The 135,161-nt window shown below is 50.8% G+C and overlaps 1 protein-coding gene and 67 non-coding genes across 68 annotated transcripts; 54 read left to right on the forward strand and 14 right to left on the reverse strand.

Annotated features, from left to right (window-relative positions):
• Window positions 1-6,299: 6,299 nt before the first annotated feature.
• Window positions 6,300-6,372, reverse strand: TRNAR-CCG (transfer RNA arginine (anticodon CCG)). The gene has a single exon. It is a non-coding gene; the product is annotated as a tRNA-Arg (tRNA).
• Window positions 6,373-7,185: 813 nt separating this feature from the next.
• On the forward strand, window positions 7,186-7,257 carry TRNAA-UGC (transfer RNA alanine (anticodon UGC)). Its single transcript has one exon. It is a non-coding gene; the product is annotated as a tRNA-Ala (tRNA).
• A 485-nt stretch (window positions 7,258-7,742) lies between these two features.
• Window positions 7,743-7,815, reverse strand: TRNAR-CCG (transfer RNA arginine (anticodon CCG)). The gene has a single exon. It is a non-coding gene; the product is annotated as a tRNA-Arg (tRNA).
• A 235-nt stretch (window positions 7,816-8,050) lies between these two features.
• On the forward strand, window positions 8,051-8,122 carry TRNAA-CGC (transfer RNA alanine (anticodon CGC)). Its single transcript has one exon. It is a non-coding gene; the product is annotated as a tRNA-Ala (tRNA).
• Window positions 8,123-15,327: 7,205 nt separating this feature from the next.
• Window positions 15,328-15,399, forward strand: TRNAA-UGC (transfer RNA alanine (anticodon UGC)). The gene has a single exon. It is a non-coding gene; the product is annotated as a tRNA-Ala (tRNA).
• Window positions 15,400-15,884: 485 nt separating this feature from the next.
• TRNAR-CCG (transfer RNA arginine (anticodon CCG)) lies at window positions 15,885-15,957 on the reverse strand. Its single transcript has one exon. It is a non-coding gene; the product is annotated as a tRNA-Arg (tRNA).
• A 235-nt stretch (window positions 15,958-16,192) lies between these two features.
• TRNAA-CGC (transfer RNA alanine (anticodon CGC)) lies at window positions 16,193-16,264 on the forward strand. The gene has a single exon. It is a non-coding gene; the product is annotated as a tRNA-Ala (tRNA).
• A 2,664-nt stretch (window positions 16,265-18,928) lies between these two features.
• Window positions 18,929-19,000, forward strand: TRNAA-UGC (transfer RNA alanine (anticodon UGC)). The gene has a single exon. It is a non-coding gene; the product is annotated as a tRNA-Ala (tRNA).
• Window positions 19,001-19,522: 522 nt separating this feature from the next.
• On the reverse strand, window positions 19,523-19,595 carry TRNAR-CCG (transfer RNA arginine (anticodon CCG)). Its single transcript has one exon. It is a non-coding gene; the product is annotated as a tRNA-Arg (tRNA).
• A 236-nt stretch (window positions 19,596-19,831) lies between these two features.
• TRNAA-CGC (transfer RNA alanine (anticodon CGC)) lies at window positions 19,832-19,903 on the forward strand. Its single transcript has one exon. It is a non-coding gene; the product is annotated as a tRNA-Ala (tRNA).
• A 501-nt stretch (window positions 19,904-20,404) lies between these two features.
• On the forward strand, window positions 20,405-20,476 carry TRNAA-UGC (transfer RNA alanine (anticodon UGC)). The gene has a single exon. It is a non-coding gene; the product is annotated as a tRNA-Ala (tRNA).
• A 471-nt stretch (window positions 20,477-20,947) lies between these two features.
• TRNAR-CCG (transfer RNA arginine (anticodon CCG)) lies at window positions 20,948-21,020 on the reverse strand. Its single transcript has one exon. It is a non-coding gene; the product is annotated as a tRNA-Arg (tRNA).
• Window positions 21,021-21,254: 234 nt separating this feature from the next.
• TRNAA-CGC (transfer RNA alanine (anticodon CGC)) lies at window positions 21,255-21,326 on the forward strand. Its single transcript has one exon. It is a non-coding gene; the product is annotated as a tRNA-Ala (tRNA).
• Window positions 21,327-35,133: 13,807 nt separating this feature from the next.
• On the forward strand, window positions 35,134-35,205 carry TRNAA-UGC (transfer RNA alanine (anticodon UGC)). The gene has a single exon. It is a non-coding gene; the product is annotated as a tRNA-Ala (tRNA).
• Window positions 35,206-35,691: 486 nt separating this feature from the next.
• TRNAR-CCG (transfer RNA arginine (anticodon CCG)) lies at window positions 35,692-35,764 on the reverse strand. The gene has a single exon. It is a non-coding gene; the product is annotated as a tRNA-Arg (tRNA).
• Window positions 35,765-35,999: 235 nt separating this feature from the next.
• TRNAA-CGC (transfer RNA alanine (anticodon CGC)) lies at window positions 36,000-36,071 on the forward strand. Its single transcript has one exon. It is a non-coding gene; the product is annotated as a tRNA-Ala (tRNA).
• Window positions 36,072-44,198: 8,127 nt separating this feature from the next.
• TRNAA-UGC (transfer RNA alanine (anticodon UGC)) lies at window positions 44,199-44,270 on the forward strand. Its single transcript has one exon. It is a non-coding gene; the product is annotated as a tRNA-Ala (tRNA).
• Window positions 44,271-45,062: 792 nt separating this feature from the next.
• On the forward strand, window positions 45,063-45,134 carry TRNAA-CGC (transfer RNA alanine (anticodon CGC)). Its single transcript has one exon. It is a non-coding gene; the product is annotated as a tRNA-Ala (tRNA).
• An 821-nt stretch (window positions 45,135-45,955) lies between these two features.
• Window positions 45,956-46,027, forward strand: TRNAA-UGC (transfer RNA alanine (anticodon UGC)). Its single transcript has one exon. It is a non-coding gene; the product is annotated as a tRNA-Ala (tRNA).
• Window positions 46,028-46,820: 793 nt separating this feature from the next.
• On the forward strand, window positions 46,821-46,892 carry TRNAA-CGC (transfer RNA alanine (anticodon CGC)). The gene has a single exon. It is a non-coding gene; the product is annotated as a tRNA-Ala (tRNA).
• An 821-nt stretch (window positions 46,893-47,713) lies between these two features.
• On the forward strand, window positions 47,714-47,785 carry TRNAA-UGC (transfer RNA alanine (anticodon UGC)). Its single transcript has one exon. It is a non-coding gene; the product is annotated as a tRNA-Ala (tRNA).
• A 485-nt stretch (window positions 47,786-48,270) lies between these two features.
• On the reverse strand, window positions 48,271-48,343 carry TRNAR-CCG (transfer RNA arginine (anticodon CCG)). The gene has a single exon. It is a non-coding gene; the product is annotated as a tRNA-Arg (tRNA).
• Window positions 48,344-48,578: 235 nt separating this feature from the next.
• TRNAA-CGC (transfer RNA alanine (anticodon CGC)) lies at window positions 48,579-48,650 on the forward strand. The gene has a single exon. It is a non-coding gene; the product is annotated as a tRNA-Ala (tRNA).
• Window positions 48,651-49,145: 495 nt separating this feature from the next.
• TRNAA-UGC (transfer RNA alanine (anticodon UGC)) lies at window positions 49,146-49,217 on the forward strand. The gene has a single exon. It is a non-coding gene; the product is annotated as a tRNA-Ala (tRNA).
• A 792-nt stretch (window positions 49,218-50,009) lies between these two features.
• TRNAA-CGC (transfer RNA alanine (anticodon CGC)) lies at window positions 50,010-50,081 on the forward strand. The gene has a single exon. It is a non-coding gene; the product is annotated as a tRNA-Ala (tRNA).
• Window positions 50,082-50,586: 505 nt separating this feature from the next.
• On the forward strand, window positions 50,587-50,658 carry TRNAA-CGC (transfer RNA alanine (anticodon CGC)). Its single transcript has one exon. It is a non-coding gene; the product is annotated as a tRNA-Ala (tRNA).
• A 505-nt stretch (window positions 50,659-51,163) lies between these two features.
• TRNAA-CGC (transfer RNA alanine (anticodon CGC)) lies at window positions 51,164-51,235 on the forward strand. Its single transcript has one exon. It is a non-coding gene; the product is annotated as a tRNA-Ala (tRNA).
• A 4,089-nt stretch (window positions 51,236-55,324) lies between these two features.
• Window positions 55,325-55,396, forward strand: TRNAA-CGC (transfer RNA alanine (anticodon CGC)). The gene has a single exon. It is a non-coding gene; the product is annotated as a tRNA-Ala (tRNA).
• Window positions 55,397-55,901: 505 nt separating this feature from the next.
• On the forward strand, window positions 55,902-55,973 carry TRNAA-UGC (transfer RNA alanine (anticodon UGC)). Its single transcript has one exon. It is a non-coding gene; the product is annotated as a tRNA-Ala (tRNA).
• A 486-nt stretch (window positions 55,974-56,459) lies between these two features.
• Window positions 56,460-56,532, reverse strand: TRNAR-CCG (transfer RNA arginine (anticodon CCG)). Its single transcript has one exon. It is a non-coding gene; the product is annotated as a tRNA-Arg (tRNA).
• Window positions 56,533-56,767: 235 nt separating this feature from the next.
• TRNAA-CGC (transfer RNA alanine (anticodon CGC)) lies at window positions 56,768-56,839 on the forward strand. The gene has a single exon. It is a non-coding gene; the product is annotated as a tRNA-Ala (tRNA).
• Window positions 56,840-57,344: 505 nt separating this feature from the next.
• On the forward strand, window positions 57,345-57,416 carry TRNAA-UGC (transfer RNA alanine (anticodon UGC)). Its single transcript has one exon. It is a non-coding gene; the product is annotated as a tRNA-Ala (tRNA).
• Window positions 57,417-64,420: 7,004 nt separating this feature from the next.
• On the reverse strand, window positions 64,421-64,493 carry TRNAR-CCG (transfer RNA arginine (anticodon CCG)). Its single transcript has one exon. It is a non-coding gene; the product is annotated as a tRNA-Arg (tRNA).
• Window positions 64,494-64,728: 235 nt separating this feature from the next.
• TRNAA-CGC (transfer RNA alanine (anticodon CGC)) lies at window positions 64,729-64,800 on the forward strand. The gene has a single exon. It is a non-coding gene; the product is annotated as a tRNA-Ala (tRNA).
• A 499-nt stretch (window positions 64,801-65,299) lies between these two features.
• Window positions 65,300-65,371, forward strand: TRNAA-UGC (transfer RNA alanine (anticodon UGC)). The gene has a single exon. It is a non-coding gene; the product is annotated as a tRNA-Ala (tRNA).
• Window positions 65,372-66,165: 794 nt separating this feature from the next.
• On the forward strand, window positions 66,166-66,237 carry TRNAA-UGC (transfer RNA alanine (anticodon UGC)). Its single transcript has one exon. It is a non-coding gene; the product is annotated as a tRNA-Ala (tRNA).
• A 499-nt stretch (window positions 66,238-66,736) lies between these two features.
• Window positions 66,737-66,808, forward strand: TRNAA-UGC (transfer RNA alanine (anticodon UGC)). Its single transcript has one exon. It is a non-coding gene; the product is annotated as a tRNA-Ala (tRNA).
• Window positions 66,809-67,602: 794 nt separating this feature from the next.
• Window positions 67,603-67,674, forward strand: TRNAA-CGC (transfer RNA alanine (anticodon CGC)). Its single transcript has one exon. It is a non-coding gene; the product is annotated as a tRNA-Ala (tRNA).
• A 303-nt stretch (window positions 67,675-67,977) lies between these two features.
• TRNAA-UGC (transfer RNA alanine (anticodon UGC)) lies at window positions 67,978-68,049 on the forward strand. The gene has a single exon. It is a non-coding gene; the product is annotated as a tRNA-Ala (tRNA).
• Window positions 68,050-68,843: 794 nt separating this feature from the next.
• TRNAA-UGC (transfer RNA alanine (anticodon UGC)) lies at window positions 68,844-68,915 on the forward strand. Its single transcript has one exon. It is a non-coding gene; the product is annotated as a tRNA-Ala (tRNA).
• A 499-nt stretch (window positions 68,916-69,414) lies between these two features.
• Window positions 69,415-69,486, forward strand: TRNAA-UGC (transfer RNA alanine (anticodon UGC)). Its single transcript has one exon. It is a non-coding gene; the product is annotated as a tRNA-Ala (tRNA).
• A 794-nt stretch (window positions 69,487-70,280) lies between these two features.
• Window positions 70,281-70,352, forward strand: TRNAA-CGC (transfer RNA alanine (anticodon CGC)). The gene has a single exon. It is a non-coding gene; the product is annotated as a tRNA-Ala (tRNA).
• Window positions 70,353-70,655: 303 nt separating this feature from the next.
• Window positions 70,656-70,727, forward strand: TRNAA-UGC (transfer RNA alanine (anticodon UGC)). The gene has a single exon. It is a non-coding gene; the product is annotated as a tRNA-Ala (tRNA).
• A 794-nt stretch (window positions 70,728-71,521) lies between these two features.
• Window positions 71,522-71,593, forward strand: TRNAA-UGC (transfer RNA alanine (anticodon UGC)). Its single transcript has one exon. It is a non-coding gene; the product is annotated as a tRNA-Ala (tRNA).
• Window positions 71,594-72,092: 499 nt separating this feature from the next.
• On the forward strand, window positions 72,093-72,164 carry TRNAA-UGC (transfer RNA alanine (anticodon UGC)). Its single transcript has one exon. It is a non-coding gene; the product is annotated as a tRNA-Ala (tRNA).
• A 794-nt stretch (window positions 72,165-72,958) lies between these two features.
• TRNAA-CGC (transfer RNA alanine (anticodon CGC)) lies at window positions 72,959-73,030 on the forward strand. Its single transcript has one exon. It is a non-coding gene; the product is annotated as a tRNA-Ala (tRNA).
• Window positions 73,031-73,529: 499 nt separating this feature from the next.
• Window positions 73,530-73,601, forward strand: TRNAA-UGC (transfer RNA alanine (anticodon UGC)). The gene has a single exon. It is a non-coding gene; the product is annotated as a tRNA-Ala (tRNA).
• Window positions 73,602-74,395: 794 nt separating this feature from the next.
• TRNAA-CGC (transfer RNA alanine (anticodon CGC)) lies at window positions 74,396-74,467 on the forward strand. Its single transcript has one exon. It is a non-coding gene; the product is annotated as a tRNA-Ala (tRNA).
• A 303-nt stretch (window positions 74,468-74,770) lies between these two features.
• TRNAA-UGC (transfer RNA alanine (anticodon UGC)) lies at window positions 74,771-74,842 on the forward strand. The gene has a single exon. It is a non-coding gene; the product is annotated as a tRNA-Ala (tRNA).
• Window positions 74,843-75,328: 486 nt separating this feature from the next.
• TRNAR-CCG (transfer RNA arginine (anticodon CCG)) lies at window positions 75,329-75,401 on the reverse strand. The gene has a single exon. It is a non-coding gene; the product is annotated as a tRNA-Arg (tRNA).
• Window positions 75,402-75,636: 235 nt separating this feature from the next.
• Window positions 75,637-75,708, forward strand: TRNAA-CGC (transfer RNA alanine (anticodon CGC)). Its single transcript has one exon. It is a non-coding gene; the product is annotated as a tRNA-Ala (tRNA).
• Window positions 75,709-76,207: 499 nt separating this feature from the next.
• Window positions 76,208-76,279, forward strand: TRNAA-UGC (transfer RNA alanine (anticodon UGC)). The gene has a single exon. It is a non-coding gene; the product is annotated as a tRNA-Ala (tRNA).
• Window positions 76,280-77,073: 794 nt separating this feature from the next.
• On the forward strand, window positions 77,074-77,145 carry TRNAA-UGC (transfer RNA alanine (anticodon UGC)). Its single transcript has one exon. It is a non-coding gene; the product is annotated as a tRNA-Ala (tRNA).
• A 499-nt stretch (window positions 77,146-77,644) lies between these two features.
• On the forward strand, window positions 77,645-77,716 carry TRNAA-UGC (transfer RNA alanine (anticodon UGC)). Its single transcript has one exon. It is a non-coding gene; the product is annotated as a tRNA-Ala (tRNA).
• Window positions 77,717-78,510: 794 nt separating this feature from the next.
• Window positions 78,511-78,582, forward strand: TRNAA-UGC (transfer RNA alanine (anticodon UGC)). The gene has a single exon. It is a non-coding gene; the product is annotated as a tRNA-Ala (tRNA).
• A 499-nt stretch (window positions 78,583-79,081) lies between these two features.
• Window positions 79,082-79,153, forward strand: TRNAA-UGC (transfer RNA alanine (anticodon UGC)). The gene has a single exon. It is a non-coding gene; the product is annotated as a tRNA-Ala (tRNA).
• A 486-nt stretch (window positions 79,154-79,639) lies between these two features.
• On the reverse strand, window positions 79,640-79,712 carry TRNAR-CCG (transfer RNA arginine (anticodon CCG)). The gene has a single exon. It is a non-coding gene; the product is annotated as a tRNA-Arg (tRNA).
• A 235-nt stretch (window positions 79,713-79,947) lies between these two features.
• Window positions 79,948-80,019, forward strand: TRNAA-UGC (transfer RNA alanine (anticodon UGC)). The gene has a single exon. It is a non-coding gene; the product is annotated as a tRNA-Ala (tRNA).
• A 486-nt stretch (window positions 80,020-80,505) lies between these two features.
• Window positions 80,506-80,578, reverse strand: TRNAR-CCG (transfer RNA arginine (anticodon CCG)). The gene has a single exon. It is a non-coding gene; the product is annotated as a tRNA-Arg (tRNA).
• Window positions 80,579-80,813: 235 nt separating this feature from the next.
• Window positions 80,814-80,885, forward strand: TRNAA-UGC (transfer RNA alanine (anticodon UGC)). The gene has a single exon. It is a non-coding gene; the product is annotated as a tRNA-Ala (tRNA).
• Window positions 80,886-81,371: 486 nt separating this feature from the next.
• TRNAR-CCG (transfer RNA arginine (anticodon CCG)) lies at window positions 81,372-81,444 on the reverse strand. The gene has a single exon. It is a non-coding gene; the product is annotated as a tRNA-Arg (tRNA).
• Window positions 81,445-81,679: 235 nt separating this feature from the next.
• Window positions 81,680-81,751, forward strand: TRNAA-CGC (transfer RNA alanine (anticodon CGC)). The gene has a single exon. It is a non-coding gene; the product is annotated as a tRNA-Ala (tRNA).
• Window positions 81,752-84,860: 3,109 nt separating this feature from the next.
• TRNAR-CCG (transfer RNA arginine (anticodon CCG)) lies at window positions 84,861-84,933 on the reverse strand. The gene has a single exon. It is a non-coding gene; the product is annotated as a tRNA-Arg (tRNA).
• A 235-nt stretch (window positions 84,934-85,168) lies between these two features.
• TRNAA-CGC (transfer RNA alanine (anticodon CGC)) lies at window positions 85,169-85,240 on the forward strand. Its single transcript has one exon. It is a non-coding gene; the product is annotated as a tRNA-Ala (tRNA).
• A 479-nt stretch (window positions 85,241-85,719) lies between these two features.
• TRNAA-UGC (transfer RNA alanine (anticodon UGC)) lies at window positions 85,720-85,791 on the forward strand. Its single transcript has one exon. It is a non-coding gene; the product is annotated as a tRNA-Ala (tRNA).
• A 7,057-nt stretch (window positions 85,792-92,848) lies between these two features.
• On the forward strand, window positions 92,849-92,920 carry TRNAA-UGC (transfer RNA alanine (anticodon UGC)). Its single transcript has one exon. It is a non-coding gene; the product is annotated as a tRNA-Ala (tRNA).
• A 1,406-nt stretch (window positions 92,921-94,326) lies between these two features.
• TRNAA-UGC (transfer RNA alanine (anticodon UGC)) lies at window positions 94,327-94,398 on the forward strand. Its single transcript has one exon. It is a non-coding gene; the product is annotated as a tRNA-Ala (tRNA).
• A 15,085-nt stretch (window positions 94,399-109,483) lies between these two features.
• Window positions 109,484-134,102, forward strand: LOC144946696 (uncharacterized). The gene is made up of 10 exons (XM_078875792.1): window positions 109,484-110,504; window positions 111,978-112,063; window positions 113,935-114,044; window positions 115,532-115,756; window positions 118,377-119,067; window positions 121,622-121,751; window positions 122,184-122,398; window positions 130,401-130,535; window positions 131,448-131,764; window positions 132,452-134,102. Exons 1-10 carry the CDS (start codon window positions 109,495-109,497, stop codon window positions 133,724-133,726), a joined length of 4,194 nt encoding a protein of 1,397 aa, XP_078731918.1. The 5' UTR covers window positions 109,484-109,494; the 3' UTR covers window positions 133,727-134,102.
• The last annotated feature ends 1,059 nt before the right edge of the window (window positions 134,103-135,161 follow it).

The following is a 135,161-nucleotide window of genomic DNA, read 5'->3' on the forward strand; positions in this document are numbered from 1 at the left end:
CTTATTTCAAATGTAACCATGTTACGATTGTGATACATATGCGCGCGTCGTAAGAAATAACCGCCGAGAGTGAGGGCGGCTTATAGATTCATAACACAAAAAAAGGGGCATTTACTTGGTTTGAAAATTCGCCAGTGGCCAAATCGACCCCTGATAATTATTCAAACGGCCGGATTGTTGTGTCTATTTTTTTTAATTAAGAACAATTCAAAAAAATATAATAATATTTTTAAATCTATATATATACCTTTTTTTAATTAATTAATTAAAACAACTCACTTCTCCTCACAAGAACACCAGGAATCCATGAAACATGGAGGGCGGTTAAAATGTTGAGAGTTCGGTCACAAAGAGGTCATGGACATCCAAATGGACAAAAGATGTATGGACTAGCCTCCCAAGACATCTGGAGATATACAGATAAGGGCAGAATAATACCGAAAAGTAGAAACTTAACAAAGATAATTAACCAACAAACAATAATTTTTATTATTATATGTTTCCTACCTACACGACCTTCCAAAAAAATAAAAATAAAAACTAAAGAGTACGAATTCCAGAAAGCTTAAGTGCACAGTACACTTAACCTTAGGACATAAAAAAATTAACTCGGAATAAAACACCAATCTCTGGGGAACTAAACTAATGGGCATATCACACTACGATAATGTGTAACGTGTTTTCCAGGAAATGGCAGCCCTCCTGCTCACGCTCCTGCTAACGTACCTTGCCAAGCTAGAAGGGAGCCAAGGCCTGATGATGCCACCCAAGAATAACCGTAGAAACTATCTTTTTAACGATATCTCCTATAACACGTAGTCAATAGAATAATTTCTCCCTCCCTTATCGTTTTACCTTCCTTTAGAATATTTTTTTTTGTCACATATAACCATGTTAAGTTGTGACACGTACGCGCGCGTTGTAAGGAAATTGCAGCAAAACTTGAGGACAATCGATGGTTCATGATGGAAGAAGGGTATACATTTTTTTAAAAATAACCCGTGGCCATTTGACCACTGGTCATTTTTAAAAGGGCGGCATGTTGTATCCTAACCCTTCTTCCAAACTTGATATTTTTATATATTATCTTTTTACTTGATATATAATGAATGAAAACACCCCAAAGCGCAGCAAACTGCAAAACACCAGGTGTTGTTAAGTGATGAACTGGAGGAGGGCTGGGATGACAGAATTTGCAACCTTGCCTCAAGGATAGATAAATCCAGGGTGAGTGGTCAAACGAAGTGGGTCAGCTCAAGGTTGTGTATACAGGGGAGGGAGCTGATTAACAACCTGCGCGTCTGAACGTGAGGGGGCCTTTGACCTGAAATTAAGAATAACACTCCCAGAGCAGAAGGTTGGATGACCACAGTGAGACGAGAATAAGGGTGTTGTGCCTTTCTCAAGGCTGCAGGCTCAGCTGAACGGCGAGGCTGCGGGGGTCACCAAAAGTTCGTGTTCGCCTAGTTAAGTCGAAAAGCTCAATTATTCTGTATTGCTATTAAAGTAACGTTAAAGTCAGAATTTAACAACAGGGTAGGCTAAAGTTATTGATATTCACACCCACTCCAATTAAACCAGGCCACAAGTTACGCCTACTGAACCATCACCATCATTAAGTCAATATGAAATGTTATTTCCATACCTTAATATACAACTCGACCCAAAGCATATGACAATCAGAACCTTCCTAAGTCAAAATTGAATCGCACCCAGACAGGAGCGAATAGTCGATATAAGGTTGAAGAGGGTATGAACAATAAGAGCGCGGCGAACTGCAAACGTAAGCAAAAGCCGGGAACGACACCAACCCAGCGACACCAGCCAGCAACAGCGAGTCGGGCTTCGACAGGCCATAAAAGTAGGAATAATAACTCCCGGGGTCAGGGGACATCAGAAGAAGCAAGCAGACAAAAACCAGAACTGACTCCAAGGTTCAACCGCCCTCACCTACAAGGAGTGACGGAAATTAATGAGGCCTTGAGTTAACGGCGTCAGCTGGACAGCAACAACAACGGCGAGCAGAGACAGAGTGAGGCAAAGACTGCGAGGCTATGAAATGCAACTTCATGTCAGTAAAGCCGACCAACAAGTTAAGTTAAAGACATCACAATACATAATATCGTACATAACATCAATGTTAACGCTATTCACCGTCAACTATATTCCGCTTATATAACCATGCAGACACCAAGGAATACGAATTCCTAGGATCAAGAAACTTACCCCTTAACCTAAGGTATCGGAAATAAATTAATAATAATAAGCCTATGCATGAAAGACAAAAGTAAAACTTATGAAAAGCCAGGATAGCGGGATAAATCACCACCAGGTCAAAATAAAATACATAATAAAAGAGCGATGTTAAACCCAGGGTCGGAGAGAAAGGGAGATCCCGGCCGTCTTTGTATCCCCGCAGCGCGGGATGGGAGTGTGTATGTGCTCGGGGAGGCACCTCCACTTGGGTCAAGCACCACGATGGGAAACGACACACCTTAGGCTACATACAGAATCATAACTGGGAAATGGTAAGGGACAAATGTTAATTTAAAACTTTTTAACCATGTCTGTGTGCGTCTGTGAGGGTCGGAGGGAGTGTGCCCCTCCCTCCAGGTCGTGCAACACGGACAGAGACGCCTGTGAGACGATTTGTAACGTCTGTGTTTTGGTTCATGAAGAAGGCCAGACAAGAGATAATATTGCACCCAGACAGAGAGACGATTTCGAGGCAATTTGTAACATCTGATTGTTTGCTCATGGATTTTATGGAGGGAGTATGACAACGGAAAATACCGTGGGTGATGCACACAAGGACACACGGACGTACGGACACACACATGAACACACCTACACACGGACAAATCCTGACACAGTAAATCAAAAGAAACCCCGCCTTGTGGGCAGGGTCCAAAGGGATTTTTCGGCATAAAAGAAAGGACTCTGAGCATTGGAAACCAGTTCGACCAGGAGAGTCAACTCATCACGAGTTCGACCAGCGGGTCGGCTCCGGAGCGAGCTCGACCGAACGGGTCGGCTCGACTCTTCAGCTTCTGGGACTCAGCCGAGTTCAGCCGGCTCTCGGGGCTCGACTCAAGCGGCTCCCCATCTCCTCTGCAGGCGGGCAAGACCCGCTTGACAGCTCAACTCGGCCGCGTGGGCCAACCTCTGCCGAGTCGAAGGTCTCTGCTGGCCGCCAGCGTCGCGGTTTGGCGACGAGGTGACGACCAACACTGCACGCCAGGAGCGAGCTGTGGGCGCCACCTACCGACCGAGCATCCAAACCAAATTCCCCACGGCGACAGAGTAGCGACTAATATGTATGACGCGCACCGCCCCCTCACCACACGACCACCAGGCGTCTGTTTGACATAAAGAACCGACTCCGAACACTGACTATTGAAGACAACTCTTACCACTCAAACCCACTCGAACCCATAAGCCGTCCGTGGCTGTGAAGAAACACTCGAGACCGAGTGATGGTCATCCGTCGTTTATAAGAGTATTCGTAATTTTATCTTTAATATTTAGTGGGCTGTACTCTTAATCGCATAAATTCCCAACAGATCCATCAATACGAATTGATTCTTGGCACCTCCTTCCGCCGAGCAATGCTCACGTGGGGAGTGGTGGCCCACCAGATCCTTAACAGGTGATCTGGTCCCCAATTAGTAAACTCTGTATAAGATAACGATCTTCGGAAAAGGAGCCGTCGCAGGCCTTTACTCCGAGCCATTCTGTTGTCAGATAACCTGCCGATGTATCTGTTGAGATTGGTGCCTTTAAGAATAATAACTGTTTTGATTGTGTTTTTTTTTTATCGCCGTATAATCTTTCAAGTATCTTTCATGCATTAACGTTAAGGTTTTCTTAGCATAGTATTTGCATGTTTTAACGACTCTCTCTCTCACTAACAACCATCGCGTTATGCGGGATCTATGTGCCGTTGTCAAAGTGAAATCAGACAATCGTTGGTGATACTGTATTGATGCCGTATTGACGTTCCGAGATTGAGAGTTCGCATACTATATCATAGTTGAGGTTGAATTAGTAATAAATTGATTAATACAGAAGTGGTTGTGTGATTCTTTCCTGAAATTTATGCATAAGATCTGCTTCTGCGTTGAGATCTGAACTTGGTGACCTTAATAAACACACTAACACGTACTCAGTAAATGTTAAAGCGATAACGGGGTGAACCGGGGACCTAAAAAAATTAAGCGAGAATGAGACGAACCTAGACAACGATGCCGAGTTAATCTAAGTTAATCTTGCATACTTACACCACACCTGCATAACTGCATACGATTAATTGCCGTATTCCGATCGATAACCCACCCTCGTCACCGAGGCGGGGTCTGGTTATCATAACGACTTGCATTATCATAATTACACCACTCGCATAATTACTACGATTACCTCTCGAATTGGCATAATTAAATGTGCATAATTACCTCAATTAACATATTTCCGGATAATTACACATTTGGCCAAATTTCATTTGATTATTATTATTTTCACTGAATATTCATAACCCACATATACAACATAATAATTTCACCCACGCACGCATACAACATATCAAAATTTTCATACCCAACATATACAACATCAGGCTCCATCTCCGGGTATGCGGCCATTGCCAGCTCCAGTACCGCGCCCCTATACGCCACCGGAGACTCCTCGGGTGCGCGTTGTCGTTGCACAAACCGGCGATGAGCATCATCCGGCGGCTCGTAAGCGTCTGCCATTTCGTCGAACACACCACGCAATGTTTTCTTCTTCGCGGCTTTTATAGAGCGAAAGAATCTAACGGACTCATCATCAAGGAGAGTCAGAAGAACTTCTAATGCCTCGGCGTCAGTCCACCTCGCCGAGCGCACCGCTGCAAAAAATCTGCAGGCGAACGCACTCCAATCGCCCCCGATGGAGAATTCCTTGACAGTCGTTAGGTGACGGCTGCGACGCCTTGGCGCATTCCCTCCAGCCGCTGACTCTTCCGGTGGCATGTTCAACATGGCGTCGCAGCGTGGTGTCGACAAGATGGCGGCCTTCCGTCGCGGAGGGCCCAAAATGGCGGCCTCCCGCCTTTCGTCGTGCGCCACGCCCAAGATGGCGTCTTCGTGCCGCGTGGCTGATGGCGTCGACATTGAAGACAACCCGGGCTCCTGCGGACCACCAACATCGCCTTCCGACGCCGTCCTCGGCATAACGAGCGCACACAACTGTGCAAGCACGTTCTTGAGAGTTTCAAGTTGCTCCGCCATCTGACTCCATCTCAAATCCGCGTCCTTTGGTGCAGACTGGTCCGCCGACGCGGCGACATCTTGGACCCCTGGACCCGCCCTCGTCCCAGCACGGATCTCCTCCTCTGCCGGAGTCGGGTCCGCCGCAGGAGGAAGGTCATCGTCGTCGGAAGATGAAGCCGATGCCGAAGACGGAATATTCTTTTTTCTCAGTTGTTTACCCATACCGTTACACTTCTAACAACAGTGTAATAAAAGACTCGGACGCTTCTCTCTGTCCTGTGTCCTTTATTTGGGTTCGATCTCTTTTCCCTCACGGTACTCCCCTATATACTCTCCACTCTGCAGCCCCAGGCTGCTGTCGCTCACGTAGCCCAACTCCCTCCTAGCAGCCCCGCTGCTGTCACGTCTTGCAGACCCCTGCTGCCCGACTCCTCCCTTGCAGACCCGCTGCTCTCCGCAGCCTCCTCGCTGCTCCTCCTGCCCCGGGGTCGGTCACCGTTGGCCGACGGTGCCGATCCTCGTGGCTCGGGTGTGTGGCGACCTCGCCACTCTCTCCTCACCCTTCGCCCTGCGTGGCCTCTCACTTTCTCAGTCCCCGATCACTCCCGACTGCTTCGGGTTACCCCCCTTATAGACCCTTACCCTCTCCCCCACGTGACGTAACTCCTCCCCCCATGAGGTCACTTCCGGGAGGTCGTTTATGCCCGCATTACACAATGAACAGCACTACAATCAAGGTGTCGTCGATTAGAGTTAACATATTTACGGAACTTAGCAAGGTAATTAGACTTGATACCGGATGATGGACTTCTAAATTCGAGCAGTGCGTGGAATAAGCTGATAGAAAAGTGGTGGTCGAACGGAGTGTGTGAGACGAAAATCAGTCTGGAATCCTCATGGCAGAAGGATAACTCAACGAGTGGAATTATATCAGGATACTTGGGAAATTTTCTTTATGAGTGGAGAGGTAATTTATGCATAGGTAATTGAATGGGAAATCAACTTGTGATTTGAATAAGAAATATGATCGTTGAATTTTTACCAAAACACTAAAGACCCAGATGGGACTCGAACCCACAATCCCCAGCTCCGGAAGCTGGTGCCTTATCCATTAGGCCACTGGCCCACATTCATCGAGCCCTGTGTTCTTTGTGATGACCCCTAATGTGGATGAGATGTCACTTTCAAGGTACTCAGAAGTAGCCCAGGTAATGCTTGCTTCCAAGTGCCGCTATCTAACAAACGGGAAAAGGAAAAGATCTGCGAGATTTCCGAGTAGATTCTTCAACTCCGGCCATGACCCCGATAGCCCCCTTACACAACGAGGTCACGTTACTGGGATCAGACTGAGCCAGCGTAGTGGGGATGTAGCTCAGTGGTAGAGCGCACGCTTCGCATATTATGAGGCCCCGGGTTCAATCCCCAGCATCTCCATGTCCGCATCTTTTATTTAATTCATGTTTTAAACAAAGGTTGAATTTTAAAATGAATTGTCTGTGTCCATGTCCCTGTAATAAGGGTGCACGTTAACTTTCGTAAATATTACCCTACATGAACGAAATCTTAGGATTAATGTGTGTTAATATACCCAACTTGCTATTTTTAAAACTCACGATGTACACAGTGATCAAATTGTTTATTTAAACATTTGGAGATGAAAACAAGTGCTTAAAAGTATCCAGAACACTTTTATTTCCGAATTAAATACTTCCAATAATAAATAAATTGGGAAAGCATTATAGTATCCATCCTCCACATGTATTCTAGTTATTTCTTTCAGTTTAAAAGAAACACATTTTGCTTGGACTCTGTGCAGACTCGATGGGTACAAGTCCCAGGGCCAACAGGAGAGTGAGTGGGGTGACAAGAGAGAGAAAGAAGCTGATGACAAAGTTTCACCCCATACCTAGGTGGAACTGCGCCCAGGTAGAAACGGAATGGGGATGTAGCTCAGTGGTAGAGCGCACGCTTTGCATGTGTGAGGCCCCGGGTTCAATCCCCGGCATCTCCACGCAGTGACATTTTGCCAGTGGCCAATTTTACTCGAAGGAACATGCGTGGCCTGGACAAAACGCCAACTTGTTTTGATTTGTTATGATTGCTGAGCACAGATCCAGAAGCCCAACATGTCATCCGTTCAGCAATGAACAGCACTAAAATCAAGGTGTCGTCGATTAGAGTTAACATATTTACGGAACTTAGCAAGGTTATTCGACTTGATACCGGATGATGGACTTCTAAATTCGAGCAGTGCGTGGAATAAGCTGATAGAAAAGTGTTGTGACCTGCCGAGTGGTGGTCGAACGGAGTGTGTGAGACGAAAATCAGTCTGGAGTCCTCATGGCAGAAGGATAACTCAACGAGTGGAATTATATCAGGATACTTGGGAAATTTTCTTTATAAGTGGAGAGGTAAATTATGCCTAGGTAATTGAATGGGAAATCAACTTGTGATTTGAAGAAGAAATATGATCGTTGAATTTTATCAAAACACTAAAGACCCAGATGGGACTCGAACCCACAATCCCCAGCTCCGGAAGCTGGTGCCTTATCCATTAGGCCACTGGGCCACATTCATCGAGCCTTGTGTTCTTTGTGATGACCCCTAATGAGGATGAGATGTCACTTTCAAGGTACTCAGAAGTAGCCCAGGTAATGCTTGCTTCCAAGTGCCGCTATCTAACAAACGGGAAAAGGAAAAGATCTGCGAGATTTCAGAGTAGATTTTTCAACTCCGGCCATGACCCCGATAGCCCCCTTACACAACGAGGTCACGTTACTGGGATCAGACTGTGTCAGCGTAGTGAGGATGTAGCTCAGTGGTAGAGCGCACGCTTCGCATGTGTGAGTCCCTGGGTTCAATCCCCAGCATCTCCATGTCCGCAGCTTTTATTTAATTCATGTTTTAAACAAAGGTTGAATTTTAAAATGAATTGTCTGTGTCCATGTCCCTGTAATCAGGGTGCACGTTAACTTTCGTAAATATTACCCTACATGAACGAAATCTTAGGATTAATGTGTGTTAATATACCCAACTTGCTATTTTTAAAACTCACGATGTACACAGTGATCAAATTGTTTATTTAAACATTTGGAGATGAAAACAAGTGCTTAAAAGTATCCAGAACACTTTTATTTCCGAATTAAATACTTCCAATAATAAATAAATTGGGAAAGCATTATAGCATCCATCCTCCACATGTATTCTAGTTATTTCTTTCAGTTTAAAAGAAATGTAATGCGGGCGAAAGCGACCTTCCGGATGTGACGTCACGAGGAGGCGGAGCCAGGTGACGTGGGTGAAAGGTAGGGGGTCCTTAAGCGGGTAAACCGGAAGGAGAAGGCAGTCAGGGTGTGAATGGAAAGGTGTGGGGCCACGCGGGCGTACGAGCCGAGGGGGCACCGTCAGAAGCGGGAGCCAACCCTGGGAACAGTAGGGAGCTACTGGGAGGTGTGAAGCTGCAGATAGAGATAGGCAGTGAGGCTGTGTGTGAGGAGCAGCGGGGTGGCTGCCAAGAGTCGCAGGAGCGACGAGAAGGAGACAGCACGAGGCTGTCAGAGCTGCAGCAGGAACAGCCAAGAGAGCTGTGTGAGAGTACAGCAGCGGAGCTGCTGTGGGGCTGCAAGAGCGACAAGAACAGCAGCGGGGCTGCTGATGTGGACTGGAGTGACATCGGAACCAGCACAGAGAGAATAAGAGAGACAGCCGTGTGGGAACGCAGTACGGACCGAATAAAGGACACTGAGCCAGAAACCGTGGTCAAGTCTTTTATTACACTGGGGTCAGAAGTGAAACGGCATGTCTAAGCAAGTAAGGAAGAAAATTCCCCCGGCGCCAGCATCGGCTTCTTCGTCCGACGACGACGAATTCCCTCCGACCACGGATTTTGCTGGGGTGGTGGAGGAGAGCCCTGCTGAGGCGAGCACGGGGACGGGCGTGGAAGATGTCGGCGCGATGGCGGGTCCGTCAACAACATCGGACGCTGAGCAAAGATGGCAACAGGTGGCAGAACAACTGGAGACACTCAAGGACGTCCTGGCGCATCTGTGTCACCTCGTTACGCCAAGGACGACGATGGAACGAGAAGGTGCTCCACGGGCCGCCACGTTGCCTGCCCTGCCGCCGCCATTGGCCACGCGGCAAGAAGACGCCATCTTGCGCGCTCCGCGGCGCCAAACCGCCATCTTGGCCACGCCGCGGGCCGACGCCATTTTGAATTTACCTCCACAACAACCATCATTGGAAGACGGCGTAAAGAGGAGTCGGAGTCGCCACCTTACTACAGTTAAGGAATTCTCTATCGGGGGCGATTGGAGCGCTTTCACCTGCCGATTTTTGGCGGCGGTTCGTTCAGCAAGATGGACCGATGCGGAGGCCTTGGAAGTGTTGCCGACTCTACTGGACGACGAATCTGTTCGATTTTTCCGTTCCATAACGGCCGATAAGAAGAAGACTTTATGTGGAGTTTTTGAGGAAATGGCCGACGCCTATGAGCCACCTGACGACGCGCATCGGCGATTCGCTCAACGACAACGAGCACCCGAAGAATCGCCCGTGGCGTTCAGGGGTGCGGTGTTGGAGCTGGCCATGGCAGCATATCCTGACACGCCACAGGATCTGCTCGAGCCCCTCATATTGGGAAAAATGCTGGAGCTGTCTCGGGATCTGGGGATCCCCATGCCTGTGTGTGGGCATGAGAAGCTCACGTCCCGAGCGGCAGCAAAGTGTCTGGATGCGCAGTTTAATCTCCGTCGCTGGAAGCAAGTGGCGGCATGGACGGGTGGGCCCGTCAAGGAAGGAGGCGCGATGGGGTGGGACCCCACAAGGGCGATCTATGTGCCGGATGAGCGGGGTCCACAGGAGCTGACGGCTGCCTCCTCTCCATGGCCGGGACGCGGAAGGCCGGGGCCGCGCGCTACGCCATCGGGACGGGGCCGCCGGGATGCAGGACCTGCGCTTCGGCGCAACGAGGCCGATTGCTTCCGCTGCGGCCGTAGGGGCCATTACGCCAAAGATTGCTGGGCCCGCTTCCCGGGTCCGCCGCAGCAGGAGCCCACAACACCGGACAAGCCGACCAAGGAACCTCCGAAACAGGCATGTCGGCACGCACCAGACACTCGGCAAGGCTTTACACCTCACCCACCACCTGTGTTGCGCGATCCTATTGTTGTTGTTAAAGAAAGGCCATCGACGGGGCCTTGTCATTCAGTTACGCAGTGGCGCAAATTGGCACGGAGAGTTGTCGCGGCCGCTACGGGTTCGTCCACTGTACCGGGGTCCATACAAGGTGTGGACGTGCGCATTTTGGTCGACTCGGGAGCGTCTGCGACTATTATATCGGATGTCATTTTCCATCTGTTGGGCATTCCGCCGGGGGCTGTGCGTCCGGTTTATGGGTCTTGCGTCGCTGCAAACGGGGGTAGTATGGGGATTGTGGGCCAGGTGGATGCTAAGATATCTATAGGGGATGTGTCGGCTTCGGGCGTTGTGTTAATATCGAGATCTTTGGCGGTTCCTTGCTTACTAGGCACGGATTTTTTGGCTAAGATGCCCATTTTGATTAAAATCAATGAGAATTGTATTGAATTGCCGGGGGGCCGTCGAATCTCGTTTCTGCCGTCGCCCTGGGGGCGACCTGCTTCGGCCGTACAGGTGCAGGCGCTGTCCGTCGCATCTGTGGACATCCCACCTGGTTCACAGATGCTTATACCCTTGCGGTATCGGAAGCCCCTGCCCAATCGGCTAGGAGCATTAGGGGTCTTGTTGTCACCATCCGTCACGATAACAACGGGATTGGCGTTAGTTGGGGCACAGACCATCGTCCGGCCGGATCAATTACCGGTTTTACAGGTGCTTAATGCGGGGGTGGAAAACATCCGTGTTCCGGCCGGTACGGTTGTGGCACATGCCACTACGGCGTTCGCGACGCACGATTGTCCGCATCGCCGAGGAGTGGTCGCTGGTGTTTCCGAGCCAAGGGGTTCGGATAATCGTTGGATCGCTACCTTATGTGACGAAAATTCTTCCCTGTCCGTGGGGCAACGTGATGCGCTGCGTAAATTGTTGCTGACGTATTCGGATGTGTTCAGCTCCGACGATTTGGATTTGGGACGCACATCGTTGCTTTCCCATCACATTGAGACGGGCGACGCTGCCCCTATTCGGTTAAATTCGCATCGGATGAGTCCAGCGGAGCGAGAACACGTTCGGGGGGCGGTGGAAGACATGTTGGCTGCGGACATTATATCGCCATCTAACAGCCCATGGGGCGCTCCTGTGGTCTTGGTTAAGAAAAAGGATGGCAACTTGAGATTTTGTGTCGATTTCCGGAAATTGAATAAGATATCGGTGGCAGATGCGTACCCCCTGCCGCGTATGGACGACTCCCTTGACGCATTGTCGGGGGCTAAGTTCTTTTCCACACTGGACCTCTCTTCGGGATTTTGGCAGCTTCCCCTTGACGAGTCCTCACGGGAGAAAACCACATTCCGTACGCCGCAGGGGTTATTTCAATTCAACTGCCTCCCGATGGGATTGAATGCGGCCCCTGCTACGTTTCAAAGATTGATGGAGCTCGTTTTGACGGGGTTGCAGTGGGAGACGTGTCTTATATATTTGGACGATATTATTGTGTTCAGCCGCACATTTGAGGAACATTTAACGCGGCTGGAGTCAGTGTTCACGAGGATGCGCTCTGCCAATTTGAAATTCAAACCAAAGAAATGCCACCTACTGCAACGGTCCGTCCGTTATTTGGGGCACATTGTGAGTGCCGAGGGGGTGTCCACGGACCCGGAAAAGACGGCGTGTGTCCGGGATTGGCCGACTCCGGCCTCTGTGGGGGATGTTCGACGGTTTTTGGGATTTGCCTCGTATTACCGAAGATTTGTGCCGGGGTTTGCGACGATTGCGAGGCCCTTGCATCTCCTTACGGGTAAAGGACGGAAATTTGTTTGGGGAGAGCCGGAAGAGGCGGCCTTTCGGAGTCTGCGTGATCTATTGGCTACGGCCCCGACATTGGATTATCCCGATTTTGATCGCCCTTTCATTCTCGATACGGACGCGAGTGACACAGGTATTGGGGCGGTATTATCACAGTCTAAAGGGGGCGTAGAGCGCGTCGTGGCGTATGGTAGCCGAGTCTTGTCGCCTGCGGAAACACGCTACTGTGTCACTCGTAGAGAACTTTTGGCGGTTGTTTTTTTCCTACGGCAATTTCGACCGTACCTTTACGGTCGTTCTTTTATTGTGCGTACGGATCATGCGGCCTTGCAATATGCACTTAAAATGGACCAGCCATCGGGACAGTGGGCACGTTGGTTGGACACGCTGCAGGAGTTTTCCTTCCAAATTCAACATCGGAAGGGAGTGCGCCATGCGAACGCTGACGCACTTTCCAGATTACCAGGGCGCGCCCCTTGTAAATGTGCGTCGGTGACGCATAGGTGTTCGCCGATTCTCAACCCCCCTCAGCCGCTCACGTTGGCCGTCGGGAAGTCGGATACTCCGATGGAACCGGGACCGACTGATGGGGTTTTGAATCTGCCGCGGTCTGTCTGGATTCGGGAACAGATGATGGACGAGTCGTTGTTGTCCATGCGGAAGCGGTCTATGAGGGACAAGGGGAGTCCGAGTTCGGCTGTGGGGCCGCGAACCGCTCTCCGAGATGGTCTGCTTATGTGGCAAGAAAGGTTCCAGGAAAGCTGGCGTGTGGTGGTACCAACGTCCTTGCGATTTGAGTTGATTAGAACTCTCCATTGTGACACACTATTGCATTTAGGGGTGCAGAAGACCTTGTTGACGTTACAACGTCATTATTTTTGGCACGGCATGGCGACAGATGTCGTAGGGCACGTGCGCGCGTGCCCTGAATGTGCCCGGCGTAAGCCGCCTAAACATCCTTACGTGCCGCCTCTCCAGTCGATTCAGGTGTCTCGAGTCAATGAATTGGTGGCACTGGACATATTGGGACCCTTCCCACCATCGGCGAGGGGAAATAAATATTTGCTGGTAGGGGTTGAGTATCTCTCCCGTTGGCCGATGGCCTGGCCGTTGCCCGATCAGTCGGCCGCGGCCATCACCGACGCCTTTTTGTTTGGGTACATTATGGACAAGGGGGCGCCGGAGAGACTCCTCACGGACCAGGGCCGAAATTTCTCTTCTAAATTATTGGCTGAAGTGTGCGCAGGCCTTGGGACTAAGAAGATACGGACATCTCCATACCATCCGCAGACGGATGGTATGGTTGAGCGGCTGAACAGGACATTGTCTGCCATGCTTTGCCATACTGTGAGTGAACAGCAATCGGATTGGGATCTGCACATCCCCGGAGTGCTTTCGGCGTACAGGATGACGCCCCATGCGGCTACAGGGTATTCGCCGTTTTACCTTATGTATGGTCGGGAAAACGTGCCTCCGGTGGATGTGCAATTGGGTACTGGGGTGAAGGGACCTCGTAAACCACTCCCTGAATACATTCAGGACACGGTTCGCCGGGTTACGGAGGCGCGGGAAAACGCCCGCGTGGCTACGGCCAAAGCCCAGGCCCGGAACGAGCGGTATGCTCGGCGGTCTGAGGGGGGGTGCCCCTGGAAGGTGGGAGACCTGGCCTGGCTCCATTGCCCGCAGGTGCGGCCGGGGACCTCTCCTAAATTGCACAAACCTTGGCATGGTCCTGTGCGCCTCATTGAGGTTCCCAATCCACAGTCGGCGCGCGTTCAGTTTGGTTCTCGCCGTTGGTTTGTTCATACGTCGCGGTTGAAACCATATGTTGCTCCCCTACGTGATGCGTCATCTCCCAATGTTGCCTTGCCGGGGTCTGTTGCTGCTGACTCTGACTCTTCCCCGCCTGCGTCCATTGATCTTGCTAGAGCGCCTGTCGTACCTGTTCCAGACAGGCCGACCGTGACACCGCGGGGGAGGAGTGGGCCTGTTCGGAGGGCGCCTGCCAAGGCTGCGGGACCTTCAAGCCCGGCGACCCTTCCGACCCCGCTGCAGGCGCATTCGCGGAATATGACCAAGACTGATTCGTCAGGGACACGAGATGTCGGTGGACTTCCAATCGCAGCAGGGGAATTACCCCCTGTCATTTCTCGTGTTCCATCGCGTCCCCGTTCTACAAGTGGGCCGCCGACCGTCCGGGACGGGCCGGCGACCCGCACTCGTTCCAAATCGCTTACGTTTCGTTGATTGTATGTTGTTATTGTTCTTGTTCTTGCCGTCGTATTTATCGCATGCTTTCGTACGTTCGTCGATGTTACTTGTGTGTTGTTCTTATTGTTATATTGCATGCTTAGTGTCCTTTAAGGGGGAAGGTCGGTTCACCGCATTACGCTTTGGTGTTGTTCAGCCGAGGTCGGCTGGGTTTTTTCTATGGGGGAGGGTGGTGTAATGCGGGCGAAAGCGACCTTCCGGATGTGACGTCACGAGGAGGCGGAGCCAGGTGACGTGGGTGAAAGGTAGGGGGTCCTTAAGCGGGTAAACCGGAAGGAGAAGGCAGTCGGGGTGTGAATGGAAAGGTGTGGGGCCACGCGGGCGTACGAGCCGAGGGGGCACCGTCAGAAGCGGGAGCCAACCCTGGGAACAGTAGGGAGCTACTGGGAGGTGTGAAGCTGCAGATAGAGATAGGCAGTGAGGCTGTGTGTGAGGAGCAGCGGGGTGGCTGCCAAGAGTCGCAGGAGCGACGAGAAGGAGACAGCACGAGGCTGTCAGAGCTGCAGCAGGAACAGCCAAGAGAGCTGTGTGAGAGTACAGCAGCGGAGCTGCTGTGGGGCTGCAAGAGCGACAAGAACAGCAGCGGGGCTGCTGATGTGGACTGGAGTGACATCGGAACCAGCACAGAGAGAATAAGAGAGACAGCCGTGTGGGAACGCAGTACGGACCGAATAAAGGACACTGAGCCAGAAACCGTGGTCAAGTCTTTTATTACAGAAACACATTTTGCTTGGACTCTGTGCAGACTCGATGGGTACAAGTCCCAGGGCCAACAGGAGAGTGAGTGGGGTGACAAGAGAGAGAAAGAAGCTGATGACAAAGTTTCACCCCATACCTAGGTGGAACTGCGCCCAGGTAGAACCGGAATGGGGATGTAGCTCAGTGGTAGAGCGCACGCTTTGCATGTGTGAGGCCCAGGGTTCAATCCCTGGCATCTCCACGCAGTGACATTTTGCCAGTGGCCAATTTTACTCGAAGGAACATGCGTGGCCTGGACAAAACGCCAACTTGTTTTGATTCGTTATGATTGCTGAGCAGAGATCCAGAAGCCCAACATGTCATCCGTTCAGCAATGAACAGCACTACAATCAAGGTGTCATCGATTAGAGTTAACATATTTACGGAACTTAGCAAGGTTATTAGACTTGATACCGGATGATGGACTTCTAAATTCGAGCAGTGCGTGGAATAAGCTGATAGAAAAGTGTTGTGACCTGCCGCGTGGTGGTCGAACGGAGTGTGTGAGACGAAAATCAGTCTGGAGTCCTCATGGCAGAAGGATAACTCAACGAGTGGAATTATATCAGGATACTTGGGAAATTTTCTTTATAAGTGGAGAGGTAAATTATGCATAGGTAATTGAATGGGAAATCAACTTGTGATTTGAAGAAGAAATATGATCGTTGAATTTTATCAAAACACTAAAGACCCAGATGGGACTCGAACCCACAATCCCCAGCTCCGGAAGCTGGTGCCTTATCCATTAGGCCACTGGGCCACATTCATCGAGCCCTGTGTTCTTTGTGATGACCCCTAATGAGGATGAGATGTCACTTTCAAGGTACTCAGAAGTAGCCCAGGTAATGCTTGCTTCCAAGTGCCGCTATCTAACAAACGGGAAAAGGAAAAGATCTGCGAGATTTCAGAGTAGATTTTTCATCTCAGGCCATGACCCCGATAGCCCCCTTTCACAACGAGGTCACGTTACTGGGATCAGACTGAGCCAGTGTGGTGGGGATGTAGCTCAATGGTAGAGTGCACGCTTCGCATGTGTGAGGCCCCGGGTTCAATCCCCCGCATCTCCATGTCTGTGGCTTTTATTTAATTCATGTTTCCAACAAAGGTTGAATTCCAAAATGAATTGTCTGTGTCCATGTCCCTGTAATAAGGGTGCACGTTAACTTTCATAAATATTACCCGAAATGAACGAAACTTTCGGATTAATGTGTGGTAATTTACGGAACTTGCAAATTTTGTAACTCACGATGTACACAGTGATCAAATGGTTTACTTAAACATTTGGAGATGAAAACAAGTGCTTAAAAGTATAGAGAACACTTTTATTTCCGAATTAAATACTTCCAATAATAAATAAATTTGGAAAGCATTATAGTATCCATCTATATATATAAAATCGCAAATCTGTCCGTCTGTCTGTCTGTCTGTGTGTGTGTCTGTGTGTCGCTGGACCATACGCAGTTTCATTGGACGGCGGTTGCCCCTGGCAATGGGTAGCGACACATTCGCTGCCGGGTGGACGCCATTTTTAATTCCCGTTAAAAATTTCTGGTATAAACTCGATATACCCAGCGTTGCCCGTGGGGAAAATACATTTAAAATCTTATGAAAACTTTCAAACATTACATACCAATGAAAAAACAACTGTGTAATTACTTTTAAACCCGACGCGCCAAGAATCGATTCTCTGAATCGCTCAAAGGAATCGAAGGTTGTAGATTCCTTTAGATTCGGACGATTACCGTTTACTATAAGTTGGTTAAAGGCGATATAAACTGCTATGAACGGGAAATATCCGGCATTGACCGGGGCAAAAATGTTATTTAAAACTCCTGAAAAAATAAAAAATAAAATAACAATGAAAATGAAACTCTATCATTCAAAATGTAAACCCTCAACATGCCAGTAATCGATTCTTTGAATCGCACAAAGGACTAATCGAAGGTTGTAAATTACTTTAGGATCGCGCTTCCTGTTTAATATAAGTTGCTTATAGAGTTGAAATAAACTGCTACGAATGGGAAATATCCGGCGTTGACTGGGGCAAAAATATAATGGTGAGGGCGGTTGTGAGTGGCGATTGTGAGTGGTGATTAGTGAGTGGTGAGGGGAGGTTGAGTGGTGAGGGTGAGTGGTGAGGGTGAGTGGTGAGGGTGAATGGTGAGGGTGAGTGGTGAGGGTGAGTGTTGAGGGTGAGTGGTTAGTGGTGATTGGTGAGCGTGTCATTGGTGAGGATGAGTGGTGAGGGAGAGTGGTGAGGGTGAGTGGTGAGGGTGAGTGGTGAGTGGTGAGGGTGTGTATATATGTAAGGTTATTAAGAAATATATTTTTCACCCGGGCAACGCCGGGAACTACTGCTAGTCTATATATATAAAATCGGAAATCTGTCTGTCTGTGTGTGTGTCGCCGAACCATACGCAGTTTCATTGGACGCCGGTTGCCACTGGCAACGGCTAGCGACGCATTCGCTGCGGGGTGGACGCCATTTTTAATTCCCGTTTAAAATATGCGCACGCATTAACACGCGACTCTGAGGTAAATTCATCAAAGTTTCACGTCTTCTTCACTCCCCTCCCACCCCAATGTGTGCAATTACTATTATAGGGTCGGTACATAATAAAATTCTAGCGATTAGACAGTATTATTGTAGCGCTGGGGGGGGGGGGGAACGGCCCCGGTACCCAGCCTCAGACGTGTGGGCAATCTAGGCGAGGCCGGAGGCTCTGCACGGTACTAGGCCTCGACACCTAGCACGCGACTCTGAGGTAAAATCATCAAAGTTTCACGTCCTCTTCACTCCCCCCCCACCACAATGTGTGCAATTACTATTATAGGGTCGGTCAACTGTGTAATTACTTTTAAACCCGACGCGCCAAGAATCGATTCTCTGAATCGCGCAATGGAATCGAAAGTTGTAGATTCCTTTAGATTCGAACGATTCCCGTTTACAATAAGTTGCTTAAAGTCGATATAAACTGCTACGAACGGGAAATATCCGGCGTTGACCGGGGCAAAAATGTAATTAAAAACTCCAGAAAAAATAAAAAAATAAAATAACAATGAAAATGAAACTCTATCATTCAAAATGTAAACCCCCAACATGCCAGGAATCGATTCTTTGAATCGCACAAAGGACTAATCGAAGGTTGTAAATTACTTTAGGATCGCGCTTCCTGTTTAATATAAGTTATTTATAGAGTTGATATAAACTGCTACGAATGGGAAATATCCGGCGTTGACTGGGGCAAAAATATAATGGTGAGGGCGGTTGTGAGTGGCGATTGTGAGTGGTGATTAGTGAGTGCTGAGGGGAGGTTGAATGGTGAGGGTGAGTGGTGAGGGTGAGTGGTGAGGGTGAGTGTTGAGGGTGAGTGGTGAGTGGTGATTGGTGAGGGTGTGATTGGTGAGGATGAGTGGTGAGGGAGAGTGGTGAGGGAGAGTGGTGAGGGTGAATGGTGAGGGGTGAGTGGTGAGGGTGTGTATATATGTAAGCTTATTAAGAAATATATTTTTTACCCGGGCAACGCCGGGTACTTATGCTAGTCCACATGTATTCTAGTTATTTCTTTAAGTTTAAAAGAAACACATTTTGCTTGGACTCTGTGCAGACTCGATGGGTACAAGTCCCAGGGCAAACATGAGAGTGAGTGGGGTGACAAGAGAGAGAAAGAAGCTGATGACGAAGTTTCACCCCATACCTAGGTGGAACTGCGCCCAGGTAGAACCGGAATGAGGATGTAGCTCAGTGGTAGAGCGCACGCTTTGCATGTGTGAGGCCCCGGGTTCAATCCCTGGCATCTCCACGCAGTGACATTTTGCCAGTGGCCAATTTTACTTGAAGGAACATGCGTGGCCTAGACAAAACGCAAACTTGTTTTGATTCGTTATGATTGCTGAGCACATATCCAGAAGCCCAACATGTCATCCGATCAGCAACGAACAGCAATTCAATCAAGTTGTCGTCAATTAGAGTCAACATATTTACGAAACTTAGCAAGGTTATTAGACTTGATACCGGATGATGGACTTCTAAATTCGAGCAGTGCGTTGAATAAGCTGATAGAAAAGTGTTGTGGTCGAACGGAGTGTGTGAGATGAAAATCAGTCTGGAGTCCTCATGGCAGAAGGATAACTCAACTAGTGGAATTAAATCAGGATACTTGGGAATTATTTTTATAAGTGGAGAGGTAAATTATGCCTATGTAATTGAATGGGAAATCAACTTGTGATTTGAAGAAGAAATATGATCGTTGAATTTTTACCAAAACACTAAAGACCCAGATGGGACTCGAACCCACAAGACCCAGATGGGACTCGAACCCACAAGACCCAGATGGGACTCGAACCCACAATCCCCAGCTCCGGAAGCTGGTGCCTTATCCATTAGGCCACTGGGCCACATTCATCGAGCCCTGTGTTCTTTGTGATGACCCCTAATGTGGATGAAATGTCACTTTCAAGGTACTCAGAAGTAGCCCAGGTAATGCTTGCTTCCAAGTGCCGCTATCAATCAAATGGGAAAAAGAAAAGATCTGCGAGATTTCCGAGTAGATTCTTCAACTCAGGCCATGACCCCGAAAGCCCCCTTACACAACGAGGTCACCGTTACTGGGATCAGACAGAGCCAGTGTGGTGGGGATGTAGCTCAGTGGTAGAGCGCATGCTTCGCACGTGTGAGGCCCCCGGTTCAATCCCCGGCATCTCCATGTCCGCAGCTTTTATTTAATTCATGTTTCCAACAAAGGTTAAATTCCAAAATGAATTGTCTGTGTCCATGTCCCTGTAATAAGGGTGCACGTTAACTTTCTTAAATATTACCCTGGATGTACGAAAGCTTAGGATTAATGTGTATTAATTTACGGAACTTGCTAATTTTGTAACTCACGATGTACACAGTGATCAAATGGTTTATTTAAACATTTGGAGATGAAAACAAGTGCTTAAAAGTATCCAGAACACTTTTATTTCCGAATTAAATACAACCAATAATACATAAATTGGGAAAGCATTAGAGTATCCATCCACATGTATTCTAGTTATTTCTTTCAGTTTAAAAGAAACACATTTTGCTTGGACTCTGTGCAGACTCGATGGGTACAAGAACCAGGGCCAACATGAGAGTGAGTGGGTGAAAAGAGAGAGAAAGAAGCTGATGACAAAGTTTCACCCCATACCTAGGTGGAACTGCGCCCAGGTAGACCCGGAATGGGGATGTAGCTCAGTGGTAGCGCGCACGCTTTGCATGTGTGAGGCCCCGGGTTCAATCCCCGGCATCTCCACGCAGTGACATTTTGCCAGTGGCCAGTTTTACTCGAAGGAACATGCGTGGCCTGGACAAAACGCCAACTTGTTTTGATTCGTTATGATTGCTGAGCACAGATCCAGAAGCCCAACATGTCATCCGTTCAGCAATGAACAGCACTTCAATCAAGTTGTCGTCGATTAGAGTTAACATTTTTACGAAACTTAGCTAGGTTATTAGGCTTGATACCGGAGGATGGACTTCTAAATTCGAGCAGTGCGTGGAAGAAGCTGATAGAAAAGTGTTGTGGTCGAACGGAGTGTGTGAGACGAAAATCAATCTGGAGTCCTCATGGCAGAAGGATAACTCAAAGAGTGGAATTAAATCAGGATACTTGGGAAATTTTACTTATAAGTATAGAGGTAAATTATGCCTAGGTAATTGAATGTGAAATCAACTTGTGATTTGAAAAAGAAATATGATCGTAGAATTTTTACCATAACACTAAAGACCCAGATGGGACTCGAACCCACAATCCCCAGCTCCGGAAGCTGGTGCCTTATCCATTAGGCCACTGGGCCACATTCATCGAGCCTGTGTTCTTTGTGATGACCCCTAATGTGGATGAAATTTCACTTTCAAGGTACTCAGAAGTAGCCCCGGTAACGCTTGCTTCCAAGTGCCGCTATCTAACAAACGGGAAAAGGAAAAGATCTACGAGATTTCAGAGTAGATTCTTCAACTCCGGCCATGACCCCGATAGCCCCCTTACACAACGAGGTCACGTTACTGGGATCAGAATGAGCCAGCGTGGTGGGGATGTAGCTCAGTGGTAGAGCGCACGCTTCGCATGTGTGAGGCCCCGGGTTCAATCCCCGGCATCTCCATGTCCGCAGCTTTTATTTAATTCATGTTTTAAACAAAGGTTGAATTTTAAAATGAATTGTCTGTGTCTATGTCCCTGTAATAAGGGTGCACGTTAACTTTCGTAAATATTACCCTAGATGAACGAAATCTTAGGATTAATGTGTGTTAATATACCGAACTTGCTATTTTTATAACTCACGATGTACACCGTGATCAAATTGTTTATTTAAGCATGTGGAGATGAAAACAAGTGCTTAAAAGTATCCAGAACACTTTTATTTCCGAACTAGCAGAAGTACCCGGCGTTGCCCGGGTGAAAAATATATTTCTTAATAACCTTACATATGAAGTATTGGAAAATGACGGCAGGAAACTCCTTGACGGGAACACACTTCTTTTATTAAATCTTGACTTGTAACAATACAACACGTGGCCTCTCTTCTTCACAATGCGCTTCTCTTGACTCTGGATTCTGTGCTGCCGGCTCTCTGTGCCTCGTGTAGACTCCGCGCCTCGGCTACACTCCTCTCTCGCCTCGTGTAGACTCTGCGCCTCTGCTACACTCTCCACTCGCCTCGTGTAGACTTTGCATCTCTCTCTCTGGCTACACCGTATGCATACTCGGCTCGTGTAGACCTTCCTCTCTCGCTGGCTACACCGTATGCATACTCGGCTCGTGTAGACCGTTCTCTCTCGCTGGCTACACACTATACATTACTCAGCTCGTGTAGACCGTTCTCTCTCGCTGGCTACACACTATACATTACTCAGCTCGTGTAGACCGTTCTCTCTCGCTGGCTACACACTATACATTACTCAGCTCGTGTAGACCGTTCTCTCTCGCTGGCTACACACTATACATTACTCAGCTCGTGTAGACCGTTCTCTCTCGCTGGCTACACACTATACATTACTCAGCTCGTGTAGACCGTTCTCTCTCGCTGGCTACACACTTATACCTTACTCTCCTCTACTCTCCATTACTCTCCTCTCCGGGCTCTATCTCTGCACCTTCGTCTTCATTCTTAGATGGTTCCACTTCTGCCCCTGCTCCTCTGTGCATCACCTTATATACCCCTTCTTCCCGGGAGACGGAGCGGATGCGGACCTCAACGTCGGCACCGCTCCTCAGTTACCCAATCCCCACGCGCTATCCCTACGATCCGGTTCCGCTCAGCGCGTGTTTCCACTCCCCGACCAATCACACCGCGCTGCTACCCGATCACTCCCTCTGGGCGCGTCACCGGCACACAGCCAATCAGCAGCACTACCCCCACCCGCGCACTGACGCCTGCTCCTCCCCGTCAGCGCGCGTCACCACACACACACCCGTACATACGCGCTGGCACACGACATATACACCCAGCGCGTATCACCACTACATCACCCCCTCCCACATAGCTCGCAGCCGGCCCGGCTGCTAACAACAACCAACCGCGACGATAAAACGACAACCAACAAAAAAAAACCCCGTAACCCCCCGAGTGTGCCCCGTAACATAACACAACAACAACAACAACAAGAATAACTATGTACAGATTGACAATGAACCCGAAAAGTCAACAATAACACGATACGAGCAAATTCGAAACGAACGCGCCCCACGTCCCTGCGACTACACGCAGTGACGAGGCGCTCCAACTGCCCCGACTCCTCACGAGGCAGGTCATGCAAAGTAGCACGACCTGGCGCGAGTCCGTCTGGCTGGTCCATCGTATGGGGCGGGACACTGACGACCGTCCGGCGGTTCCGGCTGCTCCAGACGGCGCGGAACGGGCCTGAAAGGGCCGGCCCCGCCGCGGAGATCCGGCCGCCGGTGATCGGCAGCTGTCAGTTCCGAGACACCTGGGAGCAGATCAGGCGAAAATACGTGTGGATCAGGCAGAGACATTTCCCCCTCTGGGTCGCCGGTCACGTCACACGCCCGGCCATCACGACACAAGGGGAGGCCATATGGAGGCGAGAACGGTTTCAGTCGGGAGGGGTGAACGTACCACCGGCGCTTTCCCCACTTTATCTGAACGCACTGGGGCCGTGCAACGCGCACGACCTCCACGGGTCCCCTCCACGGTCTCAACAATTTAGGCGACGTAGCCAAGGGTGCCTGAGGGCAATGCAGCCAGGCCCTGTCACCTGGTTTCCATTCGTGCATGGACACCTTCCGTGCCCGCAACCGTTCATTAGCAATTTGGCGAGCCCGCGAATTAAGCCGCGCGGCCTCCCTCGCCTCTGTCAGCTTGTGAATATTAAACTTAATATGTTCTGCCAAATTAGAATTAGTTCGTGGAGCGGACAGGCCAAGTTGCGTTTCTATTGGCGGGTCAGCTTCCCGACCGTACATCAAATAGAATGGGGAAAACCCCGTAGCTGCATGGGGGGCCATTCTATACGCGGCAAGGACTCCCGGGACCTGCAGGTCCCAATCTACATGTGCCTCGCACACCTGCTGGCACAGCATGGAAGTCAAGGTTTTGTGGAGTCTCTCCACCATCCCGTCAGTCTGCGGGTGGTACGGGGAGGTACGCACCTTCTTGGTACCCAACAGATCGCACACCTCTTGCAACAATTTACTCGAAAAATTTTTACCTTGGTCGGTCAGCAGGCGTTCGGGAGCCCCCTTGTCCAGGACATAGCCCTGGACGAAGGCATCCGTCACAGCCGCTGCCGACTGGTTAGCGAGAGGCCACGCCATAGGCCATCGGGTAAAGTATTCGACCCCCACTAACAAATATTTATTCCCTCTCGGCGTGACTGGGAAGGGCCCCAAAATATCGAGTGCAACGAGCTCGTTGGTACGCGAGACCTGAATAGATTGCAGCGGTGGATTAGCTGCCACGGCCGGTGGTTTACGCCTGGCGCACTCAACGCACCCCTTCAGAATATGCACCACATCACTTCCCATTCCCGGCCAGTAATAGTCACGCTGAAGCAGGGCAAGCGTCTTGTTAACTCCCAAGTGCAAGAGGCGTTCGTGTGCCGCCAAGACAACCCTCCCCCTCACAGCGGAAGGCACCACGAGTGCGTTCCGCCGGGACAAACTGTCCCATTTCAATAACACGCCCCGCTCAAGTACATAGGAGCCGGTACGCTCCTGGTCCCCCTCGGGACCCCCAACCTTGCGGCGCAATGCTAGCAGCGAGCTGTCCGCCATCTGGAGGCGGCCCCATTCGCTGAGCGACAGCGAGAGCAGCGAGTCCCGACCCTGAGAGGCAGTGGAATCATCCCCGATCGGTGCGCCCGCTGTCGCAGCCAGTGCCCCCATCTCCCCCGCAAGCGTCGGTTTACAGCGCGCCGATCCCGACAAACACGCGCATTCATCACAAGGCAACAACCGCGACAAGCAATCGGCATTCGTGTGTCGCAACCCCTTACGGTACGTAGTCGTAAACTGATAGTCCTGGAGGACTTCCAACCAACGCGACAACTGGCCCGAGGGCTGGGCGACCCTCAATGAATACTGTAGCGCCGCGTGGTCCGTTCGGACTGTAAAGTGACGACCATAAAGATATGGCCTAAACTGCTGCACAAAAAAAACAATGGCAAGCAGCTCGCGACGGGTGACACAGTAGCGCTGCTCCGCCGGAGACAACACCCTACTACCGTAGGCGACAACTCTTTCGACACCCCCAACGACTTGGGATAGCACCCCCCCAATGCCCGTGTTGCTAGCATCCGTGTCCAGCAAAAAGGTACTGGCAAAATCGGGATAACACAAGGGTGGGGCACCCACCAAGGCGTCCCGGAGGGAGCGAAACGCGGCCTCCTCCTCCGGTCCCCATTTGAACTTCACTCCCTTCGCCGTTAGAGCGTGCAAGGGTTTTGCAATAGTGGCGAAGTGCTCAACGAACCGCCGATAATAAGAAGCAAACCCGATGAAACTACGCACGTCGGAAACGGACGTAGGTGTCGGCCACGAACCAACACAATCCGTCTTCGTGGGATCGGTGGAGATCCCCGAAGAATCGACAATGTGACCCAAGTATCTAACGGACCTACGAAGGAGGTGACATTTGGCCGGTTTAAATTTCAACTTAGCCGATCGCATTCGCAAGAACACCCCTCTCAATCGCCGGAGGTGTTCCTCAAACGTTTTACTGAAAACAATGACATCGTCCATATAAATCAAGCATGTATCCCACTGCAAGCCCGACAAAACCAACTCCATAAGTCGCTGAAACGTCGCTGGAGAGGAGTGAAGTCCCATGGGTAACCGGTTAAACTGGAACAGCCCCCCTGGAGTCCGAAATGCTGTCTTAGGTTTCGACTCTTCGTCGAACGGCAACTGCCAAAACCCCGATAACAAATCAAGAGTCGAAAAATATCGCGCACCAGACAATGCATCGAGGGACTCATCCATCCTGGGGAGCGGATACGCGTCAGCCACAGAGATCTTATTCAGGCGACGGAAATCAACGCAGAATCGCAGGGACCCGTCCTGCTTCTTAACCAGCACAATAGGCGCTCCCCACGGGCTAGAGGAGGGCGAAATAATATCGGCTTCTAGCATATCGTTAACAGCCGACTGAACATGTTCCTTCTCCACGGGACTCAGTCGGAAGGGATTTAGCCTGACCGGCGCCGCATCGCCCGTTTCAATGTGATGGTGCAACAAATCCGTGCACCCAATGTCATACTTATGTTTACTGAATACATCAGAGAATTCAATGAGCAACTCGCGCAGCGCACCCAACTGCGCCGCCGACAAATCGTCCGAGGCGGCACATAACGAATGGACCCACTCAAGGTCTTCCCTTGGCTCAACGTTCCGCGCGGGGCTCGAGCCCACCTGCGCAACCAACCCATCATCCCCAGGGACCTGCGCCGCGTGAGCCAGCACGGTGCCCTGCGGAATGACAGCTGGTCGCGACCCCGCGTTCAAAACCATCACAAACGGATCCCTGTCAGCCCGCACCAAAGTGTGAGCCACCGATAAATCAAGACCCCCGACAGCCTTGTTAGAAGGACCCAAAAGCATACTCTGTCCTGAAGCCTCCCTCACCCATGGTTTCCGCAACCGGAGGGGAATCAACATCTGTGAACCCGGGGGCACTTGCACTGTCTGCGTCGCCACCGCTTGTATCGTAGCGCACGCCGTCCGAATGTCAGTAGGGCCCGTCAAAAATGAAATCCGGCGACCCGATGGCAGTTCAATGCATCGTTGATCGATAAGAATTTTAATGGGCATTTTAGCCAAAAAGTCAGTGCCCAAAAGACACGGAACTGCCAAAGAAGACGAAACGAAAACGGGTCCCGACAATTTGATATCTCCAATGCAAATGGACGCCCTAACCTGACCGATAATGCCCAACGATCCCCCATTAGCGGCGTAAAATGGCACATCCACTGGAAGCAGCGGACGACATTGGACCGGAAGAATATTATAAATGAGGTCCGATATAATAGTTGCCGATGCCCCCGTGTCCACTAACACCCTAATCTCAACCCCATCAATAGATCCCGTAACAACGGACGAACCCGCCGAAGCAGCCACAATTCTATGCCCCAATTCCGCCCATTCAATGTCTCCCTGGTCCCGGCCGAACCCCCCTCGCCGAACCGAATCCCCGAACCTTAACCGGCCCTCCTCCGCCGCAACGCGGCGTCCCATGTGTGCCGAATAAACAGGCCGAGCGTGTGAGGTGCCGCGACTTGCCGGGGATTGTAGAGATGACTTGGGCTCTCGGTCGTCGTCCAGCCGAGCTCCCATGGCGCGCTGCCGCGGAGCGCGGCACCCGGACGCCACGTGGCCCCGGAGGCCGCAGTTATAGCACGTGACGAGGGTCGGAGTAGATCTTGGTTGCTCCGACTTTCGGCCCGATCGCAGAGGCGACCGGGCCCCCGGCCTCCAGTCCCCTGGTCGTCCCGTGGCGAACGCCTCCTCCCGTGGGCTGACGACTTGGGGTTCGGCGACCACCAAACCCGGGGCTGCGACGACAGCAGCGTTGCAACCAACGCCTTGCTTCCGTTGTAGGGCCTCGTGCGCTTGAATACTCGTGGCGACTCTCAAAGAAGAAATATCAATCTCGTCAGCTGTGTTGATAGGGACCCCCAGGTCCTGCGCCAACTTGAGCAGCTGCTCCAAAACCATCGCGTCTTGGCCCTCCTCGTCCATCCGAGGGAACGCAGCATCAGCAAGAGCCAGCAACGCCGTGCGATAGGCCAGCGCGGTCTCCGTGGCCGCTTTCCGTCTTGCGTAGAACTGATGGCGGCACGTAGAGGGAGGCCCGTAGACCCTGGCCAACAAACCCAGCGCATCCTTCAGCGTGGAGCGGTCCGACTTCCGTGCAGCCCTGAAGGCCGCGAGCGCATCGTCGTCCAGCATGGCGGGCAATGCCCGCAGCGCCGTAGCATCGGACCACGCTGACATCTCTTGATGCGCCAAAAACCTTCGCTGAAATTGGCCCCAGTCTCCGCCTTCCGCCTTGAAGGCTGACAACGTGGGCAGGCGCTGCTGAAAAATGAAGTCATCCGCCTCGTGGTTCCTCTCCGCCTGTCCGTCGGTATCTAAGATGGCGGCTCCAGCAGCAGACGTAAGATGGCGGACCCCCTCGCGCGCTGATGACGTCGATGCGCGCGCTTGGGAACCCACCACCACGTGGCGCTCGCCGTTCCCGCCAAAAGTAGGCACAGGCGCAATGGCGGGAATCCCCCATTCGTTTTGGCGGGAATCTGCGGGGCGACCTTGTAAAATGTCCCCCACCGTCCCCGCTCCTCCCGACGAGCTGATCTCCGCCAAGATGGACGCGGCGGCGAGCAGCAGCTCCGCCAGTCGGGAGTGCGCCTCACGAAGCCCGGCGTCTGTCCCCGGTCGCTCGGCCGGCGCCGTCGACGGACCCTGCAGCGTGGGCAAGTCCTCTTCCTCACCCCCCGCCACCAGCAGCCCCGAGTCGTCCAGGTCTTCCTCGCGGTCAATCCCGTGGGTCCTACGGGTCTTCCTCGTCTCCATACTTGGAAGCCCGTTTCACTTCTGACGCCAGATGAAGTATTGGAAAATGACGGCAGGAAACTCCTTGACGGGAACACACTTCTTTTATTAAATCTTGACTTGTAACAATACAACACGTGGCCTCTCTTCTTCACAATGCGCTTCTCTTGACTCTGGATTCTGTGCTGCCGGCTCTCTGTGCCTCGTGTAGACTCCGCGCCTCGGCTACACTCCTCTCTCGCCTCGTGTAGACTCTGCGCCTCTGCTACACTCTCCACTCGCCTCGTGTAGACTTTGCATCTCTCTCTCTGGCTACACCGTATGCATACTCGGCTCGTGTAGACCTTCCTCTCTCGCTGGCTACACCGTATGCATACTCGGCTCGTGTAGACCGTTCTCTCTCGCTGGCTACACACTATACATTACTCAGCTCGTGTAGACCGTTCTCTCTCGCTGGCTACACACTATACATTACTCAGCTCGTGTAGACCGTTCTCTCTCGCTGGCTACACACTATACATTACTCAGCTCGTGTAGACCGTTCTCTCTCGCTGGCTACACACTATACATTACTCAGCTCGTGTAGACCGTTCTCTCTCGCTGGCTACACACTATACATTACTCAGCTCGTGTAGACCCTTCTCTCTCGCTGGCTACACACTTATACCTTACTCTCCTCTACTCTCCATTACTCTCCTCTCCGGGCTCTATCTCTGCACCTTCGTCTTCATTCTTAGATGGTTCCACTTCTGCCCCTGCTCCTCTGTGCATCACCTTATATACCCCTTCTTCCCGGGAGACGGAGCGGATGCGGACCTCAACGTCGGCACCGCTCCTCAGTTACCCAATCCCCACGCGCTATCCCTACGATCCGGTTCCGCTCAGCGCGTGTTTCCACTCCCCGACCAATCACACCGCGCTGCTACCCGATCACTCCCTCTGGGCGCGTCACCGGCACACAGCCAATCAGCAGCACTACCCCCACCCGCGCACTGACGCCTGCTCCTCCCCGTCAGCGCGCGTCACCACACACACACCCGTACATACGCGCTGGCACACGACATATACACCCAGCGCGTATCACCACTACACATATATACACAGATGAAATAAATAAATAAAGTTGAATAACACTAAATCGATCATTAAACCACTTTAAAGGTGACGGATAAAAAAACTGACATGCCTATTCCCATCGCGGGGCACGGGACGTGCCTCTCGGCAAATCCCTCGCAAGCGAGCGTACACAGACGGACAGACAATTTTTGAGTACGACGTTTCGCTGGTAATTGCATCCAGCATCAGCGAAACGTCATACTCTGAAATGGTAATTGTTGTGGTTTCACGCTTCAACACACCGGTGGGCTAAAGCAGTGAACTATTCGTCTTTTATCAACGTGACACTTTTTTACTGATTGGCCGTGTCGGGTGGTGGAGGGTTACAACGCATTAATAAATAAGGCGATCTAAACCCAATAACGTTGTTCATGAATAATGGTTGCGAAAGCCTACGTGTTACAAATTGACTCACTTTACTTAATAACCAGGCTACAGTCTACATTATAGACTGCCAGTACACCCACCCAGCTTAATAACCAGGCTACAGTCTACATTATAGACTGCCAGTCCACCCACCCAGCTTAATAACCAGGCTACAGTCTACATTATAGACTGCCAGTACGCTCACCCAGCTTAATGACTATTTGTACAGTCAACATTTAAAGAATCGATTCTTGGCGCGTCGGGTTTAAAAGTAATTACACAGTTGTTTTTTCATTGGTATGTAATGTTTGAAAGTTTTCAGAAGATTTTAAATGTATTTTCCCCCCGGGCAACGCTGGGTATATCGAGTTTATACCACAAAGTCGTCGCTTGACACGGGTGGGGTGTCGAGGCCTAGTACCGTGCAGAGCCTCCGGCCTCGCCTAGATTGCCCACCCGGCTGAGGCTGGGTACTGGGGCCGTTACCCCCCCCCCCCCCCGCGCTACAATAATACTGTCTAATCGCTATAATTTTATTATCTACCGACCCTATAATAGTAAGTGAACACATTGGAGTGGGGGGGGGGAGTGAAGAGGACATGAAACTTTGAAGAATTTACCTCAGAGTCGCGTGTTAATGCGTGCGCATATTTTTAACGGGAATTAAAAATGGCGTCCACCCCGCAGCGAATGCGTCGCTACCCGTTGCCAGGGGCAACCGCCGTGGAAAACCAAACGGACCAATCGTGTCTCGCAAATCCCTCACATTTCGTCCAATGAAACTGCGTATGGTCCGGCGACACACAGACAGACAGACACACACACAGACAGACAGACAGATTTGCCCGGGTGAAAAATATATTTCTTAATAACCTTACATATATACACACCCTCACCACTCACCACTCACCCTCACCATTCACCCTCACCACTCTCGCTCACCACTCTCCCTCACCACTCATCCTCACCAATCACACCCTCACCAATCACCACTCACAACTCACCCTCAACACTCACCCTCACCACTCACCACTCACCCTCACCATTCACCCTCACCACTCTCCCTCACCACTCATCCTCACCAATCACACCCTCACCACTCTCCCTCCCCACTCTCCCTCACCACTCATCCTCACCAATCACACCCTCACCAATCACCACTCACCACTCACCCTCAACACTCACCCTCACCACTCACCCTCACCATTCACCCTCACCACTCTCCCTCAACACTCTCCCTCACCACTCATCCTCACCAATCACACCCTCACCAATCACCACTCACCACTCACCCTCAACACTCACCCTCACCACTCACCACTCACCCTCACCATTCACCCTCACCACTCTCCCTCACCACTCTCCCTCACCACTCATCCTCACCAATCACACCCTCACCAATCACCACTCACCACTCACCCTCAACACTCACCCTCACCACTCACCACTCACCCTCACCATTCACCCTCACCACTCTCCCTCACCACTCTCCCTCACCACTCATCCTCACCAATCACACCCTCACCAATCACCACTCACCACTCACCCTCAACACTCACCCTCACCACTCACCCTCACCATTCACCCTCACCACTCTCCCTCACCACTCTCCCTCACCACTCATCCTCACCAATCACACCCTCACCAATCACCACTCACCCTCAACACTCACCCTCACCACTCACCACTCACCCTCACCATTCACCCTCACCACTCTCCCTCACCACTCTCCCTCACCACTCATCCTCACCAATCACACCCTCACCAATCACCACTCACCACTCACCCTCAACACTCACCCTCACCACTCACCCTCACCACTCACCCTCACCACTCAACCTCCCCTCACCACTCACTAATCACCACTCACAATCACCACTCACAACCGCCCTCACCATTATATTTTTGCCCCAGTCAACGCCGGATATTTCCCATTCGTAGCAGTTTATATCAACTCTATAACGAACTTATATTAAAGAGGAAGCGCGATCCTAAAGTAATTTACAACCTTCGATTAGTCCTTTGTGCGATTCAAAGAATCGATTCCTGGCATGTTGGGGGTTTACATTTTGAATGATAAGAGTTTCATTTTCATTGGTATGTTATGTTTTAATGTTTTCAGTAGTTTTTAATTACATTTTTGCCCCGGTCAACGCCGAATATTTCCCGTTCATAGCAGTTTATATCGACTTTAACCAACTTATAGTAAACGGGAATCGTCCGAATCTAAAGGAATCTACAACCTTCGATTCCTTTGCGCGATTCAGAGAATCGATTCTTGGCGCGTCGGGTTTAAAAGTAATTACACAGTTGTATTTTCATTGGTATGTAATGTTTTAAAGTTTTCAGAAGATTTTAAATGTATTTTCACCCCGGGCAACGCCGGGTATATCGAGTTTATACCACAAAGTCGTCGCTTGACACGGGTGGGGTGTCGAGGCCTAGTACCGTGCAGAGCCTCCGGCCTCGCCTAGATTGCCTACCCAGCTGAGGCAGGGTACTGGGGCCGTTACCCCCGCCCCCCCCACGCTACAATAATACTGTCTAATCGCTATAATTTTTTTTATCAACCGACCCTATAATAGTAATTGCACACATTGGGGTGGGGGGGGGGAGTGAAGAGGACGTGAAACTTTGATGAATTTACCTCAGAGTCGCGTGTTAATGCGTGCGCATATTTTTAACGGGAATTCAAAATGGCGTCCACCCCGCAGCGAAGGCGTCGCTGGCCGTTGCCAGGGGCAACCGCCATGGGCCGCGCCGGTCGGCCAACGGGCCAATCGCAGCGCTAGGAAAACCAAACAGACCAATCGTGTCTCGCAAGTCCCTCACATTTCGTCCAATGAAACTGCGTATGGTCCGGCGACAGACAGACAGACACACAGACAGACAGACACACAGACAGACAGATAGACAGATGGACAGACAGACAGACAGATTTGCGATTTTATATAAATAGACTAGCAGAAGTACCCGGCATTGCCCGGGTGAAAAATATATTTCTTAATAACCTTACATATATACACAGATGGGCTGCTACCCCTGCCCCCCCCCCCCCCCCCAGCCACGATCTTCTCGGCCGCTGTGCAGTAATATGTACGGCCTATAGTGTGGTGGGGTGTCGAGGCCTAGTACCGTGCAGAGCCTCCGGCCTCGCCTAAATTGCCCACCCGGCTGAGGCTGGGTACTGGGGCCGTTACCCCCCCCCCCCCCCGCGCTACAATAATACTGTCTAATCGCTATAATTTTATTATCTACCGACCCTATAATAGTAATTGCACACATTGGGGTGGGGGGGGAGTGAAGAGGATGTGAAACTTTGATGAATTTACCTCAGAGTCGCGTGTTAATGCGTGCGCATATTTTTAACGGGAATTAAAAATGGCGTCCACCCCGCAGCGAATGCGTCGCTACCCGTTGCCAGGGGCAACCGCCGTGGAAAACCAAACGGACCAATCGTGTCTCGCAAATCCCTCACATTTCGTCCAATGAAACTGCGTATAGTCCGGCGACACACAGACAGACAGACACACACACAGACAGACAGACAGATTTGCCCGGGTGAAAAATATATTTCTTAATAACCTTACATATATACACACCCTCACCACTCACCACTCACCCTCACCATTCACCCTCACCACTCTCCCTCACCACTCATCCTCACCAATCACACCCTCACCAATCACCACTCACCACTCACCCTCAACACTCACCCTCACCACTCACCACTCACCCTCACCATTCACCCTGACCACTCTCCCTCACCACTCATCCTCACCAATCACACTCTCACCACTCTCCCTCACCACTCTCCCTCACCACTCATCCTCACCAATCACACCCTCACCAATCACCACTCACCACTCACCCTCAACACTCACCCTCACCACTCACCCTCACCATTCACCCTCACCACTCTCCCTCAACACTCTCCCTCACCACTCATCCTCACCAATCACACCCTCACCAATCACCACTCACCACTCACCCTCAACACTCACCCTCACCACTCACCACTCACCCTCACCATTCACCCTCACCACTCTCTCTCACCACTCTCCCTCACCACTCATCCTCACCAATTACACCCTCACCACTCACCAATCACCACTCACCCTCAACACTCACCCTCACCACTCACCACTCACCCTCACCATTCACCCTCACCACTCTCCCTCACCACTCTCCCTCACCACTCATCCTCACCAATCACACCCTCACCAATCACCACTCACCACTCACCCTCAACACTCACCCTCACCACTCACCCTCACCACTAACCCTCACCACTCAACCTCCCCTCACCACTCACTAATCACCACTCACAATCACCACTCACAACCGCCCTCACCATTATATTTTTGCCCCAGTCAACGCCGGATATTTCCCATTCGTAGCAGTTTATATCAACTCTATAACGAACTTATATTAAACAGGAAGCGTGATCCTAAAGTAATTTACAACCATCGATTAGTCCTTTGTGCGATTCAAAGAATCGATTCCTGGCATGTTGGGGGTTTACATTTTGAATGATAGAGTTTCATTTTCATTGGTATGTTATGTTTTAAAGTTTTCAGAAGATTTTAAATGTTTTTTCACCCCGGGCAACGCCGGGTATATGGAGTTTATACCACAAAGTCGTCGCTTGACACGGGTGGGGTGTCGAGGCCTAGTACCGTGCAGAGCCTCCGGCTTCGCCTAGATTGCCTACCCAGCTGAGGCAGGGTACTGGGGCCGTTACCCCCCCCCCCCCCCGCGCTACAATAATACTGTCTAATCGCTAGAATTTTTTTATCTACCGACCCTATAATAGTAATTGCACACATTGGGGTGGGGGGGGAGTGAAGAGGACGTGAAACTTTGATGAATTTACCTCAGAGTCGCGTGTTAATGCGTGCGCATATTTTTAACGGGAATTCAAAATGGCGTCCACCCCGCAGCGAAGGCGTCGCTGCCCTTTGCCAGGGGCAACCGCCGTGGGCCGCGCCGGTCGGCCAACGGGCCAATCGCAGCGCTAGGAAAACCAAACGGACCAATCGTGTCTCGCAAATCCCTCACATTTCGTCCAATGAAACTGCGTATGGTCCGGCGACACACAGACAGACAGACCCACAGACAGACAGACACACAGACAGACGGACAGACAGACAGACAGACAGATTTGCGATTTTATATATATAGATTAAATACTTCCAATAATAAATAAATTGGGAAAGCATTAATGTATCCATCCACATGTATTCTAGTTATTTCTTTCAGTTTAAAAGAAACACATTTTGCTTGGACTCTGTGCAGACTCGAGGGGTACAAGTCCCAGGGCCAACATGAGAGTGAGTGGGTGACAAGAGAGAGAAAGAAGCTGATGACGAAGTTTCACCCCAAACCTAGGTGGAACTGCGCCCAGATAGAACCGGAATGGGGATGTAGCTCAGTGGTAGAGCGCACGCTTTGCATGTGTGAGGCCCTGGGTTCAATCCCCGGCATCTCCACGCAGTGACATTTTGCCAGTGGCCAATTTTATTCGAAGGAACATGCGTGGCCTGGACAAAACGCCAACTTGTTTTGATTCGTTATGATTGCTGAGCACAGATCCAGAAGCCCAACATGTCATCCGTTCAGCAATGAACAGCACTACAATCAAGGTGTCGTCGATTAGAGTTAACATATTTACGGAACTTAGCAAGGTTATTAGACTTCATACCGGATAATGGACTTCTAAATTAGAGCAGTGCGTGGAATAAGCTGATAGAAAAGTGTTGTGACCTGCCGAGTGGTGGTCGAACGGAGTGTGTGAGACGAAAATCAGTCTGGAGTCCTCATGGCAGAAGGATAACTCAACGAGTGGAATGGTATTAGGATACTTGGAAAAAATGTTTTATAAGTAGAGAGGTAAATTATGCATAGGTAATTGAATGAGAAATCAACTTGTGATTTGAATAAGAAATATGATCGTTTAATTTTTACCAAAACACTAAAGACCCAGATGGGACTCGAACCCACAATCCCCAGCTCCGGAAGCTGGTGCCTTATCCATTAGGCCACTGGGCCAAATTCATCGAGCCCTGTGTTCTTTGTGATGACCCCTAATGTGGATGAGATGTCACTTTCAAGGTACTCAGAAGATGCCCAGGTAATGCTTGCTTCCAAGTGCCGCTATCTAACAAACTGGAAAAGGAAAAGATCTGCGAGATTTCAGAGTAGATTCTGCAACTCCGGCCATGACCCCGATAGCCCTCTTACACAACGAGGTCACGTTACTGGGATCAGACTGAGCCAGTGTGGTGGGGATGTAGCTCAGTGGTAGAGCGCACGCTTCGCATGTGTGAGGCCCCGGGTTCAATCCCTGGCATCTCCACGCAGTGACATTTTGCCAGTGGTCAATTTTACTCGAAGGAACATGCGTGGCCTGGACAAAACGCCAACTTGTTTTGATTCGTTATCATTGCTGAGCACAGATCCAGAAGCACAACATGTCATCCGTTCAGCAATGAACAGCACTATAATCAAGTACGCAGCTTTTATTTAATTCATGTTTACAACAAAGATTGAATTCCAAAATGAATTGTCTGTGTCCATGTGTAATGCGAGCATAAACGGGCTCGTGGGAGGAGTTAGGGTCACGTGGGAAGAGGGAGAGCTTTTAAGGGCAGGAACCGGAAAGGCTGGAGGAGAGTGTGGGAATAAAGACAGGAGGAGGCCACGCAGGGCAGGAGGAGGAAAGTGATCGCCACAGGTCGGGACTCGGCACCGTTGGCCAGCGGTGTCCAGGCACGGAGGAGACGGAGAGCCAGCAGCGGGGCTGCATAGTGAGCAGCCGTGGGGCTGCAGGTCGGAGGCAGAGAGGCTGAGTGAAGAGCCATGGGGCTGCATAGTGAGCCAGCAGCAAGTCTGCAGCGGTGGGGCTGCTGAGCGGGAGACGGAGTTGTACGAACCAATAAAGGACAACGGAGACATACCCAGTGCAAGAGTACTTTATTACACTGGTGTCAGAAGTGAAACGGCATGTCAAAACAGCTCAGAAGAAAGAATATCATCGTTGGCGCAGCCAACGATGGAGGGAGAAATCGACGCGGGAACGAGTGGTGGCCCGGGGGTGCAAGAGGTCACCGCTTCGGTGGATCCGCCCGCGCCGGGGGACGCTGACCAGCGATGGAGACAGATGGCAGCCCAGCTGGAGACTTTGAAGACCGTCTTGGCGCAACTGTGCGACCTCGTCACGCCGGCGACGGGTTCGGGGAGGCCCGGGGGTGACCAACAAACCAGGGCCTTGCCTGCGCCGCCAGCTCCCTCCACCACGCGGCACGAAGACGCCCTCTTGGGCGTGGCAGGGGAAGAACCGCGGGAAGCCGCCATCTTGCGCCCTCCGCGGCGGGAAGCCGCAATCTTTGACACGTTGCGGTGCGACGCCATCTTGAACATGCCACGCGACGTGCCGTCTGCGGAGGACAGCGGAGCGAGGACCCACAGCCGTCACTTGACAACAGTTAAAGAATTTTCAATTGGAGGCGACTGGAGTGCATTCGCCTGCCGATTTTTGGCGGCGGTACGCTCCACCAGATAGACTGACGCAGAGGCCCTGGAAGTTCTGCCAACTCTTCTAGACGATGAGTCGGTCAGATTTTTCCGTTCCATCAAGGCCGAGAAGAAAAAGACACTGAGAGGGGTTTTTGACGAGATGGCGGATGCGTACGAGCCACCGGATGACGCTCACCGACGATTCATTCAGCGCCAGCGGGCACCCGAAGAGTCGCCGGTGGCATGCAGGGGTGCTGTCCTGGAATTGGCCATGGCCGCATACCCTGAGACGGAGCCTGACCTATTGGAACCCCTTATTTTGGGCAAAATGCTTGAGCTGTCGAGAGATTTGGGGATCCCTATGCCGGTGTGCGGCCATGAGAAGTTGACGTCTCGGGCTGCTGCGAAGTGTTTGGATGCCCAGTTTAATCTGCGCCGTTGGAAGCAGGTGACAGCGTGGATGGGGAGGGCCCATCGTGGAAGGGGGTGCCGTGGGTTGGGATCCCAAGAAGGTGGTGTACGTTCCTGACGGGGGGGGCCCGCAGGAATTGACGGCCGCCTCTGCGCAGTGGCCTGCCCGCGGAGGGCCAGGGCCGCGATCTGCGCCGCCGACGCGGGAGCGTCGGGATGGGGGAAGTGCTGTGCGTCGTAATGACGTCGAGTGTTTCCGCTGCGGTCGCAAAGGCCACTTCGCCAGGGATTGCTGGGGCCGTATCCCGGGGCTGCCCCAGCAGGAGGCCTCGACCACAGACGTGCCGCGGAAGGACCCTCCTGGACAGGCAAGTCGGTGCGCACCAGACACCCGGCAAGGCTTGGCACCTCATTCATCACCGTTGCCGCGCGATCCGGATGTCGTTAACAACGGGAGGCCGCCGACTGGCCTATGTCGCTCGGTAACGCAGTAGTGTAAATTGGAACGGCGGGTTGTTGCGGCCGCTACTGGTTCGTCCACTGTGCCGGGTTCTATACAAGGGGTCGACGTGCACATTTTAGTGGACTCCGGTGCGTCCGCGACGATTATATCGGATGTCATTTTCCATCTGTTGGGCATCCCGCCAGACGCAGTGTGCCCGGTTTACGATTCCTGTGTAGCAGCGAACGGGGGGAGTATGGGCATTGTGGGCCAGGTGGACGCCAATATATCCATCGGGGGAATGTCGGCCTCGGGAACTGTGTTGATTTCGGGGTCCCTTGCGGTTCCGTGTTTGTTGGGAACTGATTTTCTGGCCAAAATGCCCATTCTAATAAGAGTTGATCAAAATTGCATTGAATTACCGGGGGGTCGAAAAATTACATTTTTGCCGTAGCCCTGGTGGCGACCCGCTCCGGTCTGCCAGGTGCAGGCGCTGTCCGAAGTATCTGTTGACATTCCACCTGGTTCACAGATGCTTATCCCCTTGCGATATCAGAAACCGGTGCCTGGTCGGGAAGGAGCGCCTGGGGTTTTGTTATCACCGTCCGCAACCATAACGGGCGGATCGGCGCTGGTCGGGGCGCAAACTATTATCCGGCCGGACCAGCGGCCGTTTTTGCAGGTGCTTAATGGGAGTACGCAGAATGTTTGCGTGCCGGCCGGAATGGTCGTGGCCCATGCCAAAACAGCGTTCACGGCCCAGGACGATCTGGGCCGCCGGGATGTGGTTGCCGAAGTTTCGGGCCCTGCGGGCCAAGATGATCGCTGGGTCGCCGAATTGTGCGGCGAAAATTCATCCCTGACCGGGGAACAGCGATCCGCGCTTGGCGCGCTATTGTTGAGTTATTCCGATGTGTTTAGCTCCGACGACTTGGACTTGGGACGCACCTCCCTGCTTTCCCATCATATTGACATGGGGGATGCTGCTCCAATTCGGTTGAACTTGCATCGGATGAGCCCGGCGGAGCGAGACCATGTTCGTGGAGCAGTGGATGACATGCTGGTTGCGGACTAATATCTCCGTCTAACAGCCCATGGGGCGCGCCTGTAGTCTTGGTCAAAAAGAAAGATGGCAAATTGCGATTTTGCGTCGATTTTCGCAAATTAAACAAAGTGTCCGTGGCGGATGCGTACCCTCTGCCGCGTATGGATGATTCCCTCGATGTCTTGTCGGGGGCGAAGTTCTTTTCGATGCTGGATCTCTCTTCGGGATTCTGGCAGCTTCCCCTCGATGAGTCCTCGCGGGAAAAGACTGCTTTCCGTACGCCGCAGGGCCTATTTCAATTTAATTGTCTTCTGATGGGGTTGAATGCTGCCCCCGCCACATTTCAGAGGTTGATGGAGCTGGTATTAACGGGGTTGCAGTGGGAGACATGTCTGATATATTTAGACAATATCATCGTCTTTAGCCGCACATTTGACGAACATCTACAGAGACTGGAGGCGGTGTTCGCCAGGATGCGCTCCGCCAATCTGAAATTTAAACCTAAGAAATGTCACCTATTGCAATGGTCCGTGCGCTATTTGGGACATATAGTCAGTGCCGACGGGGTTGCCACGGATCCGGAGAACACGGTGTGCGTCCGCAACTGGCCAACCCCGGCCACGGTGGGGGATGTGCGTCGCTTCTTGGGGTTTGCCTCATATTACCGTAGGTTCGTTCCCAATTTTGCAACGATCGCTAGGCCTCTGCACCTCCTTACGGGTAAAGGACGGAAATTCAGTTGGGGACCGCCAGAGGAGGCGGCGTTTAAGGGCCTGCGCGATCGTTTGGCAACGGCGCCAACATTGGACTATCCCGATTTTGATCACCCCTTCATTCTGGACACGGACGCGAGTGACACGGGCATTGGGGCCGTTCTGTCACAGTCCAAAGGGGGTGTGGAACGCGTGGTGGCGTACGGTAGCCGCGTCTTGTCCCCCGCGGAAACCCGCTACTGCGTCACTCGCCGTGAACTTTTGGCCATTGTCTATTTTCTCCGGCAATTTCGGCCGTATCTCTACGGCCGTTCGTTTATTGTGCGCACGAATCATGCGGCTTTACAATATGTTCTGAGGGTAGACCAACCATCTGGCCAGCTGGCACGATGGTTGGACACTCTGCAGGAGTTTTCCTTCCAAATTCAACATCGGAAGGGGGCGCGTCACGCGAATGCGGACGCGCTCTCCAGGTTACAGCAAGGATCCCCTTGCGCTTGCGCGTCGGGTACGCATAGGTGTACCCGACCCAGCAGCCCCCTCGGCCTATTGCGTTAGCGGTCGAGGTGCCTGAGGCTCCAGTGTGCCCGGGACCGGCCGATGGGGTTCTGAACCTTCCACGAGCAGTGTGGATTCGTGAACAAATGCTTGACGACTCGTTGGGGACCCTGCGAAGTCGGGCTGCAAAGGGAGGGGGGGGACTGGTTTCCGGGGGGACGCCGGGGGCCGCTCTCCGCGACGGACTGCTGATGTGGAGGGAGGGGTTACATGATCGCTGGCGTCTGGTTGTACCGTCGTCGTTACGGTACGAATTGATTAGGACTCTGCATTGCGACACGCTATTACACCTGGAGGTGCAGAAAACCTTTTGACGTTGCAGCGAGACTACTTCTGGCACAGCATGACGACGGATGTCGTCGGGCACGTTCGCGCGTGTCCCGAGTGTGCCCGGCGGAAGCCGCCTAAACACCCACATGTGCCGCCGATACAGTCTATACAAGTGTCTCGAGTTAACGAGTTGGTGGCGTTGGATATTTTGGGACCCTTCCCGCCATCCGCTAAGGGTAATAAATACTTGCTAGTTGGGGTGGAGTATCTCTCCCGCTGGCCGATGGCCTGGCCCTTGCCCGACCAGTCGGCGGCGTCCATTACGGACGCCTTTCTATTTGGATATGTCATGGACAAAGGGGCGCCGGAGAGGCTGCTCACGGATCAGGGCCGGAATTTTTCTTCTAAATTGTTGGGGGAGGTGTGTGCTGCTCTGGGGACCAAAAAGATCCGGACATCCCCCTACCACCCGCAGACGGATGGCATGGTGGAACGACTGAATCGGACGCTGTCAGCCATGCTGTGTCACACGGTTAATGAGAAGCAAGCTGACTGGGATTTGCACATCCCTGGGGTACTCTCGGCATACCGGATGACGCCTCACGCGTCCACAGGATATTCTCCGTTTTTTCTCATGTACGGTCGCGAAAACGTGCCGCCAATGGATGTGCAGTTGGGAACGGGAGTGAGAGGACCTACTAAGCCTCTCCCCGATTACATTCAGGACGCCGTTCGCCGCGTCGCTGAGGCGCGGGAGGGGGCCAGAGTGGCTACTGCCAAAACCCAGGCCCGAAACGAACGTTGCGCTCGACGCTCGAAGGGGAAGTGCCCCTGGAAGGTGGGGGACATGGCTTGGCTGCATTGCCCGCAGGTGCGAGCAGGAACCTCCCCTAAATTGCATAAACCATGGCAGGGGCCTGTTAGGCTCATTGAGGTTCCTAACCCGCAGTCCGCGTGCGTTCGGTTCGGATCTCGGCGCTGGTACGTCCATACGTCTTGCTTGAAACCATACGTGGCCCCTCGAATGGATGCGTCATCTTCTGATGTTGCCTTGCCGGTGTCTGTTGCTGCCGACGCACCCTTGCCTGTGCCTGTTGACCCTGCAAGAGCGCCTGTCGTGCCTTCTACAGACAAACCGGCCGTGACACTGCAGGAGGCAGCAGACTCTGCTCTGGGTGGGCCTGCCACGGCTGCGGGGACACCTGACCCCGCCGCCCCTCCAACCCCACCACAGACACGGTTGCGGGACACCCCGGACTCTAGTCCTTCGGGGGAACGGGACCTTGGCGTTGGCGGGCCTCCAATAGCGACAGGCGGTTTTGATCCTGTCGCTCCTAAAACCCCATCGCGTTCTCGGTCTGCAGGGGGGCCGCCGCTCGTCCGGGACGGGCCGGCGACCCGCACGCGTTCGAAATCCCTTTCTTTTCGTTGATTGTTGTTCTCGTTCTTGTTGTTATTGTTATATTCGTTATATTCTCAGTTGTCCGTTCACGGCTGATGGTTGGTGGTCGCTCGCATTACTTATTCTGTTTCAGCCGAGGACGGCTGGAATTTTCTCTACGGGGGAGGGTGGTGTAATGCGAGCGTAAACGGGCTCGCGGGATGTGACGTAACAGGTGGGAGGAGTTAGGGTCACGTGGGGAGAGGGAGAGCTTTTAAGGGCAGGAACCGGAAAGGCTGGAGGAGAGTGTGGAAATAAAGACAGGAGGAGGCCACGCAGGGCAGGAGGAGGAAAGTGGCGTGATCGCCACAGGTCGGGACTCGGCACCGTTGGCCAGCGGTGTCCGGGCACGGAGGAGACGGAGAGCCAGCAGCGGGGCTGCATAGTGAGCAGCCGTGGGGCTGCAGGTCGGAGGCAGAGAGGCTGAGTGAAGAGCCAGCAGCGGGGCTGCTTAGTGAGCCAGCAGCAAGTCTGCAGGAGCGACGGCAGCAGTGGGGCTGCCGAGCGGGAGACGGAGGAGACTCTGAGCGAGACGCCGTGCGGGCAAAGTTGTACGGACCAATAAAGGACAACGGAGTCCTTTATTACACATGCCCCTGTAATAAGGGTGCACGTTAACTTTCGTAAATATTACCCTGGATGAACGAAATCTTAGGAGTAATGTATGTTAATTTACCGAACTTGCTATTTTTAAATCCTTTATATTAAGTTCGCTTGCTTGCGTGCTTGCGTGCTTGTTTGCTTGCTTGCGTGCTTGCTTGCTTGCTTACGACCGTGCAAATCTTTCGGTCGTTTTTTAACACACTTCCCGTGATCCAATCGAGCTGACATTTTCCACACAGACTCGTTGTGCGAGACAATTAATGTTTGTGAAAAAAAATGTAAAAAATTTAACACTTTTTAGGCAAAAGAAAATTATTTTACATATATTCAAATAGAACTCATTCATGGCTTTGGCTGAACGTCACAGTATAAGAGCCCAGAGCGTAACCCCTCCATAGGCCGTGGCGGAGTAGCGCAGTTGCTAGCACCCTCGCTTCCCATGCCAAAGGTCGCGGGATCGATCCCCGCGTCCTCCACAGGCGAATATATTTTTAAATCCTTTATATTAAGTTCGCTTGCTTGCTTAGGACCGTGCAAATCTTTCGGTCGTTTTTTAACCCACTTCCCGTGATCCAATCGAGCTGACATTTTCCACACAGACTCGTTGTGTGTGACAATTAATTTTCGTGAAAAATAATTTCCAAAATTTTACACTGTTTAGGGAAAACAAATTAAATATTTAATTACCAATTGCTTAATACTGGCAGACAATCATCTGACCCATAGGTGGCAGCCATCTCAAGCCAGAGGACGAGAGGACTCTAGCCGCCACGCATATAAAGGATTTAGAGTGAAAAACTTTGTTTTTACGGGTTTACTTGTTAAATCCTTTACATTAAGTTCGCTTGCTTGCTTAGGACCGTGCAAATCTTTCGGTCGTTTTTTAACCCACTTCCCGTGATCCAATCGAGCTGATATTTTCCACACAAACTCTTTGTGCGTGACAATTAATGTTCGTGAAAAATGTTTTCCAACATTTTACACTTTTTAGGACAAAAATATTATATGTAATTACCAATTGCTTAATGGTGCAATGCAATCATCTGACCCATAGGTGGCAGCCATCTCAAGCCAGAGGACGAGAAGACTCTAGCCGCCACGCATATAAAGGATTTATAGTGAAAAACCTTGTTTTTACGGGTTATACTTATTTCAACTCATGATGTACACAGTGATCAAATGGTTTACTTTAACATTTGGAGATGAAAACAAGTGCTTAAAAGTATCCAGAACACTTTTATTTCCGAATTAAATACTTCCAATAATAAATAAATTGGGAAAGAATTATAGTATCCATCCACATGTATTCTTGTTATTTCTTTTAGTTTAAAAGAAACACATTTTGCTTGGACTCTGTGCAGACTCGATGGGTACAGGTCCCAGGGCCAACGGGAGAGTGAGTGGGGTGACACGTTAGAGAAAGATGCTGATGACGAAGTTTAACCCCATACCTAGGTGGAACTGCGCCCAGGTAGAACCGGAATGGGGATGTAGCTTAGTGGTAGAGCGCACGCTTTGCATGTGTGAGGCACCGGGTTCAATCCCCGGCATCTCCACGTAGTGACATTTTGCCAGTGGCCAATTTTACTTGAAGGAACATGCGTGGCCTGGACAAAACGCCAACTTGTTTTGATTCGTTATGATTGCTGAGCACAGATCCAGAAGCCCAACATGTCATCCGTTCAGCAATGAACAGCACTACAATCAAGTTGTCGTCGATTAGAGTTAACATTTTTACGGAACTTAGCAAGGTTATTAGACTTGATACCGGATGATGGACTTCTAAATTCGAGCAGTGCTTGGGATTAGCTGATAGAAAAGTGTTGTGACCTGCGAGTGGTGGTCGAACGGAGTGTGTGAGACGAAAATCAGTCTGGAGTCCTCATGGCAGAAGGACACCTCAACGAGTGGAATTATATCAGGATATTTGGGACATTTTCTTTATAAGTGGAGAGGTAAATTATGCATAGGTAATTGAATGGGAAATCAACTCGTGATTTGAAGAGGAAAAATGATCGTTAAATTTTTACCAAAACACTAAAGACCCAGATGGGACTCGAACCCACAATCCCCAGCTCCAGAAGCTGGTGCTTATCCATTAGGCCACTGGGCCACCTTAATTGAACCCTGTGTTCTTTGTGATGACCCCTAATGTGGATGAGATGTCACTTTCAAGGTACTCAGAAGTAGCACAGGTAATGCTTGCTTCCAAGTGTCGCTATCTAACAAACGGGAAAAGGAAAAGATCTGCGAGATTTCAGAGTAGATTCTTCAACTCCTGCCATGACCCCGATAGCCCCCTTACACAACGAGGTCACGTTACTGGGATCAGACCGAGCCAGTGTGGTGGGGATGTAGCTCAGTGGTGGAGCGCACGCTTCGCATGTGTGAGGCCCCGGGTTCAATCCCCGGCATCTCCATGTCCGTAGTTTTTATTTAATTAATGTTTCCAACAAAGGTTGAATTCCAAAATGAATTGTCTGTGTCCATGTCCCTGTAATAAGGGTGCACGTTAACTTTCGTAAATATTACCCTGGATGAACGAAATCTTAGGAGTTAATTTACCGAACTTGCTATTTTTAAATCCTTTATATTAAGTTCGCTTGCTTGCTTAGGACCGTGCAAATCTTTCGGTCGTTTTTTAACCCACTTCCCGTGATCCAATCGAGCTGACATTTTTCCACACAGACTCGTTGTGCGTGACAATTAATGTTCGTGAAATTTTTTTCCCAACATTTTACACTTTTTAGGACAAAAATATTACGTTGAATTACCAATTGCTTAATGGTGCAATGTTATCATCTGACCCATAGGTGGCAGCCATCTCAAGCCAGAGGACGAGAGGACTCTAGCCGCCACGCATATAAAGGATTTAGAGTGAAAAACTTTGTTTTTACGGGTTTACTTGTTATAACTCACGATGTACACAGTGATCAGATGGTTTACTTAAACATTTGGAGATGAAAACAAGTGCTTAAAAGTATCCAGAACACTTTTATTTCCGAATTAAATACAACCAATAATACATAAATTGGGAAAGCATTATAGTATCCATCCACATGTATTCTAGTTATTTCTTTCAGTTTAAAAGAAACACATTTTGCTTGGACTATGTGCAGACTCGATGGGTACAAGTCCCAGGGCCAACATGAGAGTGAGTGGGTGACAAGAGAGAGAAATAAGCTGATGACAAAGTTTCACCCCATACCTAGGTGGACCTGCGCCCAGGTCGTATCAGAATGGGGATGTAGCTCAGTGGTAGAGCGCACGCTTTGCATGTGTGAGGCCCCGGGTTCAATCCCCGGCATCTCCACGCAGTGACATTTTGCCAGTGGCCAATTTTACTTGAAGGAACATGCGTGGCCTGGACAAAACGCCAACTTGTTTTGATTCGTTATGATTGCTGAGCACAGATCCAGAAGCCCAACATGTCATCCGTTCAGCAATGAACAGCACTACAATCAAGTTGTCGTCGATTAGAGTTAACATTTTTACGGAACTTAGCAAGGTTATTAGACTTGATACCGGATGATGGACTTCTAAATTCGAGCAGTGCTTGGGATAAGCTGATGGAAAAGTGTTGTGACCTGCCGAGTGGTGGTCGAACGGAGTGTGTGAGACGAAAATCAGTCTGGAGTCCTCATTGCAGAAGGATACCTCAACGAGTGGAATTATATCAGGATATTTGGGACATTTTCTTTATAAGTGGAGAGGTAAATTATGCATAGGTAATTGAATGGGAAATCAACTCGTGATTTGAAGAGGAAAAATGATCGTTAAATTTTTACCAAAACATTAAAGACCCAGATGGGACTCGAACCCACAATCCCCAGCTCCGGAAGCTGGTGCTTATCCATTAGGCCACTGGGCCACATTCATTGAGCCCTGTGTTCTTTGTGATGACCCCTAATGTGGATGAGATGTCACTTTCAAGGTACTCAGAAGTAGCACAGGTAATGCTTGCTTCCAAGTGTCGCTATCTAACAAACGGGAAAAGGAAAAGATCTGCGAGATTTCAGAGTAGATTCTTCAACTCCGGCCATGACCCCGATAGCCCCCTTACACAACGAGGTCACGTTACTGGGATCAGACCGAGCCAGTGTGGTGGGGATGTAGCTCAGTGGTGGAGCGCACGCTTCGCATGTGTGAGGCCCCGGGTTCAATCCCCGGCATCTCCATGTCCGTAGTTTTTATTTAATTAATGTTTCCAACAAAGGTTGAATTCCAAAATGAATTGTCTGTGTCCATGTCCCTGTAATAAGGGTGCACGTTAACTTTCGTAAATATTACCCTGGATGAACGAAATCTTAGGAGTTAATTTACCGAACTTGCTATTTTTAAATCCTTTATATTAAGTTCGCTTGCTTGCTTAGCACCGTGCAAATCTTTCGGTCGTTTTTTAACCCACTTCCCGTGATCCAATCGAGCTGACATTTTTCCACACAGACTCGTTGTGCGTGACAATTAATGTTCGTGAAATTTTTTTTCCAACATTTTACACTTTTTAGGACAAAAATATTACGTTGAATTACCAATTGCTTAATGGTGCAATGTTATCATCTGACCCATAGGTGGCAGCCATCTCAAGCCAGAGGACGAGAGGACTCTAGCCGCCACGCATATAAAGGATTTAGAGTGAAAAACTTTGTTTTTACGGGTTTACTTGTTATAACTCACGATGTACACAGTGATCAGATGGTTTACTTAAACATTTGGAGATGAAAACAAGTGCTTAAAAGTATCCAGAACACTTTAATTTCCGAATTAAATACTTCCAATAATAAATAAATTGGGAAAGCATTATAGTATCCATCCACATGTATTCTTGTTATTTCTTTTAGTTAAAAAAAAACACATTTTGCTTGGACTCTGTGCAGACTCGATGGGTACAAGTCCCAGGGCCAACATGAGAGTGAGTGGGTGACAAGAGAGAGAAAGAAGCTGATGACGAAGTTTCACCCCATACCTAGGTGGACCTGCACCCAGGTAGAACCAGAATGGGGATGTAGCTCAGTGGTAGAGCGCACGCTTTGCATGTGTGACGCCCCGGGTTCAATCCCCGGCATCTCCACGCAGTGACATTTTGCCAGTGGCCAATTTTACTCGAAGGAACATGCGTGGCCTGGACAAAACGCCAACTTGTTTTGATTCAATCTTAATTTTGGAGCTTGATTGCTGAGCACAGATCCAGAAGCCCAACATGTCATCCGTTCTGCAATGAACAGCACTTCAATCAAGTTGTCGTCGATTAGAGTTAACATTTTTACGAAACTTAGCAAGGTTATTAGTCTTGATACCGGAGGATGGACTTCTAAATTCGAGCAGTGCGTGGAAGAAGCTGATAGAAAAGTGTTGTGGTCGAACGGAGTGTGTGAGACGAAAATCAGTCTGGAGTCCTCATGGCAGAAGGATAACTCAACGAGTGGAATTCAATCAGGATACTTGGGAAAAATGTTTTATAAGTGGAGAGGTAAATTATGCTTAGGTAATTGTATGGGAAATCAACTTGTGATTTGAAGAAGAAATATGATCGTTGAATTTTTACCAAAACACTAAAGACCCAGATGGGACTCGAACCCACAATCCCCAGCTCCGGAAGCTGGTGCCTTATCCATTAGGCCACTGGGTCAAAGTTATAGCGCCCTGTTTTCTTTGTGATGACCCCTAATGTGGATGAGATTTCACTTTCAAGGGACTCAGAAGTAGCCCAGGAAATGCTTGCTTCCAAGTGCCGCTATCTAACAAACGGGAATTGGAAAAGATCTGCGAAATTTCCGAGTAGATTCTTCAACTCCGGCCATGACCCCGATATCCCCCTTACACAACGAGGTCACGTTACTGGGATCAGACTGAGCCAGTGTGGTGGGGATCTAGCTCAGTGGTAGAGCGCACGCTTCGCATGTGTGAGGTCCCGGGTTCAATCCCCTGCATCTCCATGTCCGCAGCTTTAATTTAATTCATGTTTCCAACAAAAGGTTGAATTTTAAAATGAATTGTCTGTGTCCATGTCCCTGTAATAAGGGTGCACGTTAACTTTCGTAAATAATACCCTGGATGAACGAAACCTTAGGATTAATATGTGTTAATTTACGGAACCTGCTAATTTTGTAACTCACGATGTACACAGTGATCAAATTGTTTATTTAAACATTTGGAGATGAAAACAAGTGCTTAAAAGTATCCAGAACACTTTTATTTCCGAATTAAATACTTCAAATAATAAATAAATTGGGAAAGCATCCTCCACATGTATTCTAGTTATTTCTTTTAGTTAAAAAAAAAAACACATTTTGCTTGGACTCTGTGCAGACTCGATGGGTACAAGTCCCAGGGCCAACATGAGAGTGAGTGGGTGACAAGAGAGAGAAAGAAGCTGATGACGAAGTTTCACCCCATACCTAGGTGGACCTGCGCCCAGGTAGAACCAGCATGGGGATGTAGCTCAGTGGTAGAGCGCACGCTTTGCATGTGTGAGGCCCCGGGTTCAATCCCCGGCATCTCCACGCAGTGACATTTTGCCAGTGGCCAATTTTACTCGAAGGAACATGCGTGGCCTGGACAAAACGCCAACTTGTTTTGATTCAATCTTAATTTTGGAGCTTGATTGCTGAGCACAGATCCAGAAGCCCAACATGTCATCCGTTCAGCAATGAACAGCACTTCAATCAAGTTGTCGTCGATTAGAGTTAACATTTTTACGAAACTTAGCAAGGTTATTAGGCTTAATACCGGAGGATGGACTTCTAAATTCGAGCAGTGCGTGGAAGAAGCTGATATAAAAGTGTTGTGGTCGAACGGAGTGTGTGAGACGAAAATCAGTCTGGAGTCCTCATGGCAGAAGGATAACTCAAAGAGTGGAATTAAATCAGGATACTTGGGAAATTTTACTTATAAGTGTATAGGTAATTATGCATAGGTAATTGAATGGGAAATCAACTTGTGATTTGAAGAAGAAATATGATCGTTTAATTTTTTCCAAAACACTAAAGACCCAGATGGGACCCGAACCCACAATCCCCAGCTCCGGAAACTGGTGCCTTATCCATTAGGCCACTGGGCCACATTCATCGAGCCCTATGTTTTTTGTGATTACCCCTAATGTGGATGAGATGTCACTTTCAAGGTACTCAGAAGTAGCACAGGTAATGCTTGCTTCCAAGTGCCGCTATCTAACAAACGGGAAAAGGAAAAGATCTGCGAGATTTCAGAGTAGATTCTTCAACTCCGGCCATGACCCCGATAGCCCCCTTACACAACGAGGTCACGTTACTGGGATCAGACTGAGCCCGTGTGGTGGGGATGTAGCTCAGTGGTAGAGCGCACGCTTCGCATGTGTGAGGCCCCGGGTTCAATCCCCGGCATCTCCATGTCCGCAGCTTTTATTTAATTCATGTTTCCAACAAAGGTTGAATTCCAAAATGAATTGTTTGTGTCCATGTCCTTGTAATAAGGGTGCACGTTAACTTTCGTAAATATTACCCTGGATGAACGAAACCTTAGGATTAATGTGTGTTAATTTATGGAACCTGCTAATTTTGTAACTCACGATGTACACAGTGATCAAATTGTTTATTTAAACATTTGGAGATGAAAACAAGTGCTTAAAAGTATCCAGATCACTTTAATTTCCGAATTAAATACTTCCAATAATAAATAAATTGGGAAAGCATTATAGTATCCATCCTCCACATGTATTCTAGTTATTTCTTTCAGTTTAAAAGAAACACATTTTGCTTGGACTCTGTGCAGACTCGATGGGTACAAGTCCCAGGGCCAACAGGAGAGTGAGTGGGGTGACAAGAGAGAGAAAGAAGCTGATGACAAAGTTTCACCCCATACCTAGGTGGAACTGCGCCCAGGTAGAACCGGAATGGGGATGTAGCTCAGTGGTAGAGCGCACGCTTCGCATGTGTGAGGCCCCGGGTTCAATCCCCGGCATCTCCATGTCCGCAGCTTTTATTTAATTCATGTTTCCAACAAAGGTTGAATTCCAAAATGAATTGTTTGTGTCCATGTCCTTGTAATAAGGGTGCACGTTAACTTTCGTAAATATTACCCTGGATGAACGAAACCTTAGGATTAATGTGTGTTAATTTATGGAACCTGCTAATTTTGTAACTCACGATGTACACAGTGATCAAATTGTTTATTTAAACATTTGGAGATGAAAACAAGTGCTTAAAAGTATCCAGATCACTTTAATTTCCGAATTAAATACTTCCAATAATAAATAAATTGGGAAAGCATTATAGTATCCATCCTCCACATGTATTCTAGTTATTTCTTTCAGTTTAAAAGAAACACATTTTGCTTGGACTCTGTGCAGACTCGATGGGTACAAGTCCCAGGGCCAACAGGAGAGTGAGTGGGGTGACAAGAGAGAGAAAGAAGCTGATGACAAAGTTTCACCCCATACCTAGGTGGAACTGCGCCCAGGTAGAACCGGAATGGGGATGTAGCTCAGTGGTAGAGCGCACGCTTCGCATGTGTGAGGCCCCGGGTTCAATCCCCGGCATCTCCACGCAGTGACATTTTGCCAGTGGCCAATTTTACTCGAAGGAACATGCGTGGCCTGGACAAAACGCCAACTTGTTTTGATTCGTTATGATTGCTGAGCACAGATCCAGAAGCCCAACATGTCATCCGTTCAGCAATGAACAGCACTACAATCAAGGTGTCGTCGATTGAATCGGAAGCGAGATGGGACGAGGTGTGAGTGGTGAGTGTAGGCCTACATAGAGGGCTACATAGAGGCCTACGTCGGGGCCTACGTCGAGGCCCACGTGGAGGTCTACATCGAGGCCTACGTCGGGGCCCACGTCGAGGCCCACGTGGGGGCCTACATAGAGGTCTACGTCGAGGCCTACGTGGAGGCCTACATAGAGGCCTACGTCGAGGCCTACGTCGGGGCCTATGTCGAGGCCTACTTCGAGCCCTACGTCGGGGCCCACGTGGGGGCCTATGTGGGGGCCTACGTCGAGGCCTACGTGGAGGGCGCTCGTCAATGGAAGCAGAACAATGAAGCTGATGGGCCAAACATCTCGCCTCTCCACGTCCACATCATGCAACTATTCGGCCTCGGCGCCTCCAGGCCGCACGGCCACTGCTGCTCTGCTGTAGTACACACAGCTGCGGCTGCTTCGTGTATGACTCCTGCAACTGCAGTTGGGTCGGCTGCAGCTGCTACAGCAGCTACAACAACAACAACAGCAGCTGCAACAGCAGCTGCAACAACAACAGCAGCTGCAACAACAACAGCAGCTGCAACAACAACAGCAGCTGCAACAACAACAGCAGCTGCAACAACAACAGCAGCTGCAACAACAACAGCAGCTGCAACAACAACAGCAGCTGCTACAACAACAGCAGCTGCAACAACAACAGCAGCAAGATGGCGGCGGCGTGTGCGGCCGCGTGTGCGTTGTGCTGCATGGGTGTGGGCTGTGCGTGAGAGTGGGTGAAGGTGAGCTGCGTGTGAGTGAGCTGTGTGTGTGTTTAAATTTAGTGTTTTAAAGATGTCAATTCACCTGCTGTGTATCTTACTACTGTCCCTCCCGGCCATATCTAGTGCCACACTCAACTCTACAAACGGCTACCCGCGTTACTTCGCGTCAATACTTATTGCTAAATTTGCCACTACACCTGCTAATGAAACAACTTATAGACACTTCTACACTCCATCATTGTATCCTTTTAAACCCTATCTTTGTCCCATTACTTCACCAGCACTCCTTCCAAACTTCATTCTGCTCTTAAAAATAACACCATCTGCGAGCTGCTGCTATTCGTCCAAGGTTCGTCGCTCTTCATCCTTTCACAGAAAATACCTGTGCAAACTATTAATTCTACTTTTCTTATTTCTGGGTGGTATTGAGCTTCATCCTGGCCCAAATGTAAAGAACTCATATAATTCTGTAGATTTTTCTGGCAGAAAAGGTGTTGGTGTTCTACATGTCAACATCAGATGGCTTTTGATTACATTAAGTCAACTAAAACTAGAAGTAGCAAATCTTGACCCGGACATATTTTGCCTAACAGAAACATTTCTCACTCCTGCCGTCAATGACTTGCAGATTACTATTGACAACTACAACCTTTTTCGGCTTGACCGATGATCTAAAGGAGGTGGAATTGCCATCTATGTTCGTAATACTATTGCATGTTCACCAGCTCACTCCTTGTTTAAAAAATGTTGCTGTGAAGGTCTGGCTCTCAGAATAACTCTCCCTAATAATCAACACATATTGGTAGTGTGCTGCTATAGACCGCCTAGTGGTAAGGATGTTGAAGCTGCATCTGCACTGAGAGAGCTTCTTGGGGGCCTCCCTAAAGGTGAAATAGTTTTAGTGGGTGATCTAAATTGGAATTGGCTAAACCCGCCGGCCGTGGCCACAAATTTTGCAGATGAATTTAACCTGTTTCAATTAATAAATGTCCCCACAAGACCCAACCTAAAAAATCCGGGACAGTCATCTCTGCTTGACGTCCTATTGACAAATGCCCCTCACAATTTCGCACTGACTGGTGTTCTAGGTAATAACCTTAGTGATCACTCCTTCATTTTTGGGGTGAGATCATCAGCCAGACCCAAAGCCCCCCCTAAATTGGTTGAGAAGCACTCCATGAGACACTTCAGCATACAGGCATTTACTAATGATGTGCTTCACTCGGATATTGACAAGGTCTGTGATATTCCAAACCTGACTACGGCTTGGGAGACCTTCAGGTACACGTTTCTCCAAATTCTTAACAAACATGCTCCGTTGGTTAAATTTAAAACTAAAGGCAATCGTCCACCATGGTTTGATCTTTTGATTACAAAGCTCATGAAAACTAGAGACAAGGCTTGGGCATGTGCTCAGAAAAGTAATTTGGTTAATGACTGGCTAGAATACAGGATTTTAAGGAATAGATGCGTCAAAAAAATACGGCATGCAAAAAATGACTACTTCTCTTCTACTCTCCTTGAATCTCATGGAAATGCCAGGATTTTCTGGAAAACAATCAAATGTATCGAAAAGGCATCCAAAACAGATCATCTGCCCGTTCAGCTTAACCGAAATGGGGAATATTTTTCAGATCCCCAAAAAATAGTTGACAATTTTAACCTTCATTTTTCTGAAGCTGGTACCCTATTTGATAATCTATTGGGAGTCACCCCTGCTCATGCAAATTCCTACACCCCTATCCAAACATTAAGCGAATTTAGTTTTCAGCCAATCCACGAAAGTAATATTCTGAAACAACTGTCCTACCTCAAAGGGTCCTCCTCTACCGGAGCAGATAGTATTCCCGTCTTTGCTCTACTAAGTGTTGGTCACCTAATATACAAACCTATAGCCCATATTTTCAACCTGTCCATAAAAGAAGCATCAGTTCCTCTAGAATGGAAACATTCCTATGTTCGTCCACTTCACAAAGGGGGCCCTAAAGATGATCCAAATAACTACCGACCTATCTCAATTTTGTCCCCGTTGATGAAAATTTTTGAAAAATTATTGAACTACCAAATTAGCAGTTTCCTGTCCGCCAACAATCTATTACATCTAAAACAATCTGGGTTCCGAAAAAAATACAGCACCACATCTGCTGCATTAGACTCTATGAATCACATTTACAGTAGCCTTGATAATAAGCAGTACTGCGCCTGTCTTTTTCTTGACTTGTCCAAAGCTTTTGATACAGTAGACCACAACATCCTGCTTAGTAAAATAAGTTGCCTCGGTTTTTCCGAAAACACAGTAAAATGGTTAAAAAATTACCTCTTTTCTCGCACCCAAACTGTATTCACAGATGGTTGGAGGTCAAACAGTGTTAAGATAACAAAAGGGGTTCCACAGGGTTCCATTCTCGGCCCCCTCTTGATGTTTTTTGTTCTTTTTTTTGTTTTTTGTTTGTTGCGGTTGCACCCGATTCAAGAGCTGAATGGCTCACAGGGCTATACCTATGAATGAACTTGAACTTGATAAATTAACTTGATTAGCGTTAACATATTTACGGAACTTAGCAAGGTTATTAGACTTGATACCGGATGATGGACTTCTAAATTCGAGCAGTGCGTAGAATAAGCTGATAGAAAAGTGTTGTGACCTGCCGAGTAGTGGTCGAACGGAGGGTGTGAGACGAAAATCAGTCTGGAGTCCTCATGGCAGAAGGATAACTCAACGAGTGGAATTATATCAGGATACTTGGGAAATTTTCTTTATAAGTGGAGAGGTAAATTATGCATAGGTAATTGAATGGGAAATCAACTTGTGATTTGAATAAGAAATATGATCGTTGAATTTTTACCAAAACACTAAAGACCGAGATGGGACTCGAACCCACAATCCCCAGCTACGGAAGCTGGTGCCTTATCCATTAGGCCACTGGGCCACATTCATCGAGCCCTGTGTTCTTTGTGATGACCCCTAATGTGGATGAGATGTCACTTTCAAGGTACTCAGAAGTAGACCAGGTAATGCTTGCTTCCAAGTGCCGCTATCTAACAAACGGGAAATGGAAAAGATCTGCGAGATTTCAGAGTAGATTCTTCAACTCCGGCCATGACCCCGATAGCCCCCTTACACAACGAGGTCACGTTACTGGGATCAGACTGAGCTAGTGTGGTGGGGATGTAGCTCAGTGGTAGAGCGCACGTTTCGCATGTGTGAGGCCCCGGGTTCAATCCCCGGCATCTCCATGTCCGCAGCTTTTATTTAATTCATGTTTCCAACAAAGGTTGAATTCTAAAATGAATTGTCTGTGTCCATGCCCCTGTAATAAGTGAGCACGTTAACTTTCGTAAATATTACCCTGGATGAACGAAACCTTAGGATTAATGTGTGGTAATTTACGGAGCCTGCTAATTTTGTAACTCACGATGTACACAGTGATCACATTTTTTATGTAAACATTTGGAGATGAAAACAAGTGCTTAAAAGTATCCAGAACACTTTTATTTCCGAATTAAATACTTCCAATAATAAATAAATTGAGAAAGCATTATAGTATCCATCCTCCACATGTATTTTAGTTATTTCTATCAGTTTAAAAGAAACACATTTTGCTTGGACTCTGTGCAGACTCGATGGGTAAAAGTCCCAGGGCCAACAGGAGAGTGAGTGGGGTGACAAGAGAGAGAAAGAAGCTGATGACAAAGTTTCACCCCATACCTAGGTGGAACTGCGCCCAGGTAGAACCGGAATGGGGATGTAGCTCAGTGGTAGAGCGCACGCTTTGCATGTGTGAGGCCCCGGGTTCAATCCCTGGCATTTCCACGCAGTGACATTTTGCCAGTGGCCAATTTTACTCGAAGGATCATGCGTGGCCTGGACAAAACGCCAACTTGTTTTGATTCGTTATGATTGCTGAGCACAGATCCAGAAGCCCAACATGTCATCCGTTCAGCAATGAACAGCACTACAATCAAGGTGTCGTCGATTAGAGTTAACATATTTACGGAACTTAGCAAGGTGATTAGTCTTGATACCGGATGATGGACTTCTAAATTCGAGCAGTGCGTGGAATAAGCTGATAGAAAAGTGTTGTGACCTGACGAGTGGTGGTCGAACGGAGTGTGTGAGACGAAAATCAGTCTGGAGTCCTCATGGCAGAAGGATAACTCAACGAGTGGAATTATATCAGGATACTTTGGAAATTTTCTTTATAAGTGGAGAGGTAAATTATGCATAGGTAATTGAATGGGAAATCAACTTGTGATTTGAATAAGAAATATGATCGTTGAATTTTTACCAAAACACTAAAGACCCAGATGGGACTCGAACCCACAATCCCCAGCTCCGGAAGCTGGTGCCTTATCCATTAGGCCACTGGGCCACATTCATCGAGCCCTATGTTCTTTGTGATGACCCCTAATGTGGATGAGATGTCACTTTCAAGGTACTCAGAAGTAGCCCAGGTAATGCTTGCTTCCAAGTGCCGCTATCTAACAAACGGGAAATGGAAAAGATCTGCGAGATTTCAGAGTAGATTCTTCAACTCCGGCCATGACCCCGAAGGCCCCCTTACACAACGAGGTCACGTTACTGGGATCAGACTGAGCCAGCGTGGTGGGGATGTAGCTCAGTGGTAGAGCGCACGCTTCGCATGTGTGAGGCCCCGGGTTCAATCCCCGGCATCTCCATGTCTGCAGCTTTTATTTAATTCATGTTTTAAACAAAGGTTGAATTTTAAAATGAATTGTCTGTGTCCATGTCCCTGTAATAAGGGTGCACGTTAACTTTAGTAAATATTACCCTAGATGAACGAAATTTTAGGATTAATGTGTGTTAATATACCGAACTTGCTATTTTTATAACTCACGATGTACACAGTGATCAAATTGTTTATTTAAACATTTGGAGATGAAAACAAGTGCTTAAAAGTATCCAGAACACTTTTATTTCCGAATTAAATACTTCCAATAATAAATAAATTGGGAAAGCATTATAGTATCCATCCTCCACATGTATTTTAGTTATTTCTATCAGTTTAAAAGAAACACATTTTGCTTGGACTCTGTGCAGACTCTATGGGTACAAGTCCCAGGGCCAACAGGAGAGTGAGTGGGGTGACAAGAGAGAGAAAGAAGCTGATGACAAAGTTTCACCCCATACCTAGGTGGAACTGCGCCCAGGTAGAACCGGAATGGGGATGTAGCTCAGTGGTACAGCACATGCTTTGCATGTGTGAGGCCCCGGGTTCAATCCCCGGCATCTCCACGCAGTGACATTTTTCCAGTGGCCAATTTTACTCGAAGGAACATGCGTGGCCTGGACAAAACGCCAACTTGTTTTGATTCGTTACGATTGCTGAGCACAGATCCAGAAGCCCAACAGCAATTGTAATAAAAGACTCGGACGCTTCTCTCTGTCCTGTGTCCTTTATTTGGGTTCAATCTCTTTTCCCTCACGGTACTCCCCTATATACTCTCCACTCTGCAGCCCCAGGCTGCTGTCGCTCACGTAGCCCAACTCCCTCCTAGCAGCCCCGCTGCTGTCACGTCGTGCAGACCCCTGCTGCCCGACTCCTCCCTTGCAGACCCGCTGCTCTCCGCAGCCTCCTCGCTGCTCCTCCTGCCCCGGGGTCGGTCACCGTTGGCCGACGGTGCCGATCCTCGTGGCTCGGGTGTGTGGCGACCTCGCCACTCTCTCCTCACCCTTCGCCCTGCGTGGCCTCTCACTTTCCCAGTCCCCGATCACTCCCGACTGCTTCCGGTTACCCCCCTTATAGACCCTTACCCTCTCCCCCACGTGACGTAACTCCTCCCCCCATGACGTCACTTCCGGGAGGTCGTTTACACCCGCATTACACCACCCTCCCCCGTAGAGAAAATCCAGCCGACCTCGGCTGAACACAACTCCAATAAGCAATGCGAGCGAACACGACCGAAAACGAAAAAGGACACAGAACACACGATAATATACCGAAAGAACAAGAACACAACACAATAATTAACGAAATGTGAGGGATTTCGAGCGGGTGCGGGTCGCCGGGCCGTCCCGGACGGTCGGTGGCCCTCCCGCCGAGCGGGAACGTGGCAGGGTTTTAAGAGCGACAGGCTGAAGTTCGTCTGTCGCTATTGGAGGCCTGGCAACGTCCCGGTCCCCTATTTTCGAAGGCGCAGCATCAGAGGCGTCCCGCGATCGTGTCCGCGGCGGGATAGGAAGGGCTGCGGGCCTCAAAGGTTCCGCAGCCGTGGTAGGTGCACCCCGAGCTGGGTCTGCTTTCCCCTGCCGCGTCACGGCCGGCTCATCTGTGAAAGGCACGACAGGCGCTCTAGCAAAGTCAGCAGGCACAGGCAAGGGCGAGTCGGCAGCAACAGACCCCGGCAAGGCAACCTCAGGAGATGACGCATCCGGTCAAGGGGCCACGTATGGTTTCAACCGAGATGTATGGACGAACCAACGCCGAGAACCAAACCGAACACGCGCCGACTGTGGGTTGGGAACCTCGATGAGGCGAACCGGCCCTTGCCATGGCTTATGTAATTTAGGAGAGGTACCTGGCCGCACCTGTGGACAATGGAGCCAGGCCAGGTCCCCCGTTTTCCAAGGGCATTCCCCTTTTGAGCGTCGCGCACACCGCTCGTTCCGAGCCTGGGCTTTGGCCGTAGCCATGCGAGCCTCCACCCGCGCCTCAGTGACTCGGCGAACGGTGTCCTGAATATAATCAGGAAGAGGCTTGACAGGTCCCCTCGCCTCAGTTCCCAACTGTTCATTAATCGGCGGTACGTTTTCACGACTGTACATCAGAAAAAACGGCGAATATCCTGTAGCCGCATGCGGCGTCATCCGGTACGCTGAAAGCACCCCAGGGATATGCAAATCCCAATCCGATTGTTTTTCACTAACCGTATGGCACAACATGGCGGACAGGGTCCGATTAAGCCGTTCCACCATACCATCCGTTTGTGGGTGGTAGGGAGATGTCCGTATTTTTTTTGTTACCCAGCGCCGCACACACCTCCCCCAACAATTTCGAGGAAAAATTCCGGCCTTGGTCTGTAAGGAGCCTCTCCGGCGCCCCTTTGTCCATAACATACCCAAAAAGAAAGGCGTCTGTGATAGACGCCGCTGACTGGTCAGGCAAAGGCCAGGCCACCGGCCAGCGGGAGAGGTACTCCACCCCTACCAGCAAATATGTATTTCCCCTAGCGGATGGCGGAAAGGGTCCCAAAATATCTAACGCCACCAACTCATTAACTCGAGACACCTGGATGGATTGTATCGGCGGCACATATGGATATTTAGGTGGCTTACGGCGGGCACAATCGGGACACGCGCGAACGTGCCCGACGACATCCGTCGTCATGCCGTGCCAATAGTAGTCTCGCTGCAGCGTCAATAGCGTCTTCTGCACCCCCAGATGTAAAAGCGTGTCACAATGCAGAGTCCTAATCAATTCGTACCGCAATGATGCCGGTACAACCAGACGCCAACGTTCCTGCATCCCTTCCCTCCACATCAGCAAGCCATCACGGAGAGCGGTTTCCGGCACGCCGCCCGCACAGAGTCGTCCACTCCCCTTCACAGGCCGCTTACGTAACGTTACCAAGGAATCATCCAACATCTGTTCCCGAATCCACACAGACCTCGGGAGATGTAGAATGCCACCAGCCGGTCCCCCATCAGCCGACCCCGCATCAGCCGGCCCCGGCTCAAGCGGAGCTTCCGGCACTTCGACTGCCAGCGCGACAGGCGGAGGGGGGTGCTGAATCGGGCCACAACTATGCGTCCCCGACGCACACGCGCAAGGGGATCGCTGCGGCAACCTGGAAAGTGCGTCCGCATTAGCGTGACGCACTCCCTTCCGATGGTGAATTTGGAAGGAAAATTCTTGCAGCGTGTCCAACCATCGCGCCAGCTGGCCGGATGGTTGGTCCATTTTAAGAGCATACTGCAAGGCCGCATGATCTGTGCGAACAATAAACGAATGACCGTACAGATACGGTCGAAATTGGGGGAGAAAAAAAACAATAGCCAAAAGTTCCCTGCGAGTGACACAGTAGCGGGTTTCAGCGGGAGACAAAATCCGGCTACCATACGCGACCACGCGTTCTACACCACCTTTGGACTGAGATAACACCGCCCCAATACCCGTGTCACTCGCGTCCGTATCCAGAATGAAGGGATGCGCAAAATCCGGATAATCCAACGTCGGTGCCGTAGCCAATAGATCGTGTAGGCCTCGAAACGCCGCCTCCTCTGGCGGTCCCCAAGCAAATTTGTGTCCTTTACCCGTCAGGAGATGCAAAGGCCTCGCGATCGTAGCAAAATTTGGAACAAACCTCCGATAATATGAGGCGAACCCCAAAAACCGACGCACATCCCCCACCGTGGCAGGGGTTGGCCAGTCACGGACGCACGCAGTTTTGTCCGGATCTGTGGCCACCCCGTCCGCACTGACGATGTGCTCCAAATAACGCACGGAGTGTTGCAGCAGGTGACATTTCTTGGGCTTAAATTTCAAATTAGCAGAACGCATCCTGGTGAACACGGCCTCCAACCGCGATAAATGCTCGTCAAATGTGCGGCTGAAAACGATAATATCGTCCAAATATATAAGACATGTCTCCCACTGCAACCCCGTTAATACCAACTCCATCAACCTCTGAAAAGTGGCAGGGGCCGCATTCAGCCCCATCGGAAGACAGTTAAATTGAAATAACCCCTGCGGCGTACGGAAAGCAGTCTTTTCTCGCGAGGACTCGTCGAGGGGAAGCTGCCAGAAGCCCGAAGAGAGATCTAGCGTTGAAAAGAACTTCGCCCCCGACAAGGCATCGAGAGAGTCGTCCATACGTGGCAGGGGATACGCATCTGCCACTGACACCTTATTTAATTTATGAAAGTCTACACAAAATCGCAATTTGCCATCTTTTTTCTTGACCAAAACAACAGGTGCGCCCCATGGGCTGTTAGACGGAGATATTATGTCCGCAGCCAACATGTCATCCACTGCCCCTCGAACATGCTCTCGCTCAGCCGGACTCATCCGATGCGAGTTCAACCGAATAGGGGCAGCGTCCCCTGTGTCAATATGATGGTAAAGCAACGAGGTGCGTCCTAAGTCCAAATCATCGGAACTAAACACATCAGAATAGCTCGATAACAATTTACGAATCGCACAACGTTGTTCCCCGGAAAAAGCTGAATTCTCCCCACACAATTCAGCAATCCAGCGGTCATCTACAGCTCCGGGGCCCGAAACACCTCCAACGACCCCCCGGCCGGACAAATCATCATGAGCTGTAAACGCAGTAGTGGCATGTGCCACAACGGTACCCGCCGGCACACACACGCTTTCGGCACTCGCGTTAAGCACCTGCAAAAACGGCTGCTGGTCTGGCCTAACAATAGTTTGTGCCCCAACCAGCGCCGATCCACCCGTGGAGGTGGCAGACGGTGACAACAAAACCCCAATCGCTCCTTGACGACCAGGTACAGGCTTCCGATAACGCAAAGGAATGAGAATCTGTGAGCCAGGTGGAATATCAACAGACACTTCGGACAATGCCTGCACCTGGGCGACAGAAGCAGGTCGCCCCCAGGGCGACGGCAAAAAGGCAATTTTACGGCCTTCCGGTAATTGAATGCAGTTCTCATTAATTCTAATTAGAATGGGCATTTTGGCCAGAAAATCGGTCCCTAATAAACAAGGAACCGCAAGAGACATCGAAATTAACACAATTCCCGAGGCCGACACTCCCCCGATAGCAATTGTAGCGTACACCTGGCCCACAATGCCCATGCTACCCCCGTTCGCGGCGACGCAGGAAGCGTAAGCCGGACTCACGGCCTCTGGTGGGATGTTCAAGAGATGGAATATTACATCCGAAATAATGGTCGCGGACGCTCCGGAATCTACCAAAATCCGTACGTCCACCCCTTGTATCGACCCAGGTACGGTGGACGAACCGGTAGCGGCCGCGACGATCCGCCGAGCCAACTTACGCCACTGCGTTACGGAACGACAAGGCACAGTCAATGGTCTCCCGTTATTCAAAACACCCGGATCGCATGACAACGGTGATGAGTGAGGTGTCAAGCCTTGCCGGGTGTCTGGTGCGCACCGACTTGCCTGTGCTGGCGAATCCTTCCTTGGAGCAGCCGCTGTCGAGGCCTCCTGCTGGGGCGGACCCGGGACGCGGGCCCAGCAGTCCCTGGCATAATGGCCCTTACGCCCGCAGCGGAAGCAGTCGATGTTGTTGCGCCTTGCTGCGGGCGCCCCGTCCCGACGCGGCCGTGTCGGCGGCGCAGCCCGCGGCTCCGGCCACGGAGCAGCGGCAGCCGACAGCTCCTGCGGGCTCCTGTCGTCCGGCACATAAACAGCTTTCTTGGGGTCCCAACCCACGGCTCCCCCTTCGACGATGGGCCCACCCGTCCACGCCGTAACTTTCTTCCACCGGCGCAGGTTGAACTGGGCGTCCAGACACTTAGCCGCAGCCCGGGATGTGAGCTTCTCGTGACCGCACACCGGCATTGGAATGCCGAGATCCCGGGACAACTCCAACATCCTACCCAGGATGAGAGGTTCCAACAGGTCAGGCTCCATCTCCGGGTATGCGGCCATTGCCAGCTCCAGTACCGCGCCCCTATACGCCACCGGAGACTCCTCGGGTGCGCGTTGTCGTTGCACAAACCGGCGATGAGCATCATCCGGCGGCTCGTAAGCGTCTGCCATTTCGTCGAACACACCACGCAATGTTTTCTTCTTCGCGGCTTTTATAGAGCGAAAGAATCTAACGAACTCATCATCAAGGAGAGTCAGAAGAACTTCTAATGCCTCGGCGTCAGTCCACCTCGCCGAGCGCACCGCTGCAAAAAATCTGCAGGCGAACGCACTCCAATCGCCCCCGATGGAGAATTCCTTGACAGTCGTTAGGTGACGACTGCGACGCCTTGGCGTGTTCCCTCCAGCCGCTGACTCTTCCGGTGGCATGTTCAACATGGCGTCGCAGCGTGGTGTCGACAAGATGGCGGCCTTCCGTCGCGGAGGGCCCAAAATGGCGGCTTCCCGCCTTTCGTCGTGCGCCACGCCCAAGATGGCGTCTTCGTGCCGCGTGGCTGATGGCGTCGACATTGAAGACAACCCGGGCTCCTGCGGACCACCAACATCGCCTTCCGACGCCGTCCTCGGCATAACGAGCGCAGACAACTGTGCAAGCACGTTCTTGAGAGTTTCAAGTTGCTCCGCCATCTGACTCCATCTCAAATCCGCGTCCTTTGGTGCAGACTGGTCCGCCGACGCGGCGACATCTTGGACCCCTGGACCCGCCCTCGTCCCAGCACGGATCTCCTCCTCTGCCGGAGTCGGGTCCGCCGCTGGAGGAAGGTCATCGTCGTCGGAAGATGAAGCCGATGCCGGAGACGGAATATTCTTTTTTCTCAGTTGTTTAGCCATACCGTTACACTTCTGACACCAGTGTAATAAAAGACTCGGACGCTTCTCTCTGTCCTGTGTCCTTTATTTGGGTTCGATCTCTTTTCCCTCACGGTACTCCCCTATATACTCTCCACTCTGCAGCCCCAGGCTGCTGTCGCTCACGTAGCCCAACTCCCTCCTAGCAGCCCCGCTGCTGTCACGTCGTGCAGACCCCTGCTGCCCGACTCCTCCCTTGCAGACCCGCTTCTCTCCGCAGCCTCCTCGCTGCTCCTCCTGCCCCGGGGTCGGTCACCGTTGGCCGACGGTGCCGATCCTCGTGGCTCGGGTGTGTGGCGACCTCGCCACTCTCTCCTCACCCTTCGCCCTGCGTGGCCTCTCACTTTCCCAGTCCCCGATCACTCCCGACTGCTTCCGGTTACCCCCCTTATAGACCCTTACCCTCTCCCCCACGTGACGTAACTCCTCCCCCCATGAGGTCACTTCCGGGAGGTCGTTTACGCCCGCATTACACAATGAACAGCACTACAATCAAGGTGTCGTCGATTAGAGTTAACATATTTACGGAACTTAGCAAGGTAATTAGACTTGATGATGGACTTCTAAATTCGAGCAGTGCGTGGAATAAGCTGATAGAAAAGTGGTGGTCGAACGGAGTGTGTGAGACGAAAATCAGTCTGGAGTCCTCATGGCAGAAGGATAACTCAACGAGTGGAATTATATCAGGATACTTGGGAAATTTTCTTTATAAGTGGAGAGGTAAATTATGCATAGGTAATTGAATGGGAAATCAACTTGTGATTTGAAGAAGAAATATGATCATTGAATTTTATCAAAACACTAAAGACCCAGATGGGACTCGAACCCACAATCCCCAGCTCCGGAAGCTGGTGCCTTATCCATTAGGCCACTGGGCCACATTCATCGAGCCCTGTGTTCTTTGTGATGACCCCTAATGAGGATGAGATGTCACTTTCAAGGTACTCAGAAGTAGCCCAGGTAATGTTTGCTTCCAAGTGCCGCTATCTAACAAACGGGAAATGGAAAAGATCTGCGAGATTTCAGAGTAGATTTTTCAACTCCGGCCATGACCCCGATAGCCCCCTTACACAACGAGGTCACGTTACTGGGATCAGAATGAGCCAGTGTGGTGGGGATGTAGCTCAGTGGTAGAGCGCACGCTTCGCATGTGTGAGGCCCTGGGTTCAATCCCCAGCATCTCCATGTCCGCAGCTTTTATTTAATTCATGTTTCCAACAAAGGTTGAATTCCAAAATGAATTGTCTGTGTCCCTGTAATAAGGGTGCACGTTAACTTTCGTAAATATTACCCTAGATGAACGAAATCTTAGGATTAATGTGTGTTAATATACCGAACTTGCTATTTTTATAACTCACGATGTACACAGTGATCAAATTGTTTATTTAAACATTTGGAGATGAAAACAAGTGCTTAAAAGTATCCAGAACACTTCAATTTCCGAATTAAATACTTCCAATAATAAATAAATTGGGAAAGCATTATAGTATCCATCCTCCACATGTATTCTAGTTATTTCTTTCAGCTTAAAAGAAACACATTTTGCTTGGACTCTGTGCAGACTCGATGGGTACAAGTCCCAGGGCCAACAGGAGAGTGAGTGGGGTGACAAAAGAGAGAAAGAAGCTGATGACAAAGTTTCACCCCATACCTAGGTGGAACTGCGCCCAGGTAGAACCGGAATGGGGATGTAGCTCAGTGGTAGAGCGCACGCTTTGCATGTGTGAGGCCCCGGGTTCAATCCCCGGCATCTCCACGCAGTGACATTTTGCCAGTGGCCAATTTTACTCGAAGGAACATGCGTGGCCTGGACTAAACGCCAACTTGTTTTGATTCGTTATGATTGCTGAGCACAGATCCAGAAGCCCAACATGTCATCCTTTCAGCAATGAACAGCACTACAATCAAGGTGTCGTCGATTAGAGTTAACATATTTACGGAACTTAGCAAGGTTATTAGACTTGATACCGGATGATGGACTTCTAAATTCGAGCAGTGCGTGGAATAAGCTGATAGAAAAGTGTTGTGACCTGCCGAGTGGTGGTCGAACGTAGTGTGTGAGACGAAAATCAGTCTGGAGTCCTCATGGCAGAAGGATAACTCAACGAGTGGAATTATATCAGGATACTTGGGAAATTTTCTTTATAAGTGGAGAGGTAAATTATGCATAGGTAATTGAATGGGAAATCAACTTGTGATTTGAAGAAGAAATATGATCATTGAATTTTTACCAAAACACTAAAGACCGAGATGGGACTCGAACCCACAATCCCCAGCTCCGGAAGCTGGTGCTTTATCCATTAGGCCACTGTGCCACATTCAGCGAGCCCTGTGTTCTTTGTGATGACCCCTAATGTGGATGAGATGTCACTTACAAGGTACTCAGAAGTAGCCCAGGTAATGTTTGCTTCCAAGTGCCGCTATCTAACAAACGGGAAATGGAAAAGATCTGCGAGATTTCAGAGTAGATTCTTCAACTCCGGCCATGACCCCGATAGCCCCCTTACACAACGAGGTCACGTTACTGGGATCAGACTGAGTCAGTGTGGTGGGGATGTAGCTCAGTGGTAGAGCGCACGCTTTGCATGTGTGAGGCCCCGGGTTCAATCCCCGGCATCTCCATGTCCGCAGCTTTTATTTAATTCATGTTTCCAACAAAGGTTGAATTCCAAAATGAATTGTCTGTGTCCCTGTAATAAGGGTGCACGTTAACTTTCGTAAATATTACCCTAGATGAACGAAATCTTAGGATTAATGTGTGTTAATATACCGAACTTGCTATTTTTATAACTCACGATGTACACAGTGATCAAATTGTTTATTTAAACATTTGGAGATGAAAACAAGTGCTTAAAAGTATCCAGAACACTTTTATTTCCGATTTAAATACTTCCAATAATAAATAAATTGGGAAAGCATTATAGTATCCATCCTCCACATGTATTCTAGTGATTTCTTTCAGTTTAAAAGAAACACATTTTGCTTGGACTCTGTGCAGACTCGATGGGTACAAGTCCCAGGACCAACAGGAGAGTGAGTGGGGTGACAAGAGAGAGAAAGAAGCTGATGACAAAGTTTCACCCCATACCTAGGTGGAACTGCGCCCAGGTAGAAACGGAATGGGGATGTAGCTCAGTGGTAGAGCGCACGCTTTGCATGTGTGAGGCCCCGGGTTCAATCCCCGGCATCTCCATTCAGTGACATTTTGCCAGTGGCCAATTTTACTCGAAGAAACATGCGTGGACTGGACAAAACGCCAACTTGTTTTGATTCGTTATGATTGCTGAACACAGATCCAGAAGCCCAACATGTCATCCGTTCAGCAATGAACAGCACTACAATCAAGATGTCGTCGATTAGAGTTAACATATTTACGGAACTTAGCAAGGTTATTAGACTTGATAGCGGATGATGGACTTCTAAATTCGAGCAGTGCGTGGAATAAGCTGATAGAAAAGTGTTGTGACCTGCCGAGTGGTGGTCGAACGGAGTGTGTGAGATGAAAATCAGTCTGGAGTCCTCATGGCAGAATGATAACTCAACGAGTGGAATTATATCAGGATACTTGGGAAATTTTCTTTATAAGTGGAGAGGTAAATTATGTATAGGTAATTGAATGGGAAATCAACTTGTGATTTGATTAAGAAATATGATCGTTGAATTTTTACCAAAACACTAAAGACCGAGATGGGACTCGAACCCACAATCCCCAGCTCCGGAAGCTGGTGCTTTATCCATTAGGTCACTGGGCCACATTCATCGAGCCCTGTGTTATTTGTGATGACCCCTAATGTGGATGAGATGTCACTTTCAAGGTACTCAGAAGTAGCCCAGGTAATGCTTGCTTCCAAGTGCCGCTATCTAACAAACGGGAAATGGAAAAGATCTACGAGATTTCAGAGTAGATTCTTCAACTCCGGCCATGACCCCGATAGCCCCCTTACACAACGAGGTCACGTTACTGGGATCAGACTGAGCCAGTGTGGTGGGGATGTAGCTCAGTGGTAGAGCGCACGCTTCGCATGTGTGAGGCCCCTGGTTCAATCCCCGGCATCTCCATGTCCGCAGCTTTTATTTAATTCATGTTTCCAACAAAGGTTGAATTCCAAAATGAATTGTCTGTGTCCCTGTAATAAGGGTGCACGTTAACTTTCGTAAATATTACCCTAGATGAACGAAATCTTAGGATTAATGTGTGTTAATATACCGAACTTGCTATTTTTATAACTCACGATGTACACAGTGATCAAATTGTTTATTTAAACATTTGGAGATGAAAACAAGTGACAAGAGAGAGAAAGAAGCTGATGACAAAGTTTCACCCCATACCTAGGTGGAACTGCGCCCAGGTAGAAACGGAATGGGGATGTAGCTCAGTGGTAGAGCGCACGCTTTGCATGTGTGAGGCCCCGGGTTCAATCCCCGGCATCTCCACGCAGTGACATTTTGCCAGTGGCCAATTTTACTCGAAGGAACATGCGTGGACTGGACAAAACGCCAACTTGTTTTGATTCGTTATGATTGCTGAGCACACATCCAGAAGCCCAACATGTCATCCGTTCAGCAATGAACAGCACTACAATCAAGATGTCGTCGATTAGAGTTAACATATTTACGGAACTTAGCAAGGTTATTAGACTTGATAGCGAATGATGGACTTCTAAATTCGAGCAGTGCGTGGAATAAGCTGATAGAAAAGTGTTGTGACCTGCCGAGTGGTGGTCGAACGGAGTGTGTGAGACGAAAATCAGTCTGGAGTCCTCATGGCAGAAGGATTACTCAACGAGTGGAATTATATCAGGATACTTGGGAAATTTTCTTTATAAGTGGAGAGGTAAATTATGCATAGGTAATTGAATGGGAAATCAAGTTGTGATTTGAATAAGAAATATGATCGTTGAATTTTTACCAAAACACTAAAGACCGAGATGGGACTCGAACCCACAATCCCCAGCTCCGGAAGCTGGTGCTTTATCCATTAGGCCACTGTGCCACATTCAGCGAGCCCTGTGTTCTTTGTGATGACCCCTAATGTGGATGAGATGTCACTTACAAGGTACTCAGAAGTAGCACAGGTAATGTTTGCTTCCAAGTGCCGCTATCTAACAAACGGGAAATGGAAAAGATCTGCGAGATTTCAGAGTAGATTCTTCAACTCCGGCCATGACCCCGATAGCCCCCTTACACAACGAGGTCACGTTACTGGGATCAGACTGAGTCAGTGTGGTGGGGATGTAGCTCAGTGGTAGAGCGCACGCTTTGCATGTGTGAGGCCCCTGGTTCAATCCCCGGCATCTCCATGTCCGCAGCTTTTATTTAATTCATGTTTCCAACAAAGGTTAAATTCCAAAATGAATTGTCTGTGTCCCTGTAATAAGGGTGCACGTTAACTTTCGTAAATATTACCCTAGATGAACGAAATCTTAGGATTAATGTGTGTTAATATACCGAACTTGCTATTTTTATAACTCACGATGTACACAGTGATCAAATTGTTTATTTAAACATTTGGAGATGAAAACAAGTGCTTAAAAGTATCCAGAACACTTTTATTTCCGAATTAAATACTTCCAATAATAAATAAATTGGGAAAGCATTATAGTATCCATCCTCCACATGTATTCTAGTGATTTCTTTCAGTTTAAAAGAAACACATTTTGCTTGGACTCTGTGCAGACTCGATGGGTACAAGTCCCAGGGCCAACAGGAGAGTGAGTGGGGTGACAAGAGAGAGAAAGAAGCTGATGACAAAGTTTCACCCCATACCTAGGTGGAACTGCGCCCAGGTAGAAACGGAATGGGGATGTAGCTCAGTGGTAGAGCGCACGCTTTGCATGTGTGAGGCCCCGGGTTCAATCCCCGGCATCTCCATTCAGTGACATTTTGCCAGTGGCCAATTTTACTCGAAGAAACATGCGTGGACTGGACAAAACGCCAACTTGTTTTGATTCGTTATGATTGCTGAACACAGATCCAGAAGCCCAACATGTCATCCGTTCAGCAATGAACAGCACTACAATCAAGATGTCGTCGATTAGAGTTAACATATTTACGGAACTTAGCAAGGTTATTAGACTTGATAGCGGATGATGGACTTCTAAATTCGAGCAGTGCGTGGAATAAGCTGATAGAAAAGTGTTGTGACCTGCCGAGTGGTGGTCGAACGGAGTGTGTGAGATGAAAATCAGTCTGGAGTCCTCATGGCAGAATGATAACTCAACGAGTGGAATTATATCAGGATACTTGGGAAATTTTCTTTATAAGTGGAGAGGTAAATTATGTATAGGTAATTGAATGGGAAATCAACTTGTGATTTGATTAAGAAATATGATCGTTGAATTTTTACCAAAACACTGAAGACCGAGATGGGACTCGAACCCACAATCCCCAGCTCCGGAAGCTGGTGCTTTATCCATTAGGTCACTGGGCCACATTCATCGAGCCCTGTGTTATTTGTGATGACCCCTAATGTGGATGAGATGTCACTTTCAAGGTACTCAGAAGTAGCCCAGGTAATGCTTGCTTCCAAGTGCCGCTATCTAACAAACGGGAAATGGAAAAGATCTACGAGATTTCAGAGTAGATTCTTCAACTCCGGCCATGACCCCGATAGCCCCCTTACACAACGAGGTCACGTTACTGGGATCAGACTTAGCCAGCGTAGTGGGGATGTAGCTCAGTGGTAGAGCGCACGCTTCGCATGTGTGAGGCCCCTGGTTCAATCCCCGGCATCTCCATGTCCGCAGCTTTTATTTAATTCATGTTTCCAACAAAGGTTGAATTCCAAAATGAATTGTCTGTGTCCCTGTAATAAGGGTGCACGTTAACTTTCGTAAATATTACCCTAGATGAACGAAATCTTAGGATTAATGTGTGTTAATATACCGAACTTGCTATTTTTATAACTCACGATGTACACAGTGATCAAATTGTTTATTTAAACATTTGGAGATGAAAACAAGTGACAAGAGAGAGAAAGAAGCTGATGACAAAGTTTCACCCCATACCTAGGTGGAACTGCGCCCAGGTAGAAACGGAATGGGGATGTAGCTCAGTGGTAGAGCGCACGCTTTGCATGTGTGAGGCCCCGGGTTCAATCCCCGGCATCTCCACGCAGTGACATTTTGCCAGTGGCCAATTTTACTCGAAGGAACATGCGTGGACTGGACAAAACGCCAACTTGTTTTGATTCGTTATGATTGCTGAGCACAGATCCAGAAGCCCAACATGTCATCCGTTCAGCAATGAACAGCACTACAATCAAGATGTCGTCGATTAGAGTTAACATATTTACGGAACTTAGCAAGGTTATTAGACTTGATAGCGAATGATGGACTTCTAAATTCGAGCAGTGCGTGGAATAAGCTGATAGAAAAGTGTTGTGACCTGCCGAGTGGTGGTCGAACGGAGTGTGTGAGACGAAAATCAGTCTGGAGTCCTCATGGCAGAAGGATAACTCAACGAGTGGAATTATATCAGGATACTTGGGAAATTTTCTTTATAAGTGGAGAGGTAAATTATGCATAGGTAATTGAATGGGAAATCAACTTGTGATTTGAATAAGAAATATGATCGTTGAATTTTTACCAAAACACTAAAGACCGAGATGGGACTCGAACCCACAATCCCCAGCTGCGGAAGCTGGTGCTTTATCCATTAGGCCACTGTGCCACATTCAGCGAGCCCTGTGTTCTTTGTGATGACCCCTAATGTGGATGAGATGTCACTTACAAGGTACTCAGAAGTAGCCCAGGTAATGTTTGCTTCCAAGTGCCGCTATCTAACAAACGGGAAATGGAAAAGATCTGCGAGATTTCAGAGTAGATTCTTCAACTCCGGCCATGACCCCGATAGCCCCCTTACACAACGAGGTCACGTTACTGGGATCAGACTGAGTCAGTGTGGTGGGGATGTAGCTCAGTGGTAGAGCGCACGCTTTGCATGTGTGAGGCCCTTGGTTCAATCCCCGGCATCTCCATGTCCGCAGCTTTTATTTAATTCATGTTTCCAACAAAGGTTAAATTCCAAAATGAATTGTCTGTGTCCCTGTAATAAGGGTGCACGTTAACTTTCGTAAATATTACCCTAGATGAACGAAATCTTAGGATTAATGTGTGTTAATATACCGAACTTGCTATTTTTATAACTCACGATGTACACAGTGATCAAATTGTTTATTTAAACATTTGGAGATGAAAACAAGTGCTTAAAAGTATCCAGAACACTTTTATTTCCGAATTAAATACTTCCAATAATAAATAAATTGGGAAAGCATTATAGTATCCATCCTCCACATGTATTCTAGTGATTTCTTTCAGTTTAAAAGAAACACATTTTGCTTGGACTCTGTGCAGACTCGATGGGTACAAGTCCCAGGGCCAACAGGAGAGTGAGTGGGGTGACAAGAGAGAGAAAGAAGCTGATGACAAAGTTTCACCCCATACCTAGGTGGAACTGCGCCCAGGTAGAAACGGAATGGGGATGTAGCTCAGTGGTAGAGCGCACGCTTTGCATGTGTGAGGCCCCGGGTTCAATCCCCGGCATCTCCATTCAGTGACATTTTGCCAGTGGCCAATTTTACTCGAAGAAACATGCGTGGACTGGACAAAACGCCAACTTGTTTTGATTCGTTATGATTGCTGAACACAGATCCAGAAGCCCAACATGTCATCCGTTCAGCAATGAACAGCACTACAATCAAGATGTCGTCGATTAGAGTTAACATATTTACGGAACTTAGCAAGGTTATTAGACTTGATAGGGGATGATGGACTTCTAAATTCGAGCAGTGCGTGGAATAAGCTGATAGAAAAGTGTTGTGACCTGCCGAGTGGTGGTCGAACGGAGTGTGTGAGATGAAAATCAGTCTGGAGTCCTCATGGCAGAATGATAACTCAACGAGTGGAATTATATCAGGATACTTGGGAAATTTTCTTTATAAGTGGAGAGGTAAATTATGTATAGGTAATTGAATGGGAAATCAACTTGTGATTTGATTAAGAAATATGATCGTTGAATTTTTACCAAAACACTAAAGACCGAGATGGGACTCGAACCCACAATCCCCAGCTCCGGAAGCTGGTGCTTTATCCATTAGGTCACTGGGCCACATTCATCGAGCCCTGTGTTATTTGTGATGACCCCTAATGTGGATGAGATGTCACTTTCAAGGTACTCAGAAGTAGCCCAGGTAATGCTTGCTTCCAAGTGCCGCTATCTAACAAACGGGAAATGGAAAAGATCTACGAGATTTCAGAGTAGATTCTTCAACTCCGGCCATGACCCCGATAGCCCCCTTACACAACGAGGTCACGTTACTGGGATCAGACTTAGCCAGCGTAGTGGGGATGTAGCTCAGTGGTAGAGCGCACGCTTCGCATGTGTGAGGCCCCGGGTTCAATCCCCGGCATCTCCATGTCCGCAGCTTTTATTTAATTCATGTTTCCAACAAAGGTTGAATTCCAAAATGAATTGTCTGTGTCCCTGTAATAAGGGTGCACGTTAACTTTCGTAAATATTACCCTACATGAACGAAATCTTAGGATTAATGTGTGTTAATATACCCAACTTGCTATTTTTAAAACTCACGATGTACACAGTGATCAAATTGTTTATTTAAACATTTGGAGATGAAAACAAGTGCTTAAAAGTATCCAGAACACTTTTATTTCCGAATTAAATACTTCCAATAATAAATAAATTGGGAAAGCATTATAGTATCCATCCTCCACATGTATTCTAGTTATTTCTTTCAGTTTAAAAGAAACACATTTTGCTTGGACTCTGTGCAGACTCGATGGGTACAAGTCCCAGGGCCAACAGGAGAGTGAGTGGGGTGACAAGAGAGAGAAAGAAGCTGATGACAAAGTTTCACCCCATACCTAGGTGGAACTGCGCCCAGGTAGAACCGGAATGGGGATGTAGCTCAGTGGTAGAGCGCACGCTTTGCATGTGTGAGGCCCCGGGTTCAATCCCTGGCATCTCCACGCAGTGACATTTTGCCAGTGGCCAATTTTACTCGAAGGAACATGCGTGGCCTGGACTAAACGCCAACTTGTTTTGATTCGTTATGATTGCTGAGCACAGATCCAGAAGCCCAACATGTCATCCGTTCAGCAATGAACAGCACTACAATCAAGTTGTCGTCGATTAGAGTTAACATATTTACGGAACTTAGCAAGGTTATTAGACTTGATACCGGATGATGGACTTCTAAATTCGAGCAGTGTTTGGAATAAGCTGATAGAAAAGTGTTGTGACCTGCCGAGTGGTGGTCGAACGGAGTGTGTGAGACGAAAATCAGTCTGGAGTCCTCATGGCAGAAGGATAACTCAACGAGTGGAATTATATCAGGATACTTGGGAAATTTTCTTTATAAGTGGAGAGGTAAATTATGCATAGGTAATTGAATGGGAAATCAACTTGTGATTTGATTAAGAAATATGATCGTTGAATTTTTACCAAAACACTAAAGACCGAGAGGGGACTCGAACCCACAATCCCCAGCTCCGGAAGCTGGTGCTTTATCCATTAGGCCACTGGGCCACATTCATCGAGCCCTGTGTTATTTGTGATGACCCCTAATGTGGATGAGATGTCACTTTCAAGGTACTCAGAAGTAGCCCAGGTAATGCTTGCTTCCAAGTGCCGCTATCTAACAAACGGGAAATGGAAAAGATCTGCGAGATTTCAGAGTAGATTCTTCAACTCCGGCCATGACCCCGATAGCCCCCTTACACAACGAGGTCACGTAACTGGGATCAGACTGAGCCAGTGTGGTGGGGATGTAGCTCAGTGGTAGAGCGAACGCTTCGCATGTGTGAGGCCCCGGGTTCAATCCCCGGCATCTCCATGTCCGCAGCTTTTATTTAATTCATGTTTCCAACAAAGGTTGAATTCCAAAATGAATTGTCTGTGTCCCTGTAATAAGGGTGCACGTTAACTTTCGTAAATATTACCCTAGATGAACGAAATCTTAGGATTAATGTGTGTTAATATACCGAACTTGCTATTTTTATAACTCACGATGTACACAGTGATCAAATTGTTTATTTAAACATTTGGAGATGAAAACAAGTGACAAGAGAGAGAAAGAAGCTGATGACAAAGTTTCACCCCATACCTAGGTGGAACTGCGCCCAGGTAGAAACGGAATGGGGATGTAGCTCAGTGGTAGAGCGCACGCTTTGCATGTGTGAGGCCCCGGGTTTAATGCCCGGCATCTCCACGCAGTGACATTTTGCCAGTGGCCAATTTTACTCGAAGGAACATGCGTGGACTGGACAAAACGCCAACTTGTTTTGATTCGTTATGATTGCTGAGCACAGATCCAGAAGCCCAACATGTCATCCGTTCAGCAATGAACAGCACTACAATCAAGATGTCGTCGATTAGAGTTAACATATTTACGGAACTTAGCAAGGTTATTAGACTTGATAGCGAATGATGGACTTCTAAATTCGAGCAGTGCGTGGAATAAGCTGATAGAAAAGTGTTGTGACCTGCCGAGTGGTGGTCGAACGGAGTGTGTGAGACGAAAATCAGTCTGGAGTCCTCATGGCAGAAGGATAACTCAACGAGTGGAATGATATTAGGATACTTGGAAAAAATGTTTTATAAGTGGAGAGGTAAATTATGCATAGGTAATTGAATGGGAAATCAACTTGTGATTTGAATAAGAAATATGATCGTTGAATTTTTACCAAAACACTAAAGACCCAGATGGGACTCGAACCCACAATCCCCAGCTCCGGAAGCTGGTGCCTTATCCATTAGGCCACTGGGCCACATTCATCGAGCCCTGTGTTCTTTGTGATGACCCCTAATGTGGATGAGATGTCACTTTCAAGGTACTCAGAAGATGCCCAGGTAATGCTTGCTTCCAAGTGCCGCTATCTAACAAACGGGAAAAGGAAAAGATCTGCGAGATTTCAGAGTAGATTCTTCAACTCCGGCCATGACCCCGATAGCCCCCTTACACAACGAGGTCACGTTACTGGGATCAGACTGAGCCAGTGTGGTGGGGATGTAGCTCAGTGGTAGAGCGCACGCTTCGCATGTGTGAGGCCCTGGATTCAATCCCCGGCATCTCCATGTCAGCAGCTTTTATTTAATTCATGTTTCCAACAAAGGTTGAATTCCAAAATGAATTGTCTGTGTCCCTGTAATAAGGGTGCACGTTAACTTTCGTAAATATTACCCTAGATGAACGAAATCTTAGGATTAATGTATGTTAATATACCGAACTTGCTATTTTTATAACTCACGATGTACACAGTGATCAAATTGTTTATTTAAACATTTGGAGATGAAAACAAGTGCTTAAAAGTATCCAGAACACTTTTATTTCCGAATTAAATACTTCCAATAATAAATAAATTGGGAAAGCATTATAGTATCCATCCTCCACATGTATTCTAGTGATTTCTTTCAGTTTAAAAGAAACACATTTTGCTTGGACTCTGTGCAGACTCGATGGGTACAAGTCCCAGGGCCAACAGGAGAGTGAGTGGGGTGACAAGAGAGAGAAAGAAGCTGATGACAAAGTTTCACCCCATACCTAGGTGGAACTGCGCCCAGGTAGATACGGAATGGGGATGTAGCTCAGTGGTAGAGCGCACGCTTTGCATGTGTGATGCCCCGGGTTCAATCCCCGGCATCTCCACGCAGTGACATTTTGCCAGTGGCCAATTTTACTCGAAGGAACATGCGTGGACTGGACAAAACGCCAACTTGTTTTGATTCGTTATGATTGCTGAGCACAGATCCAGAAGCCCAACATGTCATCCGTTCAGCAATGAACCGCACTACAATCAAGGTGTCGTCGATTAGAGTTAACATATTTACGGAACTTAGCAAGGTTATTAGACTTGATAGCGGATGATGGACTTCTAAATTCGAGCAGTGCGTGGAATAAGCTGATAGAAAAGTGTTGTGACCTGCCGAGTGGTGGTCGAACGGAGTGTGTGAGACGAAAATCAGTCTGGAGTCCTCATGGCAGAAGGATAACTCAACGAGTGGAATTATATCAGGATACTTGGGAAATTTTCTTTATAAGTGGAGAGGTAAATTATGCATAGGTAATTGAATGGGAAATCAACTTGTGATTTGAATAAGAAATATGATCGTTGAATTTTTACCAAAACACTAAAGACCGAGATGGGACTCGAACCCACAATCCCCAGCTCCGGAAGCTGGTGCTTTATCCATTAGGCCACTGTGCCACATTCAGCGAGCCCTGTGTTCTTTGTGATGACCCCTAATGTGGATGAGATGTCACTTTCAAGGTACTCAGAAGTAGCCCAGGTAATGTTTGCTTCCAAGTGCCGCTATCTAACAAACGGGAAATGGAAAAGATCTGCGAGATTTCAGAGTAGATTCTTCAACTCCGGCCATGACCCTGATAGCCCCCTTACACAACGAGGTCACGTTACTGGGATCAGACTGAGCCAGTGTGGTGGGGATGTAGCTCAGTGGTCGAGCGCACGCTTTGCATGTGTGAGGCCCCGTGTTCAATCCCCGGCATCTCCATGTCCGCAGCTTTTATTTAATTCATGTTTCCAACAAAGGTTGAATTCCAAAATGAATTGTCTGTGTCCCTGTAATTAGGGTGCACGTTAACTTTCGTAAATATTACCCTAGATGAACGAAATCTTAGGATTAATGTGTGTTAATATACCGAACTTGCTATTTTTATAACTCACGATGTACACAGTGATCAAATTGTTTATTTAAACATTTGGAGATGGAAACAAGTGCTTAAAAGTATACAGAACACTTTTATTTCCGAATTAAATACTTCCAATAATAAATAAATTGGGAAAGCATTATAGTATCCATCCTCCACATGTATTCTAGTTATTTCTTTCAGTTTAAAAGAAACACATTTTGCTTGGACTCTGTGCAGACTCGATGGGTACAAGTCCCAGGGCCAACAGGAGAGTGAGTGGGGTGACAAGAGAGAGAAAGAAGCTGATGACAAAGTTTCACCCCATACCTAGGTGGAACTGCGCCCAGGTAGAAATGGAATGGGGATGTAGCTCAGTGGTAGAGCGCACGATTTGCATGTGTGAGGCCCCGGGTTCAATCCCCGGCATCTCCACGCAGTGACATTTTGCCAGTGGCCAATTTTACTCGAAGGAACATGCGTGGACTGGACAAAACGCCATCTTGTTTTGATTCGTTATGATTGCTGAGCACAGATCCAGAAGCCCAACATGTCATCCGTTCAGCAATGAACCGCACTACAATCAAGGTGTCGTCGATTAGAGTTAACATATTTACGGAACTTAGCAAGGTTATTAGACTTGATACCGGATGATGGACTTCTAAATTCGAGCAGTGCGTGGAATAAGCTGATAGAAAAGTGTTGTGACCTGCCGAGTGGTGGTCGAACGGAGTGTGTGAGACGAAAATCAGTCTGGAGTCCTCATGGCAGAAGGATAACTCAACGAGTGGAATTATATCAGAATACTTGGGAAATTTTCTTTATAAGTGGAGAGGTAAATTATGCATAGGTAATTGAATGGGAAATCAACTTGTGATTTGAATAAGAAATATGATCGTTGAATTTTTACCAAAACACTAAAGACCGAGATGGGACTCGAACCCACAATCCCCAGCTCTGGAAGCTGGTGCTTTATCCATTAGGCCACTGTGCCACATTCAGCGAGCCCTGTGTTCTTTGTGATGACCCCTAATGTGGATGAGATGTCACTTTCAAGGTACTCAGAAGTAGCCCAGGTAATGTTTGCTTCCAAGTGCCGCTATCTAACAAACGGGAAATGGAAAAGATCTGCGAGATTTCAGAGTAGATTCTTCAACTCCGGCCATGACCCCGATAGCCCCCTTACACAACGAGGTCACGTTACTGGGATCAGACTGAGCCAGTGTGGTGGGGATGTAGCTCAGTGGTAGAGCGCACGCTTTGCATGTGTGAGGCCCGGGGTTCAATCCCCGGCATCTCCATGTCCGCAGCTTTTATTTAATTCATGTTTCCAACAAAGGTTGAATTCCAAAATGAATTGTCTGTGTCCCTGTAATAAGGGTGCACGTTAACTTTCGTAAATATTACCCTAGATGAACGAAATCTTAGGATTAATGTGTGTTAATATACCGAACTTGCTATTTTTATAACTCACGATGTACACAGTGATCAAATTGTTTAGTTAAACATTTGGAGATGGAAACAAGTGCTTAAAAGTATCCAGAACACTTTTATTTCCGAATTAAATACTTCCAATAATAAATAAATTGGGAAAGCATTATAGTATCCATCCTCCACATGTATTCTAGTGATTTCTTTCAGTTTAAAAGAAACACATTTTGCTTGGACTCTGTGCAGACTCGATGGGTACAAGTCCCAGGGCCAACAGGAGAGTGAGTGGGGTGACAAGAGAGAGAAAGAAGCTGATGACAAAGTTTCACCCCATACCTAGGTGGAACTGCGCCCAGGTAGAACCAGAATGGGGATGTAGCTCAGTGGTAGAGTGCACGCTTTGCATGTGTGAGGCCCCGGGTTCAATCCCCTGCATCTCCACGCAGTGACATTTTGCCAGTGGCCAATTTTGCTCGAAGGAACATGCGTGGCCTGGACTAAACGCCAACTTGTTTTGATTCGTTATGATTGCCGAGCACAGATCCAGAAGCCCAACATGTCATCCGTTCAGCAATGAACAGCACTACAATCAAGTTGTCGTCGATTAGAGTTAACATATTTACGGAACTTAGCAAGGTTATTAGACTTGATACCGGATGATGGACTTCTAAATTCGAGCAGTGCGTGGAATAAGCTGATAGAAAAGTGTTGTGACCTGCCGAGTGGTGGTCGAACGGAGTGTGTGAGACGAAAATCAGTCTGGAGTCCTCATGGCAGAAGGATAACTCAACGAGTGGAATGATATTAGGATACTTGGAAAAAATGTTTTATAAGTGGAGAGGTAAATTATGCATAGGTAATTGAATGGGAAATCAACTTGTGATTTGAATAAAAAATATGATCGTTGAATTTTTACCAAAACACTAAAGACCCAGATGGGACTCGAACCCACAATCCCCAGCTCCGGAAGCTGGTGCTTTATCCATTAGGCCACTGGGCCACATTCATCGAGCCCTGTGTTATTTGTGATGACCCCTAATGTGGATGAGATGTCACTTTCAAGGTACTCAGAAGTAGCCCAGGTAATGCTTGCTTCCAAGTGCCGCTATCTAACAAACGGGAAATGGAAAAGATCTTCGAGATTTCAGAGTAGATTCTTCAACTCCGGCCATGACCCCGATAGCCCCCTTACACAACGAGGTCACGTTACTGGGATCAGACTGAGCCAGTGTGGTGGGGATGTAGCTCAGTGGTAGAGCGCACGCTTTGCATGTGTGAGGCCCCGGGTTCAATCCCCGGCATCTCCAAGCAGTGACATTTTGCCAGTGGCCAATTTTACTCGAAGGAACATGCGTGGCCTGGACAAAACGCCAACTTGTTTTGATTCGTTATGATTGCTGAGCACAGATCCAGAAGCCCAACATGTCATCCGTTCAGCAATGAACAGCACTACAATCAAGTTGTCGTCGATTAGAGTTAACATATTTACGGAACTTAGCAAGGTTATTAGACTTGATACCGGATGATGGACTTCTAAATTCTAGCAGTGCGTGGAATAAGCTGATAGAAAAGTGTTGTGACCTGCCGAGTGGTGGTCGAACGGAGTGTGTGAGACGAAAATCAGTCTGGAGTCCTCATGGCAGAAGGATAACTCAACGAGTGGAATGATATTAGGATACTTGGAAAAAATGTTTTATAAGTGGAGAGGTAAATTATGCATAGGTAATTGAATGGGAAATCAACTTGTGATTTGAATAAGAAATATGATCGTTGAATTTTTACCAAAACACTAAAGACCCAGATGGGACTCGAACCCACAATCCCCAGCTCCGGAAGCTGGTGCTTTATCCATTAGGCCACTGGGCCACATTCATCGAGCCCTGTGTTATTTGTGATGACCCCTAATGTGGATGAGATGTCACTTTCAAGGTACTCAGAAGTAGCCCAGGTAATGCTTGCTTCCAAGTGCCGCTATCTAACAAACGGGAAATGGAAAAGATCTGCGAGATTTCAGAGTAGATTCTTCAACTCCGGCCATGACCCCGATAGCCCCCTTACACAACGAGGTCACGTTACTGGGATCAGACTGAGCCAGTGTGGTGGGGATGTAGCTCAGTGGTAGAGCGCACGCTTTGCATGTGTGAGGCCCCGGGTTCAATCCCCGGCATCTCCAAGCAGTGACATTTTGCCAGTGGCCAATTTTACTCGAAGGAACATGCGTGGCCTGGACAAAACGCCAACTTGTTTTGATTCGTTATGATTGCTGAGCACAGATCCAGAAGCCCAACATGTCATCCGTTCAGCAATGAACAGCACTACAATCAAGTTGTCGTCGATTAGAGTTAACATATTTACGGAACTTAGCAAGGTTATTAGACTTGATACCGGATGATGGACTTCTAAATTCGAGCAGTCCGTGGAATAAGCTGATATAAAAGTGTTGTGACCTGCCGAGTGGTGGTCGAACGGAGTGTGTGAGACGAAAATAAGTCTGGAGTCCTCATGGCAGAAGGATAACTCAACGAGTGGAATGATATCAGGATACTTGGGAAATTGTATTTATAAGTGTAGAGGTAAATTATGCCTAGGTAATTGAATGGGAAATCAACTTGTGATTTGAAAAAGAAATATGATCGTTGAATTTTTACCAAAACACTAAAGACCCAGATGGGACTCGAACCCACAATCCCCAGCTCCGGAAGCTGGTGCCTTATCCATTAGGCCACTGGGTCAAATTCATAGCGCCCTGTTTTCTTTGTGATGACCCCTAATGTGGATGAGATTTCACTTTCAAGGGACTCAGAAGTAGCCCAGGAAATGCTTGCTTCCAAGTGCCGCTATCTAACAAACGGGAAATGGAAAAGATCTGCGAGATTTCAGAGTAGATTCTTCAACTCCGGCCATGACCCCGATAGCCCCCTTACACAACGAGGTCACGTTACTGGGATCAGACTGAGCCAGTGTGGTGGGGATGTAGCTCAGTGGTAGAGCGCACGCTTCGCATGTGTGAGGCCCCGGGTTCAATCCCCGGCATCTCCATGTCTGCAGCTTTTATTTAATTCATGTTTCCAACAAAGGTTGAATTCTAAAATGAATTGTCTGTGCACGTTAACTTTCGTAAATATTACCCTAGATCAGGGGTCGGCAACCTACGGCTCCGGAGCCGCATGCGGCTCTTTATGGGCTGCTTCTTGACCGTATGTACAGTATGTACTCAGATGCATTGCGGCTCTTGAAATACTGAATTTTGTACCGAATTGGAAAGAAATGGCTCTCCTTGTTATTTTGGTTGCCGACCCCTGCCCTAGATGAACGAAATCTTAGGATTAATGTGTGTTAATTTACCGAACTTGCTATTTTTATAACTCACGATGTACACAGTGATCAAATGGTTTACTTAAAAATTTGGAGATGAAAACAAGTGCTTTAAAGTATCCAGAACACTTTTATTTCCGAATAAAATACTTCCAATAATAAATAAATTGGGAAAGCATTATAGTATCCATTCACATGTATTCTTGTTATTTCTTTTAGTTTAAAAGAAACACATTTTGCTTGGACTCTGTGCAGACTCGATGGATACAGGGCCCAGGGACAACAGGAGAGTGAGTGGGGTGACAAGAGAGAGAAAGAAGCTGATGAAAAAGTTTCACCCCATACCTAAGTGGAACTGCGCCCAGGGAGAACCGGAATTGGGATGTAGCTCAGTGGTAGAGCGCACGCTTTGCATGTTTTAGGCCTGGGTTCAATCCCTGGCATCTCCACGAAGTGACATTTTGCCTGTGGCCAATTTCACTCAAAGGAATTTGCGTGGCCTGGACAAAACACCAACTTAATTCTAGATTTGAAGCTTTTGTGACTGCAAGGATTCATATTCTTAGGTTTTTTCGGTAAAGTCACGTAGGTAAAACATCAAAATTAATGAAAATAAAATAAAACAAAAATCACGACGTTTCGGAGGCAACACAAGTCTCCGTCATCAGGTGGGACCGTCACAGCCGAATTAGCTGCATCAAGTGAGGCAATGATTCAAGATGTAATCCCTTATAAGCAAGTTGAAGGGGGGAGGAGAGGGGGGGGGGGAGCTCATCAGAATGTGGTAGCCAATGAATGGAACGTATCGGGAGGGAGGGAGGGGGGCGGGGCTCAAAGACAGCACGGAGTGCTAAGTACAACGCATCGGGAGGGGGAGGGGGGGCGGGGCCAAAAAAATGGACGACGGCTTGGACGCGGTTGCTGCTGCACACGCCCACACAATGGACAGAGAGGGGGAGGGGAGGCCTGATACACATGATAGACAAAAGAACGAAAATTCCCATGTTTATACCAATGCTGGCTGAACAATGAAGAGAGTACTGTGAAAAAATAACTGGGGATGTTAACACTCGGTAAAGTAAAGTAAAATAGTGCCTGTCAGATAAGATGGTCCAAAAAAGTGCAATTAAGTCTTTTTTTTTGCGTGGTTGATAACATCTTTCCAATGATTACTAAGTTTGTACCCATCATCACGGTTGAAATGATGTCTGTGTTTGTATATTTGTATGGCTTCGTGTACAAACCTTTGATGGTAGTCGGGAGGTTTGCAGAGAACCTTGGTCTCGGAAAAGACAATTTCATGAGAGCCCACCGAGTTGTAGCAATGATTGGCAACGGCAGAAGAATCAGTTATGCCGTGTTTCAGATCTGACTTGTGCTCCAAAAAGATCTCCAAAATTCTAAACAAACATAAGATCCAAGTCCGATTCAGTACAGTGCATAAAATCCGTGATCTGATTCCATCTGTGAAGGATGTCGTTCCTGACTTACAGTATCCTGGAGTCTACAAATTGAGTTGCATTTGTGGTGATTGCTACATTGGAGAAACGAAACGTCATGTTTCTGATCGTGTCCGCGAGCACAAGTCAGATCTGAAACACGGCAGAACTGATTCTTCTGCCGTTGCCGATCATTGCTACAACTCGGTGGGCTCTCATGAAATTGTCTTTTCCGAGACCAAGGTTCTCTGCAAACCTCCCGGCTACCATCAAAGGTTTGTACACGAAGCCATACAAATATACAAACACAGACATAATTTCAATCGTGATGATGGGTACAAACTTAGTAATCATTGGAAGATGTTATCAACCACGCAAAAAAAAAAGACTTAATTACACTTTTTTGGACCATCTTATCTGACAGGCACTATTTTACTTTACTTTACCGAGTGTTAACATCCCCAGTTATTTTTTCACAGTACTCTCTTCATTGTTCAGCCAGCATTGGTATAAACATGGGAATTTTCGTTCTTTTGTCTATCATGTGTATCAGGCCTCCCCTCCCCCTCTCTGTCCATTGTGTGGGCGTGTGCAGCAGCAACCGCGTCCAAGCCGTCGTCCATTTTTTTGCCCCCCCCCCCTCCCGATGCGTTGTACTTAGCACTCCGTGCTGTCTTTGAGCCCCGCCCCCCTCCCTCCCGATACGTTCCATTCATTGGCTACCACATTCTGATGAGCTCCCCCCCCCCCCTCTCCTCCCCCCTTCAACTTGCTTATAAGGGATTACATCTTGAATCATTGCCTCACTTGATGCAGCTAATTCGGCTGTGACGGTCCCACCTGATGACGGAAACTTGTGTTGCCTCCGAAACGTCGTGATTTTTGTTTTATTTTATTTTATTTTCATTAATTTTGATGTTTTACCTACGTGACTTTACCGAAAAAACCTAAGAATATGAAAACGCCAACTTGTTTTTCATTCATTATGATTGCTGAGCACAGATCCAGAAGCCCAACATGTCATCCGTTCAGCAATGAACAGCACTACAATCAAGTTGTCGTCGATTAGAGTTAACATATTTACGGAACTTAGCAAGGTTATTAGACTTGATACCGGATGATGATGATGGACTTCTAAATTCGAGCAGTGCGTGGAATAAGCTGATAGAAAAGTGTTGTGACCTGCCGAGTGGTGGTCGAACGGAGTGTGTGAGACGAAAATCAGTCTGGAGTCCTCATGGCAGAAGGATAACTCAACGAGTGGAATTATATCAGGATACTTGGGAAATTTTCTTTATAATTGGAGAGGTAAATTATGCATAGGTAATTGAATGGGAAATCAACTTGTGATTTGAATAAAAAATATGATCCTTGAATTTTTACCAAAACACTAAAGACCCAGATGGGACTTGAACCCACAATCCCCAGCTCCGGAAGCTGGTGCCTTATCCATTAGGCCACTGGGCCACATTCATAATGCCCTGTGTTCTTTGTGATGACCCCTAATGTGGATGAGATTTCACTTTCAAGGTACTCAGAAGTAGCACAGGTAATGCTTGCTTCCAAGTGCCACTATCTAACAAACGGGAAAAGGAAGAGATCTGCGAGATTTCCGAGTAGATTCTTCAACTCCGGCCATGACCCCGATAGCCCCCGTACACAACGTGGTCACGTTACTGGGATCAGACTGAGCCAGTGTGGTGGGGATATAGCTCAGTGGTAGAGCGCACGCTTCGCATGTGTGAGGTCCCGGGTTCAATCCCCGGCATCTCCATGTCCGCAGCTTTTATTTAATTCATGTTTCCAACACAGGTTGAATTTCAAAATGAATTGTCTGTGCACGTTAACTTTCGTAAATATTACCCTAGATGAACGAAATCTTAGGATTAATGTATGTTAATTTACCGAACTTGCTATTTTTTATAACTCACGATGTACACAGTGATCAAATGGTTTACTTAAACATTTGGAGATGAAAACAAGTGCTTTAAAGTATCCAGAACACTTTTTTTTCCGAATTAAATACTTCCAATAATAAATAAATTGGGAAAGCATTATAGTATCCATCCACATGAATTCTAGTTATTTCTTTCAGTTTAAAAGAAACACATTTTGCTTGGACCCTGTGCAGACTCGATGGGTACAAGTCCCAGGGCCAACATGAGAGTGAGTGGGTGACAAGAGAGAGAAAGAAGCTGATGACGAAGTTTCACCCCATACCTAGGTGGAACTGCGCCCAGGTAGAACCGGAATGGGGATGTAGCTCAGTGGTAGAGTGCACGCTTTGCATGTGTGAGTCCCCGGGTTCAATCCCCGGCATCTCCACGCAGTGACATTTTGCCAGTGATCAATTTTACTCGAAGGAACATGCGTGGCCTGGACAAAACGCCAACTTGTTTTGATTCGTTATCATTGCTGAGCACAGATCCAGAAGCCCAACATGTCATCCGTTCAGCAATGAACAGCACTACAATCAAGTACACAGCTTTTATTTAATTCATGTTTACAACAAAGGTTGAATTCCAAAATGAATTGTCTGTGTCCATGTGTAATGCGAGCATAAACGGGCTCGTGGGAGGAGTTAGGGTCACGTGGGGAGAGGGAGAGCTTTTAAGGGCAGGAACCGGAAAGGCTGGAGGAGAGTGTGCGAATAAAGACAGGAGGAGGCCACGCAGGGCAGGAGGAGGAAAGTGATCGCCACAGGTCTGGACTCGGCACCGTTGGCCAGCGGTGTCCAGGCACGGAGGAGACGGAGAGCCAGCAGCGGGGCTGCATAGTGAGCAGCCGTGGGGCTGCAGGTCGGAGGCAGAGAGGCTGAGTGAAGAACCATGGGGCTGCATAGTGAGCCAGCAGCAAGTCTGCAGCGGTGGGGCTGCCGAGCGGGAGACGGAGTTGTACGAACCAATAAAGGACAACGGAGACAGACCCAGTGCAAGAGTACTTTATTACACTGGTGTCAGAAGTGAAACGGCATGTCAAAACAGCTCAGAAGAAAGAATACCATCGTTGGCGCTGCCAACGATGGAGGGAGAAATCGACGCGGGAACGAGTGGTGGCCCGGGGGTGCAAGAGGTCACCGCTTCGGTGGATCCGCCCGCGCCGGGGGACGCTGACCAGCGATGGAGACAGATGGCGGCCCAGCTGGAGACTTTGAAGACCGTCTTGGCGCAACTGTGCGACCTCGTCACGCCGGCGACGGGTTCGGGGAGGCCCGGGGGTGACCAACAAACCAGGGCCTTGCCTGCGCCGCCAGCGCCCTCCGCCACGCGGCACGAGGACGCCCTTTTGGGCGTGGCAGGGGAAGAACCGCGGGAAGCCGCCATCTTGCGCCCTCCGAGGCGGCAAGCCGCCATCTTTGACACGTTGCGTTGTGACGCCATCTTGAACATGCCACGCGACGCGCCGTAAGCGGAGGACAGCGGAGCGAGGACCCATGGCCGTCACTTGACAACAGTTAAATAATTTTCAATTGGAGGCGACTGGAGTGCATTCGCCTGCCGATTTTTGGCGGCGGTACGCTCCGCCAGATAGACTGACGCAGAGGCCCTGGAAGTTCTGCCAACTCTTCTAGACGATGAGTCGGTCAGATTTTTCCGTTCCATCAAGGCCGAGAAGAAGACACTGAGAGGGGTTTTTGACGAGATGGCGGATGCGTACGAGCCACCGAATGACGCTGACCGACGATTCATTCAGCGCCAGCGGGCACCCGAAGAGTCGCCGGTGGCATACAGGGGTGCTGTCCTGGAATTGGCCATGGCCGCATACCCTGAGACGGAGCCTGACCTATTGGAACCCCTTATTTTGGGCAAAATGCTTGAGCTGTCGAGAGATTTGGGGATCCCTATGCCGGTGTGCGGCCATGAGAAGTTGACGTCTCGGGCTGCTGCGAAGTGTTTGGATGCCCAGTTTAATCTGCGCCGTTGGAAGCAGGTGACAGCGTGGATGGGGGGGCCCATCGTGGAAGGGGGTGCCGCGGGTTGGGATCCCAAGAAGGCGGTGTACGTTCCTGACGGGGGGGGGCCCGCAGGAATTGACGGCCGCCTCTGCGCAGTGGCCTGCCCGCGGAGGGCCGGGGCCGCGATCTGCGCCGCCGACGCGGGAGCGTCGGGATAGGGGAAGTGCTGTGCGTCGTAATGACGTCGAGTGTTTCCGCTGCGGTCGCAAAGGCCACTTCGCCAGGGATTGCTGGGGCCGTATCCCAGGGCCGCCTCAGCAGGAGGCCTCGACCACAGACGTGCCGCGGAAGGACCCTCCTGGACAGGCAAGTCGGTGCGCACCAGACACCCGGCAAGGCTTGGCACCTCATTCATCACCGTTGCCGCGCGATCCGGGTGTCGTTAACAACGGGAGGCCGCCGACTGGCCTATGTCGCTCGGTAACGCAGTGGCGTAAATTGGCACGGCGGGTTGTTGCGGCCGCTACTGGTTCGTCCACTGTGCCGGGTTCTATACAAGGGGTCGACGTGCGCATTTTAGTGGACTCCGGTGCGTCCGCGACGATTATATTGGATGTCATTTTCCATCTGTTGGGCATCCCGCCAGACGCAGTGTGCCCGTTTACGATTCCTGTGTAGCAGCGAACGGGGGGAGTATGGGCATTGTGGGCCAGGTGGACGCCAATATATCCATCGGGGGGTGTCGGCCTCGGGAACTGTGTTGATTTCGAGGTCCCTTGCGGTTCCGTGTTTGTTGGGAACTGATTTTCTGGCCAAAATGCCCATTCTAATAAGAGTTAATCAAAATTGCATTGAATTACCGGGGGGTCGAAAAATTACATTTTTGCCATCGCCCTGGGGGCGACCCGCTCCGGTCTGCCAGGTGCAGGCGCTGTCCGAAGTATCTGTTGACATTCCACCTGGTTCACAGATGCTTATCCCCCTGCGATATCAGAAACCAGTGCCTGGTCGGGAAGAAGCGCCTGGGGTTTTGTTATCGCCCTCCGCAACCATAACGGGCGGATCGGCGCTGGTCGGAGCGCAAACTATTATCCGGCCGGACCAGCGGCCGTTTTTGCAGGTGCTTAATGGGAGTACGGAGAATGTTTGCGTGCCAGCCGGAACGGTCGTGGCCCATGCCAAAACAGCGTTCACGGCCCAGGACGATCTGGGCCGCCGGGATGTGGTTGCCGGAGTTTCGGGCCCTGCGGGCCAAGATGATCGCTGGGTCGCCGAATTGTGCGGCGAAAATTCATCCCTGACCGGGGAACAGCGATCCGCGCTTGGCGCGCTATTGTTGAGTTATTCCGATGTGTTTAGCTCCGACGATTTGGACTTGGGACACACCTCCCTGCTTTCCCATCATATTGACACGGGGGATGCTGCTCCGATTCGGTTGAACTTGCATCGGATGAGCCCGGCGGAGCGAGACCATGTTCGTGGAGCAGTGGATGACATGCTGGCTGCGGACTAATATCTCCGTCTAACAGCCCATGGGGCGCGCCTGTAGTCTTGGTCAAAAAGAAAGATGGCAAATTGCGATTTTGCGTCGATTTTCGCAAATTAAACAAAGTGTCCGTGGCGGATGCGTACCCTCTGCCGCGTATGGATGATTCCCTCGATGCCTTGTCGGGGGCGAAGTTCTTTTCGATGCTGGATCTCTCTTCGGGATTCTGGCAGCTTCCCCTCGATGAGTCCTCGCGGGAAAAGACTGCTTTCCGTACGCCGCAGGGCCTATTTCAATTTAATTGTCTTCCGATGGGGTTGAATGCTGCCCCCGCCACATTTCAGAGGTTGATGGAGCTGGTATTAACGGGGTTGCAGTGGGAGACATGTCTGATATATTTAGACGATATCATCGTCTTTAGCCGCACATTTGACGAACATCTACAGAGACTGGAGGCGGTGTTCGCCAGGATGCGCTCCTCCAATCTGAAATTTAAACCTAAGAAATGTCACCTATTGCAACGGTCCGTGCGCTATTTGGGACATATAGTCAGTGCTGACGGGGTTGCCACGGATCCGGAGAACATGGTGTGCGTCCGCAACTGGCCAACCCCGGCCACGGTGGAGGATGTGCATCGCTTCTTGGGGTTTGCCTCATATTATCGTAGGTTCGTTCCCAATTTTGCAACGATCGCTAGGCCTCTGCACCTCCTTACGGGTAAAGGACGGAAATTCAGTTGGGGACCGCCAGAGGAGGCGGCGTTTAAGGGCCTGCGCGATCGTTTGGCAACGGCGCCAACATTGGACTATCACGATTTTGATGACCCCTTCATTCTGGACACGGACGCGAGTGACACGGGCATTGGGGCCGTTCTGTCACAGTCCAAAGGGGGTGTGGAACGCGTGGTGGCGGCCGGTAGCCGCGTCTTGTCCCCCTCGGATACCCGCTACTGCGTCACTCGCCGTGAACTTTTGGCCATTGTCTATTTTCTCCGGCAATTTCGGCCGTATCTCTACGGCCGTTCGTTTATTGTGCGCACGGATCATGCGGCTTTACAATATGCTCTGAGGGTAGACCAACCATCTGGCCAGCTGGCACGATGGTTGGACACTCTGCAGGAGTTTTCCTTCCAAATTCAACATCGGAAGGGGGCGCGTCACGCGAATGCGGACGCGCTCTCCAGGTTACCGCAAGGATCCCCTTGCGCTTGCGCGTCAGGTACGCATAGGTGTACCCGACCCAGCAGCCCCCTCGGCCTATTGCGTTAGCGGTCGAGGTGCCTGAGGCTCCAGTGTGCCCGGGACCGGCCGATGGGGTTCTGAACCTTCCACGAGCAGTGTGGATTCGTGAACAAATGCTTGACGACTCGTTGGGGACCCTGCGAAGTCGGGCTGCAAAGGGAGGGGGGGGACTGGTTTCCGGGGGGACGCCGGGGGCCGCTCTCCGCGACGGACTGCTGATGTGGAGGGAGGGGTTACATGATCGCTGGCGTCTGGTTGTACCGTCGTCGTTACGGTACGAATTGATTAGGACTCTGCATTGCGACACGCTATTACACCTGGGGGTGCAGAAAACCTTTTGACGTTGCAGCGAGACTACTTCTGGCACGGCATGACGACGGATGTCGTCGGGCACGTTCGCGCATGTCCCGAGTGTGCCCGGCGGAAGCCGTCTAAACACCCACATGTGCCGCCGATACAGTCTATACAAGTGTCTCGAGTTAACGAGTTGGTGGCGTTGGATATTTTGGGACCCTTCCCGCCATCCGCTAAGGGTAATAAATACTTGCTAGTTGGGGTGGAGTATCTCTCCTGCTGGCCGATGGCCTGGCCCTTGCCCGACCAGTCGGCGGCGTCCATTATGGACGCCTTTCTATTTGGATATGTCATGGACAAAGGGGCGCCGGAGAGGCTGCTCACGGATCAGGGCCGGAATTTTTCTTCTAAATTGTTGGGGGAGGTGTGTGCTGCTCTGGGGACCAAAAAAATCCGGACATCCCCCTACCACCTGCAGACGGATGGCATGGTGGAACGACTGAATCGGACGCTGTCAGCCATGCTGTGTCACACGGTTAATGAGAAGCAAGCTGACTGGGATTTGCACATCCCTAGGGTGCTCTCGGCATACCGGATGACGCCTCACGCGTCCACAGGATATTCTCCGTTTTTTCTCATGTACGGTCGCGAAAACGTGCCGCCAATGGATGTGCAGTTGGGAACGGGAGTGAGAGGACCTACTAAGCCTCTCCCCGATTACATTCAGGACGCCGTTCGCCGCATCGCTGAGGCGCGGGAGGGGGCCAGAGTGGCTACTGCCAAAACCCAGGCCCGAAACGAACGTTGCGCTCGACGCTCGAAGGGGAAGTGCCTTTGGAAGGTGGGGGACATGGCTTGGCTGCATTGCCCGCAGGTACGAGCAGGAACCTCCCCTAAATTGCATAAACCATGGCAGGGGCCTGTTAGGCTCATTGAGGTTCCTAACCCGCAGTCCGCGCGCGTTTGGTTCGGATCTCGGCGCTGGTACATCCATACGTCTTGCTTGAAACCATACGTGGCCCCTCGAACGGATGCGTCATCTCCTGATGTTGCCTTGCCGGTGTCTGTTGCTGCCGACGCACCCTTGCCTGTGCCTGTTGACCCTGCAAGAGCGCCTGTCGTGCCTTCTACAGACAAACCGGCCGTGACACTGCAGGAGGCAGCGGACTCTGCTCTGGGTGGGCCTACCACGGCTGCGGGGACACCTGACCCCGCCGCCCCTCCAACCCCACCACAGACACGGTTGCGGGACACTCCGGACTCTAGTCCTTCGGGGGAACGGGACCTTGGCTTTGGCGGGCCTCCAATAGCGACAGGCGGTTTTGATCCTGTCGCTCCTAAAACCCCATCGCGTTCTCGGTCTGCAGGGGGGCCGCCGCTCGTCCGGGACGGGCCGGCGACCCGCACGCGTTCGAAATCCCTTTCTTTTCGTTGATTGTTGTTCTCGTTCTTGTTGTTATTGTTATATTCGTTATATTCTCCGTTGTCCGTTCACGGCTGATGGTTGGTGGTCGCTCGCATTACTTGTTCTGTTTCAGCCGAGGACGGCTGGAATTTTCTCTACGGGGGAGGGTGGTGTAATGCGAGCGTAAACGGGCTCGCGGGATGTGACGTAACAGGTGGGAGGAGTTAGGGTCACGTGGGGAGAGGGAGAGCTTTTAAGGGCAGGAACCGGAAAGGCTGGAGGAGAGTGTGGGAATAAAGACAGGAGGAGGCCACGCAGGGCAGGAGGAGGAAAGTGGCGTGATCGCCACAGGTCGGGACTCGGCACCGTTGGCCAGCGGTGTCCGGGCACGGAGGAGACGGAGAGCCAGCAGCGGGGCTGCAAAGTGAGCAGCCGTGGGGCTGCAGGTCGGAGGCAGAGAGGCTGAGTGAAGAGCCAGCAGCGGGGCTGCATAGTGAGCCAGCAGCAAGTCTGCAGGAGCGACGGCAGCAGTGGGGCTGCCGAGCGGGAGACGGAGGAGACTCTGAGCGAGACGCCGTGCGGGCAAAGTTGTACGGACCAATAAAGAACAACGGAGTCCTTTATTACACATGCCCCTGTAATAAGGGTGCACGTTAACTTTCGTAAATATTACCCTGGATGAACGAAACCTTAGGATTAATGTGTTTAATTTACGTAACTTTCTAATTTTGTTACTCACGATATACACAGTGATCAAATGGTTTACTTAAACATTTGGAGATGAAAACAAGTGCTTAAAAGTATCCAGAACACTTTTATTTCCGAATTAAATACTTCCAATAATAAATAAATTGGGAAAGCATTATAGTATCCATCCACATGTATTCTAGTTATTTCTTTCAGTTTAAAAGAAACACATTTTGCTTGGACTCTGTGCAGACTCGATGGGTACAAGTCCCAGGGCCAACATGAGAGTGAGTGGGTGACAAGAGAGAGAAAGAAGCTGAAGACGAAGTTTCACCCCATACCTAGGTGGAACTGCGCCCAGGAAAAGCTGGAAAGGGGATGTAGCTCAGTGGTAGAGCGCACGCTTTGCATGTGTGAGGCCCCGGGTTCAATCCCCGGCATCTCCACGAAGTGACATTTTGCCAGTGGCCAATTTTACTCGAAGGAACATGCGTGGCCTGGACAAAACGCCAACTTATTTTGATTCGTTATCATTGCTGAGCACAGATCCAGAAGCCCAACATGTCATCCGTTCAGCAATGAACAGCACTATAATCAAGTTGTCGTCGATTAGAGTTAACACATTTACGGAACTTAGCAAGGTTATTAGACTTGATACCGGATGGACTTCTAAATTTGAGCAGTGCGTGGAATAAGCTGATAGAAAAGTGTTGTGACCTGCCGAGTGGTGGTCGAACGGAGTATGTGAGACGAAAATCAGTCTGGAGTCCTCATGGCAAAAGGATAACTCAACGAGTGGAATTATATCAGGATACTTGGGAAAAATGTTTTATAAGTGGAGAGGTAAATTATGCATAGGTAATTGAATGGGAAATCAACTTGTGATTTGAAGAAAAAATATGATCGTTGAATTTTTACCAAAACACTAAAGACCCAGATGGGACTCGAACCCACAATCCCCAGCTCCAGAAGCTGGTGCCTTATCCATTAGGCCACTGTGCCACATTCATCGAGCCCTGTGTTCTTTGTGATGACCCCTAATGTGGATGAGATGTCACATTCAAGGTACTCAGAAGTAGCCCAGGTAATGCTTGCTTCCAAGTGCCGCTATCTATCACACGGGAAAAGGAAAAGATCTGCGAGATTTCCGAGTACAGTAATCCCTCGCCACTTCGCGGTTCAAGTTTCGTGGCCTCAGTGCATCGCGGATTTTTCAAAAATATTCATCGAAAAATAAAAATTCAAAAATACCGCCATATCGGCAGCCGTATTGCGGAAAGCAGCGTTGTTTCATCGTGATGCGCGAGAGAAACAGTTTCCAAGGATGCCAGACAAAGAAAGAAACTCTCTCAGAGGCTTTGTACATACCCACGGGCACTCAGACAAGGCACGTGATTGGTTCCCGGCGCGAGATCGACGAATGAGAGCACGAGTGGATGTATCCCGTGAGCTGATTGGCTGCGCATCATCGTTGTCATCGTCGTCATCATTACTGGAGTCAAGTCTCAAGATACTACTGTCATTGGTGAGTGTAGAACACCATAATACGTATCGTATGAGAGAGAGAGTGAATGTATAATATTAAGGTTTTATAATTAAATAGATTTAAGTAAAATATATATAAAGTATAAATAGACATATTTTAAACATTCTGGTACCCACACACACATATACGGAAATTCCTAGGGGGCCAATCCTACTTCGCGTATTTTCACCTATGTTGAGGGGTTCCGGTCCCCATTAACCACGATAAACGAGGGATCACTGTAGATTCTTCAACTCAGGCCATGACCCCGAAAGCCCCCTTACACAACGAGGTCACGTTACTGGGATCAGACAGAGACAGTCTGGTGGGGATGTAGCTCAGTGGTAGAGCGCACGCTTTGCATGTGTGAGGCCCCGGATTCAATCCCTGGCATCTCCACGAAGTAACATTTTGCCAGTGGCCAATTTTACTCAAAGGAATATGCGTGGCCTGAACAAAACGCCAACTTATTTCATTCGTTATGATTGCTGAGCACAGATCCAGAAGCCCAACATGTCATCCGTTCAGCAATGAACAGCACTACAATCAAGTTGTCGTCGATTAGAGTTAACATATTTACGGAAATTAGCAAGGTTATTAGACTTGATACCGGAGGATGGACTTCTAAATTCGAGCAGTGCGTGGAAGAAGCTGATAGAAAAGTGTTGTGACCTGCCGCTGTGTGGTGGTCGAACGGAGTGGGTGAGACGAAAATCAGTCTGGAGTCCTCATGGCTGAAGGATAACTTAACGAGTTGAAACACATTCCAGCGGAGGGAGCTGGTAGGGACGTTGGGTTGCTCAGTCAATGGCCAGGGTCAATGACGGCGTGGTGTATTCCGCAAATATGGCCGACTGTGAGGGCGGGCACAAGGCGGCGTGAGTAAGTTAAACGTTGAGTTTTATAAGGGCACCATGGGGTGACTAGCCCCTCCCCACCCAGCCCCCCCCCACCCATTCTCTATACTTTTGAGGCATAAACAATGAGAAAATCACACTTACTACCCAGGAACAAAAATCGTGTTACATAGTGAATTATCGATCACACGTGGCTATGGATAAATTCGTATCAATATTGCTCTCTATTAGCCTGCATTGCGCTCGCTTTAAGCTCTGCCTCCCAGCGAGAGAGGCGAGGGGTTGAGTGAGTGGTGAGGGCTGAGTGAGTGGTGAGGGTTGAGTGAGTGGTGGGGGCTGAGTGAGTGGTGGGGGCTGAGTGAGTGGTGGGGGCTGAGTGAGTGGTGGGGGCTGAGTGAGTGGTGGGGGCTGAGTGAGTGGTGAGGGCTGAGTGAGTGGTGAGGGCTGAGTGAGTGGTGAGGGTTGAGTGAGTGGTGGGGGCTGAGTGAGTGGTGGGGGCTGAGCGAGTTGTGAGGGCTGAGTGAGTGGTGAGGGCTGAGTGAGTGGTGAGGGCTGAGTGAGTGGTGAGGGCTGAGTGAGTGGTGGGGGCTGAGTGAGTGGTGAGGGCTGAGTGAGTGGTGGGGGCTGAGTGAGTGGTGAGGGCTGAGTGAGTGGTGAGGGTTGAGTGAGTGGTGAGGGCTGAGTGAGTGGTGAGGGCTGAGTGAGTGGTGGGGGCTGAGTGAGTGGTGGGGGCTGAGTGAGGGGTGAGTGAGTGGTGAGGGCGGAGTGAGTGGTGGGGGCTGAGTGGTGGGGGCTGAGTGAGTGGTGGGGGCTGAGTGAGTGGTGGGGGCAGAGTGAGTGGTGGGGGCTGAGTGAGGGGTGAGGGCGGAGTGAGTGGTGAGGGCTGAGTGAGTGGTGAGTGGTGAGGGCTGAGTGAGTGGTGGGGGCTGAGTGAGTGGTGAGGGCTGAGTGAGTGGTGAGGGCTGAGTGAGTGGTGAGTGGTGAGGGCTGAGTGAGTGGTGGGGGCTGACTGAGTGGTGAGGGCTGAGTGAGTGGTGAGTGGTGAGGGCTGAGTGAGTGGTGAGGGCTGAGTGAGTGGTGGGGGCTGACTGAGTGGTGAGGGCTGAGTGAGTGGTGAGGGCTGAGTGAGTGGTGGGGGCTGACTGAGTGGTGAGGGCTGAGTGAGTGGTGAGTGGTGGGGGCTGAGTGAGTGGTGAGGGCTGAGTGAGTGGTGGGGGCTGACTGAGTGGTGAGGGCTGAGTGAGTGGTGGGGGCTGAGTGAGTGGTGAGTGGTGAGGGCTGAGTGAGTGGTTAGGGCTGAGTGAGTGGTGAGGGCTGAGTGAGTGGTGAGTGGTGAGGGCTGAGTGAGTGGTGGGGGCTGAGTGAGTGGAGAGGGCTGAGTGAGTGGTGGGGGCTGACTGAGTGGTGAGGGCTGAGTGAGTGGTGAGGGCTGAGTGAGTGGTGGGGGCTGACTGAGTGGTGAGGGCTGAGTGAGTGGTGGGGGCTGAGTGAGTCGTGGGGGCTGAGTGAGTGGTGAGGGCTGAGTGAGTGGTGAGGGCCGAGTGAGTGGTGAGGGCCGAGTGAGTGGTGGGGGCTGAGTGAGTGGTGAGGGCTGAGTGAGTGGTGAGCGCTGAGTGAGTGGTGAGGGCTGAGTGAGTGGTGAGGGCTGAGTGAGTGGTGAGGGCTGAGTGAGTGGTGAGGGCTGAGTGAGTGGTGAGTGGTGAGGGCTGAGTGAGTGGTGAGGGCTGAGTGAGTGGTGAGGGCTGAGTGAGTGGTGAGGGCTGAGTGAGTGGTGAGGGCTGAGTGAGTAGTGAGGGCTGAGTGAGTGGGGAGGGCTGAGTGAGTAGTGGGGGCTGACTGAGTGGTGAGGGCTGAGTGAGTGGTGAGTGGTGAGGGCTGAGTGAGTGGTGGGGGCTGAGTGAGTGGTGGGGGCTGAGTGAGTCGTGGGGGCTGAGTGAGTGGTGAGGGCTGAGTGAGTGGTGAGGGCTGAGTGAGTAGTGAGGGCTGAGTGAGTGGGGAGGGCTGAGTGAGTAGTGGGGGCTGACTGAGTGGTGAGGGCTGAGTGAGTGGTGAGGGCTGAGTGAGTGGTGAGGGCTGAGTGAGTGGTGAGGGTTGAGTGAGTGGTGAGGGCTGAGTGAGGGGTGAGGGCTGAGTGAGTGGTGAGGGCTGAGTGAGTGGTGAGGGCTGAGTGGTGGGGGCTGAGTGAGTGGTGAGGGCTGAGTAAGTGGTGAGGGCTGAGTGAGTGGTGAGGGCTGAGTGAGTCGTGGGGGCTGAGTGAGTGGTGAGGGCTGAGTGAGTGGTGAGGGCCGAGTGAGTGGTGAGGGCCGAGTGAGTGGTGGGGGCTGAGTGAGTGGTGAGGGCTGAGTGAGTGGTGAGGGCTGAGTGAGTGGTGAGGGCTGAGTGAGTGGTGAGGGCTGAGTGAGTGGTGAGGGCTGAGTGAGTGGTGAGTGGTGAGGGCTGAGTGAGTGGTGAGGGCTGAGTGAGTGGTGAGGGCTGAGTGAGTGGTGAGGGCTGAGTGAGTAGTGAGGGCTGAGTGAGTGGGGAGGGCTGAGTGAGTGGTGAGGGCTGAGTGAGTGGTGAGGGCTGAGTGAGTGGTGAGGGCTGAGTGAGTAGTGAGGGCTGAGTGAGTGGGGAGGGCTGAGTGAGTAGTGGGGGCTGACTGAGTGGTGAGGGCTGAGTGAGTGGTGAGTGGTGAGGGCTGAGTGAGTGGTGGGGGCTGAGTGAGTGGTGGGGGCTGAGTGAGTGGTGGGGGCTGAGTGAGTGGTGAGGGCTGAGTGAGTGGTGAGGGCTGAGTGAGTAGTGAGGGCTCAGTGAGTGGGGAGGGCTGAGTGAGTAGTGGGGGCTGACTGAGTGGTGAGGGCTGAGTGAGTGGTGGGGGCTGAGTGAGTGGTGGGGGCTGAGTGAGTGGTGGGGGCTGAGTGAGTGGTGAGGGCTGAGTGAGTGGTGAGTGGTGAGGGCTGAGTGAGTGGTGGGGGCTGAGTGAGTGGTGAGGGCTGAGTGAGTGGTGGGGGCTGACTGAGTGGTGAGGGCTGAGTGAGTGGTGGGGGCTGAGTGAGTGGTGGGGGCTGAGTGAGTGGTGGGGGCTGAGTGAGTGGTGAGGGCTGAGTGAGTGGTGAGGGCTGAGTGAGTGGTGAGGGCTGAGTGAGGGGTGAGGGCTGCGTGAGTGGTGAGTGAGTGGTGAGTGAGTGGTGAGGGCTGAGTGAGTGGTGAGGGCTGAGTGATGGGTGAGGGTTGAGTGAGTGGTGAGGGCTGAGTGAGTGGTGAGGGTTGAGTGAGTGGTGGGGGCTGAGTGAGTGGTGAGGGCTGAGTGAGTGGTGGGGGCTGAGTGAGGGGTGAGGGCTGAGTGAGTGAGTGGTGAGGACTGAGTGAGTGGTGAGGGCTGAGTGACGGGTGAGGGTTGAGTGAGTGGTGAGTGAGTGGTGGGGGCTGAGTGAGTGGTGAGTGAGTGGTGAGGGCTGAGTGAGTGAGTGGTGAGTGGTGAGGGCTGAGTGAGTGGTGAGTGAGTGGTGAGGGCTGAGTGAGTGGTGGGGGCTGAGTGAGTGGTGGGGGCTGAGTGAGGGGTGAGGGCTCAGTGAGTGGTGGGGGCTGAGTGAGTGGTGAGGGCTGAGTGAGTGGTGAGGGCTGAGTGAGAGGTGAGGGCTGAGTGAGTGGTGAGGGCTGAGTGAGTGGTGAGTGAGTGGTGAGGGCTGAGTGAGTGGTGAGGGCTTAGTGAGTGGTGAGGGCTGAGTGAGTGGTGGGGGCTGAGTGAGTGGTGGGGGCTGAGTGAGTGGTGGGGCCTGAGTGAGGGGTGAGTGAGTGGTGAGGGCTGAGTGAGTGGTGAGGGCTGAGTGAGTGGTGGGGGCTGAGTGAGTGGTGGGGGTGAGTGAGTGGTGGGGGCTGAGTGAGTGGTGGGGGAGAGTGAGTGGTGAGGGCTGAGTGAGTGGTGAGGGCTGAGTGAGTGGTGAGGGCTGAGTGAGTGGTGAGGGCTGAGTGAGTGGTGGGGGCTGAGTGAGTGGTGAGGGCTGAGTGAGTGGTGAGTGAATGGTGAGGGCTGAGTGAGTGGTGGGGGCTGAGTGAGTGGTGAGGGCTGAGTGAGTGGTGAGGGCTCAGTGAGTGGTGGGGGCTGAGTGAATGGTGAGGGCTGAGTGAGTGGTGGGGGCTGAGTGAGGGGTGAGTGAGTGGTGAGGGCTGAGTGAGTGGTGAGGGCTGAGTGAGTGGTGGGGGCTGAGTGAGTGGTGGGGGTGAGTGAGTGGTGGGGGCTGAGTGAGTGGTGGGGGTGAGTGAGTGGTGAGGGCTGAGTGAGTGGTGAGGGCTGAGTGAGTGGTGAGGGCTGAGTGAGTGGTGAGTGGTGAGGGCTGAGTGAGTGGTGGGGGCTGAGTGAGTGGTGAGGGCTGAGTGAGTGGTGAGTGAATGGTGAGGGCTGAGTGAGTGGTGGGGGCTGAGTGAGTGGTGAGGGCTGAGTGAGTGGTGAGGGCTTAGTGAGTGGTGGGGGCTGAGTGAGTGGTGAGGGCTGAGTGAGTGGTGAGGACTGAGTGAGTGGTGAGGGCTGAGTGAGTGGTGAGGGCTGAGTGACGGGTGAGTGTTGAGTGAGTGGTGAGGGCTGAGTGAGTGGTGAGGGTTGAGTGAGTGGTGGGGGCTGAGTGAGTGGTGAGGGCTGAGTGAGTGGTGGGGGCTGAGTGAGGGGTGAGGGCTGAGTGAGTGAGTGGTGAGGGCTGAGTGAGTGGTGAGGGCTGAGTGACGGGTGAGGGTTGAGTGAGTGGTGAGTGAGTGCTGGGGGCTGAGTGAGTGGTGAGTGAGTGGTGAGGGCTGAGTGAGTGAGTGAGTGGTGAGTGGTGAGGGCTGAGTGAGTGGTGAGTGAGTGAGTGGTGAGGGCTGAGTGAGTGAGTGGCGAGTGGTGAGGGCTGAGTGAGTGAGTGGTGAGGGCTGAGTGAGTGGTGAGTGGTGAGTGAGTGGTGAGGGCTGAGTGAGTGGTGAGTGAGTGGTGAGTGAGTGGTGAGTGAGTGAGTGGTGAGTGGTGAGTGAGTGGTGAGTGAGTGAGTGGTGAGTGAGTGGTGAGGGCTGAGTGAGTGGTGAGTGAGTGGTGAGTGAGTGAGTGGTGAGTGAGTGGTGAGGGCTGAGTGAGTGGTGAGGGCTGAGTGAGTGGTGATGGCTGAGTGAGTGGTGGGGGCTGACTGAGTGGTGAGGGCTGAGTGAGTGGTGGGGGCTGACTGAGTGGTGAGGGCTGAGTGAGTGGTGGGGGCTGAGTGAGTGGTGGGGGCTGAGTGAGTGGTGGGGGCTGAGTGAGTGGTGGGGGCTGAGTGAGGAGTGAGTGAGTGAGTGAGTGGTGAGGGCTGAGTGAGTGGTAGGGGCTGAGTGAGTGGTGAGGGCTGAGTGAGTGGTGAGGGCTGAGTGAGAGGTGGGGGCTGAGTGAGTGGTGAGGGCTGAGTGAGTGGTGAGGGCTGAGTGAGTGGTGAGGGCTGAGTGAGTGGTGGGGGCTGAGTGAGTGGTGAGGGCTGAGTGAGTGGTGGGGGCTGAGTGAGTGGTGAGGGCTGAGTGAGTGGTGAGGGTTGAGTGAGTGGTGAGGGCTGAGTGAGTGGTGAGGGCTGAGTGAGTGGTGGGGGCTGAGTGAGTAGTGGGGGCTGAGTGAGGGGTGAGTGAGTGGTGAGGGCGGAGTGAGTGGTGGGGGCTGAGTGGTGGGGGCTGAGTGAGTGGTGGGGGCTGAGTGAGTGGTGGGGGCTGAGTGAGTGGTGGGGGCTGAGTGAGGGGTGAGGGCGGAGTGAGTGGTGAGGGCTGAGTGAGTGGTGAGTGGTGAGGGCTGAGTGAGTGGTGGGGGCTGAGTGAGTGGTGAGGGCTGAGTGAGTGGTGAGGGCTGAGTGAGTGGTGAGTGGTGAGGGCTGAGTGAGTGGTGGGGGCTGACTGAGTGGTGAGGGCTGAGTGAGTGGTGAGTGGTGAGGGCTGAGTGAGTGGTGAGGGCTGAGTGAGTGGTGGGGGCTGACTGAGTGGTTAGGGCTGAGTGAGTGGTGAGGGCTGAGTGAGTGGTGGGGGCTGACTGAGTGGTGAGGGCTGAGTGAGTGGTGAGTGGTGGGGGCTGAGTGAGTGGTGAGGGCTGAGTGAGTGGTGGGGGCTGACTGAGTGGTGAGGGCTGAGTGAGTGGTGGGGGCTGAGTGAGTGGTGAGTGGTGAGGGCTGAGTGAGTGGTTAGGGCTGAGTGAGTGGTGAGGGCTGAGTGAGTGGTGAGTGGTGAGGGCTGAGTGAGTGGTGGGGGCTGAGTGAGTGGAGAGGGCTGAGTGAGTGGTGGGGGCTGACTGAGTGGTGAGGGCTGAGTGAATGGTGAGGGCTGAGTGAGTGGTGGGGGCTGACTGAGTGGTGAGGGCTGAGTGAGTGGTGGGGGCTGAGTGAGTCGTGGGGGCTGAGTGAGTGGTGAGGGCTGAGTGAGTGGTGAGGGCCGAGTGAGTGGTGAGGGCCGAGTGAGTGGTGGGGGCTGAGTGAGTGGTGAGGGCTGAGTGAGTGGTGAGCGCTGAGTGAGTGGTGAGGGCTGAGTGAGTGGTGAGGGCTGAGTGAGTGGTGAGGGCTGAGTGAGTGGTGAGGGCTGAGTGAGTGGTGAGTGGTGAGGGCTGAGTGAGTGGTGAGGGCTGAGTGAGTGGTGAGGGCTGAGTGAGTGGTGAGGGCTGAGTGAGTGGTGAGGGCTGAGTGAGTAGTGAGGGCTGAGTGAGTGGTGGGGGCTGAGTGAGTCGTGGGGGCTGAGTGAGTGGTGAGGGCTGAGTGAGTGGTGAGGGCTGAGTGAGTAGTGAGGGCTGAGTGAGTGGGGAGGGCTGAGTGAGTAGTGGGGGCTGACTGAGTGGTGGGGGCTGAGTGAGTGGTGAGGGCTGAGTGAGTGGTGGGGGCTGAGTGAGTGGTGGGGGCTGAGTGAGTGGTGGGGGCTGAGTGAGGAGTGAGTGAGTGAGTGAGTGGTGAGGGCTGAGTGAGTGGTAGGGGCTGAGTGAGTGGTGAGGGCTGAGTGAGTGGTGAGGGCTGAGTGAGAGGTGGGGGCTGAGTGAGTGGTGAGGGCTGAGTGAGTGGTGAGGGCTGAGTGAGTGGTGAGGGCTGAGTGAGTGGTGGGGGCTGAGTGAGTGGTGAGGGCTGAGTGAGTGGTGGGGGCTGAGTGAGTGGTGAGGGCTGAGTGAGTGGTGAGGGTTGAGTGAGTGGTGAGGGCTGAGTGAGTGGTGAGGGCTGAGTGAGTGGTGGGGGCTGAGTGAGTAGTGGGGGCTGAGTGAGGGGTGAGTGAGTGGTGAGGGCGGAGTGAGTGGTGGGGGCTGAGTGGTGGGGGCTGAGTGAGTGGTGGGGGCTGAGTGAGTGGTGGGGGCTGAGTGAGTGGTGGGGGCTGAGTGAGGGGTGAGGGCGGAGTGAGTGGTGAGGGCTGAGTGAGTGGTGAGTGGTGAGGGCTGAGTGAGTGGTGGGGGCTGAGTGAGTGGTGAGGGCTGAGTGAGTGGTGAGGGCTGAGTGAGTGGTGAGTGGTGAGGGCTGAGTGAGTGGTGGGGGCTGACTGAGTGGTGAGGGCTGAGTGAGTGGTGAGTGGTGAGGGCTGAGTGAGTGGTGAGGGCTGAGTGAGTGGTGGGGGCTGACTGAGTGGTTAGGGCTGAGTGAGTGGTGAGGGCTGAGTGAGTGGTGGGGGCTGACTGAGTGGTGAGGGCTGAGTGAGTGGTGAGTGGTGGGGGCTGAGTGAGTGGTGAGGGCTGAGTGAGTGGTGGGGGCTGACTGAGTGGTGAGGGCTGAGTGAGTGGTGGGGGCTGAGTGAGTGGTGAGTGGTGAGGGCTGAGTGAGTGGTTAGGGCTGAGTGAGTGGTGAGGGCTGAGTGAGTGGTGAGTGGTGAGGGCTGAGTGAGTGGTGGGGGCTGAGTGAGTGGAGAGGGCTGAGTGAGTGGTGGGGGCTGACTGAGTGGTGAGGGCTGAGTGAGTGGTGAGGGCTGAGTGAGTGGTGGGGGCTGACTGAGTGGTGAGGGCTGAGTGAGTGGTGGGGGCTGAGTGAGTCGTGGGGGCTGAGTGAGTGGTGAGGGCTGAGTGAGTGGTGAGGGCCGAGTGAGTGGTGAGGGCCGAGTGAGTGGTGGGGGCTGAGTGAGTGGTGAGGGCTGAGTGAGTGGTGAGCGCTGAGTGAGTGGTGAGGGCTGAGTGAGTGGTGAGGGCTGAGTGAGTGGTGAGGGCTGAGTGAGTGGTGAGGGCTGAGTGAGTGGTGAGTGGTGAGGGCTGAGTGAGTGGTGAGGGCTGAGTGAGTGGTGAGGGCTGAGTGAGTGGTGAGGGCTGAGTGAGTGGTGAGGGCTGAGTGAGTAGTGAGGGCTGAGTGAGTGGGGAGGGCTGAGTGAGTAGTGGGGGCTGACTGAGTGGTGAGGGCTGAGTGAGTGGTGAGTGGTGAGGGCTGAGTGAGTGGTGGGGGCTGAGTGAGTGGTGGGGGCTGAGTGAGTCGTGGGGGCTGAGTGAGTGGTGAGGGCTGAGTGAGTGGTGAGGGCTGAGTGAGTAGTGAGGGCTGAGTGAGTGGGGAGGGCTGAGTGAGTAGTGGGGGCTGACTGAGTGGTGAGGGCTGAGTGAGTGGTGAGGGCTGAGTGAGTGGTGAGGGCTGAGTGAGTGGTGAGGGTTGAGTGAGTGGTGAGGGCTGAGTGAGGGGTGAGGGCTGAGTGAGTGGTGAGGGCTGAGTGAGTGGTGAGGGCTGAGTGGTGGGGGCTGAGTGAGTGGTGAGGGCTGAGTAAGTGGTGAGGGCTGAGTGAGTGGTGAGGGCTGAGTGAGTCGTGGGGGCTGAGTGAGTGGTGAGGGCTGAGTGAGTGGTGAGGGCCGAGTGAGTGGTGAGGGCCGAGTGAGTGGTGGGGGCTGAGTGAGTGGTGAGGGCTGAGTGAGTGGTGAGGGCTGAGTGAGTGGTGAGGGCTGAGTGAGTGGTGAGGGCTGAGTGAGTGGTGAGGGCTGAGTGAGTGGTGAGGGCTGAGTGAGTGGTGAGGGCTGAGTGAGTAGTGAGGGCTGAGTGAGTGGGGAGTGCTGAGTGAGTGGTGAGGGCTGAGTGAGTGGTGAGGGCTGAGTGAGTGGTGAGGGCTGAGTGAGTAGTGAGGGCTGAGTGAGTGGGGAGGGCTGAGTGAGTAGTGGGGGCTGACTGAGTGGTGAGGGCTGAGTGAGTGGTGAGTGGTGAGGGCTGAGTGAGTGGTGGGGGCTGAGTGAGTGGTGGGGGCTGAGTGAGTGGTGGGGGCTGAGTGAGTGGTGAGGGCTGAGTGAGTGGTGAGGGCTGAGTGAGTAGTGAGGGCTCAGTGAGTGGGGAGGGCTGAGTGAGTAGTGGGGGCTGACTGAGTGGTGAGGGCTGAGTGAGTGGTGGGGGCTGAGTGAGTGGTGGGGGCTGAGTGAGTGGTGGGGGCTGAGTGAGTGGTGAGGGCTGAGTGAGTGGTGAGTGGTGAGGGCTGAGTGAGTGGTGGGGGCTGAGTGAGTGGTGAGGGCTGAGTGAGTGGTGGGGGCTGACTGAGTGGTGAGGGCTGAGTGAGTGGTGGGGGCTGAGTGAGTGGTGGGGGCTGAGTGAGTGGTGGGGGCTGAGTGAGTGGTGAGGGCTGAGTGAGTGGTGAGGGCTGAGTGAGTGGTGAGGGCTGAGTGAGGGGTGAGGGCTGCGTGAGTGGTGAGTGAGTGGTGAGTGAGTGGTGAGGGCTGAGTGAGTGGTGAGGGCTGAGTGATGGGTGAGGGTTGAGTGAGTGGTGAGGGCTGAGTGAGTGGTGAGGGTTGAGTGAGTGGTGGGGGCTGAGTGAGTGGTGAGGGCTGAGTGAGTGGTGGGGGCTGAGTGAGGGGTGAGGGCTGAGTGAGTGAGTGAGTGGTGAGGACTGAGTGAGTGGTGAGGGCTGAGTGACGGGTGAGGGTTGAGTGAGTGGTGAGTGAGTGGTGGGGGCTGAGTGAGTGGTGAGTGAGTGGTGAGGGCTGAGTGAGTGAGTGGTGAGTGGTGAGGGCTGAGTGAGTGGTGAGTGAGTGGTGAGGGCTGAGTGAGTGGTGGGGGCTGAGTGAGTGGTGGGGGCTGAGTGAGGGGTGAGGGCTCAGTGAGTGGTGGGGGCTGAGTGAGTGGTGAGGGCTGAGTGAGTGGTGAGGGCTGAGTGAGAGGTGAGGGCTGAGTGAGTGGTGAGGGCTGAGTGAGTGGTGAGTGAGTGGTGAGGGCTGAGTGAGTGGTGAGGGCTTAGTGAGTGGTGAGGGCTGAGTGAGTGGTGGGGGCTGAGTGAGTGGTGGGGGCTGAGTGAGTGGTGGGGCCTGAGTGAGGGGTGAGTGAGTGGTGAGGGCTGAGTGAGTGGTGAGGGCTGAGTGAGTGGTGGGGGCTGAGTGAGTGGTGGGGGTGAGTGAGTGGTGGGGGCTGAGTGAGTGGTGGGGGAGAGTGAGTGGTGAGGGCTGAGTGAGTGGTGAGGGCTGAGTGAGTGGTGAGGGCTGAGTGAGTGGTGAGGGCTGAGTGAGTGGTGGGGGCTGAGTGAGTGGTGAGGGCTGAGTGAGTGGTGAGTGAATGGTGAGGGCTGAGTGAGTGGTGGGGGCTGAGTGAGTGGTGAGGGCTGAGTGAGTGGTGAGGGCTCAGTGAGTGGTGGGGGCTGAGTGAATGGTGAGGGCTGAGTGAGTGGTGGGGGCTGAGTGAGGGGTGAGTGAGTGGTGAGGGCTGAGTGAGTGGTGAGGGTTGAGTGAGTGGTGGGGGCTGAGTGAGTGGTGGGGGTGAGTGAGTGGTGGGGGCTGAGTGAGTGGTGGGGGTGAGTGAGTGGTGAGGGCTGAGTGAGTGGTGAGGGCTGAGTGAGTGGTGAGGGCTGAGTGAGTGGTGAGTGGTGAGGGCTGAGTGAGTGGTGGGGGCTGAATGAGTGGTGAGGGCTGAGTGAGTGGTGAGTGAATGGTGAGGGCTGAGTGAGTGGTGGGGGCTGAGTGAGTGGTGAGGGCTGAGTGAGTGGTGAGGGCTTAGTGAGTGGTGGGGGCTGAGTGAGTGGTGAGGGCTGAGTGAGTGGTGAGGACTGAGTGAGTGGTGAGGGCTGAGTGAGTGGTGAGGGCTGAGTGACGGGTGAGTGTTGAGTGAGTGGTGAGGGCTGAGTGAGTGGTGAGGGTTGAGTGAGTGGTGGGGGCTGAGTGAGTGGTGAGGGCTGAGTGAGTGGTGGGGGCTGAGTGAGGGGTGAGGGCTGAGTGAGTGAGTGGTGAGGGCTGAGTGAGTGGTGAGGGCTGAGTGACGGGTGAGGGTTGAGTGAGTGGTGAGTGAGTGCTGGGGGCTGAGTGAGTGGTGAGTGAGTGAGTGGTGAGGGCTGAGTGAGTGAGTGAGTGGTGAGTGGTGAGGGCTGAGTGAGTGGTGAGTGAGTGAGTGGTGAGGGCTGAGTGAGTGGTGAGTGGTGAGTGAGTGGTGAGGGCTGAGTGAGTGGTGAGTGAGTGGTGAGTGAGTGGTGAGTGAGTGGTGAGTGGTGAGTGAGTGGTGAGTGAGTGAGTGGTGAGTGAGTGGTGAGGGCTGAGTGAGTGGTGAGTGAGTGGTGAGTGAGTGAGTGGTGAGTGAGTGGTGAGGGCTGAGTGAGTGGTGAGGGCTGAGTGAGTGGTGATGGCTGAGTGAGTGGTGGGGGCTGACTGAGTGGTGAGGGCTGAGTGAGTGGTGGGGGCTGACTGAGTGGTGAGGGCTGAGTGAGTGGTGGGGGCTGAGTGAGTGGTGGGGGCTGAGTGAGTGGTGGGGGCTGAGTGAGTGGTGGGGGCTGAGTGAGGAGTGAGTGAGTGAGTGAGTGGTGAGGGCTGAGTGAGTGGTAGGGGCTGAGTGAGTGGTGAGGGCTGAGTGAGTGGTGAGGGCTGAGTGAGAGGTGGGGGCTGAGTGAGTGGTGAGTGAGTGGTGAGGGCTGAGTGAGTGGTGGGGGCTGAGTGAGTGGTGAGTGCTGAGTGAGTGGTGGGGGCTGAGTGAGGGGTGAGGGCTGAGTGAGTGGTGAGGGCTGAGTGAGTGGTGAGGGCTGAGTGAGAGGTGGGGGCTGAGTGAGTGGTGAGTGAGTGGTGAGGGCTGAGTGAGTGGTGGGGGCTGAGTGAGTGGTGAGTGCTGAATGAGTGGTGGGGGCTGAGTGAGGGGTGAGGGCTGAGTGAGTGAGTGGTGAGGGCTGAGTGAGTGGTGAGGGCTGAGTGACGGTTGAGTGAGTGGTGAGTGAGTGGTGGGGGCTGAGTGAGTGGTGAGTGAGTGAGTGAGTGGTGAGGGCTGAGTGAGTGAGTGGTGAGTGGTGAGGGCTGAGTGAGTGGTGAGTGAGTGAGTGGTGAGGGCTGAGTGAGTGAGTGGTGAGTGGTGAGGGCTGAGTGAGTGGTGAGGGCTGAGTGAGTGAGTGGTGAGTGGTGAGTGAGTGGTGAGGGCTGAGTGAGTGGTGAGTAAGTGGTGAGTGAGTGAGTGGTGAGTGAGTGAGTGGTGAGTGAGTGGTGAGGGCTGAGTGAGTGGTGAGTGAGTGGTGAGTGAGTGAGTGGTGAGTGAGTGGTGAGTGAGTGAGTGGTGACTGAGTGGTGAGGGCTGAGTGAGTGCGTGGTGAGTGAGTGAGTGGTGAGTGAGTGGTGAGGTGTTATGACCTGCGAGCCTCACGCAGCCATCCCTCGCCACGTGACCTGCGAGGACCCCTCGTGACGCAGAATCGATTCGCTCGCCTGAGTCAAACCAATCGACCCCACGACGTTATTTATGTATTTATTATTCTTGCTATTGCTACTTCTACAATACCGTAGTCTTGCATAGCTGTCAACCCATTCGGTTTACCCGTATTGTTGTACAGGGAAATTGAGTTTGCAGGTCCATACGGCGTACAGCCGTTTCATTACGAGCAAAAAAAACCCCATACTTTTGTCTATACTCTTTGGTTCTTTCGGTAAAGTCACGTAGATGAAAAAAAGTAACTAAATTAAATCACTATTTCATTAATTAATTTGGTTCTTTTCATGTTATTTTATTATTATTTGTATTGTTCATCTACGTGACTTTGCCGAAATAACCAAATACAGTAGTATGGATTCCTGCAGTCACGAAAGCTTCAAATCCAGATTAAAACTTTTGTAAATTCGTTTGTGTTTCTCCCATGCGGTGGGACTTTGTAGGACGAACGTTGAGACCAACGAGATCTGAATTGGTCTGTGGTGAGTTAGGCAGCAGTGATAATAAGCGCTTGACGGCTGTGTTATTGATCCCCGAGATCGTGACGACACAAAGCACTCGTGTCCGATGCGGTTGAATTCGAGGCCTCTGTCAATGGACCAGACGCTCGGCCACTTCGTTGAGCTGTCGTTGTTGATGGCCAGGCCGCTTCTGAAAAATGAGTTCATACCTCGGTGGGCTTCTTTGCCTGGGCAGGATGGGGATGGTTTTATTATGTATGTTTTTGGGTGATTTGTTGACCTTTGTATTGGTTGTTGTTGTTGTAACGTTCTAAACCCGTGCCCCTACTGCACGTATGTGAACAAATAGCTTTGTAGGATTCCTCCAGTCATAAAAATGTCGACTCTGGATCTCCAGTAATAAGTAACAATAAATATTGACTTAAAGCTTTCGTGACTGCAGGAATTCATATTCTTTTCCTGATGACGACCGCTTGTGTTGCGATCGAAACGTTGTAGGTTTTCAGCGGTTTTACTCAACTTGATTTCTCTGTTTGTCGTGGTCAAATCTCGTAATCTAAATTTCCTCCACTTCCCGTTCTCCAAGCAATTCCACATTTTGCACACCTACTCAGCTCCGGTGACAATGCATGCCTGTATCAAAAGTGGCATCAATTAATCAATTAATTCGCTACTTTAAAGCAATTGACATTTTGTATGGACGCCTCGTTATTATTTATTTATATATTTGTGTGTCGGTCAAAAACGCCGCGGTCCCTAAACTATGGAATCGGCTCGCACAAAACGCAGACGCCGCGTGTATCTCAGGCGCCATTGACGTCCTTCTCGACGGTGAGTTCAACGAAATTGTTAATAAAACCGATGTTTAAAATTTTTTTTTTTTAAACGAGTTTATTTGTTATTAAATCATTTATATTAAGTTCACTTGCTTGCTTGCGCACTTACGACCGTGCAAATCTTTCGGTCGTTTTTTAACCCACTTCCCGTGATCCAATCGAGCTGACATTTTGCACACAGACTCGTTGTGCGTGACAATTTATTTTCGTGAAAATTTTTTTTCCATAACTTTACACTTTTTACGATTTTTTTTAATATTTAATTACCAATTGCTTAATGGTGGCAGGCAATCATCTGACCCATAGGTGGCAGCCATCTCAAGCCAGAGGACGAGATGACTCTAGCCGCCACGCATATAAAGGATTTATAGTGAAAAACTTTGTTTTTACGGGTTAATTTTTTTTTATTATTCTTTGAACCTATCTCCGTGACTTTACCGAAATACCCAAAGAAGAATAATAATAAGTCATAATTTTGATTCTATTTTGATTTAAAGCTTTCTTGACTGCAGGGATTCATATTATTGGTTCTTTCAGTAAAGTCACGTAGAAGGGAAATAATCAAATAAAAATATAATAAAATATATTTTTATTATATTAAATAATTGTTTTTTTTATTATTTCCTTTTTACGTGACTTTATTATATAAAATAAAAATATTATAAATAATATTTGTATTATTTAAAAAATTTCCTTCTACGTGACTTTGCCGAAAGAACCAAAAATACAATTTTGATTGTTTCGGAATCGAAGGAGAGTCGATCCACGTGCAGTGCACAAGTTGCGAATTGCGGAATCGCCTGTGCGCAGCTGCGTGATGGCGCCGTGCAGGGCGAGGACGCGGGCAGCAGCGGCGGCGGCGGCGCGGGACCAAGAAGGACCCGCGGGGGTCGCGGGGCAGCGGGGTGGGAAGCCGCCGGGGCAGCTGGATAGGAAGCGGGGGCAGCTGGGAGTGCAGGGGAAGCCGAGAGCGCGGCACGAGTCCGGGCGTTTGAGGCCAGAGGAGAAGGGGCAGCGGGGGCAGCCGAAGCATTTGGAGCAGCAGGCGCAACGGGAGAGGAGGGTGCGACAGGGGAAGCGGGGAGGGCAGCAGGAGGAGCCAGGGCATTTGGAACAGGAGCAGGGGAAGCGGCGAGTTCGGGGGCAGCAGGATGAGCCAGAGACTTTGGAACAGGGTCAAGGGAGAAAGGGGGAGCGGGGGCAGCAGGAAGGGCAGGAGGAGCCAGGTCAGTTGAAGCAGGAGCAGCAGGAAGTGCAAGGGGAGCAAGGCGGGCAGTCGAGAGCGCAAGATAAACGAGGCCAGCGAGGGAAGCAGAGCGAGCAGGAGGAGGAGCGGGGAGGGCAGGAGGAGCGGGCAGGGCAGGGGCAGCAGCAGGAGCAGCATCAGGGAGGGCGGCATCAGGAGCGGGGAGGGCAGCAGGAAGAGCGGGTAGGGCAGGAGGAGCGGGGAGGGCACGGGCAGCAGCAGGAGCCAGGTCATATGGAGCAGAAGGGGGAGCAGGGGCAGCAGGAGCTGGGAGGGCAGGGGCAGCAGGAGCAGCATGAGAAGCGAGAGGAGCAGCAGCAGCAGGAAGGGCAAGCAGGGAAGGGTGGTGGTGCTGGTGGTGGTGCTGGTGGTGGTGCTGGTGGTGGTGCTGCTGGTGGTGCTGGTGGTGCTGCTGGTGGTGCTGCTGGTGGTGGTGATGGTGGTGGTGGTCGCGTTGTTGGCACCCTGAGCTCGCGGCGCCGCACCGAGGACCGCAGCGTGGGCTGCGATCTGGCGGCCGAGGCGCGGGAGGGCAGCGCGGCGGGCAGCGCGGGCAGCGGCCTCCATTCCCGTGGCCTCACGTGAGGCTCGGCACCGGTCCCAGAGACCCCAACACCACCAGGGGGGGAGATGCTGCTGCTGTGTGCAATCCCATCGAGTAATGTTCAGCATCGATATGTTTGGCAACTACCAGATGCGCTTTGTTTTCTTCTCTGAGAGGAGGAAACCCACGCAGAGACTCCAAAGAGAAAGGCGGCCGGGTTCTAGAATCGAACCCAGCTCCTCATCCTTACTCTTAGGCTTTTTTTGGTAAAGTCACGTAGGTTGAAAACATTGTTCGAGGCACGAGAGTTTACTACTCACGGTGCCGCACTGTTCTTGGAACACGTTTTCCGGTACAGTGTCTATGGGATGCACTGTACTGCCCTGGTTCTATTCGCAATCGGCTTGCCCCGAGTTCCAGACCAACCCCCGGTGCAATGTTAATGCTGTCATCAGGCAAGTCTCCTGATTAAGCTAGTTGTAATTACTGGCGAAACGTCGGACTCGGATTGTAAATGTGGTGGTTTTGCTCTCCCAACACACCGGTGTTGCTGATCTAGTAACGAATTGGCACGTTCTGTTTACATGACAAACCTTACTAATTGGCTGTGTCGGGTGGTGGCGGGTTTAACGACACATTTATTTACGCGATCTAACCCAAATACACCTGTATTATGGCTATTTGTCGCGAAAGCCGACGTGTCAAATTGCTATCAACGTGTGTATCCATTTACGCTTTCATTGCGCATATATATTAAGTGTATAAATTATTTCAATTGCGAGTTTTAAATCCCTGGGGCTGAACGTACACGTCCCGTGCAGCAGTCTCCATCAGGGGTGATCGTGGCGTTCATGACCTACACAGTGCACTGTCATGTTAAAGAGCACAGGCACTTGATGTACCGCATCAATTGGCCGGCTCATTGCACCCACGTGTTCAACACACTGACCAGTAAACCATTAACAGCTTCACCGTTTCAAACGTCCAATGCCATCTTCGTATTTGGTATTTTTAGTGCAGCTCTTTCGTAGGACCTATCATTTTTAAAAAATGTTTGCTATTCAATTTAAAACTATGAAACTATTTTTGTTTACCAAGTAAGGCCCCAAGTGAGCCATATAGCTCTTTCCCAGAAGCGAAGTGACCACATGATTGCTCAGCGAAGTGGCTTATCACGTGGAAATGTATCGCAGCCAAATACTCTAAACGCACGTTGATGATAAATGTGGAGGGAAAACCGGAGGACCCAGTGAAAAATCGACGCGATCATGGGGAGAATATGCAAATTCCATTTTTTGCGCAAGTGTGCTGAACATAAGCGACGGGAAAAACAACACACTTTTTTTCAAAGTAGGTAATATCGTGCATGTGACGTTCATGTGGCTGTGTTGCATGTGTGTTTGCACCTCCAATTAGCACGGTTGGCTACGTATAGTGTGAAAGAAGTTCTACATACAAACATACATGTGAATGTGTTGTTCATCCTTGTGCCTCCCCGTGTGTGTTGTAGGCAGGGAAACGCTGGCAAAGTGTGCGTCACTGACAACTGCTTTGCCACTGAGATGCTGGCCACTCTTAACCAACAGCGGCTGCAAGGTACGAGGTCACACGAGTTGAACGCGATGCTCGATGGAAGCCCTCGGGGTGTCAGCAGCTGGGCATTGCTGCTCATTCAATCCTCGGTTCTGCACCGACACTGCCTCCATCTCCTAATTTTGTGCACCAGGCACAGAGAGCAGTGCTCATGTGGCCGACGAAACTCCCGTGTGACCATTCGCGTTAGGACCACTTTTCACACCAACTGGATCCCCTACGGCAGCGCTTCTCAACCGCTCTCATTCCCCAGAAAAACTCTTGAGCTCGTTTGAGCCTCACAGCACACCGAACACTCACCTGGCGCCTGGGTGGGAACGCATTGAAGCCGATTGATAATTCACAATCAATTATCGAGAACAAGGAAATTGAGTGGCGCTGCCAATATTCGTGCTGAGGTTTTGTCCAACTGCTTGGGTGTATTTGTGTCTGTGTGAGTCAGTGTCTCTGTGTGTGTCTCTGTTTCTGTGTATGAGTATTCAGGTCTGTGTGAGTCTCAGTGTCTCTATTTGTGCTAATGTGTCTCCTGGTTTCTGTGTATCTGCTTCATGTCCCGTGACCTGTCGGCAAGCCTTCGACACTTCACTTGGCCTCGGAGTGCATCTGGCCTTGGCACAGGCACCGTGGTGATGTCACTGCGACTTAGTGGCGAATGGCGGCTGTTGTTATTGTCCTCCATGTACTACTCACAGCCATCACCACTCACGACTATCTTAACTGCTCCTGGGCCTCCCCTAGATCGACTCGGCCTCAAATGAATACCTGGTGCTATGTGTAAACGTCGCCACAGTGGAGACGAAGGCAGGGGGGGTATGGTGCTGGCCACCGACCCCCTTGTGTACCGTGACAGCCTTCATAGTTGCTCACTCGCAGTACTTGCCCCAAAAGACTGTTCAGGCTACACGGGGGGTGCTTTTCCTTTGTCCTCCATGTCTGTGTGTCTGCCATACCGCACCGTGACCAATGGAGAGGGGGGGACTGAGGGTTTGGGGGCTTTGAGGTACTTTCCTCTGCTATAATTCCGAGAAAACTGCGGCACACCTGGTGTGAAGCATTTCCCTGTGGTCGGCGGGAGAGCGCTGGGTGCAGCTTCCCACAGTTGCCCCGTGTGTAGGATACGGTTCTAACTCAATTGATCTGCCTTTTTATAATTACAATTTACCAGTTTCAAAGGCCGCCAAAACACCCAAGTGAACAGCAACAAACGGCACGATTGAAGGTGTTCATGGTAGTGTTGACGACGATGATGCAGCAATAGCCTTAGATATGATAAAATTCCATGATCGTCATTAAATTGCATCGCGATTTGTGTGTGTGCTTGTGCTGGTATGTGTTTGTGCTTGTCTATGGTGTTGTGTGTATATGTGAGTGCGTGTCTTTCGTGTTGGTGTGAAAGTGGGCACAGGTGTTACATCTGCCAGTCATCTCGGTTAATCAACCCGGAACACCTGGGTCTGTCCCATAACCTATCAGCAGTGAGCCTTCCACACTTCAAGTGATAACCTCAAAGTGCATCTAGCCTGGCACATGCTGTGGTGACATTACTGCCACTTTGTGTCTAGTGGTGGCTGTTGTTGTTTACGCCTGTGTTTACGCATGTGTGCTGACGGTGTGTGCGTGTTTAGGGTTTATGGGTAGTGGTAGTGTCGTGGTCATCGCACTGCGCTACTAATCTGGCGGCCTGAGTTCAGTTCTCCTTCATGACCAATAACAGTAGCCAAATCAGCCTTAAACAACAAGCTGGTGCAGTGTGTAAACACATCAGCCTTGGGAAATGAAAGGCAGCTGTGCCGTGTGTTTGCTCGCATCACTTGCCTCAAGAAGTCTGTTAAAGGCTATACGGGGGAACGTTGTCTCTGCTGTGGTGTGTGCAGGCGAGCACTGTGACGTGACGGTGCTGGTTGGCGGGCGCCTCTTCTCGGCTCACAAGTGCGTGCTGTCCGCCACCTCGGGCTACTTTGCCTCGCTGTTTGGCTCACGCGAGGTACATTCCTCCTCCTCCGAGAATGGCTCCCATCTTGACGTTTCACAAATGTTTCCTGCATCGGTGCTAAACGTTTTGACAGTCTTGTCCCTCGGTTCTGAGACCGAATGAATGGAGTCGGGTCACCCTTTTCGGCGTGATCGCGAAGGGCGTCGATGGAGGAGGTGACGCGGGAAGAGGTTACTCGCACTGTGTAAGGCGCAGGGTAAAGTTGAGTGGCGTGGCTGATTTTAAGGAGGTGTCGTGGAGGCAGTGGCGTAGTAATGACATTATCAGCTCGGGGGGTGGGGCCCCAATATTTGATTTGTCTCGCACGGTCGCACCGAGGCTGTTATATGTTGCGGCTGCTCTTGGCCAATCGCATCATTACGCTCATGGTCTCAAACATTTAACGCTGTAGGGGGGCGCTCCGTCTTCGCAAAATGCAGCCACTTCAGCTCCTGAGTGCCTTTGCAATATTACGTAACTGCTCTACTTATTAAAAAAGGGGAAAAACCTATTCTCATATTTTGGTACTGGCAAAGGATGTCCCATTATGAAAGCATTTTCGCAAAAATAATTTAAACAGCTTTTTAATTCAGTTTGTTGTCTTTTTACACTTCGTGAAAACATATCTCATGGTGGCTGTCAAGGGGGCCCCAACTCGTAGCTTTGGCCACCAGGATGGGCCAAGGCACCCTCGGCCCCCACACTCGTTACAATAGTGATTTATTTTCTCGTGATTCGCAACCCCTGTGAGAAAATCTTGTGGGTGGTACGTCAAAATCAGTTCTGGTGATGTCGAGGCAGTTGGAAGCCGAATGTTGGTTCGAATTTAGATTTTCGACTGTTTTATGAGGACTGGTGTGTTTTGCTGCACCCGTGTACCGCCAATACGTCCATTTGTCTATTGTTTGAATGCCTTCAGGGAGGAGGGAAATATGACAGCCACACACACGTGTAGTGTTCGTGCATCACAGAGCCCATAGCGCATGGTGGGCAAGGTGGGAGGATTTGTAAATTAAAACGCAAAAATCTGATCTGTTGTTGTTGTGATAATCACATGATCCTGTCAGAATGCGCATTGCTTGTCCAGAAACATACCTTTTTTAATGTATTTTTAGCAAAACTGTTTAGTGTTGCAGGGACACATACAGTTTAGTTTACTCAGTGTTGCAGCCTTTGTCAAATGAAGCAAAATGAATAATCGAGTAGTTTAGAGCAACGTTAGTGCTGTAAAATTCTACCATTTAACTTGAGTTTTGTCTCATTCACACTGTTTAACTACTGCACTGCAGGTCACAACAATTATCGATGCTTCTTCCCTTGCACTCTATATCCCACGGTCTCTTTTCCCAAGTTACTTGTCTTAACCCTCATCACAACTTTGAGAGTGCTGTTTATCGCTGCCCATTTGGGCCTGTGCTCAGCAATTGTGTAAAAAGAATCCCGGGCTTCACCCGCGCTTCACTCGTGCTTCACGCATACGTCGTCTCGCTCTTCTGCAGGTGGCGGTGATGGACCCATGGCAGGGTGGATTGAGGGGGAGGAGCGCACCACTTGGCCGGGACACCGTGGAGGCTTTGGAGGCCTGGGCCTTTGAGCTCATCCTGACGTTTTTCTACACGGCGCAGCTGCTCGTGACCGACAAGGATGAGATGGAGGGCCTGGAGCACGCAGCCCAGGTCCTGCAGGTGCCGGCCCTGCTGCGGCACATCGAGGCCATCCGTCAGGTGAGGTCCTGCCAGCGTACTCCATCAGCAGCGTGGCGCAGTGGTCACACTTGTTCCTTACAGCAAGAAGTCCCGAGGTTTGATTCCTGACTCGAGCGCTTTTATGCGTGGAGTTTGTATTATCGCCCCATGCTCTGCATGGATTTTCTCCAGGTTATTTGCTTTCCTACCCATAGATAAAAAAATAACGTGCAATGTAACTGGTATTGGCCAAGAATCCCAATGCAAAAAATGTACCTGCACGTTGCTCAATTGGTGTCATACACAGAACAGCATCATCGCACCCTCCTGAAAAAACTTGGCAGAACCCTCCTCAAAATCGTTGAGATTCAGTGAGGCCTTTCAAGGATGATTTGTGAAGCTTCCAGAGGGCTTCGTCCATTTATCATTTTGAGAGGAAGCAGAGGTCTGACCTGTAGTCCATATTCCACCTTGCCGAGTGGAAAGTGGCACTCATTTGGGGTGGATATCACTCATTAATGCCCTGTCTGTGAGTTAAACTAAACTATTTTTATTTTATCAGGTAAGGCCCACTGAGCTATATCGCTCTCTTTCAGAAGCAACCTGGCCCCAAACGTTAGCTCAACGAACTGGCTTATGGGAAATTGTATAGCAGGCAAATACTTGAAACGCGTGTTTCTCAAATCGGCATCCAGGTCATGTCTGGTGTTTGTGCCAATCTCACGCTCCACTTGGTTGATGTAAGCGATGAGGTCGTAGCCGTCGATGTGGTCCGGTACCTTGCGGCTTCTTCCTGGGTTTTCGGCACGAGGGGCGCCACGGTGGCGAGATGTGGGTTCGATCCCGACCCTGACACCTGTATATTTAGATGTAGGTTCGATCCCGACCCTGACACCTGTATATGTAGATGTAGGTTCGATCCCGACCCTGACACCTGTATATTTGGGAGTTCGCATGTTCTCTCCGTGGTTGCGTGAATTTTTTCTGGGTCCTCCGGTTTTCCCCTCCACATTTGTAAACATGCGTTTAGAGTATTTGCCTGCTATATATTTCCACGTGATGAGCCACTTCATTGAGCTGTCATTTTTGGCCAGGTCGTTTCTGAAAAAAAGCTCAGTCGGCCTTATCTGGTAACATAAAAATAAATTTCGATTTGAAGCTTTCGTGACTGCAGGGATTCATCTTCTTGGTTCTTTCGGTAATGTCACGTAGAAGGGAAGTAATAAAATAATAAAAATAAAACATAATAAAATAAAATAATTCTCACGACGTTTCGGCTACAACGCAAGCAGCCGTCTTCAGGTGAAGAATGAGACACTACCAAGCTAGGAGCTTATATATAAGCTGGGTTGGAGGTGGAAGAGCGCCTTAACAAAAAGAATGTGCATATGAAGAGGAATTTAGCATATTCATGGGAAATGCGTAGGAGGTGGGTGGGGGGGTTTCATAGTCATATTATGCCCATGCATTATGCAGGATCAACAGCACCAAGGGGGGGTGCAGGGAGTAGCATTAACATTCCTTTCCTTTGTTAATGCTACTCCCTGCACCCCCCCTTGGTGCTGTTGATCCTGCATAATGCATGGGCATAATATGACTATGAAACCCCCCACCCACCTCCTACGCATTTCCCATGAATATGCTAAATTCCTCTTCATATGCACATTCTTTTTGTTAAGGCGCTCTTCCACCTCCAACCCAGCTTATATATAAGTTCCTAGCTTGGTAGTGTCTCATTCTTCACCTGAAGACGGCTGCTTGCGTTGTAGCTGAAACGTCGTGAGAATTATTTTATTTTATTATGTTTTATTATTTTATTACTTCCCTTCTACGTGACATTACCGAAAGAACCAAGAAGATGAACATAAAAATAGTTTAGAGTTTGTTGGACAGCGACGACACTTGTCTTTGGTCGTCTTCGCCCTTTGCGAGAGACGAATCTTCCACGGGTGTTCGGTAGATGTAGAGGACTGGCCCCTACGTCTCTTTGAATTGGGCCATGAGGACTGTTGTGTACATTGTTAACCATACCAGGAGATTGATGTTTTTACATCAGGAGACCTCTTGATGACATTTCTTTGTGTTGATGAGCAGCACATCAATGCAATAAGCTAGTGTGCCGTATGTTACTTAAGTACAAGGTAAAGGTGCGGCCCTGCAATTTCTTGCTCATGCCACTGCTGGTGGAGAGGCCTCCACGAAAGGGAACCCGAGGGTATTTGGCCTACTCTTCCATGTTGACCAGACGTGTTGGAAGAGGTGGGCGTACACGCACTTTGTCCCACCGCACGCGACCCTGCCAGTCGACTCACTGCGGTGAACTCATCCACACTACCGGGTTGGCAGAGGCGGAGGTGGGACTTAAGAAACCTGCCCCATTTCAAGTGTCGTCCTGGAAGATGGAATTGTTTGGATGTATGTTGAACGTCTTCGTACTGTACGTAGCCAACTGCTAATCGGAGGTGCGGAGGAACAACAACAAAAATAAACACAAAAAGCAGTTCTGAGTAAATGAGTTTTCAAAATTGAAACGGCGGCCTCTATATCGCCAAGTCCAATGTGCTAACCATTATACCACTGTGGTAGCTCCCATTATTTTAAATACCTGTGAAATACTTGTTGTCCATAAATCTACACGTATTATGTGTTGCCTGCACAGGCTCTCGTGGAGATGGAGCAGAATATGGCTGCCGCGCAGAGCGAGCATCTCGACGAATCCAAGTTTGCCAGCTGCCACGATACGAACGCAGACCCCGAAGCATCAACCTCGGCCACGAACACGGAGCGGCACTTGGATGACCATGACGCTGACGTAGAAAATAGTCATGGCGCAAATGACGGTGATGATGTCCCAGCAGTGGTGGATTCTGGCCAACCGGAGAAAAGCAAAGTCCAGGATGAGCCAACCACTACTGACTTACATCCCAGCGGGAAACACGATGTTGATGGTGGTGAAGGTAGCCACAGTGTCGGTGAGAGCGGTGCCGGTGCGGCGCAAGTCCAGTGCTCCGATGAGGACAAGTGGACACAAAAACAGTCGTCCAGTCGTCTCAACGAAATCATCCAGAAGCTGGCAGGGCAAACGACGGCCACAGTCGTGGTTAAGGCTGCCAAGCGATCCAAGGCCAAACCTGTCCGGAAAGCCAAGGAGAAGGTGGCTAATGCCGCCACCAGCACCACCACCACCACCAAAACTGAGGAGGCTGGCGACGGCGTTGACTCTGAGAAAGCAGAGGGCACGGTAACCAGGAAGAGATGGCAGAAAAGCGATGGGCTACACTGCGCCGAGTGTTTGCTGACGTTCGAGACCCCAGCCGACCACCGCGCTCACCGCAAGACTCACTACAAGAGTAAGTGACTCGCTTTGGGTGTGCGTCCCCCCATCACGTTGCCGAACGACACACCGCAAATTAGTCACGTGGTGTTGGTGATGCTGTTGCTGCATTGGCAGGGGTACACAAGCACAATTAGCAAAAAAAAACTCGACACATACGGAAATAACACTGATTTTATGTGCTATGAAGAAGAATCTAAACATCGCCTGTTTTTTTATTATATATTTTCCTTTTAAGGCCAGCAGTGTTATTTAGGAGTGTGAGATTTTTTCCGACAAATGTGTGGCCGCTGTGCAATTTACAGACACTCATCTATCCGGTGAGACTGCGTGGGATGGGCCAATCGCAATAACATGTTGTGTACAAATAGTCAGGCACGTGAGGATCAGTGGTGCAGTATAATCGCTCACAGAAATATAAATCGCAAGTGATCGTCCAGTCGGGATACATGCATGCGAAATGGCCTGCGCCATGTTCAGTGCACAACTCAATCACTCTCCTCTCAGAATAAGAGATATGAGCTGGAAAATGTTTCACCACCGTTGAACAGGTTAAGGGGTGGAATCGCCATGGACCCATCTTGTTTCGGACAACAATATGACATTTAAAACCCGTCTCCCTTTTTGCGTGCGAAACAACAACGTTAGCTAAGGTCTTTAAGCCAACTAACGGTTTTGCATGGCTGGACACAAAGGAATCGCTTCCTGGTGACGCAACATTATTACCTGGCTGGGGGTCTCATTTGATGGATCCCAAAGATTTGTTGGGTTGGACCATAATACGCATACTTCATGAAAACACATGCACACGCAAACACGCACACTAGAGCACGACCGATGCCAGATCTTTGGCGCCGATACCGATTTTGGAGAGTCCTAGTCCAGCGATTGCCCATATAGCGAGCGATATTTTATTGAAAAAATTGCAAAATTGAAACTTGTATTTTATTAAACTTTCAAGATTTGAGAACATTTAACTTAAATTATACTATGAACGAGCAAGCAAATTAAAAAAATATACAGTTTCAGTTTCATTTATTAGGATTTACCCTGTGAGCCATTCAGCTCTTGATTTGGGTTCAACCGCAACAAACAATTAAAATTACAAGATACACCTAAAGTTCTTTGTACACAAATCTGAACATCACATACGTAAACAATAGACTCCTACAGAAAAAGCACAACCCGTCCATGCTGCTTACACACCAATAACTTTTTTACGGATTCATCATAAATTGTCGAAATACTTGCAAATTGAACTTAAGCTATTTTGGCAGTCAGGCAGTGCTCAGACATCAGAGTTCAGGTCTCTCGTCCTGCCACTCAAGCAGTGACAGATTGTAGCGAAAAAAACACAGCAGCTCTTGCATACTCACCATCGAGAGGGGCTCCTTTATTAGAGCGCCCTCTACCGGATCCTTTAGCAATTAGCAATACCAACTGCCAAACGTACATTTACAGGAAGAAGAATCTATTTGATTTGGTTCATGATAAATACAAAATTGGGGCACATTGGTGACATAAATGCCGATACTGATATAAATGACGATACCGATATCGGTGGCATAAATGCCGATAGCATTGTTCTTAAAAAATCCGGTCGGGCTCTTAACGCACACCGACGACACATTCATAGGAGCCGGGTATAAATTCCAACCTCCAAGCAAACGGAGTTTAAACACTGAATCGGCCAAACGAAAGCAACTCATTGCAGACCCCAAGGTTAGCAGGGGAAACGTCCCGAGCCACTCTCCAGAGATGCCTTGTTTCTTGTTTTTTTTGGTTGCCTGCCCTGATCACGATGAACGTCTGGGAAATTTCCGCAGATTAATTCGGTTTGGCCACATGTTTAGTGCATCCCAAGTTATATATTTGTGTCTGGATTTTTGAGGTGTACATGTTGCATTAAGGAGCTGTTGACGGTCCATGTGCTAGATTACTGTTTGTGAATCGTGGGATTGCACGTGCAATATTTGTCGCCGAGCATGAGCTTGTTATGTGCCGCATGGCATATGTTACCACAAGTATTGTTGCACAATTAATGTTACTAGAAGTCGCGTTGATGTCATAACTAACATGCAAAACTTCGCATTTTTCAAATTTCCACCATTATAGCGCAAATTTATCATGAAGGCGCTATGCTTCACAGACCGTCTGCAGTAAGGGGTTATGTGTTGCTGTGTGTAATTCCAATTTAATAATTTGCAGGTATTTTTGTTCAAATTGGACCATGGCATCTGGGACGCTATGGCCTACTCTTTTCAAAGAGACATGACAGGATCTTTAACGGCCAATGTGAAGCAGACTGCGTGTATTTGTCTGGTTAATACACCTTCAGAGTTAATTGGGGCTGCCTGCCGGATTCCAGCCTTTGCAACAAGCAGCGAAAGCGCTGCCGATGGGCCATGTCACCGACGTACAATTAACAGTTGACGTTTGTGTGTGTATATATTTATTTGGATTGTATATGCAGCCTCACGTTTTTGACAATGTTGATGATTAAACTTGACATCGCAAATGTTGAACCTGTGACAGGTGGGAAACGATTAATCTGTTTCCCATGTTGGCAGGAGCAAAGAAGGAGATGAAATTCGAATGCACCACATGTGGAAAGACGATGACCACCAGGCACAGTTTCAAGGAGCATCAGCGACTGCACACCGGAGAAAAGCCGTACAAGTGCAGCCAGTGCGACGCCAGGTATGGGCGTGCGTGCTGTGCGCCCCATGCGGCCTGTTCGCCATGTGACCGGCGGGAAGCGTTTGCACGGGGAGCGTAGCTGCCAGAATGTGCCAGTGTGGGGAGGACACATCGAGCAGAGAGCGCTGCGATCGGTGGGAACCGGGCTCGGTGGGCCAGGTCTGGTTCTGGGCCGTTCCGGGATTGGCAATGTGGCCCGGGCAGGCCGCCCAGGCTTTAGGCTGCCAGGAGTATTGTTACAACTGTGGGTTAGGGCGTGCATCAGTTTTGACATCTTATCCGAAAAATAAATTTCAAGAGCGCGTAAAGATGAACGGGAAGCGAGTGGTTTTAAAACTACGGCGAACTTGACCGAAAAAACTGTGGCAATTTCCGAGGATTGTGAACTCCCGACGGTGTCTCTCTGCCACTGGTCGATCCGACCGCCCGCAGTTTCACGATCCAGACGAACCTGAGGACGCACATGCGCAAGCACAGCGGCGAGAAGCCGTTTGTCTGCGAGTCGTGCGGCCAGTGCTTCCGCAACCGCTCCACGCTCACCGTGCACCGGCGGCGGCACACGCAGGAGCGCCCCTACGCCTGCACGGTGTGCGGCGCGCGCTTCCGGCAAAGCGACTCCTGCAAGACGCACATGCGTATCCACACTGGTGAGCGACAGTGGCGGCGATGGTGATGGTGGCGGTCATGACCGCCAGAGGGGATGCCCGGGTGCAGTGCTTTGTGCGGTGTGGGGGGGCGATGCCTGAAGGTGTTAATGTTTTTACTAGATTTTTTTAAAGATATCTTGGTACAGATGAAAACAGATGGGGATTAGTCCACCTGCTGTATTGCCTTCTGGCAAGCCAGGATATGGCACCTCGACGCCCACAGGAAGGCAGTTTCGCATTTGTGTGACTCGCCAACCCTGCGCGGTGCCGGATTGGAGACGTGCATAGCCACCACCGGTCCATGTTGGGATGTCTCTTCCCATGCCTTCATTATTAATAATATTAATAATTTGGTACAGCTGATATTCACACCATTATTATAGCACACGGCTATCGTCAGGAAGGCACCGCTTTGTTTCACGGACACAATCTGCAATAGTTTTACGGTAAGGGGCGATGTTGCTGCTGCGTGTCATCACAATTTAGTAATCTGCAGGTAATAACAAAAAAAAACCAGGGCGGCCTTACGGCTCCTGCACCCACGGTGTTAACCAGGGTGGCCTTACGGTGCCTGTATCCGCGGTGTTAACCAGGGCGGCCTGCCGGATTGGAACCGCGATCCTCTACCGCAGGAACACACCTCGAACGTGCGCTAACGGTTGGGATGGGTTTTTATCTTTAAATATATGTAGGGGTGTTAGAGAGAGAGCCCGTTATGCATGGCAGCCTATGGTAAACAAACACAGTAGGCGGGGCTACATGTGTGCACGAGCAGGTGCCCTCTGCGACGTCCGCGCCAGACACCCTGGGGGGTCGATTCGGTCATTATGATCCCCCGGGGCCCCACCCCTCAGGGAGGGGTTGGGTATAAAAGGGGAATGTATCGAAGGGCTCGGGAGTGTTGTGTTAGCTAAGAAGAGAAGACGGAAGACGTCCTAGATAGAGCCCTGGTCTCCCCCTGGCACGCCGTCCTTATCAGGACCGCGCAGGCTCGAGCCAGTGGCGTGGTACCAGAGCCAGAGCCAGTGCTGGTCTGGACTCTGGGTACCGGGCCCGACTGACCAGTGTCGGGCCAAGATAGCCTCCCCTAGCCCATTAGAGGAGGACTCAGAGGCAGGCTAGGGTTAGCCTAGAGGTGTGTCCTCAGATAGACGGGTGAGGGGGCCGATACCCCCTCAGTGTGTATGTCACAACGTGTGGTGTTAAATAAACAAGTGTGCCTCCAACTCCGGTGTGAACGAGTCATAAGCGTTACTACATCTGGCGTCAGAAGTGAAACAAAGTACGAACATGGATACACGCCGGACGACTCGAGTCGGAGTACCAGGGGCGGAGGACACCGCTGCAGTTGGAGAGCCCGAGACGGCTGAAGATGCCATCGAGCAGCCGGGGCTGGGTGCATCCACGCCACAGCAGCTGGAGGAAGGGGAGCCATCGACGGAGGGGCTGAGACAGGCGCACGCGAAGCTGGCCGAGCTGCTGTACGCCGCAGCCGCCATGCTCGATAACATCACGCGGCTGGGGGCTGCGGGACCGCCACGAGGCGACAGCAGCCAACGACCACAGCGCCTTCCCGCCATTTCAACGGAGCAACATTTTGAATCTCCCGCCATCGCCGCAGCTGCTGTTGAGGGCGTGGCCGCTCTAAGCATCGCGTCCAACGGCGGGAGTACAGTACCTGCCGCGTCACCACGGGTGCGACCGGCGATGCCATCGCTGCTTCGGGCCGACGCTGAGTCGAGTGAGGGAGACGAGGGAGCGCGATCGTCCTCTGCAGCCGCTGCCTTACATCAGCGACTGCCGCCGCTCAAAGAATTTGTGGGCGAGGAGGGCGACTGGGGCGGCTTCCAGCGGCGCTTCCTCGCTCACCAGGAGATGGCACAGTGGACAGACGCCGAGGCTCTCCGAGCACTGCCAGCACTCCTCGACAGCGACGCCCTCGCCACACTAACATCGGCAGCGAAGGAGAGGCGTTCCACGCTGCGGAAGGCGATGCAAGTGCTGTCCGCTGTGTATGGGCCACCATCGGACTGTCGTCAACTCTTTTACGATCGCCAGCGGGGGGCGAAGGAGTCGCCCCTGGCGTACCGTACGAGCCTCCTGGCGCTGGCGAAGGAAGCCTTTCCACGAATGGACGACGAAGGGATCGACGCCATGGTGACAGAGAAGATACTTTTGCTGGCGGACGACTTAGACATCGTCATTGTCGCACAGGACGATGCAGAAATGTGCTCCCTCCAAGCGGCCCGTCTCCTCCACGCAAACCTGTCCTCTCAACGACGGAAGGCCAGCAAGGCGGCGAGCGGGCGCGCCGTCGCTGCGGCCACCCTCCCGGCGGAAGAGGTTTGCGCCGTCAACCATCGACGGCAGCACGGAGCGGGAGCGCGGGAGGACCGGGCCGGTTCGAGCCATCTACAACGTCCATCGTCGCCACCAGTGCTTCCACGCTGCTACAACTGCGGCATCCGGGGCCACGTCGCCTCGGGGTGCCGCTCTCCTCGGCAGCGCGGGACGACGCCTCAACGGGACGCTGGCCCTCGTCACAAGCTCCACCATCATAATCCGGCGAGTCGCGGCACCCCTCACGTTTGGCCCACGCACACGCCCGTCGCACACTCAAACACCGCAGCGAAGGGGGGGCCAATATCGCGTACCATGGCACCAACACGCACCGCTCTGGGTACTCACATTGAACCCAGCCAGTGGTCCGTGTTGGCCCATCGGGTTGTAGCCGCGTCGTCGGGGTCGTCGGCCGTTGTGGGTCACATCGATGGGGTGGAGGTGCGCATCCTGGTCGATACAGGAGCATCGGCGACCATTATTTCGGAGTTGATTTATAACATTCTCCCTGTCCAGAGCCGTCCTTTGATGCCTGTTAATGTGCCATTCTTTGCTGCTAACGGGGGTTCACTTGGCATCATCGGACAGATTCGAGCCCAAATTTGTGTCGGGGATATTAAATTATCTGGGCCGATTTTTGTTTCCTCCTCGCTGGCGGTTCCGTGCCTGCTGGGGACGGATTTCCTGGCCAAAATGCCGATTAGGATATTAATCGACCAGGGATGCATTGAGCTCCCATCGGGCCGACGCATGGCGTTTCTGCCATCCCCCGCTACGAGCCGGACGGCGTTCGCGACGGTGCCGGCGTTCGTAGATAGAACGGTGCGCGTTCCTCCGGGGGCGCAAATGTTAATTCCTTTGAAACTTCGGCGGCCCTTCGCTAAGGGCATTGGGGCTCAAGGGGTTCTGCTGGGACCGTCTAGGGCCGGGGTCAGTGGACCTAATTTACTCCCGGCCCAGACCATAGTGAGAGGGGAAGGAGAACCCTTCATCGCGGTCCTCAATGTGGGCTCGCAGACGGTGGTGGTCCCACAGGGGACCGTGCTTGCTCACGCAACGCCGGTGCCCTGTGAGGAACCCGTCGCGAGTCATGTCGGCGCTGTCCCTGCACCGCGACCACATTCGGACAGCGATGAAGGGTGGCTCGAGGCGCTTTGCGCGGGATCGACGGACCTGTCAAATTTAGAGCGCCAACGTCTTAAGACACTACTGAGGGAATTTTCCGACGTTTTCAGTCGGGATAAATACGATTTGGGCTGCACTCATCTGCTGCGTCACCATATTGATACGGGTGACAGCGCGCCAATACGCCAGAATCCTTTTCGGTTGAGTCCCGCCGAAAAGGACCATGTCAAATCGGCTGTTGATGACATGCTAGCCGCCGACATCATTTCTCCCTCCAACAGCCCTTGGGGAGCGCCGATCGTCCTGGTTAAGAAGCAGGACGGTTCGTTGCGGTTTTGCGTTGACTTTCGGCGCCTTAATAAAATTACGGTTGCCGACGCATACCCGCTCCCACGGATGGACGAATCGCTTGACGCCTTGGCGGGAGCGCGATTCTTCTCCACATTGGACTTACTTTCGGGATTCTGGCAGCTTCCTCTGGACGATGATTCAAAGCCTAAAACTGCTTTCCGAACTCCGCACGGCCTGTTTCAATTCAACCGGTTGCCGATGGGCTTACACTCAGCGCCGGCAACTTTCCAGCGGCTGATGGAATTGGTTTTGGCTGGATTGCAATGGGAGTCGTGCCTGATTTATTTGGATGACGTCATTGTCTTTGGCAAAACTTTTGAGGAACATCTCCAGAGGTTGCGGGCAGTTTTCCTAAAGATGCGGGCTGCTAATTTGAAATTTAAGCCCCAAAAATGCCATTTGTTACGCGAGTCGGTGCGTTATTTGGGGCACATCGTGGGGCGCTCAGGTATTTCTACCGATCCCGCCAAAACGCAGTGTGTTAGCTCCTGGCCGACTCCCACCTCAGTGGGAGAGGTTAGGAGTTTCATTGGGTTTGCGTCGTATTATAGACGCTTCGTCGCTAATTTTGCGACTATCGCCAAACCCCTACATGCTTTAACATCTAAAGGGGTTCGGTTCTGCTGGGGTCAGGAGGAGGAAGCTGCTTTTTGCTCCCTTCGGGATGCTTTGGTAAACGCTCCCCCCCTGATTTACCCTGATTTTTCAAAACCGTTCTTGCTCGACACCGATGCGAGCAACACGGGTATTGGGGGCGTGCTCTCCCAGGTGGTTGACGGCGTGGAACGTGTGGTTGCGTACGGCAGTCGGGTGTTGTCTCCAGCGGAGCAACGATATTGTGTCACCCGTAGGGAACTGTTGGCAATTGTCCATTTCGTCCAACAGTATCGCCCATATCTGTACGGTCGGCATTTCACCGTCCGCACAGATCATGCGGCACTGCAGTACGCCCTGAGGGTTCAACAGCCATCGGGACAATTGTCCCGATGGTTGGAGGTCCTCCAGGATTACGATTTCCAAACCACATACCGTAAGGGCGTTCGCCACACCAACGCGGACGCTCTGTCACGCTTGCCAACCGCCTCCGAGTGTGCATGCCTCCTGGGGTCTGGACGTTGCAGGCCTCCAGGGGACACATCGGTACCTGTCTTGGCGGTGCGGGGGGGGGGAAAAGAGGTGGTTCCGACGCATGGGAAATGTGCCAAGGTCTGCTGATGCATTGGGACGGGAAGTCACGTCGACATCGGCTGGTGGTCCCTACTGGGTTGCGGGGTAGGGTGGTATGGGCCGCTCATGAGCGCCTCCTACACCTGGGGACCCAAAAGACTCTCGCCTTGTTGCAACTTGATTTTTATTGGCCTGGCATGACGAGGGATGTTGGGGATTTGTTGGGATCATGCCCTCAATGTGCACAACGCAAACCGCCGGCACGGGAGTCTAACCCGCCTTTGCAATCGATCAAGGTGTCCAGGATAAACGAGCTGGTCGCTCTGGACATTTTGGGACCATTCCCCGCCACCCCCAGGGGGAATAGATATTTGTTGACTGGTGTCGAGTATTTTACACGCTGGCCTATGGCCTGGCCTCTGGCCAACCAGTCGGCAGCAGCCATCGTGGAGGCCTTTGTTCAGGGTTATGTCCTGGACAAGGGTGCTCCGGAGAGGTTGCTGACCGACCAGGGCAGGAATTTTTCCGGTAAACTACTCCGACAAGTCTGCGATCTCCTGGGCACAAAGAAAATTCGGACCTCCCCATATCACCCACAAACTGACGGGATGGTCGAACGTTTGCATCGCACCATCTCGTCCATGTTATCACAACAAGTTTCGGACTCGCAAACGGATTGGGACCTACAAATTCAGGGGGTCTTGGCGGCGTACCGGATGGCACCCCATGCAGCTACGGGGTTTTCTCCCTTTTACCTCATGTACGGCCGAGAACCAGACCCGCCTGTTCGTGCCCAGTTGCGGATCCCCGTGCCGCAGGGAAAAACTAATCTGGCTGACCATGTTAAATTTAATCTGGACAAATTGACCGAGGCACGGGATGCTGCAATGCAAAACTCTGACCTCCGTCAGAAGGCGAATGAGCGCCTCAGATTGAGTCGAGCGCACATACTGCAGTGGAAGCCGGGGGACAAGGCATGGTTGCACTGCCCCCAGGTGCCACTGGCGACCTCCTCTAAACTGGTGCGGCCGTGGCGGGGCCCTGTGGAAGTGGTGGAGGTGTTACGTCCGCAGTGCGTGCGCATAAAGTGGGGGAAGCGGAGATGGTTCGTGCACCCCTCTAGGTTAAAACCCTTCGCGGCGGTACACAATCCCACTTCACACGCACGTGGCCAAACGTGTGGGGGGTCGGCCGACTCGCTGGGTCCGTCTCCGTCGCTCTCACCTAATGCCTTGCCGGCTGTGCCACCTTCAGGAGCATCAGGAGTGACGGGCTCACGCCCGATCACCCCGCCTGCGGATGCCAAGGGTCACGCGGAGTCGGATGAATGCTCACCCCAAGACGGACATTCGCCACCTGATGGTCCGCCACGCGGGGTTACCCCGTGTGAGGGGCCCGCTGCAAGGACGCGCGCTAAAATGCGCAAACTGTTGTGAGGCCGGCAAAATGTGTACATAGCTGTTGTGTTTATTGGGTGTTGTGTGGGTGGTGTGTTCCTCGCTCCTCGGATGTACATATGTTGGGTTCACCGTGTGTTGTGTGTGCGTGGTGGGTTCCCTGCTGATTGTATATAGGCTGTTTTTTTTACGGAATTCGTATTTATTCGGGGGGGGTGCGACGGGTTGTTTCTCACCTTGCTGTTGCGTTCTTGTTCTGGTTCCTGTTATTGTTCAAAAATAGTGAGGCACACGCGCGGTCAGGGGGTGAAGGCACCTTTATTGTCAAATTTTTGTATGTTGGCAGCTGGGACGGCTGCATGCTATGCGGGGGGGAGTGATGTAGGGGTGTTAGAGAGAGAGCCCGTTATGCATGGCAGCCTATGGTAAACAAACACAGTAGGCGGGGCTACATGTGTGCACGAGCAGGTGCCCTCTGCGACGTCCGCGCCAGACACCCTGGGGGGTCGATTCGGTCATTATGATCCCCCGGGGCCCCACCCCTCAGGGAGGGGTTGGGTATAAAAGGGGAATGTATCGAAGGGCTCGGGAGTGTTGTGTTAGCTAAGAAGAGAAGACGGAAGACGTCCTAGATAGAGCCCTGGTCTCCCCCTGGCACGCCGTCCTTATCAGGACCGCGCAGGCTCGAGCCAGTGGCGTGGTACCAGAGCCAGAGCCAGTGCTGGTCTGGACTCTGGGTACCGGGCCCGACTGACCAGTGTCGGGCCAAGATAGCCTCCCCTAGCCCATTAGAGGAGGACTCAGAGGCAGGCTAGGGTTAGCCTAGAGGTGTGTCCTCAGATAGACGGGTGAGGGGGCCGATACCCCCTCAGTGTGTATGTCACAACGTGTGGTGTTAAATAAACAAGTGTGCCTCCAACTCCGGTGTGAACGAGTCATAAGCGTTACTACATATATTTGGTGTCTTGAGTACTCGAGGTTTTACACGTTTTACGCAACGTAATCCTGGATTTGATTATTATTTTCAAAGTATCATGATGATTACTTTAAAACTATTTTGATTACGATTCTTAAAATAATGTAATTGAGTGTATTTATTTATTTTAGAAATAACAGTGCTCGACTGCTACGCTGAGAGAGTGGGCAATGCAGTAGTTTACACGGTGCACCATGAACCCAGTGACCTGAGTTCGATTTCCGGCCGCAGCTAACATCATTGGTGAAGTGATATCTGAAACGGTCCTGGGCAGCCCCGGTTCATCATCCAGCACTGATCAATTTTGTGAAGTATGGTCAAACAACCCCCCCCCCCCCCGGTGACTAATACGATCTGATGCAGCCTTCAACAGTAGCTTGCGAATAGGGTTGTAATTATTTTTTCAGCTGTTCTGATTATAAACTGAAACAAAGGAGCAACCGTATGGGATTATTGGTAATCTGCTCTGGTCATCTGAATACAGTGGGGATGCCTTGGAATGCATTGCTTCCCAAGACTTGCGTGCTTTTTTTTATTTAAAAGAAAAAATGTTTCTTGAGGCATTACACTGGCCATGCCCAACACCCCTCCTGCAAGTTGGGGCTCCCCCCCCCCTCCATCTCTGACGGCAGTCCTCTCTCGGCAGGAGAGAAGCCGTTTGAGTGCAACGTCTGCGGGAAGACATTCGCGAACCGCGGAAATCTACCGAGCCACATGCGCCTGCACACGGGGGAGCGCTTGTTCCAGTGCGAATACTGCGGGAAGAAGTTCACCCTCAAGGGTAAGGCGTGGGGCTCCTCGTCCGCAAGTTGCCTGCCCGCGCGCGCGCAGCAGATCCGACGGGGGGTGGTGGCTTAGGTCCAGTGAATTGTTCTGGAATCCTATAGTTTTGCGATGAACTAGGACCCTTATCTAAAAGACCAGGTTCTTGTCTATACCATCTGACAATTCGCCAGCATTGGTTCAAGCAAGCCTCCCTGCTGATGAAGCACTCTATATCAAAACTGGTCCAAAGTTTTCTTGTTAATGCTGCTGCAATTACGTGCTCCCAGAAGGGCTTTATGGCTGATGGGATGTTTAAAAAAAAATGTAATACTTATAATGTAAATGGGACAAATATGGGACGGAGACTTATTGTAACTATTTTGTGATCCTATAGGTGTCACTCCCCTTGTTTTTAAACTCATCCCTTAGGCTAACCGCAGAGAAAACACCACGAGGGGGGCATGTTCAGGCGATGCCAGCGAGCGTGTGGACAGTATGTATGTATGATGTGTTTGTATGTATACTTGTTGAACTTCTTTCACACCATACGTAGCCAACCATGCTAATCAGTCGCCTAGGGGGAAGGACAACAAACTAAACACAAAAATAATTTCGAAGAAAATTAGTTTTCACTCTCGATTTAAAGGTACATAGTTCCAATGGCTTCCTAATATGGGAAAGAAGCGTTCCAGACGGCTGCCAAACCGCATATATAAGCGTGCGATGCAGCGACTGTCTTTTAACCTGTGGACATGCCACACTGAGTTTAATTTAGGTGGGCGTTTAAAGCGTGTTTTGTTTGCAGAGGGTTCTGCTTTCTATAATTTCACAAGCTCACAGTTTCACGACGCATCCGGAAGAGAAACCGCGGCGACCACACGGCTGGCGCTCCTAACGATCACGACGCTCCCTTGCACCTCGTCCGCAGGCACCATGCAGAAGCACGTCAACTCCATTCACAATCCACAAAACGTCGTCAAGCCAAGCAGCAGCTCCTTGGGGCGCCGCCTGGTCAAGGTGGAGACGGTGCAGGAGGAGTACTGCGGCGTCACCACCAGCACGCTGGCGGGCGGCTGCTTCGAATGCAGCGCGTGCACGCTGCAGTTTTCGCGCCAGACGGAGTTCGTGGTGCACATGGCCGGTCACAACGGCCTCGAGGTGCTGCCCTGCACCGTGTGCAAGAAACTGTGCGTGGGACAGGAGGCACTGGAACGCCACACGAAGGCGCACAAGCACGTGTGCGAGGTGGGCGACGGCGAGGGGTGTGCACGATGACGCGGGTGACGTCTTGGGGAGCTTTAGTGCGGTGGTTAGCACACCGTGCTATGAACCCGGCGACCCGGGTTCGATTCAAACTCACAGTCGACACTGGTGATGATTATCCGAACTGGTCCTGGGCATCGCCTAGGTTGACTTGGCCTCAAATTAGTACCTGCTGCAGTGTGTAAACATTGCCACTAGGGAGACAAAGGTGGCCGGGCGTGGTGCTGGCCACCCACCCCCTCTTGTGCTGTGCTGGCCTTCGTAGGTGTTCGCTAACAGCGCTTGCTCCTACAGTCTCTTAAGGCTTTGCGGGGGATCCGTTGTATGTTACGTCTTGGTCTAGAGTGAGGTCTAGGGTTGAAAATGGAGGAGCAGGCTCACTTCTGTCTTGGCCTTTGGAGTGACTTTATAGCTGGGGCTCTTGTCAAAGCATTCTTATTATTTTTGTGCTTGTCTGTTCAGGAAGGCCTCACCGAGTTTCATGTCTGAAGTAGATTTACAGACTTGGCATCAGTGACAGTGGCAGCGGCACAAGAAAATAATATTTACTCCAGCACTGTAAAGTCCCGACTGACCGCAAGACATCTGTATGCGGGGTGCTTGGAGTTGTGTATTAGTAGTCTGAGTCGTTCTCTCCGCCCTTCCCCCTGCCCGTCCTCTCCTCGCTAGATCTGCGGAAAGAACTTCACGTCGTCAAACAACTTGACCCAGCACATGAACCTGCACCTGGACGTGCGGCCCTACAAGTGCCAGTACTGCGATGTGGCTTTCCACCGCAACAACTCGCTGTGGTCGCACATCAAGGCGCGTCACAATTACGGCTTGCCGGCCTACCAGTGCACGCATTGCAACAAGCGCTTCGCCACTCCGTCGCAGCTCACCCACCACCTGCGCTACCACACGGGGGAGCGCTTCCACGCGTGCGAGCTTTGCGGCCGCATGTTCGTCAACCGCAGCGGCCTGCAGCGGCACACGTGCGGCAAGCCGGTGGCCGCGCGCCGGAAGAGGGGGCCGCTCGAAGAGGGGGAGGAGGACCAGGTCCTGGCGGAGAACGGAGAGGGAGCCCCGGTGCCGAACCCACGGCCGAAACGGCAACAGAGAAGGCGTTCGAAAGCTTTGCTGGTCCAGGAGATTGCCCAGCTGGAAGAGGAGCAGCAGCAGCAGCGGATTGTCCAGGAGCTTGTAGCTCATCAGGTTGACCATCCGCACATAGTTCAGTTGCAGCACATAGACCAGCGGCAGCAGGTTGCGGAGCAGCATGTAGTTCAGGGACAGCAAATAGTCAATACCGAGATTTACCAACAGCACGTAGCTCAGCAGCAGCAGCTTGTTGAGCAGCAGGTTGCCGAGCAGCTACTCAGCGAACAGGAGCAGCAAATCCACCAACAGCAGCAGATGGCACAGCAGGAATACGGCGATCAGGAGCATCACATTTACGAGGAGCACATTGATCAGGAGCATCAGTTTGAAGGACAGGAGATGGCCGAGCGGCAGCAGCAGCATATTACGCAGCACTATATCGTGCAGGAGCAGGTCGCCCACGTGCAGGTGCAGCAGGAGCAGCTGAGCGAGCAGCAGGAGCAGCTGAGCGAGCAGCACGTGCTGCTGCAGCCGGGGCTGGACGTGCGGCCGCTGCGTCAGCAGACTGTGCTCATCCTGCGCACGTCGCGATTCCCCATGGATGACGCGGCGCAGCGCGTGCAGGCCGCCGCCATGGCTATGGCAGCTGGGAACATGGTGGCCATCGAGGCGATGGGGGAGGAGGGGGAAGCGGCACAGGAGGCCGTGGAGATCGAGGCTGCCATGCAGCAGGTGGTCGCCGTGGAGACGGAGGGGACCTTGCAGCAGGTGGTCGCCGTGGAGACGGAGACCACCATGCAGCAGGTGGTCGCCGTGGAGGTGGAGATCGATGGTTCGGAGGGGGCGACGCGCAGCGACTGCTGATGAGAGCCGAGCACAGGAGAGGCGGGAGGATCGCCGGGTGCTCGCACAAAGCTTGGCACGTTTCACCCGTGGGTTTTCACGTTTCGGGGATGGGTGGCCTTTTTATATTGAATATGGTGGGTAACTTAAAAATGTTTCTGCTTTGTGCTCGACTTGGCGGATGTAACATTTCATAAGACACGCTGATATTTGAGACTGTTGACAAACCAGAAGGTTGATCAAACATGCTAAAGTGAATGTAACATTAACTGTCGGATAGGAGGGTACGCATGGGGTTGAGAGAGTTAAGGGCGTGAGGATGAGTGGGCGAAGAGAGGGTGTCGGGCCAGGCCACGGTACCGTAGACTCCTATCTAATAAAGTGTGCAGTTAATTTATCCACCACGCGTGTTCACTGCCCGTGCGATTGAATCACGGATGCTGCCCCAACCACACCGAAGTCTTTTGTAACAGGATGCGTATCGGAAATAACACTCATTTGTGGAATTTGATATTAACTTACTTGTGAGCATGGCAAGCAGTTGGGTTTCCGCACGCTTTTCCTTTACTGCTCGTCAAGAGAGGCTACTTTTGAGGTCGCTTGGCTTTTGCACGATTGGGATCACCGGATTTGTGCAAAGAGCGGAGATCTCATCCCTGCATGCGAGCACGAGACACCAACAGCGGCCCCCACTGCCGTCTCTCCAGGCGCCTTCAAATGAACGCTGCCTGGCTCTCACCACGTGGTGGAACGGAAGCTGGGGGATAATGTTCCTCGCCATAGCAATGTGGAATTTCCACCACCCTCTGGGGACTGCCAACAGAATGGTTAATAAGGAAGGTGGCACATTTGTTCTGATTTTTTTGTCAGAGGCGTTGTCAACACTGGTGGCTGTGGTTTAATGCGGAATTCGATGAGCTGTCGTACGGGGAATGGGAGCACTGGCCATGCTGCCAGTACTTTGAGCAAGGTTGCTGGATGATTCTAGATTTGAAGCTTTCGTGACTGCAATGATTCATATTCTTAGGTTTTTTCGGTAAAGTCACGTAGGTAAAACATCAAAATTAATGAAAATAAAATAAAACAAAAATCACACCATGCTGGATGATACCAATAGCGCCACAAAGTTGATGTTCCTTTCTAACTTAAAGGGGGGTGTATATAGCCAGATTGAACAGTCCCGAGACTTGACTTTTTCAACTGCGAAAAGTTTCCCACGTAGGGGGCGATGATTGTGCTGTGTAATATTCCAATTGAGTCATTTGCGGGTAATTTTTTTCCTCATTTGGCAAATTTGGACCATGACGCGCCGGCACGCAATGCGTATTTTTTTTATTACACCCACAGTATTAACCAGGGTGGTCGCTGCAATCGAACCGTAGAGTCTCTGCAACAAGTGGACGCGTTACTGCTGGGGCCACAAACGCCCCAAATCACTGCAGTGATTCGATGGGGC

The sequence above is a fragment of the Lampetra fluviatilis genome, chromosome 42 (assembly GCF_964198595.1).
Source record: "Lampetra fluviatilis chromosome 42, kcLamFluv1.1, whole genome shotgun sequence".
In the NCBI taxonomy this organism is placed as follows: domain Eukaryota; kingdom Metazoa; phylum Chordata; class Hyperoartia; order Petromyzontiformes; family Petromyzontidae; genus Lampetra; species Lampetra fluviatilis.

Excerpts from the sequence above, each read along its gene's own strand:
- LOC144946696 (XM_078875792.1), top strand. The coding sequence starts at position 109,495 with ATGGCGCCGTGCAGGGCGAGGACGCGGGCAGCAGCGGCGGCGGCGGCG. Across the intron at positions 130,536-131,447 it reads GAAGAAGTTCACCCTCAAGG|GCACCATGCAGAAGCACGTC; the intron begins GTAAGGCGTGGG and ends CCTCGTCCGCAG. Across the intron at positions 131,765-132,451 it reads CGCACAAGCACGTGTGCGAG|ATCTGCGGAAAGAACTTCAC; the intron begins GTGGGCGACGGC and ends TCTCCTCGCTAG.